Source organism: Osmerus mordax, chromosome 1 (genome assembly GCF_038355195.1).
Source record: "Osmerus mordax isolate fOsmMor3 chromosome 1, fOsmMor3.pri, whole genome shotgun sequence".
NCBI lineage: Eukaryota > Metazoa > Chordata > Actinopteri > Osmeriformes > Osmeridae > Osmerus > Osmerus mordax.
Genome location: NC_090050.1, coordinates 8,867,126 through 8,996,294, shown reverse-complemented (window position 1 = coordinate 8,996,294; position 129,169 = coordinate 8,867,126). Strand labels below are relative to the sequence as shown.

General features: G+C 44.3%; 5 protein-coding genes and 1 non-coding gene across 9 annotated transcripts in view; 1 reads left to right on the top strand and 5 right to left on the bottom strand.

Annotated features, from left to right (window-relative positions):
* LOC136945330 (histone deacetylase 7-like) overlaps positions 1–3,512 on the bottom strand; it is a 40,876-nt gene extending 37,364 nt beyond the window's left edge. Inside the window, 1 exon segment of the mRNA XM_067239097.1 lies at positions 3,361–3,512. Coding sequence (XP_067095198.1) covers positions 3,361–3,379 — 19 coding nt within the window. The 5' untranslated portion in view covers positions 3,380–3,512.
* A 17,911-nt stretch (positions 3,513–21,423) lies between these two features.
* Positions 21,424–47,668, bottom strand: LOC136940916 (vitamin D3 receptor B). Its single transcript, XM_067233261.1, has 10 exons — positions 47,305–47,668; positions 46,989–47,069; positions 31,998–32,145; positions 31,080–31,210; positions 29,290–29,486; positions 27,821–27,920; positions 26,807–26,990; positions 24,725–24,876; positions 22,976–23,092; positions 21,424–21,692 (listed from the first exon to the last, which is right to left on the bottom strand). Exons 3-10 carry the CDS (start codon positions 32,141–32,143, stop codon positions 21,439–21,441), a joined length of 1,281 nt encoding a protein of 426 aa, XP_067089362.1. The 5' UTR covers positions 32,144–32,145; positions 46,989–47,069; positions 47,305–47,668; the 3' UTR covers positions 21,424–21,438.
* Positions 47,669–50,983: 3,315 nt separating this feature from the next.
* Positions 50,984–51,055, top strand: trnaq-uug (transfer RNA glutamine (anticodon UUG)). The gene has a single exon. It is a non-coding gene; the product is annotated as a tRNA-Gln (tRNA).
* A 1,315-nt stretch (positions 51,056–52,370) lies between these two features.
* LOC136936904 (tensin-2-like) lies at positions 52,371–88,370 on the bottom strand. 4 transcript variants are annotated; one of them, XM_067230613.1, is made up of 27 exons: positions 87,846–88,370; positions 81,146–81,251; positions 80,560–80,597; positions 65,239–65,271; positions 64,984–65,033; positions 64,341–64,524; positions 63,648–63,698; positions 63,312–63,434; positions 62,518–62,582; positions 62,172–62,255; positions 61,837–61,949; positions 61,587–61,647; positions 61,264–61,339; positions 60,744–60,873; positions 60,081–60,146; positions 59,677–59,793; positions 57,809–59,233; positions 57,510–57,663; positions 56,249–57,315; positions 55,791–55,922; positions 55,310–55,402; positions 55,001–55,078; positions 54,793–54,870; positions 54,300–54,468; positions 53,875–53,943; positions 53,325–53,354; positions 52,371–53,090 (listed from the first exon to the last, which is right to left on the bottom strand). In XM_067230613.1, exons 1-27 carry the CDS (start codon positions 87,966–87,968, stop codon positions 52,946–52,948), a joined length of 4,860 nt encoding a protein of 1,619 aa, XP_067086714.1. In that variant the 5' UTR covers positions 87,969–88,370; the 3' UTR covers positions 52,371–52,945. The 4 variants fall into 4 exon arrangements, with proteins under 4 accessions (XP_067086714.1, XP_067086877.1, XP_067086799.1 ...); XM_067230776.1 differs by having other exon boundaries at positions 56,249–57,312; XM_067230698.1 differs by having other exon boundaries at positions 64,984–65,030.
* A 6,688-nt stretch (positions 88,371–95,058) lies between these two features.
* Positions 95,059–96,549, bottom strand: LOC136950626 (stonustoxin subunit beta-like). The gene is made up of 3 exons (XM_067245070.1): positions 96,347–96,549; positions 95,651–95,998; positions 95,059–95,442 (listed from the first exon to the last, which is right to left on the bottom strand). The coding sequence occupies exons 1-3, from the start codon at positions 96,547–96,549 to the stop codon at positions 95,226–95,228; spliced, it is 768 nt and encodes a 255-aa protein (XP_067101171.1). The 3' UTR covers positions 95,059–95,225.
* A 4,837-nt stretch (positions 96,550–101,386) lies between these two features.
* On the bottom strand, positions 101,387–106,098 carry irg1l (immunoresponsive gene 1, like). Its single transcript, XM_067244686.1, has 6 exons — positions 105,995–106,098; positions 105,265–105,319; positions 104,646–104,833; positions 104,418–104,510; positions 103,245–103,450; positions 101,387–102,512 (listed from the first exon to the last, which is right to left on the bottom strand). The coding sequence occupies exons 1-6, from the start codon at positions 106,010–106,012 to the stop codon at positions 101,582–101,584; spliced, it is 1,491 nt and encodes a 496-aa protein (XP_067100787.1). The 5' UTR covers positions 106,013–106,098; the 3' UTR covers positions 101,387–101,581.
* Between the last annotated feature and the right edge of the window lie 23,071 nt (positions 106,099–129,169).

The following is a 129,169-nucleotide window of genomic DNA, read 5'->3' as shown; positions in this document are numbered from 1 at the left end:
TCATCAATCAACCCTCCCAAAAAACTTTCTGACATGAGAACAACAAATAATCGCTATGGCAAATGAAATCACATTCATAATGCACAATGTGCAAAATGTTTCTGTCAGAGACCATCCCGTGTGTGATATCTGACAGCCTCAGACTAGTCTATAGCCGCTAGCTAGACGTTGTGGTGTCTTTGAACCTTTTAATACGCTCAGCTGCTAGCGGCACTAGTGACGTCGGGTTGCCTCAACCTTTCCATTCCCGGTAGAGATGCTACATGCTAACCCACAGAGAGGGGAGATAGCGTTACGGTCTTTCGTTTTCACTGGAAATGCATATAGAGATACTGGAAAAAAGCAGCTTTACGACGCCCTCGCACTTGAGGCTTCTCGTTTTATGTTAGCGTGGGGGGGGGGGGGGGGGGGGGGGGGGGGGACGTCACAAGAATGTGTGCCGTTTGGAGCACTTTCTGCAGTCACAAGTGAATCAAAATTGAATGAAGTAGCACTAGGCATAGAAACCAGTAGCCTACATGGAAGACTGGCATTCCAGGAAGTACGACAGCGTGTTGTGGAATAAACTGTTCACTTGAACCGCTGATACTACGTAATAATAATGGCAAACAATAGCAAATGTGATTAATGTGGTTATCTCTTTGTGTGATTGGCCCTGGGCCTTACAACAGATTACCACCAATGGTGATACATGCGGTAGGCCTATGAACTGTAGCCTACTGTTGATAATGCATGCAGCAATTACTGAACACTCTAGAAAACACACCTGCGCTTGAAATATGACAAATTGAGGGAAGTTGACATGGATATACATAGACGGTGAATGCATTTCGATCACTAACAATTTCCACCGAAAGATGTTAGTCACAAAGTGTAGGGTGAGCACTTCTTCCCCCAATCACACGCACATATTTTGGTTATTGATGTATAAGTAAAGCATGTATTAACTTGTCTCTTCCACTAGGGGGTAGTAGCAAATTAACAACAGGAACACCCCAGGGATTTATTATTGAATGGCAGTGAGTCCCAAGAGATCATCCCAAACTTAAACTTAGCACATCCATCAATCATCCATTTCATATCAGCAATGTTTGTACACAACTGTTAGTTGTGCATAATTTTATTTAAGCCTATTTATTTTCTCTGAAATTGGAAATATTGGTGGACTAATTGGAGGCACCAACTACTGAGACAGATACAGTGTAAAAGACAGAGACAGACAAACAGAGAGAATGAGACGAGAGTTAGAGAAAAAAAAGAAAGAAAGAGATAAAAAGAGTGTTGGCCCCATTTCCAGACAACTACAGGTCCTTAACCTTTTGACCTCTTGACCCTCAAAGACAAAACAAACTCCAAGCCTGATGATTCATCATCATGACAGAAACACAGTCTGTCGGCAGATAGGTCTTATGAAGATATTTAAGCAGAGGACAGTTGCCTAATGTCTACCATTTCACAAAGACAGTCGTTTCTCTTCATTTGATTAAATCTGGTCTTAATTCAATTCAATGGGAACAAATGTAATAAACCTGTTCCATTCGTTAACGTCCATAAAACGGAAGACCGGGTGTCATCTGAGTGCGGTCATTGTCCCTTGTTATTTCATGATTGTTTGGCTGTGGTGATACTGCAGTTGAAGAGGGCGCCCTTTGTGTGGTGTGATCACTATTCAGGAGCCGCTTTGGCAGTTAGACTCGTGAGTTACAAATCAAACCACAGCACATACATTTTCAGTCAGAAACGTGAATTAACTTAATCCTGAATGAACAGGAAGGGCATTGTGAACCAAGCATGGACTATTACAATGTAGAAAGCACATTTAAATGAGATGATCTCTTCCCAGTACTCCCTCTGCAAAAATATCTTTCAACTTCCCTTTCTGCCCACACCAAAAATAACTTAGTGAACTGTACTTTGGTTTGTCACCTTTGAGACAGGAGCAAAATAGTCCATGTCAGTGTGAATGTCATCATTATTGTCACAGGGGACATAAAAACAGATTTAAGGCTGTAGAAACCACACAGACAAGCTCTATATATTTGGAACAACCCAAGAGCCCAGAAATAGAAGGGCTGTTTAGTGTTTTGGGGCGAGAAAGCAAGCAGAGACTGAGTCCTCCATTTAATCATGTGTTTTATCACATAAATTCTGATTTATGTATGGCCCTCTCACTGTATTCACAGGGAAGGAAGGGAAGGAACTGAAGATTTAAATCTATTTTAGGTGTCTTGACCACCACACAATTTTAGGAATCTTGCGAAAACCAATTTTATTGATGGTGTATCTTTTGAGTGTGTAGTTGCCTGAGGAAATCACAGACTGGATACACAGTAGCCACTGAACCAAACTGATTAGCGATGCATTTTACAAAGTAGATGTATGGTAGCTCAGCTATTATAGATTTTTTACGTGTGTTTAACGGGAAATGTCAACATGATTGGAAAACAGTTCACGTGAAAAGATGTGAAAGACAGGAATCATGCTACAGATGTCTGTTCAGAGTCAAATTTAAGACTTCCAAACTGACCAACTTTTAATGAGAAGTATAACATCAGTTTTGTTGATATGCTCATTCACTAAAAACACGTAGGTGAGGCGTATGACACATGGAAAGACACATCCCATGTTATGACAGTGGCTCAATTCCCTCTCTTTGCATAAGACTACTCTCTTTCTCCTCTTCATCCTCTTCTCTGAGGAAAACACATTCCGTTAACAAAACAGATTAAGACTATTTAGGGATTCCCTTTTTATTCTTGTATTATCATCACCATCTATTTCTCTCTCTCTCGTCTTTCTTATCTGGGACTGTTGTTTTGCGTTCCCTCCCTCTACGCGGACAGGCTCTTTTCTGGACGGACTAAAAACTCTCTGGGTTGGGTGGGTCTGTTTCCAATTTTCTCCTCTCTTTTCCCCCGTCCCCAGAAACGACACCTCCGGAGCCAACTCGAAAAAAGGGAAAGAATGAGATGGGATAATTATCTTTTTCCACAAAGAACAACCATATATGTTTGGGAGGTATTTGGGCTAACAACACTGCAAGGATGTGCATCTGTAGTAGCACAAACTAAGGGGGGGGGAAAAAGTAAGCTTCCCACAGTTGCTCTCCAAATGCATGCCAACAGCAGATGACCAACAGCCACTAATAGACAACACAAAACAGAAAGCACAAACAAACAAGCACCAACTTAAGCATCAAACGTTTGCAAAAACAAAGCCTACCCTGCCACCTTCAACCAAAGTTAATGAAGAAGTCACAAAAATGAATGGCTGTTGCTTACTACTTGTCCACATGTCAAGTGAAAGACAATTCACATTTGGAGGGGGGGGAGGAATTTAGGAAAAAGTCAAGGTCCTTACCAACATTGAAATTGGACATCCAGTAAATGTCCTCTCTTGTCCCACAGCAAGTAGATTTAATCTCAGAGACGAGGGGGGAAAAATGGGTTGGAAAGAGCCTGAAATCTAGATCCACATTTGACAGGGGAGTGGTGCAGCAAAGAGAGCGAGGGTGTGCGCTGAAGGAGGGAAAGAAAATAACTGCTTGACACAGGCGTCTCACTCGTACTTTTTAGTCTTCCTCTCTCTTCCTTTCTCTCTCTCGCTCTCTCTGAACTGTGACACACTTGCTCTGCCCTATCAGTCCCCCCATAACTTTTGTCGGTGCAGCCCCCTAGCCAGAAGCAATGAGGGGAGGATGAGGGGGGTGAAAAGTGGGTGAGTGTTTATGAGTGTGTGTGTGTGTGGAGAGAGAGAGAGAGGGCGTAAGAGTGAGTGACAGAGACTGTGTGAGAGAGACTGTGTGAGAGAGACTGTGTGAGAGAGACCGTGTAAGAGAAAGAGGCAGACATAGACAATGGCAGGAAATGTTACATCAGGACGCACGGTACCAAAATATAACAAGCACAAAAAAAGTGTTAAAAACACTCCATAAGGAAAACATTGACTCTGCAAGGGCAACTTAATAACATGTAGTCACTGACAATATTTATGCATTAACGTGGTATTCTCACAGTTTTAAATGTCGACTTTGCAAGTGAAAACCGCATGTGAAAAAAGGACACCATCAAACAGCTATCATCTCCTCTCTTCTCAGCCCCTGTATGTAGCGTGTGGGAAATTCCTGCAAACACCAAGAGGGAATGTAACTACATCATTTTCTATTGTAATTACAACAATTACAAATGTCTGAGGTGTACCTGTTTCCACAAACGTTAAATGTTTGCACTGCATTTGACATGCTGGCAGTCAAAGTTTGCCAACTTAGTTATCTTTAGGTTCAAATTGTTCCACTCCATTGTATCTATTGGTGATTGGGATATTTCATGAAAGGAGGAGATGCACTTCCAATACAAGTGCCACTTTATCTTAATGAATGATTATATTAAATGAACTAGTTGCTGTAGACACTTTGAACAGTCTACTGCAAAGGTTTATAGGTATGGCAGTGTCAGACTATTCCCAGGTGTCTACCAAAGTGAAGGAACTACAGCACAGAGCATGCTCTGATCCTGGGGACTGAGCCAACTGTCTGTATAAACACACAAGCAGAGCATTCAGCAGGATTGCTAACACAAGGCGACATATTTCACCAAGATAATTGGATTCCAGCGCAAATGAGATTTAACAAGAGAGAAAATAGCATGGATGTGGGTGATGAGGAGTGCGGAGAGATTTAGAGCTACTACCATTCGGTCAGATGGAGGAACGGAACTAACTTTTACTGATGCCGCTCAGAATCTCAGTTTTATCTGAGGCTAGTACTACATGTCCGATGTTTCAAAGAGTAGGCTATGGAAGTGTTTTTGAAAATAGATCTTTAAAAAGACAGAAAAAAGTCCAAAGAATGTATTGTTTTAAGATAAAAGGAATTACAGTATCCATCAATTCTCTTGGAAAAACCACAAAAAAACCTCATACAGTATAAGGTATGATGACACTTCCTGTACAACATCAAACAGGCTCGTTTTCAAGGCAAACTCTAAGGCCACTTTGATATTTTTGTCACCAGGTAATGGCTTGGCTAATAAATCTCAAGCACATTCCTAATGCTACAATTTGCATTGTCATCTTTAGCCAGCTTGTGTTTGTTGTCATGGGCCATATAACCTGAAACTTCCTTTGTCAGACGGAGGGAGTTGCAGAGGTTCGGTTTTTTTAGATGAGAGGAAAGCGGTAAAGGTCAGCAACCCACTTGACCGTGGTTGCTGTGTGGTCTGGTGGTCTATGCTACAATGCTAGCCACCGTGGATTAGCTAGCCTCGTTCAACTGTAACTCAATCCTTTGGGAAAACACGTCAACCAAAGGCAACCCATGCTTATAGGTTGTGACCGTTAGTCCTCCTCGAGAAAGGGATTTTCGGGTAGGCTTCCTCCGCTCTCAAATTCTCCTCAAACAAACACAAGGCATGAACTGAGGAGCAGAAATTTGGCTGCCAACGTTTACCATTGCTCAGCAAACGCATGTTCAAAAAGCTGTTATACCACCACAGCACCACAATTCACCAAGAAATCAGCCAAATGAAAGGGTTTTGGTGGTTGAAGAGACTGTATGTTTAGTTTGGAGATAAAACTCACTTTAAACATCTGAATTTCCATGAAAATTCCTTACCTAATTTATTTTGAGTTGCTGCAGCTGTCACGTCATGTATGTTCCTTTAGGGTATATTCTTTAGTTGATCAACGGTTTAAACTTTGGTTTAAATGATGGTTCATTGATGCCTAAATAAATAAATTAATAAAAATAAACAAAAAGCAAACCACCAAACACAGCTCAATGTGGAGCATTCGTGGCAATTTGACACTCCGAGGCCTGCAGCTAATTTGTAACAAATGGCTAACCTGTTCCCTTTTTGGAATACAAGGAACAAAATCGGGTGAAAAAGACGTCAGTGCAAATAGGAAGCAGGTTAGGAGTCCTTGAGGAATACAATGGGATCCGCATCATCTGGAAATATGAGGCACGCGTAGGCCGTTTAAAGACCTGTGGGAGGCGGAGGAGGAGAAAGGGTGGATCTCTTTATCTGGCGAATGACTTGATATGGATTCACAGTGGAGGAAAATTCTCAAAATGTAATTTTGCAGAACAAACCAAAATAATTGGCTGTATGCAATATAGCCCAAATCATATCCAGGCGAAGCAAGGAGCAAACCCACTGAACAATAATACCTAGGGAGGACTGTACCTAAAAAATCACAGAATTTCTCGCTAAACCTTTTTGACTTTTAAATGAACAGACAGATCTTCTCTACAGGAAAACGATGAAAAGGGCTTTAAGCTTTAATGGAATAGCTTTGACCTCCCCCCAACTTTTTCAGATGCTTGTTTTTGTACCATTGAGTTCAAAACCACATGCACTTTTACTGCATACTGTACATTACTATCAGTATTCTCTAGGAACAGACACAGACAAGAAGAGTGGATGCTGTTGGCTAAAACAACCTCCCTATGGAGCAAATATTCCTTGCTTCCCAAACAAACACACTTCCAGGAATTTTTTCTGTTGTGTTTTTTTGGCCGTCCATCAGCCGTCCCGACAAGCCGACCTCTCTTGCGACGACGGGACAGGAAGCGGGAGTTTCCTGAAAAGGTCAGGGTTGCGCCAGCCAGACAAAACAGATGCTAATTACGTTATTTGACTGCCTGCCTGCCTTCGATGTGTTTCCTTGTGTTGCACTTTTCCTTTGTTTAGAATTCCTTAGTATATTACCTGAGCCTGTGGCAAAAAAAGAGGGAGGATTGCAGGGTGGGAGGGGAGAGGAAGTGAAAATATTAAGTCAGTGGTTGCAGCGGTTATCAGCGAAAGGCCCTAATGAGGCCCCACACTAGTCTTCCCCTCTCCATCTCTTTTCTCTGCTTTTTCCTTCTCTTTTTTCCCCCTCTCTCACTATCAGTACTTTTTTCACTCATTCCGTCTTGCTCCCTCTCTCTGCCTTACTCCCAATCTGGTTTGGACAGGGCTAAAAATAGATTGAGCAGGAAAGTGCTTATGGGACCTGAGAGAGGGGGTAGGGGTCCAAAGGCACGGAGATCGGTGCAGTAATTTGCCAGAGACAAACAGCTGGGGGAAACACAGTGAGTGTGTTTGTGTTTGTGCTATGTGTGTGTGCTGTGTGTGTGTGTATGTGTGTGTGATGAGGATCAACTTAGTGCAGCTGTGGTCTGTCTTTCAGTGTCTGTATCCCCTTCAAATTGTTACATTGCCCATATCACACGCACACACGCACACACGAGCACACGCACACAGCAGGAAAGAGAGTAATGGGTGCCTGACAACCAGAGCCCTAAAGAATGAAAGAATGTGCAACAAGAAGCAAATGAACAGCTGTATAGAGGGAGGGTGAAGGAGAGGGGGAGAGAGAGAAAGAGAGAGGGGGAGAAATAGGGATGTGGACAGTGTGAGGGAGGTTGGGTTCGAATTTTGACTTTTTCAGTGAGTATGGAGAGATGGTGAGGAAGGCAAAGAAACACAAAGACGGGAAGGCCACTGACTCGGGGTGTAATAAAATAGAAACATGAATGAAAAAGGGAAAGGAGTTCAAATTGATGTGGCAAAGAAAAACAACTGTGAGAGAAAGCAAGTGGGTCGAATTTGGAATCAATTTTTAGAACTTCCTCTGCTGAACGGAGAGCTCAGAGTATGTCGGGGTCGGTTATCGTGGAACTGATGTGCCGTGATTCTCGACATCAAATCAGCGGAAGCCAAAATATCTGGACAATACCTCCAATTAGTGACGCCTTTATGCCAAAACAGCCTGGGTATCTGCGCAAAAAGGCGAAGGCTAGAAAAAAATGATACAATGCTAGAGAATAGAAAACTTCTCTCAAAAGAGCCTGACAGATCCTGAAAAGAATAGAATCCAGTAGAAGAGGAGGGGGACAGACCAGCTCATCATGTTGCTAGACCACAGATCCATGTGTGTAGGTGGGTGGGCTGGAAACACCACAACGTCACCAAGTGGGACACTGGCTGTTTAGAGGCAATGAGTCTTGTGATTGTGTTGTTGCATTAACTGGAAAACCCAGGTACAACTCAGAGCTTACTTTGGCAATGCAGCATGTGTGTGTGTGTGTGCGTGTATGTGTATGCTCCAAACTGCAGATATAGAGGAACATTTATCCCAATAAATGTATACAGTATATACAAATACACAAACCAGAATCATGGTAATCAAGTTAAAGAAATGCAATTAAGGAGCCTGCTTTGGTCTCTGTAATACAAGCTTTATGAGAAAATTGACCCCGATGGCAAGAATCCATGACACAGAAACAATGCATGAGAAATACTGACATATCTTCAAGGTCTTTCACATTGTCTTAACTTTTGGTGTGCGTTTATCTTCATCTCTGACATGGAGTAGAGACGAGAGCACCAGTGAACATCTGTGTGTGGTTTAGTCTCTATCTACACACACACACACACACACACACACCGCCACACAGAAAAAGGTGCAGCATGTTTTGGGGGCTGCACATGTTTGTAGTAACTTGGCACGTGCAGTCTAGTGTCTCCTTCATTATTCAAACGAGGCAGACTGATGTCACCTTGCAGATAGAGCTGCTTGAAAGGCCCTCTTCATGTGAAATCCCCTCTCCTCTCTCTAGAAAAACGGTAGCTGCCTGGAGAGGTAGATAGGGCTTTATCACATCATCACTGTGTGTGTGTGTGTGTGTGTGTGTGTGTGTGTGTGTGTGTGTGTGTGTGTGTGTGAGAGAGAGAGGTGAGAATACCGGCACACCTGCATACTGCCGGAAATGCAGCCCACCACAACATGCGTGCACACGCACACATGCACAATCACCAGCTGTGTTGAGTGGCTCTTGCCATCTCTGGCGGTCTTACATAAATACACTGAAGCACCAGTTCTCACACTTGTCACCACAGGTCTTTCTTTGTGTCTCTATGTGTTGAGCATAAAACAAGGTTTCTCAGTAAGAGCATACATGCACGCACACACACACACACACACACTCACACACAAAGAAGGAAAGCATACAAAGCAATACAAAGTAGGTGCACAGAATTTCCCAGAATTCAATCATCTCATCCTGCACACACTTCCTTCTCCCCTGGCTCATCCTCAGGGATCGAGGTTGGGGAGGGGTAGAGAGTGATATATACAGTACAGGGTCGGGAGGTGGAGAGAAGGGTAGACACAGGGTTGAATAGGTGGGGAGGGTAGAGAGGGACACATACAGGGATGGGTTGGCTGGGAGGGGAACAGAGGGATAAGACAGGGACAAAAGTGGCAGTTGGACCATGGCCTGTCACACTCACACTTGGGTTCATGCCATTACGCTGGCACACAAGGGAAGACGTGCTGAGGTCCCGCTCCGTTTCTAAGGAGTCAGGTGGCTGAGCGGTCAGGTAATCGGGCTAGTAATCTGAAGGTTGCCAGTTCGATTCCCGGCCGTGCCAAATTGACGTTGTGTCCTTGGGCAAGGCACTTCACCCTAATTGCCTCAGGGGGAATGTCCCTGTACTTACTGTAAGTCGCTCTGGATAAGAGCGTCTGCTAAATGACTAAATGTAAATGTTTCTCAAGCTCTCTCTCTATTTTGCTGAATTATATTTCCCATTAAAATACACGGAGAGAGAGAAGAAACAAGCAAAGTTGGTATTTTCTCACACTCTCTCACACTTGTGGTCTGCTAAACCATCTCTGGGACTGGCTGGAACACGATCAACTAAACGAATCCCTGCTCACGTATCTGGAGTTTTGTCAAAGTGTAGAAATTATATAATGAATAATCAGACCTGCTAAAAAAAACATTTTTTGGTCCAATGAGGTTATGTGATGTGTGCAGACGTACCCAATGTTTGGGGATCCTTTTTGGATTACATTTATAAGGTTAGAAGCACAGCAAGCTTTTCAACCATCAACTTGATTGACAAGCATAGACTTGCATAAAAATCTTGTTTGGGTAATTGAAATGATTCACTCATATTCTGCACTCAGGCAGACAATCCTAAAGTGATTTCCCTTTTCAAACTTATCTCTTTCTCCTTATCTCACTTCTCTCTCCATCTCCCTTTTTTTCTATTGTTGCCAGGTCAACAAACTATTTGAATATCTCTCGATATAACTTGAGCAATCTCCATCAGAAGTCAAACAAAAACAAGTAAAAACTCTCAGGTTTGGTGCACCCGTCGTTTGAAATTGAGCTGCCTTGTCTCATCGTTTTTCTTTGAACCTCTCTGTGTGTGTCTGCGATGCATCTAGGGTGGTGTGACCACAGCGGCCGGTAGAGGAGCAAGAACAGGTGTCCCTCCTTTTTCCCCATCTGTGAAAAGAGAAGGGCCCCGCGGTTTTACACAGAAAACACCTCGACGGCTACCAATCCTGTGGCCCCGTCTGCAGCTCAACACGCCCACACCGACACCGACACACACGCACACACACTCCCCAGTCAGACACCCCCCAAGATAAACACACATACTGTATTTGGGACACGCACACAAACTCTCCCTCTACCCTCAGCAAGGTTGACCTGTTTGTGTTTCTCGCTAGTCCACTGCCTGGCGGGAGAAACCCCCTTTTCTCGTAACCATCCGTGGCACACAAACACGCACGCACACGCACGTGAACTATGTTCACTCTGTGTTTTGTCTAGAGTTCAGGAAACCACAGACACACAGCTACAGAATGTGACATTTAAGTGACAATACTGTTCAAAGTAATAACCTAGCAGTATTGGTTCTCATTTCATTCCCCCTCTCACTCCCCCCCGTATCTTGATGGCTTATTCCTACTGTATGAATAATATAATATTATGATGATGATCAAATCTAGTGCATCTTTTTGGTGGTGGTAAAATTATTGACAAGACAGAACCAAATTGAAATCAACGCAGAGTCAAATTAGACTTGTGAACCAGACCTACATGAGACTAGCATCTTTGTGGGCCAGAGAAGAACCAGGTGGACTAAGGACGACATAAATGAGGTGTGAAGTGAGAGATTGTCAGTGCAGTCAATCAGCTGCACCCTCATCCTCTACTGTTAGTCGCCACAAAGTTGTGGACTCTTTACAACTTCCCATGAGCTCAGATGACAACGAAGGGATGTGATATCTTTCCACTTAAGAGAACTAGCCTACACAGTCTCTCCTAACCCTAACCCTTAGAGACTAGCCTACGCAGTCTCTCCTAACCCTAACCCTTAGAGACTAGCCTACAGTCACTCCTAACCCAAACCCCACCAGACAATACTGCGCTAGTCGGTTTCAAAACTTTTTTTTGTCCTCGTGCCGTTTTCCCCCAGGAAAATGGCACGGGGTGTCAGGTGGCTGAGCGGTTAGGGAATCGGACTAGTAATCTGAAAGTTGCCAGTTCGATTCCCAGCCGTGCCAAATGACGTTGTGTCCTTGGGCAAGGCACTTCACCCTACTTGCCTCGGGGGAATGTAATTTAAATGTAAAACCTCATTTTGTTGTTTTGTGTATTCAGACAGTTTATTTGAAAACCCGAGTGCAGGGCCCGGAGTAGGGGTTGATGGGGAAAAGTGCTTTAAGAAACAGACCCTCTGAGGCACCAAGGTCCTAGAAGACCTGAGTCATTTTCTTGTTTCTGTGGTCAAAGCACAAGTACATTTACTAAGCCTCCTTGATGCAAGAAATAATTTTACATGCTATCCAGCAGTAAAAAATAAATAAAAATAAAAGGTCAACTATGAGGATGGTTCAGTTTGATGTGACGTTTCAATTACAGTTTGTATTTGTTTTCAGTCTCTAAAAGCCACTGGGTATAGTTTTAGTTCCAGTACGTATGTTAGTTTGTACACCAATAAGATGGAATGGATGTGAATGTATGTTTAATAGCTGTAGCTGAATCAATAAACAGTGATAGAAATGAAAAGCTAGCTCTACATGGCTAAACAGTGAACTTATTTGGTTTACAGCGTGCACAGTACCATAACAACATTGGACATTAAACAAAGAAAACTGATGAAGCATAGTGTAAAGTATAAGTGTTTTAAGTACAAAATACAAGCATGGAGTTGAAGTTGGAGTTATGAGTTTAGCTGGTGTCTCCATATTTGTCCTGTTTTAGGTATGTTGCTGCTCTGTACTATTGCAGAAAAACCCCAAACTGTCCTACAAACCTGGCAAGCTACCTAGAAAATGAATGGTGCTTCAGATGCGATTAGTGGAGGTGAAAGTTCCACTCCTCCCCACACAAATTTTGGTGGTCAGCTTTTTGCTCAGCCAATTTTCCTAATGCCATATCATCTCCAGTGAAATTTAGGGTCATGTACTTATCACTTAAATACAACTGTTATTACTTTTTCGTGTAGCCCTACATTGGCACCATGCTTTGAGTGGAACTGAAGCAAGAGTGGGGCCCAGCGCTTCTCTGCGACAGCCAGGAGTCCAATGCTGATATCTAGTCTAACTACAACTGCATATTGTTGTCCGTATTCCCTTCTGTCCACAGAGCCCTGCGAACTTTGCTAAAACCACTGCAAAAACAAAACTTTATTGATATTCTGTAAGCGGTTCAATTCTGTCTTGACCTTCAAGACTGAGAGGAGAGAATGTTATTTTGCCCCATAGAGGGGCCAGAGACTAAAGAAACATGCATGGGATCTGTGTGCGTTCCACACATTCTGCCGTCAACCACATGGTGGGCTTAGCCGTAATGATATTTGGATGACTTGCATAAAGGGCATCCAAAATCCAATCTAGATAAGTGGACAGGCGAATCAATATGAAATGAGGGGGAGAAAAAAAGGCCTCTCTCATTCTTGCTCAAAAACACACGTACGCAATACACATGCACACAGGCTGTCATTCAACATGAGATTCACACACAGGTAATTCATAGCATGAGGCCAACATTACATGGCTTCTTTTTTATTTATTTTAATGCATCATCATTTTCACTTTGTTGCCTTACAGTGTGCATGATAAATAGCATCTGCTGCTTGGATTGAAAAAATAAAATAAAATATACACACACACCCTTATTATTACTGGAAAGCCACTACTGTTATACAATCTGGGCTGCACCATGCCAGTTGAGCAGCCATACCCAACACTAAACGGGCCACAAAAATAAAACAGTTCTTGTTATGCCCCGGCCCTTCTCAGTAACATGTACAGTTGCCAATTCCCCACGCACAGGGGCCTCTATCAAGCCAGCCCATAAGCCCTTCAGGGCACCGAACATATCGGACTATCTCTGATACTGAGGCAGCAACACCCCACTGTACAGTATTAATACCCACTAGATGGACAGGAATAAACTCATTTTAACCCAACCACGCCCTCGCTTCTCTACACATCGTCCTCTCCCTTCTTTTCTTTATCTGGGAGCTTTTAGCTGCCGGTGCCTCACCCAAAAAGATCCACAGTGCAAGGGCCTGTGGCGCACTTCCAAGAAACTGTCCTTGTGTGACCCTGAGGATGAGTCCTCAGAGACAGAGGGAAGAGAGCGAGTTCAAGAGATAAAGGGGGCTATAGCGGAGGGAAGGCCAGTGCATGATGGCTGTTTGAGGTTCGCCCCCCGTGTCGGTTAATTACCTGGTCTCATGCATCGACTCACCTAGGCGTACAGACGATTGTAGGTTCATTTGACAATATGTCTATCGAGAGAGAGCAAGTAGGAACCGTTCTTTTTTTAATCAAGTCCAATACTAAAGAGGGCCCTCTTCTACTATCATCATCATTTGAGCGTACGTGATGTATTCTCTATCGAGATAACGGCTTAGACGAGTCTCAATGCAACGTTAGTCGTTTAACGTTACAAAAACGCCACAGGTCTCAAAGAGGCAGGAGCTGGTGTGGAGATAATGCTCATTGCACTCAGAGCCCAGCCAACCGCCTCATCACCTAGATGATGAGCCTCAGCCCCAACTCAACTCCTTCCCCCTTAACCCCTGTGTGAGGTGGCGCAACGGCTCAGCAGACCGCACGGGCACTGTCTTATCAGCGCACAAAACAAGTGCCACCTCTCCGGACCAGCACTGACATTAACTGCCACAGCGATGACTGGATTTCTCTGATAACCATTTATTGTTCCCCCGACACGTCGCATGTTGTACACAATCTCTCTCCCCATTCGGACAGGAGTGGGGGTGGTGGGGGAGTGAGGAGGGCTGGGGTGGGGGAGGTGGAGACGTGACCAGAAATCTCTTCAGTATCTGAGGGCCATATGCTGAAATCACACAGCGCCGTCAGTGGGGGGAGAGGGGGGGGGAACTGAAGGGGGGCTGTGAAGGCCAAAGAGCAGTTAGATGAATTTAAAAAGCTGTTCAAAATGGATGAGGTGCCTTAAATGTGGGGCATGTTGCGGTTTGTCAACAGCGTTACCGCACAGGCCATACAGAAACTGCATTTGTCTTCATAGCTTAGCATCTTGTTCAACAGGGTCAATGAGGTTTTACAGGGGACAAAACACAATAAACACTGCCCTCTACTGGCAAACAGTCCCTTTAAAATGGAGAGGAGTGGATCATCCCTATCCAATACACTGCAAAAATATCAGCTACAACATTCATTTAAAAGCATTTACTCATATCACTCCAGAAGTCCTCAACAGACCTATTAACATTGGCTTATTCAGGCATTAACAAAGATCAAGTCACTCTTTGCCGGCTGTTGTTATTGAACTTCAACAGAAATTTATTAATTCTCAACATTGGAGATGAAATGGAACATGATGAAATTAGATGTTGACATGTCGCAAAATGACTGCCAAGGCCACTGCGCAATATTGACAATTATGTCTTTGACAACTCATGCCTTGTTTGTTAAAGCTGGAGAAGGAAAATAAACCACTAATAACCAACCACTATGTACAGCTGTTTATTATTTGATTTGCAACATCTGACAAAAATAGCATTACATGAACACCAATTTATAATAACTGTAATAGAAAAAAAAAAAAAAACATCTTAAAAGGAGACAAAACATAGGTTAACATTAGAAATTAGATGAATTACTTTAATAATTGTAGCCATATGTTGACTGACAGGTAGTCATGGCAAGCAAATTCATCCAAATGTATGCATGTGTTACAAACAATACTGTAAGTGCTTTTGTTGTTTTCTGGCTTCCCATTGCACATGTTGGATTAAGCAGGTTTAAGAAGTTAGAAAGCTCCTGAAATTTCACTTTTTACTTCATAAAGACAGCTCAAATAGATGCAAGAGTACTGAAGTAATCTTTATAAGTGGCAGTCTTAATGAGAATATTTTCAGAAAAGTGTTGTTTGACATTTACAAGATACCCAACTTTTTAATCCTGCTTTTGTGGAACATCCATCTGCTTGAGGTTCACAGGGGTACTGTGCTCAGACTGTGAGAGGCAACAATGTCAGTATCAAATGCACTCGCCGTCAAAATTGAACTCTCATTTTTGATTCCTAATTCAATTTAAGAAAATACTGTATCTCTTAACAAGGGCGTAGCACACTGTTTTCTCCAACAGACTGGCCAAGTGTTGTGAACCTGCCATGGGTAAGCGTACAGACACAATGCTTGGTGATGCTCTTGAAAGAAGCAGCATTAAATGGTTGAGCTTATCCTCACAGAAGGTCTGTTCCTTCCCAAATAAATCTAAGGATCAACGGGGAATGGTCGGATAAACTGTGGAGAGAAAGAGGGTGAGAGAGGGAGGAAGGAGGAAGAAAAATACACTGGCTGGGGACAGGCAGTGGGTAAACTGGGGGGGACACAGTGAGAGCTATTTGTTGTGAGTAAAGACCATTGCTAACTGTACCAAGGGGAGCACACACGCTGGACTCCCAAACTGCAGCTCAATGATCCGTGTGAGGTCACAGGCTGTATGGTCTCTGGTTGCACTGCATTCTGGGAAGTTCTTTAATACCCTCTTCACTTGGTTCCAAGCTTATACAGAGCTGTTGGAACTGTTTGATGACTGCTATCTATCGGGACCTACAGAGGATAAACCTGCCCCCCCCCACCCCCACCCCCTAAGTCACCCAGAAGCTGTCGATTAACTGGACCAAAAAGAAAAAATAACTTGTAAAATTAAAAACAGCCTCTATATTAACGCAGCCTGAACCTTGCAGGACAAAGTTCAGACATTATTTAAAATGACCCCGTGTTTGTGCGTTAAAAAAGGCAATGTTTATTTGATAAAAGGGGGTTAAAAAAAATAATTAAAAAAAATAAAAGAACACTATAAATGATTTTATTAGCTAGAGTCTCCCAATCTGCATGAGATATCTTTGAGGTAATCGTCAAAAGTATGATTCATTAGACAGCAATAAATATCGACATGAATACAAATATTACAAAAGTAAAAACAGAGGCAACTGCTTTAATGCTAAAGCAAATCTGTAGCTAAAAAGAGGTAGATTATTGTGCACATCCATCGTGGACACTCCTTTTTTATATTTAAAGAGAAAGAACTACATGAATTCATTCCATTACAATCCTCGTCCCTTTCTGTAAATGAATTGAAATGCATTTGATCAAGAAATTGCGTATCGTGAACTGTTTGTCCATCTGTGTTCAATGTCAATTCATTTCATTTAGGCAAGATTTGTAATGGTAGAGCTTTTACAACCTTTATAAAATAACACTTCAAAACTGTCCTAGGAAAAACAAGAGAAACTGTAAAGCTTGCTGGTGATAGATAGTGTACCATGATCTGTATTGTAGGCATTCATTCTGTGTTTGTGTTTCAAATTCAAAACTAAAGACAAATGTCAAACTTCAAATAATTAAAGTCAAAATGATCCACGCTGTATTTGATATACATTGCCTTAAGGTCTTCACTTTCCAGTTTGGTGTTTAACAAAAATAAAAAACGTACAGCTAAGTTTAACTGTACGTTGAGCAGCTACAACTGTGCAAAACCAGAAACGAGAGATTGAGGGGATGCACGATATGTCTGCCATTGCAATGAGCAGAAATCGAATAAAAGATCCACGTTATGACAATTTTCAATTGGTTAAACAAGGGGATTGTTTGAGTGGGAAAATGTCAAAATGTGAAATCTTCAGACTGCAAAAGGTGTTAAAACGTATTATGCATTTTCCATGATGTCTAAAATGACAAATAAGACAATTTTGTTGCTGTCGCATGAAACAAGCATATGCTTTCTGTTGCCGTATTGGTCCAACACAGATACGATACCAGGTATCTCCTAACTGGTACTTTATCAATTGAAGGAACTATGGGACAACCATATTCGTGCATCCCGAGGTGAATACCCTCCTTTACCCTGTACTTCTCCCGGCTGTGGCAGGTGTGTGTGTGTGTGTGTGTGTGTGGAGAGGAGGAGTAAGTCCGTGTGGCACTTGAAACCAAACTTCTCATACTATACAAACCAAAATCAATACTGAATACCTACCTCACACCCTCCCCCCCCCCCCCCCCCACCCCCCATGTACATATTGATGTATGTATTGAAGTACATCAACACCAAGACTTGAATGGAAAAAAAACTAAACATCTTCACCAAAGGGCGACCAAGCCCACTATAAACCTTCCCTCATCAAACTGACAAATACTCGTAAAAAGTGGTACTGAATAAGGAAATAAACTAGCCTATCGTCACATTAGATCACATGAGCTTAAAATGTTATGTACAGGACACAAACAATTATCAATCCCCTTAATGATAGCGGAGTTGTACTAAGATACTTGGTTCATCTGGTGCCTAGGCAGGTAAACTACTCCCACTATAGGTCTAATGTGACATGCTGGGAAATGTTGGCTTAAATCCAGCTTATAAACTTTTCAACTTGCAAAATAAGTTAGACGCATCTAAAATGTTCCATATATCATTATATGCCAGCTGTGTTTGGAATATTGCCATGGTGAGTGACACAATAAGTGCTTCAACTAAGAGGCCTATTCTGTTCTCCCCTCAGGTGGGAGTGAATATGAGTGGGTTGAACAGGTTCTTGCAAGTACTACAGCTCTGCTTAATGCAAATGGCATGACAGTACAAAGCAATTTACCAAGCATTCAGAGAAGGCCATCGGATTTTAGGCCTGCTCAAATGGATGTCTTTCTTTAGCCTCCACAATAAACTTCTCTGTGGCGTGTTGATCGTGTCATAACCAAGGTCCTGGATCCACAACGATTTATTTTTCAAAGATTGACACCCCCCTCTTTTTAGGTGTTCTCAAATAAGCTAAAAAGAGTGCTCTTCCCAGCTCTCGTCTCAAGTGGAGAATAGCTCAACTCCGGAGCAGATTGATGAAGAGGGGAGGACTTAAAAAATGTCCCCAAGCTCATTTTGAAACCTCTTGTGTTTATATATATAAAAAAAACAACAAAAACTAACAGCGATCATTGGGACCATGCAAGCAGCTGCCTTGGCAAACAGCAAGGCCAACTGAAGCAGCATAAGCCTGCTGGCAAACAAGATCAGAGGTCAGGATATACAAGATGCGGACCGCTGCCTGCTCATCTGAGCGATCCGTTTCCTTCTTAAAGGAACGTTTCCAGCTGAAGCAAATGATGTCAAGGCCACAGCAATGTTGCAATGAGTACTATATATATATATTTTTTTTTATGTTGTTATTTTTTAATACAATTTTTTTTTTTTTTTAAGGATTCTCTGTGGAACTGTCTGAATGAGTACAATTAGTGGGCAGGCATATATTATATTATACTTGCTTACTGCTGCCACATTAAAAGTCTTACGGACCTTAAAGCCCTAAGCCATTTCATATTTTAGAGTAACTAAGAGTAAGTTCCATTTTGAGCTCTGCATAACATGATCATATCCATGATGCCCAAGCCTTATATGGCTCAGTAGTAAGATACTATAGGAGTCTTTCCCATTGTATACAAGTAATAATAGTCAGTGTTAGCCATAGATCTACATAGAGTACATTAGCTGTATGTATCTATGACCCTGGAATCATCAGCTTCATACTAAGTCGCCTAGATCTATATGGTGTCTTCTTTTGAACTAATTTGGTAATCTAAATGGCTTACATAAGAGAGCAGCACTGTGTGTCATTCAGCTTTGTAGACTCGAACATCCTCCTCTGAAACCGTTCAGAGAGAATGTCCCAACCGCTTCTACGCCTCTGACTGAATCAATATCACCGCAGACTAGGCCAACGCATGGCAAATTACTCATTCACACCCCAAAACATACACAAATTCAAAAAGAGCATAGTGTCTCAAAGAGAAAGTGAAACGATTTGTGGAAAAAGTTCAATATCATATTTTGCATATATATTTGAGAATCTATCCGCCTTGGTAATATTATGCAGCCCTATGTACAGCTGTGGACAGATTTACCTAGTATTTACACGAGGCAGCCACTAGAGGGCCACTCAGGATACAACATCTAAACAAGAGGGCCTGAAAGGTAGGAGACGCGCCACGCGTCCAGGTCCTGACATTCTATCAAATCCACTTCCAAGTTGGAGAGGGGGGTGATATCTGAGGAGAGTTTTGAAGCAGCATGAAACACTCCGCCCGAAGACTCGCTGTACACTTGAGGAAAGAGGTACAATTCATAGAATTGTGTAAGATGACGCCATGTCTGTAAAAGCATCCGTCGATGCTGAATCCTTATCTACAGTGCCTGTAGAAACTCTAAGACCCCCCCCCCCCCACCACCACCACCACCAGCTATGAAAACATTTTCAGATTATTTCCCAACAGTCCAACCTGAATTAAAAAATGGATTAAAACGAAATCTCACTTGTCAAACACACAATACCCAATTGCAGACCCATTAATGCCTCATTAGGACAATTTGGAAAACTTTGCATTAGTGCCTTTAGCAGCGGTTACAGCGGTTCAAGACTTCTTAGGTATGATGCTACAATCTTTGTACACTTACATTTAAGTGATTGTACACCTAGATTTTACTTTCGAATTTCTCACACTGTGCTTCTGGGAACTTCCAATGCTTCTTTTTTTTTTATATATATACACACACTTGTCAAATACCTACGAGAATAGGACAACAACATCTTACATTTTCAATCATTTTAGTTTTGTTTGAGTATTGTGTGTTGACTGGTGGAAAAACCCTACACCATTAACTCAACAAAAAAAAGAATGAGAGGAAAAGAGTGGAGGGGTCTCAATATTTTCCATAGGCACTGTATATGCCAATTCATTGCATGGTTTGTGACTAACATAGAAATCTAGGCCTATTGACGTTTCAAATTGGCCGTCTTATACTATTCCAGTTAGATTTGGCATTGTAGCCCTTTGAAAACTGTGATGGAACACGAACATATACATATCAATACATAGGCAGCAGTAAATGTAATATAACAGTGCTTGGGATACATACAAGTGTAGCAATTTGTATTTACAGCGATAATTCAGAGGAAAGTTACAAACCAGAACACTGGCTTGGTTTGATTGACAGTTAACATTTAAAGTAGCTAGCACATTTAGTGGCTAATTTTTCACCTCAAAACATCTTACTTCACCCAAAGAATAAAATTGTACGCAGACGACAGACCTCACTGGGTGTGTTACACAAACCCGCATATAGACACTTCCTTCATCGATTCAGAGGGTAGTTAGCTAGCTAGGGCATGACAACTTTGCATAAGAAGCCATTTTGTGGGTACGGTAGATTGGAAGCTTTGAAATAGTAGTTGATGATACCTTTGGCAACAAGGTGAAGGGCATTTGTTTGTAAATGTACTGCCCTTGAGGGAAGCGGTTGAACAGAGAAACCCGAGAAAGTAAAGAATGTGACAGAAAATAATAGATAGGCACGGTTTTTGCACCAATAACATCGGAATAGTGACTGTATGAACCAGGTACCGTATCACAAAGCGTTTGTGAATACAGGAAAACAAACAAAAGTGATCAGAGGTAGGTCCAACTCAATGGCTAACTGTATGAGTGTGAGTGAGTGAGTGAGTGTCCTTGTGCTTTTCCTGTGATTGGTGTTTGCTGCACATACACTGTCATGCAGAAAAGCACACGTACTGTGGTCTGCTGCACATAAGACGCAATACTGGTGGCTTGTCTCTTTAAATACAGACATAAGCGCTATGTCAAATATCTATAGGCTGAAGGTCTATGTATGTATGTATGTATGTATGTATGTATGTATGGATGTATGGATGTATGGATGTATGGATGGTTATAACAGTATGTAGGTTCCCTTGTTTGTGTTTACATCATCCTTATTTCTGCCATTCGTCGGTGACTCTCGATCCAGCCCGGGACCCTCGACTTCAATCCCAAAACATGCACAAACGCACAGACACAAATCTCCGCCTTTCTCCTCTACCCAATTCTTCGTCACCGCTCTCCACATTCCGCCCATCCCGTAACCCCTTCACCTCTTGAACACCGCCCATCCCCCCTTCCTCTACCCCCACCCACACCTCCTCCTCCTCGCCAGGGATTTGGTCACCTTTTTTCCTGTCACGGTTCTCCCATCTCTCCAAAAGGTGACAGGGTGGGGGGGGGCGTGGGGAAGGGGGCGTCGCGTGCGGGGGGGGGAGGGGCTTGGCGTTTAGGACACCTCGCTGCCGAACACCTCCAGGACCAGCGGGGTGAGCTGCATGCTGTGCTCCGGCTGGAAGGACAGCGAGCGGTACTGCTTGGAGTGCTCCTCGTTCAGGCTGCGCAGGTCGGCCAGCTTCTGGATCATCTTGGCGTAGAGGAGCCGCCCGTCGGGGTGGTGCAGCCGGATGTAGGCCTGGAGGGTCTCCGACAGGCGGTCCTGGAGGTTCTCCACGCGGGCGTGGTCCTGGACCCCCGGGCGGTCTGTGGGGAGGGAGAGAGGGTGAGCAGGGAGCATTGCGGTTCACCGTTCAGTGAGTTGGACCACTTTAGATGGCTTTAGTTTTGTGGGTCTCTTGACCCGTGCGAGACAGGCAGTCGATACGGATCACGTGTGCTTGTATTTGCGAAGACTCCTGGAAGTATAGGGTTAATTGGCATTGCAGATGGTCGCTTATTTGTTCAAATCAGCTGATGAATACTGCAGCCAGCCTATCTATATAGATTCAAATCAAATCAAAATGTATTTGTATAGCCCTTTTTACAAGCAATGTCACAGAGGGCTTCACATACGCCCATAGAACTGCCCCTCAAGGATTGCAGTAAACAAAATGATTCATTGGTTTGTTATTGCTCGTTTCAATTGGATTCCATTTCATTTCCACAGCCAATGTTGTACCAAGAAGTGGGTTTTGTACATATGTTAATATATAAACAGGGCCAGACAGAAACGTATTCCACTGGAATTTCTCCATCTTATATCTTATGTAAACGTGCCCATTAGATGGATTCCAGGCTGCGTGTTGGAAGGGGTGAAGCCATCTCTCTTCTCGGCACGCATGTGGACATTTGCATCCGCTTCCACAAGCTTTCACGTTTGCCTGCACATGCCTAAAATGGAACATGCAAGAGGGTATGCATACTGTATAAGCTTTTCGGTCAATGCGAGCTACACAGTTGTAATCTGTACAATAACAAAAAGCTAGCGCGCGCCATTCTAGACCTGCAGCGCCTTCTTAGAGACGGTTTCAAGTACTGACACAAAAAAATGGGAGGTTGGAAGTTTCGAAGAGTAGAAGTCGATCCCTTGGACGACAAGGAGAAGGGCATACCCCCCCCCCCCCCCCCGAAGCTCAAGATGGGCACGTTAACAACAGTATGCAATTAAACAATTCATGAGGTGCGTTTTGGCACGTGAGCGCCACACGAAGGCCTATGCGCTGAGGCAATAAGTGGGTCGTGATTGAGATGGTCACACGTCATGCGGTCACACGGCCGCATGCATGTACTCAGCTTCACAAAGTGGGCCAAAAAATAAAATAAAACTATGTACATGTTCCATCCATGAACAAGCCTTTCCTAAAGGGACTGGGTAAGGTAGCAGGCAAACGCATTCACCTACAACTGCCATTGGAGGGGAAAGGAAATAATGCAGATTCATGCACACGTCCATATGCACAAACCATTTCCTAAGGGACAGTCAGTGGGTGGGTGGCGATGCGTGCACACACACACACACATTTATACACACACGTGGAGGGAGGTACCTGGGGACAGCAGACAGATGGCCATGAGCAGCACGTGTTCCTCCTCGTGAAGGTTGAGGTTCTTCAGGCCCACCTGGAACTTCACCAGTGGCTCCAGCAGCTCCAGCGTGTGGCCGGCTATGGAGGAAACCCCAGGGGACCAGTTAGCTTCCCACTGTTAATCATTCAAAAGCGTTCCTTTTTCTTTTTAAAAAAAGTTAAAACCCTGGGGCTCTAGTTTTTGTTGTTGTTGTGTGGTTTGGATCTTATGAGTCAGGCTACAGTAGGGCTGTCGATATTCAACCATTCTTGGAATAGGTAAGAAAACAAACATTTAATTGCTAAATGAATATGACAATCATAATAACGTAACAATTATTTAAATGTATGACTACAAGCTACGCAGAAGAGGTCGAGAGCCCGGACGACTTGGGACGAGTCGCAGTAGCAGAGACCTCACGAAAAGGCAGGCCTTTCAGGGAGACGTTGATGCTCCGTAGCAAGAGATGATGACTTTCCTCACCTTGCACAGCTAGCACAGAGATCGCTGAGCATTCTCCGCACTTTTTTTCCGAGAAGAACAGGCCTTTTCCTCCGCTGAGAACATTGTGACTTAAAAACACCTTAGCACTCGTTTCTAACCAAGTAGATCGACTTGTGTTTTGAACAATTTTGCTTTGTTTTCTAAGTCAATATACTTCAAAACAAAGGGTTAGCCACCTCAGCAATTGTTTTAATCACTGTCAGTCAAGGAGTTTTGTAAAAAACCTTCAGTTTAATGTTATCATACCCACTTGTGTTACCTTCTTTTGCCATTCTACATGCCTCATTGCTACCCCCTGTGGACGAACCATGTACAACAGACGTTGCCCAAATAATATGTTGGTCGTGCACATTAACTACGCATTTGAAGCCAATATATGAAAAAAATATTTGAACGTCTCATTTTTTGGAATACAATAATTAAATGCGACTTTGTTCGGTCCAGTTGACAACCCCAGAATACAATGTGTTGAGCAGCATCGGTCTGAATGTAGATATCAAATGGATTTACACGTAATTGAGTTGGGACTGGCTGACAGCCAATGATTGTGTAAAGGGAAGGGGGCTACCGGACTACAGAAATCAAAAAGGTATGGAGGGGTCTAGGGCAGTGACCTTTTGTGACAGCCAATTGACACTTATTTACAGAGTGTGGAAGGACACCACTGGAGCTTAATTGGTATCAGCTACCCTCCAGGAGACACCAAATGTCCCAGGCTGTCTCACATGGACATGGTTGCTATGCAGCCTGGGCTCTGTGGAGCAGTTAGAGGGTTGTCTTTAAAAAAAATGTTTTTAAGTGTCTGCGATTACTTCTCAATCAAGAGACGGGCGGGGCTGTTTGGGAGGCGTATGAAAATCTTGCCCTTGGGCTCTGCTGCAGATGTGTCAAACTGGTTTTGCAGCCCGTTTACTGCATTAGCGTACGTGTGGGTGTGTACTCACTGGCATCTTCCTCTAGGGTTGAGTAGTGTGTGTGTGTGTGTGGGTGTGCGTGCGTGCGTACCCAAGCATACATATTAGTATTGATCTATTCTACAGTTGTGGCCCAAAACGTTGGCACCCTTGCACTTGAGCATTGTAAAGAAAATGTCCAGTCAACATTTTGCAGTGGAACCCAAAAGTCATGTCTTGGTGGACAAATGTAAAGCTTTCCAAAATACAGCTGGAATGTCAGTCACTGCAGGGGACACAGCAGACAGCATGTGGGCTACGGCTGCCACCCACCTTTAGTGACGTCGTTGACACAGTACTTGAAGTCAGGGCCTCCACAGCTCCAGGACATGTCCTCCAGGTTGAAGGACTGGTTGGAGCGCAGCATGATCACCTCGATGGCGCTGGACTTGAGGAGGGCGATCTGGTCGTCTGCCGTCAAATCTCTGGTAGGAGAGAAAACAGGAAGTGAGCCTTGGATTTGTTTTGCTGTAATTAATTATGAATACATTTTTTAGACCACTCAAGGTGGTCTAAGAAATTGACCTCAAATGTTATTGCGAATGCCATTTCAAGGCATGTCGTTGGTTGATGGAGCTTTTTTTTCATAATTTGAGGCTTCTAGGTTGACTCTATTCTAAGTAGTGTAGTAGTATTCTGAGAAGTGTCAGACAGCCCCATTTAAATATGCTGTAAAGTGGAATTGAAAATGAAAACACAGAAGAATGTGTTGTTAACTACCCATCCAAATTGAAATGAAATAAAACACAAACAAGTACAAATCAGCAGTCTTCTCTGCTTGAGACTGGGGGAGCTGAAGCTCCGCCCCCTCATATTTATTGAATTTAGCAACAACAGCAACACTAGCTAAATCAATTGCAGATATCAGAACAGACCTATCGGCAGTCTCTGAGTGTTTTATGTGTTAATTACTTTGTCTTTGCATCGTACCAGCTGAGTAACAGAATGCAACCGTCTGTGATCTGACGTAGATAGGTCGCTGTGACGTAGATATAGTTTGGGTTTTTGCCGCCCCTATACAAAACCTGAGCTGAAAACGGGAGAAAAACGGTCTAACTCCACATTTCTGTGCGACAAAGTTTTTGCGCTTTGCTTTCAGGAACTCATTTCACACGTATATAATTTACTGAGAAGCAAATCATGGCATTTGCTTTACAGCATCTTTAAGGGATTCAGAAAACACTACTGGTGTCTGCATGTCTGTGGAATCTTGCGTGTAGTTGTCTGGTTAAACGTGCGTCTCTTACGTTGTGTGTCGGTCGGTTAGTTTTAAAGTGGTTTCAAAGCTTGGAAACCAGATCGTAGGTAAACAAACATTCCAGAGCTAATCCAGAGGGGGCCTCCCGCAACGGGAATGGTAACATTCAGGAGCAACTGGTCTCTGCTCGTTTGGACTTCGAGTGAACTTTCTGACACTGAATGAGTGATCATCCCTGTCAACAAACGATGCAATAAAGGGGGGGGGGGGTACCTTGCAAAACAGAGGCCTTGTTCCGCTCACTTAAACGATAACAATAAACGACAATGACAAGCTGAAGGTTTTGTCCATAATCTCGTTATAAATGTCACGTTTGTCAAGTTTCATGTTTGAATGTGTGTGTGCGCGCACGTGAGTGTTTGTGCCTGTCTAGGTGGAATTCAGAACTGCTTTTAAGAAGTCTAGACTCCAAGACTGACTCAATTAGCACCAAAAGAAAATAATATTACATTATTTTCGCATTCTACCTCGAAGTGGTAGACTGCCAACAGGAAATCATTAGCAAGCTAAAGGACCTTGAGTGATGTACGTCATCGCTCTGACCACCCTCCATCTGAAGAGGGGCAACATGCACAAATATGGGGGAGCTTCCAATGGTTACCATGACGATTGAGAGATAAGTCAACGCCTAGGACGGCTAAAGGTTACAGTACTTATGGTAATATGTAAAATTACACGATCTTTGCATATCCACGTGTGACAATTGAAAGTCTAAAAATACTTTGTGTGAAGGCGTTTGGGGTCTTTATCGTGATTGTTACATGTGACGAGGGGAAGACAGAAGCGGTGATTCTGTCTATGGGTTATGTCTTACTCGCTGCACTACTGGAAGCAACAAAGTCATTTTAAAAAGTCGCTTTGGATAAAAGCATCTGCTAAACAAATGTATTAGCATGATTAATTTTATGATTTTATTATTCATTTGTATTATTTATTGTTATTGTTATTATATACTATTTATATTTGGAATATATATACATATTAGCAATATTAAAACACCCAGGCACATGGGAAATCCAAATACAAAACATAGATTAAAAACACGAACGGACGAAAGGACCAAAGCACACTCGTGCATGTGGCCTCGGATGACATACCTGAAGCCCGGTATCATCTTGGCAAAGCCGATGACCTTCTGGATGCTGTAGCTGACAAGGTCGGCGAGGTGGGGCAGCATGGAGAGGCGCGAGCCTTCCTCGTCGTTGGACTCCGGCCCGCCGCCCTGCTCCTGGTACATCATCAGCAGGTTACTGAAGTTCATCAGCTTGGTGTCCACCGACTCTGTGGAAAGAGCAAGAAGGAGGGGGGGAGTGGGGGGGGGGGGGGGGTTGAAAAACATGTCACACCGAATGAAAACATGCATGGCCTTCTGCTGTTAACTCCACTGACTGGGATGTGGGTGGAGAGAGCGAGAGGGAGGGGAAGACATAAGGAAAAGTAAAAGAGTGAGCGAAAAGGGAAACGCAGAGAAAAGGGAGCGGGACCGAAAAAAGCTAAAATCCGTCCACTTCTAGGAAGTTCGCCCTCCGGCTCTGTAGACGGGCAGTGAAATGAAGGCAAGCATATTGACGGGAGGAGAGATGGAGAGGTTGGGGAGTTGAGAGCTAGTTAAGTAAAAAAATTACAATTAAAAACACACTGCAGGAACATGTACCCGCGCAAACACTTGCTGGCAATTAGTGCCTCCACACAAAGAGCAGCCTGTTCCGGGGCAGAGAAGACACGAGAAGAAAAACAAGTGAGGTGAGGCAAGAGTGACTGCGCAGACCTGCGCTATTCCTCAAACAACATATGAATCATACGCGCTTAACACGGCCACCGTGTGCCGAATGGAAGCACCTGGCTGTGAGGCCTCATCCTTGAGGTGTTTTCGGCCAATTAAAAGCGGATGCATTAACGGTCGAGTGTTTACTACTCTCAGGGGGCTAACTGGGGGAGGTCCACCGAAAGCCCATCGGGATTCTGGGTAAACCAGTGTGGTGGGCTAACGCAATAACACACGCCACACAGGACATCGCAACCACTTCCTCTCTGGTGCTCTCTGCGCCTGTTAACTTTCATTTCCGGACAGTGTGTGTGTGTGTGTGTGTGAGAGAGAGTGTGTGTGTTACCTGGAGAGTGACTGAAAGAGTCAGAGGAGGCGTCGGACAGAGAGTGGAGAGAGGCGGCTCTACTGGCGCTGCGTGTCACTGGACCCTCACGTACCGGAGGCTGTGGGGGAAAAAAACATTCAGTATCTCACGAGAGACACACACACTCTTCACGCAAACCTATTAAAAGTATTTGCTCACAAAATTTGATTTTTTTTAATTGAATATAGATAGGCAGGAGTTCAACGTTTGTAAGTGCATGCCCATGCATTCTGAAAAAAATATGTTGGTGGTTGTGTAACAAGAGACTGTTGACGCCTAAGTGGATGAGTTCAGAATCTAGGAGTTGAGTACAAAACTGGAGGAGACAATGACCATGTAGGTCAGAGGACAGAGGGAGCACCGTGTGTGAAGGTGTGGCAGCCTCCAAGCCTTCGTTTCTGTCCCTCCCTCCCCTCCTTCCCTCCCTCCCTCCCCTCCTTCCCTCCCTCCCTCCCCTCCTTCCCTCCCTCCCTATCTATCTCTCCCACCCCACCCCATCTCTCTCGATCGCTCCCTCGCTCCCTTTATTTCTCTCTCTCCCTCTCCTTCCCTATAGCTGGTTGTGAACGTCATGTGACACCGAGTCAGGAGGTTTTAAAGAAGGCCCAGACCCAAGTCCCACCCTCTCCCTGCTCCCGAGAAACCAGATCTCTTCTGTTTGCTTACACATTTTGTAGCGCTACACATGAACACACGCAGCGGTGCTGGTAGTGGTCCCACACCTTCAAGAACAATGATTCACTACCTTAAATAGACTTCAGGGTAGGGCTGCACGATTATGGCCAAAATGATAATCACGATTATTTTGATCAATATTGAGATCACGATTAATTATCATGATTATTTGTTGATTTTAAACTAAACAAATGTTATTGTCACATGGGCTAATTATAACTGCTTTAACATCCATATTGTGCTACATTCCTGCTTATGTACAAATATGTGCATCAAAATAAAATAGGTCCTCTTTATTCACCAAAATTCAGTGCATCTCCTTAAAGAATAAATACAAATAAAGAAAACAATGAAGGAAATGTAGCAAAACTTCAATAGGGCACTATTTTAAATTTTACATTGTGTAAATATATTTTAGGAAGCAAAAATAAATAAATAAATTTATACGGAGCGTTCCAAGAACTGAATGACGCATTTTAAATATCGCTCGATCACGCAAATTCGATCGTGGGAAGCCAAAATCGTGATCGTGATTAAAATTTGATTAATTGCGCAGCCCTACTTCAGAGTTTTACTGGACATTGCTAGTAACCATGAGGTCTCCCTTACTTGTGTTGATTAGAAAGCTGACCCCCTTAACGTAACGAAATAGGGACAGTGCCTGACAGAGCAAGGGGGGGGAAGAGCACCAGCGTGTGTGTGACGAGAGAGTGACGGGTCTCGGAGCGCCCGGGGGCCGTGTGAGGGGGGGCGCCTCCAGGACGAGGACCCACCCGGAAGCGGTTGAAGTCGGAGTAGGAGTCGTCGTAGGTCTTGTGGTGGGCCTCCACCAGCGAGGCGATGACCTGGCTCTGCTCCTCCGTCAGCCGGGGCTTCTGGGCCTCGCGCTGCGCCTCGCGCTGCGCCTCCTCGTCCTTCCTCCGCTGGATCAGGTCCTTCTTCCTCTGCACCTCCTCGTCCGTCAGGATGACTGGGGGAGGGGGGGGAGTAGGGGGAGGTGAGGTAGAGAGAGGGGGGAGAGAGGAGGGGCAGGAGTTAGAGAGAGGAGGTAAAAAAGAGGAGGGGGGGGAGAGTAATAAGGATGATTAAAGAAGAAGAGGCAAAAAGAGAAAGCTGAGAAAGCAGAAATAAAGATGGTTAAAGGAAGGAAAACCTTGTGGGGCGCCCCGGTGGCTCACCGGCTAAGTACACGTACCACATGGAGGGCCGAGGACTGACTGCAGCGGCCTGGGTTCAAAACCAACCCAGGCAGCATGCCATCCCCACTCTCTCTCTCCCCTGCCTTTACTGTCCTATACAGTCACGATAAAAATATGAAAAGTATATTTAATCTTAAAAAAAAATACCAAAATGTGGGTGAAGGAGAGAGAGACACACACAGATACACACACTGACACCGAAAGAAAAACTGTGGCTGCAAAGCCTGGACAGAGAAGATGGAAGGAGTGGTGTACATCAATGAAAGGTCGACAGGAAAGAGACTAGGAGCAAACTGGTGTAAAGAGAGGGTGAACGACGCCGACTTCACATCGTCCTCTTTCACAGGGAGCCGTCAGGGCTGCCAACATGGGGACGTTAACAGCGAGGGCCACCGTGAATGACTTTGCGTTCATACGTGTGTGTGTGTGTGTGAGAACATCATGTGTATGTAGCCATACTTGCGTGTATCCGTGTGTTCTGTGAAAGGGAGACATCCAGACGTGCACACGGTGCCTGATGTGTGCGCGCATGCCCATGTTGGTGTGCGAGTGATGCCGTCTCTGTGGTCCAACGTGACAGGGCTGCACACATGCAGCGGCTTGTTGTTGCAGGGTGGTGTGTGCGTGCGTGCGTGTGTGGTGGTGGTGGGGGGTAAGTTAAACAGACCCCCGTCGGGCTTACGAACAACACGGCGCATTGTCTAGGCGCTCTCCCCGTTCCCTCCGTTGTTGTTCTAGCGGACTGAATTAGCTCACACGCCTCCCTTCCCCTCGCCCCCCCCCTCCCCCGCCCCCCCATCTCTCTCTCTCTCTCTCTCTCTCTCATGTTGTTGTCCTCATCCACAGCAGCGTTAAGTGCAGTTCCGCCAGTCCGTACGGTCGACGTGGGAGCGAGCCGCGTCATTCTCCAAGAATTAGCAGGGAGGATGGAGGGGGGGCCAAGTGTGTGTGTGGCGACACTATCAGGCATTGTCCTCGACTACAAAACGAGAACGGCAATATATGAATGATGTGTGGGGGTGGGTGGGGGTGTTCATACAAACAGGGTGCTTGCAGAAGCCATGTAGAGAGGGGGGGGGGGGGGGGGACATGCAGACAGAACATAAAAGCCCATGTCTAAAGTTCAGAAGTGGTGCATGTTGTACACACACACACACACACAGATAAAAGACACAGTGTCTGTGGTCGCACAAACCAACATTCTAACCATGCTAACAAAGGGTCAACGGTCGCGCTCCAAACGTTGCATCATGTTTCCGGAAGGAGGGGATGTGTGTGAGTGCTACCCTGACGGTTGGGCGGGGGGGGGGGGGGGGGGGGGGGGGGGGGGGGGGGTTCATCTCAATAACAAACACGGTACTCACACTCCTTCATCATGCCGATGTCCACGCAGCGCTTGAGCCGGCAGGCCTGGCAGTGGCGACGGTTGTCCTTGGTGATGGTGCAGCTGCCATTGAAGGGGCAGGTGAAGCTGGCTTTTCGCTTCATGCTCCGTCTGGGAGGAGGAAGGGGGGGGGGGGGGTCGCGGTTATGTATCGATTGTGTACGTGTACCTGAGAGAACTGTGTGTGTGTGTGTGTGTGTGTGTGAGAAACACACAGCACACACACACACAGCCGTGGGCACACGCATATGCATGCGTGTGCCCACGGCTGTAAGTCTGTTCCAAACCGCTCCGGGCCAGTTGAACAGGTGTAAGGTTCGGTCGCCTCAACAATCGTGGAACGCAAACTTGTAGTGGCGATCTAACGGTATGAACACACCCTTCGACTCTACTCTGATTCACGGTCACACGCACAAACATGGAGACCTGCCAGTACGGGGGTTCAGAGAGGTGCAGAGAAGCCACACGGAGCATCGTAACGGACAAGACACAAAACTCGCTTACGAAAAGAGCTGGCCGAAAACACAAAACACCACAAGCAACCAAAATACGATAACTGCGAGCAAAGTTCACTCGAGGAGCAGCTTTGAGATAAAGGACAAGATGGGTAAACATCCAACTTTTTCTTCTTTTTTTTTAAATCCATGGATCTTTAAAAAGGTCATGGCTCTGCAGTGTAGACGGTTAGGGTACGCGGTTGTCATGTGCAAACGTGGGTGGGCGTGCATCTCGAGGACACAAACGAGCAACAGCGTACGGGGGCTTGTGCGGCCTAGGTAACTTTAGGCGGCTCAAATGACACGCGGGCGCGCGGGTTGGCATTGCAAATGTTACTGGATACATGATATGCATGACGGTGTGTGTGTGTGTGTGCACATGCGTGCGTTTGAAACCACACCTGAAAAAGCCCTTGCAGCCCTCGCAAGTCATGGCGTTGAAGTGGAAGCCGGTGGCCTTGTCCCCACATACCCCACAGATGCGAGGGGCGTTCCTGTCAAACTCATCAGGGGCCAGAGATGAGGTGCTCACAGCCGTAGACTCCATCACTGGAGAGCGGGAAGAAAGAGAGAGTGATAGAGAGAGAAAGGAAAAAGCGAGACGGGGGGGACGAGAGAGAGAAAAAGATCGATTAGTGGCCATTAACCAGCATAGCACACATCCTTGCTCAAAATCTTAAAATCAACACATTAAGCAACTATAGACGGCCTCATCTTTGCATCCTTGTGAGACAATTGATCTGAGCTGGGAAGCCAACTCAGATTTTGCTGCATTCCTCCAGGGGGGGAAATGTCAAAACATCCCACCCAAGGTCAAATGTACTGCTGTATTTGCGTCAGCATTTGCTTGTCAAACTCCTCAACGGCAGTTGGAAATTTCAAGTTCTCCGTCGAGGGGTTGGGTCTTGGAACACTATCCCTAAAAGTAAAATGGAAAAACACTTTCTCCAGCCCAAAATGGTGGGGAACATTTGATTGCACAGTGTGGCGAGTTTCTATTTCACTTAAGAGCTCAATGGGGGAAAAGAAAAGCATGTTGCAAGGGTAGCATCCCTACAAACAAACAATCTCTATCCTCCCTTTCAAAGCCCCCTTCCGGATCTTTTGTCATGAGAGGAGACGGATAGATATTAGGGGGCGCGAAGGAGGTAGGTGACAAGTCCGATATCAGCATGAACAAACTCACAAATCACGAGCGACGGTGTAAAGAGCTGAGCTGAATAATTAAAAACACTTTGACAGACCTATCCATCAACGGCTGCAAAGTAACTGAGCCAGTTCAGCCCGAGGCTTGAAAAACAAAAGTGTTATGTAAATAGTAGAAGATCTAGACTATTCTTTAGTTGTGAGTCTCTTAACAGGTTATTAAAACCAGTAATATAATTAAGAGTGGCTTGCCAACAGTAAATCACCACTCCATTAAGCTGTGAATTGTACTATCAGAAATATTCTAGGTAAACAAGTTCTGGGTAAGACTACAGTGACAATGTAGGGCTAACATTACTCTCAACACAATAGCCTCAAATTAAGGGAGATGGTTAGCAGATGGCCTGTCCTACGCCAACTAGAGAGGCACTAAATATTGACTTGTAAACACTTCACAGACTGTTTTGATACAATGAACAGATGAAATGCGCCACGACAAGTTGCCATGGTGCCGTACCACAGAGTGACAGATCTGTTGGACAACCACACAGCACACCAACACAGTTGGATTCCTACTCATCATTACCGCAACATGACCACGGATCGTTTGAGTCGACACCGTCAAACAAAACTTAAGACAAACACACTCGAGGTACAAGGAACATTTGTAATTGAACAGCACCGGCTACAACATGAATTTGGGAGCATTGGGGCTTACTCGTGTCCAGAGGGTGTTGATGCCTCAGCCCCGCAACACAGTTCACAGTTCTCTTTTACGACGACTGACCAAGTAGTATGCTGTGGTGCACGCACCAAGGGTGTGGCCTTTGTCCCCTTATGTTTTCCTCAAGATCCTTATCGTTCCCGCGCATATCTTGTGACTTTCAACTTTTATTGGCCTCCATAAGGCTAACCTTTCCCCCACAGACTGCATAGACCTCACCTTCCATGCATGCAGAGGTACGCACACATGAAGGGTCAAAGGTCACTGAGAATAACAACACCCTGACTGAGCAACACGGAGGTAATTTGGAAGAGAAGTTAGGCAACTATGGAATGAGCCCATCAATCAGTGTTGAAAAGACATTGGCATAGTGCTGGGTCTAAATAACAACTTTGAGTGCTGATCAGTGACCACATTAAGATAAGGGTCCATATTTACTTTTAAACATGATTGCAATGTTGACTGTGTGTCATACGCACTGACAAAGAGGCTTAGATTACAATCAAGACATACAATCTGTTGATTAGAGTTGCCAAACTATGCATTAATTAGCCTAATTTGAGTGTGGCATTTTGAACTGGAATTCCAATATAATCATATGAATCACCTAGCCTAACATGGCTTGTCACCAAAACAGGACATTCCCAATGCAAACAGGATGAAATGTGAAAATATTATTTTGTATACCAAGCTTCCCGTTTTCCTCCCAAGGTTGCAGGTTCTTCAATAACAACTTTCATGGGAAAAGTGCTTAATTTTGGGACAACAAACACCATGTTCCCTCTTCCTGGTCTGTCTCACGTACAGCGCTGAGGGGAGGTCTTCCGGAGTCTAGCTGAGGTTTTGTATGGTAATGCATTTGAACATTGTTTGGTGCAGCGATAACCCCACAAAATATAGAAATGGACACATTTAGACACTGCAAATTTGGCACATTTTTCACCACAACTCACGGCGCTCACTCATAAACATGAACCCACAGGCACTGACTTGAGCATGGCCACCAAATACTAAAACTCTGGTGTATTAATAATGCATTAGGCTATAAACCTATAGCCTAGCTGCTATTGCCAACCAGGGAAACTTAACGGACAGACCAGGTAGGTTGCTACCTCCTAATTATCTCAGGCAATGCTGGTCAGGATGGGCTTGCATATCAAATTCCCCATAGCCATTTGAATAAAGTTGCATAAAGTTCACAATCGATCTTAGGGAGAACAACTAAAGTGTCATAACATTGTATTCACTTAGCAGAATACTTAATGCAATAATGAGTTTCCTGGTGTTCCCTTCCACATGTGCAACATTGTGATAGAAGTCCATGGGTGTGTTTTCACCTTACTTACACTTTGGAGTCAGTAAACCAAAGTTCACTGGTGACATAATTTTAAGCCTGCTTTTTTCCAAACAGATTCCAAGGACAACTTCCAGATGGATATGTGTAACAAACAGTCTTACTTACACCATACTTATATTATGTTTCTGAAAAAGTACAATTCAATTAGAAAATGAAAAAGGATACAAAACCAAACAAATTCCTTACCATAGAATATATTCTACTATAACAACTGGATTGCTGTTTATCGAACAAATGGCCAGTAAGTGATTTGAAAAACAACCAATTAGCCTACAACAAGACAACAAAAATAACGAATCAAAATAAGTCTTCAAAGGTCAATCTTAAGAGAATTTAGTTATCAATGAATAAAAGAGCTTACTGTTTAGACACAATGATTCTGTTTTCATCAATATACAGTGTATCCGGAAATGATTCGCAGCACTTCATTTTTTACACATTTTGTTATATTACAGCCCTAATCCAAAATGGAATCAATTCATTTGTTTCCTCAATTCTACACACAATACCCCATAATGACAAAGTGGGGAAAAAAAGTTAGTTTCGTTTTTTTGTTTTTGCAAAACTTAAGAATGAAAATATAACATAAGTATTCACAGTATTTGCTCATTACTTTGTTGTAGCACCTTTGGCAGCAATTACAGCTTCAAGTCTTTTTGAGTATGATGATGCTGCAAGCTTGGCACACCTATATTTGGACAGTTTATCCCATGCTTCTTTGCAGGACCTCTCAAGCTCCATCAGGTAGGATGGGGAGCGTCGGTGGACGGCCATTTTCAGATCCCTGCAGAGACGTTCAATCGGGTTCAAGTCTGGGCTCTGGCTGGGACATTCGAGGACATTCACAGAGTTGTCCCGAAGCCACTCCTTTATCATCTTGTGTGCTTGGGGTCATTGTCCTGTTGCAAGATGAACCTTCGCCCCAGTCTGAGGTCCAGAGCACTCCGGAGCAGATTTTCATCAAGGAGGTCTCTGTACATCGTTTCATTCATCTTTTCCTCGATCCTGACTAGTCTCCCAGTTCCTGCCGCTGAAAAACATCCCCACAGCATGATGCTGCCACCACCATGCCTCACTGTAATGATGGTATTGGCCAGGTGATGATGATGCCTGGTTTCCTCCAGACACGAAGCTTGGCATTCAGGCCAAAGAGTTCAATCTTTGTTTCATCAGACCAGATTATTTTGTTTCTCATGGTCTGAGAGTTCTTCTGTCTTCACAGAGCAATGCTGGAGCTCTGTCAGAGTGACCATCGGGTTCTTGGTCACCTCCCTGACTAAGGCCCTTCTCCCCCGATCGCTCAGTTTGGCCAGGAGGCCAACTCTAAGAAGAGTCCTGGTGGTTCCTGGTGGTTCTTCCATTTACAGATGATGGAGGCCACAGTGCTCATTGGGACCTTCAATGCTGCAGACATTTTTCTGTACCCTTCCCCAGATCTGTACCTTAATACAATCTTGTCTCAGAGGTCTACAGACAATTCCTTTGACTTTTTGGCTTGGCTTGTGCTCTGACATGCACGGTCAACTGTGGGACCTTATATGGACAGGTGTGTGCCTTTCCAAATCATGTCCAATCAACTGAATTTACCACATGTTCAGATGGCTGAGCGGTTAGGGAGTCGGACTATTAATCAGAAGGTTGTTGGTTTCGATTCCTGGCCGTGCCAAATGACATTGTGTCCTTGGGCAAGGCACTTCACCCTACTTGCCTCGGGAGAATGTCCCTGTACTTACTGTAAGTCGCTCTGGATAAGAGCTTCTGCTAAATGACTAAATGTAAATGTACATGTTGACTCCAATCAAGTTGTAGAAACATCCCAAGGATGATCAATTGTAACAGGATGCACTTGAGCAAAATTTTGAGCGTCATGGCAATGGCTGTGAATACTTATGTACATGTGATTGTCGTTTATTTAATAGATTTGCTAAATAGATGTGTGTAGAATGTTTAGCTAAAAATGTATTTAATAAATGTTAGAATTTGGCTGTTACATAACATGTCGAAAAAGTGAAGCACTGTGAATACTTTCTGGATGCACTGTAATTATGAAAAAAAATCCACTAGGTAACAAGTTGAATGATTCATAACATGCTTATATTCCCACCCCCATGTTGCACATATGCAATCACAAATTCCACAAACTAATGCAAAGTGACTTGTACTTTGATCCTTAGTTCAGGGATAAGGAGATAAACACACGATGCAGTTTGAAGTCTAAGGAGATAAACATGCCTCCAGTCCATCCAAAGCAAAATAGGTAAACGAGCAACAACATCAATGTGTAAATAAATACAGTATCATAAAGATGTGTGTGGAAAAACAATTTACATTTAGTTCATAATTTTTTGTAATAGGGAGTCAGGTGGCTGAGCGGTTAGGGAGTCGGGCTAGTAATCCGAAGGTTGCCAGTTCGATTCCCGGTCATGCCAACTGACGTTGTGTCCTTGGGCAAGGCACTTCACCTTACTTGCCTCGGGGGAATGTCCCTGTACTTACTGTAAGTCGCTCTGGATAAGAGCGTCTGCTAAATGACTAAATGTAAATGTAATGTAATATGACAGGATCGATTATTCCACATCATGCCATCTGGCCTCTTGAATGTCACTGAAAGGAACGGAAAGTAGCACAAATGGTACTAGACCTGCACCTGAATCTAGGCCAAGAAGCTGCAGTAGGAGGCCCAATATGGAACTTACAATCATATATAAAGTGTGTCAATAATGGCACTGAGAACAGTTTCCATTAAAGTGTCAATATACTGATGGTTGAAACAAATGTAACCGAAAAGTAGGTGACCAGTAAGTACGTGGTCTCAAGAACCCACTGTTATGACCAAATTGTAAAAAAATAAAAATAAATTGCATGTCTAACATACCCCCGCACCATAATTTAATTTCTGTGTTTACCCAGAGATAACTCAAAAACGTTAAAACCATGTTTGAACATCAGCTGTGTTGGTTCTTGGTAAACGAAGGAAAAGTGTATAGAATCAATCTTTTTCATTGCTATGACCAAGGTTTTATGAATATGCCTCGTTTTGCAACCGTGGTGAAAGTGGTAATGCGTACATCTGTTATTTCATAGCCCAGTGGTTTGAGTCACGAGGGGCTTGCTGAAAGTGAAGTTAAAGGCCGTCTCTGGGTAAAACAATGTTGCTAACTGTGGCCACTTCTGGCTTGAGGCGGTATTGCCTTTAGAGGAAGAACTGAAGGCTCTGCAGTTGAGGTGTATGGGCTCCACATTTACCATGGATTAGTCACATTAGATTTTCTGAAGGGCAGGACATTTTAGGATTATTGGTACCTCAGGGCAGAACTTGTATTTGTAAGTGTTGAGCTCTTGAGGAAAACAAAACAAGGAGATTCGGAAGCAAGAACCACCAAGCTCTGAGCCGCCAAAAAAAACCAAAAAAAAAACCAAATCCTTCAGGCTTGTGTTGATGTAAGAGTTGCCTGTGCAATCATCAATACTGACACCTAAACCAACATTTAAAAACACTTGATGGGGCGATAAGATACATGCGCTCAAATGGCATTTGTTTTGCAAAATAGACAGTGTGAAGGACACGTCGTTTTTGTTTTTAGCCCAATTGGATGATGTCACCAACGGCAAGTGGGCAGAAGTGAGGCGGTAGCAACCCAGAATTTGTAAGTTTCTTAGCAACAGTTTACCTCAGTTTAACATTGCAGATGGATACATTACGTAAACATCTTTGCCTACTCTGGTGTGTGGTTTGGCCATGCTTGGAGTACCGGTTCTGCTAGAACAGCATCAAGGACCTCTGCTGCACCACTGTCAGGGAGAACTTCAAATCCATTGAGGAAGGGATCATTGACACTTAAAAGTTGGAATAAGAATACCATCATGGCTACCGCTCAGTATATTTAGAAGGCCATGAAACGGGACCTCATTTACAAACAAGCAGCTTGTTGCGAGTATCACTTTAGTTGAAATAATAGAACAGCAAGATAATTCAGACACTACAAAGCAACAATACACTACTACAAAGCAGCTTAGAGATTTAAGCTACTTCAGCACCAATGCACAGAACTACCTGAAGCTGTTCTCTATTCAGACCAAACGTGGATGTACCAATCACCATTGTCACGGTAGTGTGTGTGTGTGTGTGCGCGCGTGTGTGTGTGTGTGTAAAATAGAAAGGAGTTCTGAGCAGGCCAGGGCTCTAGAGTGCGACCAAAATGTGTACGGGTGCGACTAAATTTTTTCCTAGGTCGCACCGGTGCACCTAACCTCCTCGCATCCTCTGTCTCTCCACAAACGAAGCGTTTGTTATCCTAAAACGGAACTGACACTCATGGTTGGATCATATCGTGGTCTAAACCAATCAGAGACAGAGATGGGGCGGGTCTTTGCCTCTGATTGGCTGTGGTCCAGATATTGCTGTAGCTCCGTGCTGTGTGATTGAAATTACGACCTGAGCACCAGAGTCAGTTTAGCAGACCTGAGCATTGTATGGCCCGCGGGCCATAACCGGCCACAAGATGTCTCAATCCGGCCCGCGTGAGGTAAATCAAAACATTTAAAATAAATAAATGTGTTGAGCGGTAGTAAATATGTAGTCCTGAAAGACTACAGTGATCAGGCGATTTGCATATGTGCGCTTGCGCAACCTCACCGACAGGAGAGTTAGCTGTTGGTTAGCCCTCGAACATTAAAAACTTTGCCACTGATTAACTTTTAACAAGACATGCACTTCTAAGTATCTGTTTACTGAGGTCAAAGTGAAAGCTGTGAAGAAAAAAAACTAACGCGGACATAATAAGAACTTGACTGATTCAGTGGGCGTGCAATTTGGGTGCACCTAAATTTTGTGCTGGTGCACCTAAATAAAAAAGTTAGGCGCACCAGTGCAACCAAGGCAACAAGTTAGTCTGGAGCCCTGGCAGGACTCAGGCCTAATAATTGACTGGAATCTTGTGAACATGTTTTCTACATTCTTCCTTTAATAAAGATTCTAGTGCATTACCAATGCAATGTTTCTCTTAGCTCTCATTGTGTGTGTGACATTATGGGATTTTTGGACCAATTCGAAATCACGGTTTGACACTGGCTTTTGCTAGTTGTAGAGGAAAAAGGCCATTTAGTAGCCAAAACAATACTTCAGTCAATTAGTAGACCACTGTGAGCTTAAGATCATCTCAATTAGCAAATCTCTCACCAACCTACTTAGCTAAAAGCCTGACACCAAAACGTCAATAAAGCGAGACATGCAGTTCTGCACAACATTATGACAGGAATAAATTAAACTGATGTGCAAAAACAACAACACATTCACACCTCCTATGGTTCAATAGCAACATTAAAAAAAGATAATGCGTTGAATGTTTTTCAGGTAACGTCTAGTGTTTCAGGTAACGTCTAGTGTTTCAATTACACTTCACAGCAGACACAGCCGTCCACTGGTGCCCTCTGATTTGTCTCTTGCTGGTAACGCTCTGGGAGAGAAGTACTGACTTCTGGGTACAGTGAGACTGAGGCTTGTGTAGGAAAGAATGAGAAAGCGAGGGAGAAAATGGGAGAAAAAGAACAAAAGGCAACAAATGGAGGCAGAAACAAGTAGCTTAGTGAGAGACAGTGAATTTGAAGACAAAGCAAAAGGTAGAGTCAGAAGAAAATAGAGACGATTATGATACTGGGATGGCAGAAGTGAGGAGGAAGAGATATAAACGGACAGCATGCAGGAGAGCAAGAGGTGGAAAGAGAGGGAGGGGTGACGTTCGGAGCGTCACAAAGCCCCAGTGTGCCTGCTGTGGATATGAGAGCTGGAGAGAGACCAGAGAGAGAGAGACCAGAGAGAGAGAGAGACCAGAGAGAGAGAGGAGAAAAGAGGGAAAGCAAGGGGAAAACGACAGACAGAATGAGGAAAGCAGTATCCCAAAGAGGAGCAGTCAAGACAAACTGTTTTTGTATTTTTCAAACGCCAGCTAAAAATACTCGCTACCGCCGACCAGTTAAAACTACAATTTAAAAATAAACCGACATCTAAACCTGACAACCGTTCCTCGAAAGATCTATCAATGGAAACTCGTCATATATATATTCCGATAATATTTAATATATCTAAATATATTCCTCCATTACAAATACCAACAAGGGGTTTTCAAGGGGCCCTTTTCCTCTGTCATCAGTCGAATCAAGCTGAAGGTGTGTCACATGTTCCTGCAGCAGAGCGCAGCAGTGGTCATGTGTGTCTGCGTGCCTCCGACAGAATGTGTCTGATGTGTGTGATGTTGATGGAGCGTTAAGGAGGCACCCCCCTTTTCTTTCTTTTTTTCACACCCTGGCCAATCCGGTCATTGTGGAGATTGACTGTACAGGAAGCCCGATGTAGGGCAGAGGGGGGCCTGCGAGAGGCAGCGTGGACATGGGGTGAGCGACAGCCCCCCTCCCCCCCACCCAACTATGACTCATCGGGTCAAAAGGTCAGGGCGATGACACAATAGGACTCCAGTACAGGCTTCTGATTGGCTATGGCTGGGGGTAGGGATGTAAAGAACATAATGACCCAAAATTTTCAGGCTTAACATGAAAATTGACAAAAGAACGTTGTCATGTAGCGACCCGGAGTACAGGTCCCCTGACAGCTGTGAGGTCGGGCCAGTTTGCCGTCTTGCCTTTTAATCAGGGACTGAATGATTCTTGAGTGCGTGAAATTCAATCGCTACCCAATCAATGACACTAATGGATTAATGAAGAATCAGAGAGCAGTTGAAAGCCAGCAGAACCGTCATGTCTTCGAGAGCAAGAGTTCTGCCAACAAATAATAAAGGAATTAAAGCTGCAGTTGAGGCAGGGATGAACAAGTTAGGAGGTCTGCAGTAATTACGTGCTATGTCATAAACCGGACTCAGACTTTGCCATTAAATCTACAAAATACCAAATCTCAACTATGTTTAGAAAGAGTCTGATGTCAGCAAACTAGTCGAGGGTATAGAAAAAATGAATAAAATAATAAAAACCTTAGCATGTGACAGTGCATGTGTGACTAATCTATTCCTCTCGTGGTGTATTCCTTTTAAACTATTTAAATAACATGTCTCCTAACCAGGGCAGAGGACTGTGTGTAGCTGGAGGCAGGCTGGGGCGCTACAGACCGGTGCTTCTGGAAAAAAGAGCTCTCTTAATAATCTTGAGAAAAAAAAACTCTAAGTGAACAGAAATAGATACTGGCGAATCCATGCTTGTAAACATACACAACTGAGGCTACGTTAATGTCCCCGAGCTAGAGAGCAGTTGGCACATGCTCATCACGTGAAACACTGCGCGTGTTGTGTTCGTTTGAGGCAAACCTTCAGCCGTCTCTCTGCAAATATTGAAACAAATATTTGTCGAAGTGCTACCAATACTTATGTAGCTTAACTATGATCCTGAATTATTTAGTATTGCTAAATAATTCGGACTAGAATTTGTCCTACATTATTTACCCGCAGGTGAAGCTCCAGCTTTGGACCAAAAGACATGCAGTAATCAACATAGGTCTGCAATGTCCTAACTGTAACAGGCACTCTTTGTGACTGTCACACCCACTTAGGTGGCATGATAGTCATAATACTCTCCTAATCACCAGCAAATCTAAAGTAACAAGTTTTAGGCTGACTGAGTCACTTTATTTGTAACCTAAGACACTTATAAGTAGCCGATATCTTGGAAGAGGAAAATGTACTCTTTATTACAGATAGACTAATAACCTTGTGGAAAAAGGCATGGACATGGGTACGTATATTGCGTTCTAGGTCTAATATTCCATGCTTTATCAGTATGAGAGGTAATGCAAGGTATTCAGTGTTCAAAGCACTGATTAGATTCCATGACATGCTTAGGCGCTAGAATGTCAATGATTCAAAATGTCTGATGAGGTTCGGCATGAAACCAATGTGTCAGTCCCAGGTTGCAGTACATGTTCTGTTCATGGCCACTTTGTTTTTGAACAAGGAGCTACAAGAAATTCAAATAGAACAAAAGTTTTAAGAAGGCAAACAGACTTTAGGATGAGCCTACCTTTATATTCCTCTGATAACCATGTACATAACCCTGATCTGCAAACGATTTGATCGGCCTCGTAAAGGTCAAATCTTAAATTGAGCTTTTTCAAGTTAACAGCCTTTTTACAAAGGAAAAGGTTGGTGCTGTAGTAGAAATATTATTGTTGTTCACTGTGCCTGGTAGCCGAGTTGTGATCACTTTGCACTGTACCTAGTAAATACACATCATCCCTTGACTCTGACAACTGAGATACTGTTAGAACTATTCCCTTCTGATATACTTGATCTTCTGCTGTACTGCACTATTTGTATGTTGCCTTGGATAAAAGCATCTCCTAAATGAATCAAAAGTAGCTTAAATGTAGAATGTAGGTCTGCGCCAATGGTTAAAACTTCCACAAATGTCAAAATAAAGTGAGTCTAAAACGTATCGGGCACTCGGTAAACCTGATGAAGCGCTGATAGCTGGCACATAGGTAAAGAGCGACTGCGGTAAAGGCTGTTAAAGATGGGGGAGGAGAAGCAAGAAAGGATAAAGGCAGGACTTCAAGTATGATCATTTACTTTAACTGCTCGCAGACACGCAGGAAAGGAACACAAAGAGGGGGGGGGGGAGGGGGGGGGACTCCAGCATCACGTCTCAAGAATGCCAGCAATGAGCCTCCAGACCACATCCCAACACACAAGAGTTGGAGCCCGAATCACATCCAGACCTATAACGACTCTGGAAAAAAACAGGAGGACGTCGTCTGAACGCGAGGGATAGGGCCTTCTCGGACAGCCCAATGAGCATCCCCGTCTCACGTCACATGACGCCATCCCTGAAACCGCTCCCCACTGCCAATATTTTCCAGAAAAGGGTTTTGGGGGGGGGGGGGGGGGGAGGAGAGAAAGAAAGAGTGAGGAGGAGGAGAAAACACAAGGCGAGGTGTTTTACTGCATACCTCTGGCTGGGTCACTACGAGTACAGAAGAGACGTAAAACAAATCAGACCTGAAATGACCCGGGTTGTAGCAAGAACTGGGCTCATGGAAATACACTAGGCTGGCAATTCACGAAATCTAACGACAAGGACGCACACAAAGGCTTACAGAGAAACATACGGCGAGAGAAGTAAGGGAAGGAGAGACAAGCAAGTTTACGAGGCAAGGAAAAAGGGGGGGAGGCCAGGCGGGAGAGTTGGCAAGTACAAAAAGGTGAGGTTAGGCCCAAAACGAAGAAAGTACCTACCGAAAAACATTTTTTTATTTATTTTTTTAAGTGACCACCTACGGCTAAAAATGCAAACACGAAATACTAAGAAATACAGTTGAAAAAGACAAAAAGGGTGTGGGGGGGGGGGGGAAACCACTGAACACCAAAGCAGATATGCATACAGCTTACAGGCGATCTGTGCAGGCTAGTCCAATCCTGTCCACTCCTCATCCATCGCGCTCTTTTCTACATTCACACTCAGGGAGCATGCTTGCTCCAGCAGCAGCACATGACGAGGTGACCTATGCCCCACACAGGATGGTCTTAACTGGGGTGTGTGTGTGTGTGTAGATGGGGGGGGGGGGGGGCATGTCCCGTGGCCGAGCCGATGGTCTCTTCGACACTCCCCCTACCCTGTCCAGGCCCCAGCGTCCGCAAGGAGTGCGAGAAAGAGGCAGCGACGGCAGTGCTACCCCCTTACGCTGGGCCCCTCGCTGGACTCCGGAGAGGAGGGAAAGAGAGACGAGGCAGGGAAAGGCCCTGCTAACACACGTACGCACGCTCGCGCGCGCACACACACACACACACACAGGCAGTCCTGTCTCTGCAGACTTCAACGAAGATTGAGTGCATTTGGACACACACACGAACGCGCGCAAACACACCACACAGGCAGACACACGGGCACTCACATGCACACACACACAAACTGAGCAAACCAGCTCCGACTGGACCGGAGAGACAACAGATACGGGGTGTAAAACCCCTCAGCTCATAGTTGCATAATACGTACATCTAGAACTAGCCTATTTTTGTCTGGGTACAACATTCTAAAGTCAACTATGAACCACGTCAATTAAACCTTTAAGACAAATGTAATAATGTACTACATTTTCAGTCATTTGAATACTAAATTACACCTCAATTACTTTTTCCTGTCGCTACCACCATTTTATGAACGCTCCAAAGTGACCAAACCATACCAAGCTGGCTGCTGTCTCCCTGAACTGAGAGGATGATTCTTCCAAGAAGACTTCGTTCTACATGACCACATCTCTTCAAACACACACACACACATTCAACAAACATTACCTGTGACGGGTTCAGTCGGGGCACTATCAACCCACGGGACGTAAAAGTTAAGTCCACTCTGACGAAGCTAACGTTACACTTCATTAGCCTCCACAACAAGTGAACACGTGTGGCGGGCAGTGCACACGTCGCCTCTGCAAACACAGGCAGGAGAGGAGGGGAGCCTGCCTGGTCAGACGCAGTGGTCTCTCTGCCCGATCTACGGCTCGCCCTACATGTGAGGGGAAGCAACCAATTACCAGAGTCACGGGGCTATACTGTTTCGTGACTGGCTATACTGTTCCATGAAAGGAGGCTGAACTATACCGTGAGCTATAGCGAAGGTCTACCTTTATAAACAGCCTGCTATTGTTGGGAGAGCGGCCAGAGAAACGCTGTGTGAATATAAGTGCATCTCTTACTCCTGGAATCCCGTCAAAAGGCTGTCCTACGCTTGGTACGAATGTATAGCTTTAACTGAAAAGGGGTTATGAGGGACTTATCACTTGTTATTGAAATTACTTGGTGACCAGTCTTGGGAGTTGGGAAAGGCCAAATGAAAAGGCACAAATAGTAGCAGGCTTGACAGAAAACCCTTGCCGGTGTCACAGTCTCTTATAATGGCAAAACGAAGGGTCCAAAATCAACATGCTAAGCCACTCTCCCAGCCCCTGGCAGCGTGTGGGTGTTTCCCCATCTGCTGGATTTCTATGGGTTTAGGTGTGTAAGCAATACAGCTAATGTTCCCCTGTGGGCTTTGAAAAACCAAGTAGTCACAAGCATATTGCTTACTTTCTTCCGTTCTGTCCCTTCAGATGTTGGGCTTTTCAAGGAACTGGGGGGGATGGAGGATGTTTTATAACTGGTCCCAGTGAGAGCCAGCCCCCGTTCTACCCATTTTGTATCACCAGACCGGTGAAGAAACCTACATTCGTTCTTCTGACTTCCCTCGTCTCCTGTGCCGCACCATGGCGGGTAAGTTTGTGATTGACCGTGTGTGTGTGTGTGTGTGAGAGAGAGTGTGAGTGAGAGAGAGAGAGAGAGAGAGAGAGAGAGAGAGAGAGAGAGAGAGAGAGAGAGAGAGAGAGAGAGAGAGAGAGAGAGAGAGAGAGAGAGAGGTTGTGTAAATGAACCTATGCATGGTCAGATAATCTTATTACACAGACATATCAGAACTGCACGTTCCACAACAAGAGTGCTTAACTGAACTGTTGCCTTTAAAGTAAATCAGTTGAAAAGGAGGAGCAATATGTTCTTTCTCTACTTCAGTATTTATATTATTATATTTCATCTACTTGTAATGTGTCTGATGATAGCAGACTAATGCATAGATTGTGACATACAGATCCACTCTACAGTATAAAGGGAAGGTGATTCTATACAGGCGCATCAAGTAAATACCAACAATTGCTTACTTTTGAAATGAACTTTCTTGAATTGAACATTGTATTTAGTGTATGTAACATTGCATTAACACAACTATATGAAGTGATACATCAAGAAAATGGGTATAGTCAAATAAACATTGCAAACACTGGTCTTGTATGATGATAATGTTGCAACATTAAGCAGAAACGCAATACATGGATCAATGCATATTGTTTTCACATCATCATTCATTAACCCCCGATTAAGGCATGCTTTTTTTTAACGGGACAGTGTAGGCCAGTTGGCTCATGGATTGGCAATTCTTATGACTGATATATAATCACAATCAACAATTAGAATCCAACCATTTGAATTAATCATTTTGGATATTTGGAAAAAGATATAGGCTAGGCCTACTTTACTTAATGATGGTGTATAAGGACAATCTTTTACAAATATGTTTAATATTAAAATCATTCTAAAAGATAATAAAGTTTCTTATGCGTTGTGAAAGTTTAAGGAACCTTACCTGAGATTTTGGAATACGCTGTAGGTTGGGGGGTAAGACTTTCACACCTTTCTTCTACACCAATTGTACCAATTGTTAATCCTGTAAACAAAAATGTATGCATCATGCACCGAACATTGTTAGTTTTACTGCAACATACAACCGTCACCACCTTAAACCCTCTACTAGGGAGGAAATCTGCTCAATTTTAAACTAAATGCAGGTTGTTCTGACGTTAAACGTAATTTAAGTACACCGTAACATTCGTAACATTGCGTTTGTTTTGAGAGGTAAAGTTTCAGCTTTCGCATTCCTTTTGAGCATGCGACTTTCATACCTGAGTACAACTTTTCCCATGAAGACCAACTTGCTCTAAATCCTTTAATATTCGTCGTCAATATGTTGCAAAGTATTTGCCGTCCATCTTGAGTTGTAAATGTAGCCAAGACCAGGAAAGACTGCGTAGAAGAAAACTCCGCATGGGATGGACTCAACAGAACCGTCAAAAAACGCCCTTTCGAAGGTTCCAAATGTTGGCTGGAGACCTGGTAGCTAGCGTGGCTAGCAGCCTGCTTAACCCTGAATTGTGGTGTCAAGTTAAGGCAACGTATTAACCATTTTCGAACCAAAGGCGACTGAAATCAAACGATCGCGCTTACCGAAAACGAATGCTCCGGAGCTACAACATCACGGCATGCATTCAGGGGCGCAAAACATTAGGATTTACGATTGTCCGACGACAAATATTCCCTGACCAGACCCTAAATAGATGACCATTACTTTTTATGCCCCGCCTCTGGACCTCCAAAGAATGGGAGTATTTCTCCAGCCCCTCCAATAACCAATCACATGTGAAATGGACGTGTTTCCCGTGCTTTGGTTGGTGACATTTCATCCCAGCCTATTTTTGCTTGGTCAAATCCTACGCTCGTAACGTATGTGAAGCGACTTCCCCTCCCCCAAACAGGGGTGTGTCATGACGTCAGAGGTAACGAAGAGGTAAACAACTTTGACCGCGTGAGGTTTAAAGAAACATCGTTTCACGTAGCCTACTGTACGGATTCATTGATATATTATTACGACGTGTTGATAACAATACGACGGTTCAATAAATGCTTTCTATGCTGTAATAATGTGTTTATCCACGATTGTACTCTTCCTTTGTATTGGAATACATGTTTTATCTCACGTTTTTATTAATAGGTTTCGGAAATACAATGTCTAAATTATGACAATTGTTGCCACGCTAACTAAAACATGGGAACCATAGTACGTTATGGTACTAAAGTGATTTATCGTCTTGAAGCTTTAAATTGAATTCAAACTGCGTTTTTTTCACTGTAGCCTATATGCAATAAAGCGTGCATGTGAGAGGGGTGTGTCTACTCTGCAGTAGTATAATGCTGCTGCGGATAGCAATTCGCTGCCTATACAAAAACACACACTTTGATCCACAGGAGCACTAAAACAACATTACATATTTCCTTCTCCCTGAGGCTGTTTTACTAGAAGAGCACGGTCTATAATAGATAGTCTAAATCATATGGAGTTGCATCTTATTGCAGTCCTTGTTGAACCTGTTAATTTTTAAATGAATAACGCTAATTAACATATCTGTTAACACAGGCAGTCTGGTTTCACAAAACGTAGGCATATAGTATTTTTCAGAGCGTGACAGGAAGGCAGAGAGTTAGGCTGTGCGTGTGTGTGTGTGTGTGTGTGTGTGTGTGTGTGTGTGTGTGTGTGTGTGTGTGTGTGTGTGTGTGTGTGCGTGTGCCAGTGTGACTGGACTAGGGGAAGGGGGGTTAGATGAAGGTCAGGGATATGTCTACAGTGATAACACACTAAAGCTACAGAAATGAAGGAAAGGTGGGCAGAGAGGCGTCCTATCCCAGTCCATACATCCTCTTACAATCCAAACTTAACACCCTAAACTCGCACTGGGTAAAATACTAGGCTAGGAAAATAAAACGTGAGATTGAGATGAGTCAAGGCAAGGCGTGTAATTAAGATGAGAAGCAACTGAATTACATGTCGTCTTTAGCCAAATAACATGTATAGCAGATAAATAAGATAAGTAACGAAATACCAAGGAGATAAATGCTACTACTACTATAATATGTGAATATTTTCAGATATTCTTTGATTGACTATTCAAAATGAAAGTTTTTCTTGTTACAAAAATGTATGTATCGTTAAAGCTATAGGCTACTCTAACAAATGCTTTATCTTGAAATGTGTGCTTTTTCCCAGACAGGGAGGCATAACATGTCCTCTCAAAACCGCCATGCAGTGCCATGATGTGTTCATCAAGCCCTCATCAGCTATATTGCAGTCTCATCACATCTCCACTTATCGCTGCATTGATTGTACCTGCAAAATGCAGGGCACTTCCTCCTCCCTGCCGCTGCTTTGATGCCATCGACTGTTTCATGGCTGAGGGATACTTCCTTAAACAATAATAATTACATTCCATTCTACATTGTTTCAATCATGTGTTGGTTAAGAAAAGAAAGTGTTTAATATATCTTAATATCATTATCACAAGCAAACTAGCCAATAGGTTTCTAGAAAACCTGTTCTACATTAGGCTACTGCATATAGGCTATACGTCATAAAACATTAACAGTCTTCAACTATCTGTTGATGCATTGTCATATTTCATATTAAAGTGTGAGGGCATTTTAGTCGCTCTGGCCAGTGCTGAGAGTTGATCCTTGTCCTGTGGCTTGGTCAGTCTCCAACCTGGCACAAGCCCTGGTTCAAGCTGTTCCGTTAATGGGGATTTATTTGCCTCTACCAAAACTTCTGTCAGACATTTATTCGGGAACGGCCATTTTGTGTCCTCTGCTAGGCTACTTCAATCTCCCCTTGCACAGTTCAGGTTGGCTGGACGGGTACCAGGTTGACAGTGGGCGAAACTAGCCCTTGTTCCACAAGAGCAAATGGGATGGGAGGTAAGGACCTAGAAATACGTTTTTTACATAGATTGAAAAACATCTTTAACAAATCACAATCACATAGTACCCTATATTAAGGAACTATGTAATTTTTGTTTTCATTGCCATATCACAGCACACAGTTGCGTAAAAAAGGGGAACACCTGATCTCTGATCTGATCTCCTGCAATATTTGTGCTTTCTACTAGATTGCACGTATTTAAGAGTTCAAACCTGTTTCAAAATATTCCATGGAAAGACTGACCTAGTTCCTCAATGCTAACTGACCTAGTTGGAAACATCAGAGATTTGGGTAGTCCGAGCAGGGTTGGACAGTCAAAATTTGAACATCACTGATTTATGTGTAGAACGTATGGCCTTTGACGCCCTCTGTAGTCCTTGTGACTTGGTGCAACACTTACGTCCTGTTATCTCCAACAACACACGCACAACACGCACTGTGTCGTCTCACTGGCGTTTTGCAAGGACTCATTTTGCTACGCGTCGACTGACTGATTTAGCCACGTTGTAAATATTTAACGAGAACTGTCGGTTAGCATTAGCGTCGTTTTAGTATTTTCAGTTTAACGTGTGTATTTTATATATCTGCATGGCAGGTTAGCGGCGCATACTAGCTCACGTCTTGCTAGCCAGCTAAAGCTAACAGGCTACATCTAGCTAGTTGCATCTTGTGACATCGTATTTCTACAAATAGGCTTTTGCCACATGTAATTTTCAGGACCTAGTTGTTAAATATTTTAATAGAGGAAAGCCAACTAAACGTTTCTGACGGTTTGCTTTAGTTTCAACAAAACGATATTGCTATAGGTAACGTTAGCCTAGCTACCACGAGGATTGCTAGCATAGCAATAGTTGGATAGCGCAGTGCTTGTAGCACATTAGGCTATAGGAAGGGTTGGTCAATAGCTAACCTGATAGCTAGCTACCTTGACCACAGCAAAGTACGCACTCATTAAAACGTGCAAGCTGGTCGTGCATCCCAGATTTTCGTCAAAATGCTTGATTGTGTCACGTCAACGTTCAAATGCATTGATTTCTGAGTTTTCAACTGAGAGTGGTCCCATGGTGTAATGGTTAGCACTCTGGACTTTGAATCCAGCGATCCGAGTTCAAATCTCGGTGGGACCTCTTCCTTTTAAGATGCCAATTGTATCGTGATTATATAACGTTACTGACAGGTGAAGGCGTATACGGAAATAGTTATATATATAGCATCGTTGTAATGTTATACTCAAGAAGAATGTCAATTGTTCAGACGATGCAGAAAGAGTTCTCAATTCTTTTGAAATGACTATCATGGGGTGACTTTTTGGGGTGATGTTTGGATGTAGATCCATAAATAATTGTTACTTTTATTTTAGTGCATGTTTGAGATTTCTATTATGGTGTAAAATAGGCAATATGTTTGCATACAATGCAGAGGTGGGCTAAGTGGAGAGAAAATGCATGTATGTATGTAAGTGCATCAGTGAACATGTGACACAATTGGTTTGACATTTTATTTGCTTCATTTTCAGTCAAATTACTTACTCTACTCTTCTGCACTATACACTTTAACATAGGATGAAAATATATTAGATATTTTTGTCATATAAAGGTCCATATAAAAATACAAACAAACACAGTTGCTGCCTAAATCTTGCAAAGATTTTGTCTTGAAAAACACTTTATGGCAACAAGCAGCAGGCCTTTGAAAACTTGAGTGCTTTTTATAAATGACTTTGGCTTGATTTGTGGCAGCGTTAAACACGCTTGAATATAAAGCATTCTTTCTCAGTTGATTCACTATTTCGACAGTGATCTGACGAATAGCAGACTATGAAAAAGTTGATCTATATCCAAAAACAAAAATGTAATACAAACCTATGATAAAGAACTCAAACTTTGGCATAATGTAACTGCATGATGTGTAGATCTAAATGAATAATACAGTGCAGTTAAAGTACTGTAACACTCGCCAACACTGACGTCATGTGTAGTTGTGCTTGAAATACCAAAAGCATTTTTCTGCTTAATAAAAAAAAGGCTAATAACACAGTTTTGTATTTTGTGTTTTAGAATCTTTTGCACTACAATGTAGCCTTCACTGTCGCAATATTTGTCTGCTAAGGCCATGGCCACATAAATGCCGATTGATTCCATCTGCATTATCTTTTAAGTTTTGCTTTTTCAGAATCACCATGGTCCAAGTTTATTCTGTTTAATCATAAGGAATAACAGGGCGCAAAGAAAGGCGCTTTTGGACATAATGCTATGTGGTATGCAAGGTGTTGAAATGTTGTATTATTTACTGGAGGATTTAATCAAATATCGACGCTATCACATTTTTCAATAAATTGACTTTCCTCTGTGTCTAAATACCACAAAAAATCTTTGGTTGATTGATAAAAAACTGACCACAGTCCAACATTCAGAATACAAATGAATACATACATACCCCCCCCCCCCCCATACCTTTCAACCAACACACATGTCCCTGCCATGGGGGAGGCTTACTTTAGACCAACTAAATACTGAAAGGAAAAATTTATATAATCTGCTTATGTGCAAATGGATTGTCAGTCACTAATAAGCTTGATTAGGCTTGCCCATGTCAGACCACATTCTTTCTAACATGACAAAGTCTTGCACTTCATATAAAAATGGCAGTGTAAAAAAACAAACAACTAAACTAGACATTCTTTTTCAAAACTCGCTTAGATAAAAAATACATTTGAATATTGAATTAGGATGAGTATAATTCTCTACCACCGTCTCCGTGTTGGCAAATGAAAGACCATAAAGTCAGTCTTTGCCCATCTGCATGAAACAGCTTTCTCATGCCCACCCGCACAAGGGCCGACTGATTTCACATCCATAAACACGCACACACACACGATTCACCTCCACTCTCTTCTTCACAAACCTCCCCCATCCTCATCCTCTCACGCAAACATATCCCACCACACGCACACAAACAAAACTACAACCTGTTTCCCAAGAACCGTGGATAACCGTCCCGGTCTCCCCCTCCCCTCCTCAGCGTCTCTGCTGAGGCCCCAGCATGACCTTGTTGATAAAGTTGACTATGGCCACGGCAGGCTGATCGGGATCCATCTCCGCAAACAGGTGACACACGTTCTCCGACGCGCTGCCTGTCCGCCTTGCCACGAAGCCGAACACCCTGCGTTCGAGGAACACAGGAAGTGGGACGAGTGAAGGGAAAGTTCAATACAACACGATGAGAAATGCTTTGCAATTCGAAGGGGACCGTTCAAGGGAGAGTCGGACAGTACAACAGCATGTGGGGGGTTTCTGATCGAAGATGACAAAGAGAGTTTGCACAGAACGCCATGGGACTTTTGAAAGGACATACACACACACACACACATACACATACAAGAAGACAAGCACTTACTTGCTAGACGTGCTATCAGACTTAGTCCACCTGAAGCACAGATATATAGACAAGAGGCACAAGGCTTAGAATTACACAGACACAAATAGCACATACAAAGAGTCACACATAGCAGGGACGTGCACAGGGTTATTCAACTTACAAGAGGAAGAGAGGCACACTAAGAGAGTCTCAAACTATGGAACAAGATACATCAACAGAAGACTCAGTTGTTAGTATTGCAGTATTCAGCCATTCTAAACTTTTTAACTGAGACAATCAGCCGTGTCAAGGTTGGGATCAATACCATTTACATTTTAGTCATTTAGCAGACGCTCTTATCCAGAGCGAATCCAGAAAACCACTTCCACTGGGACAACTGCTGAAATGGGATCTAGTCCCCCAATCACAATACAACACAGATTCTAAAGCAATTAACAATGGAAATGAATTTTCTCATAAGTGCCTATTTAAGTCAGGATACTGTATATACACTCACGGCTACACTACGGGATGCGTAGTGTATGTGTGTGTGTGGGCTGGCACAGATTTCCCAGCTCATCCCGCTCACCTCCGATCCTGAGGATCCACACTGCTGAATGTTACACTGTTGATGGGGTAGTGTCTCCTAAAAAACAATCTACAAGGACAGGAAGAGAAAGGGGGAGGGAGAATGAGGAAGGGGTGGACAGGAGAACAGAGAAAGTTATAACAGAGTCTGGTGTAGACACAGAGAGTTTGAAAAATGTGGGCATTACCACTTGCGGAAAGTTATAAATAAGCTTCTGTTGTTGCCTGCATTAAAACCATATAAAATGAGGACACCTATGTTTAATAACAGCATATTTGCTATAGTCATTACAGCCATCAAACGCATCACACACGGCCAATTCGAAAAGCAGCGCAAATCTCTACAAATGGATATGTCGGTGAGCGCTGGGTCTCAAAAACAGGTTAGGGCCAGTTTCCTGAGGGCAGAGCCCAGACCAGGTGTACCTTCTCTGGCTGTCCGTCAGCGTGATGCCCTGCGTGGAAACCTTGAAGTGGACCACTGTGGGGGTCGGACGAGGACTCTGGGTCAAAGTGCAACTGGTCGCCTTGGAGATGGCCTGAGGGCCCGTCAATGACTCGGTCTCCACGGAGTTCAGGTACAGCACGTTACAGGCTGAGGAAGGAAACTATGGTTTAACCTGGATAGGTCGCAAAGAGTTATTACAAATATATAACCGGGTCACGTGCTATACGTTATTATAACCACCGGGTATTAAGGTCGTGGGAGCAGCCTGCTGGTCGAAGCGAGCATCGCATCTGTATTTCGAGTGACCATATTCAAATCAGAAGTCAGATTTATAGAGAGGCAATTCAGGTCAATCTCAGCATGACACAGTTTGGGAGACTGACTGGTTTGACAGGGGCTTTTGGAGCTACCTTTCCCAGCGAGCACTAATACGCATTATATTCAGGGCTGGAAGGCAATGTGGGGACTGACCTGCTCCCTGCTTGAGAAGGTCTGCGGCGGTGCTGGTGTTGGTGCCACTCTGCATCAGCTGCAGCTCACCCACAAAATCTGAAAGCCCAGAGCAAGGACACACCCAGGACGCCTAGTTACCACACAACCTTAGAACATGTGTGCCGTCCCCAAATTGGAATTGAAACGGGCAAGACTAGATAAAAACGTCTTTTTTGTGTCTGTTTACCTTTCTCTGGGATGCGCAGTGCACAGGGTAAGGAGATCGGAGTGATGGAGTGCTGGTAAACGAGCGCTGACAAACTTCCTGAAATGTGAAGAGAGAGAGAGGGGTAGACAATAAACGAATGCAGAAGACGAGTGGAAAAAAATAGTAGAACAGCAAGGGAAAGAGCCGATGGGAGAAAATGTAATTGTGGGGAGATCCGAAAGCGCTCCTGAAAGTCAGGAACATGTGGAGCGCTTGAATGTTGGAGAATCGTGACCTCTAGTGGAAGAATGATGTTATTACAACACTGTCTGCTATCTATCAGCTCACCGAAGCAGGACTCATTCTGACAGCCCTTAATCTTCACGCCACGAGAGCCAGTCTCAATGAGGAAGTGTCTGACCAGCTGCTCCTGAGGATCTCCTGAGAGAGAGAGGGAGACAGAGAGAGAGGGAGGGAGGAAACAGAGAGAGGGGTGAGAGAGAGAAACAAAGACAGAGAGGAGGGAGGGAGGGAGGGAGGGAGGGAGGGAGGGAGGGAGGGAGGGAGGGAGGGAGGGAGGGAGGGAGGGAGGGAGGGAGGGCATCAACTACACAAACAGGTTTATCTCAAAGCTTTCCTACAATTATTGAAATCACAAACCTTTTTACTTTCCTCAAGAAACCTGCAAATCAAAGCTACGACATGTTGGCAAGCTGACTAACCAAACATTGTGAGAGTCAGCATGCGTAGGATTTTACTCAAGTGGAAGAACTCACAGACCCATTGAAACCCAGACCCCGTAACATGGAGTTGCTTTCTCCATCCTTACCTTTACCGCAGGTGCTGTTGGTGTTAGGGGGAGGAGTGGCCACCTTGAGGGCCAGGCCGTACGCTCCCTGGAAGGAGTTGCTATCTCGGATGAGGAAGGAGCCAGGCGGTTTGTCCTTCAACACGGCTATCGCTATGGAGAGACAAGAATGTGAGGACAGGTTACGATAGATGGTCACCACAGGTGCTTCTATAAAGTTGAAAGTTGTGACCCCCCCCCCACACACACACACACTTATCTATTGTCCCTTCTCAAATGAGGTGATATTACCTTGCATGCATAAGCATGGTCTTAAAAAGTTGTATTCAATAGATGTATATAACACTGTATATTAACACACAAATAATAATAGCTATATTAACTGAATGCTATTAAATGTTCTACAATTTATATTCCCACGTCACTATGAACCTCAACTACAACTTCAACCCCACTCCCTTCTGTATAGTTCCACTAACCTTGGTCTCTGGAGATGCCAGGCTTGTACCAGTACTTGGAGCTGTCCTGGACAAATTTGGCGTTGACCTTGCTACCCATCTGCTCCTCCCTGCCACCCGGGGGCGCCATTCCCCACTTCCCAGCTGGGGGTTGCTCTACTCCAGCGGGGGTCGAGAAAGTCACGTGGAGGGGGCTAGCGTAGGAAGACTGCCCCGCACCCAAATGACCCATGGAAGCTCTCAAGAGGGAGTTTTGGGGGCCGTTCGGGGACCCCGGCAAGGAGGAGAGGCGTCGCTTTTCGGGGAGAGGGGGCTGGGCGGGGGGGATGGTGACGGCGGTGTAGCCTGTGTATGGCACGTGGGGGACGTTCAGCAGGGGGTAGTAGTAGGACGCCAGGGGGAAGGTAGGTGTGTTGTGCCCGTCTTGCACTGGCGAGGGCGGTTTTAGTTCCGATGTGCTGTCTCGTTCTGGGGTCAGTCTCTGCCCGGACTGGTCGGTGTCCAATGAGGGAGGCTGGGGGGCGGGACGTCTCTCCAGCTTGCCAACGGGAGGCAGGGGGGTAGAAGGGGTGGAGCTACTGGAAGAGGAGGGGCTAAGGGATGCCACACTGCTTGCCCGGGGCGGCATGGGGCTGCTGGAGGGGAGGGTAGAGCCGTTGAGCTGCACTTGGACAGAGCTGATTGGCTGGACGGCGACAACAACGGTCTGGGTTGCCGTCTCTAATTGGGCAGACAACTCTGTACTTCCTGTTAGCTTGGCCTCTCCTTCTTTCACTGTAGGTGGAGGTGAATTTACACTATGAAGCTGAGAGTCACTTTGGCTTATATCTGGATCTAGGGCAGACTCTTTGGTGGTGTTCCTTTGGTTTTGTACTGCTGACATTGTTAGGCTGTTTCCTGGTTGGGCAGGAGTCTTGTCTGTGCTGTTGCTGCTAGCGTTAGCCTCTACAACAACAGAGGGAGAGGTTTCTTGGACCTCCTGGTGGCTTTGGCCTGGTTCTTGCTGTGGAAGAACTACTACAGATGTGGGGATGATTTCAACCTGCTTCTCCTCCTCCAACACACTCCTGCCTGACTTATTTTGACTGCTGAAAGAGAGAAAATAAAGTGAAAATGTCATTTTTATAAATATTCAAGCAAAACAATTAGCTTTAGTGTTAAAACGTTGTCTTGCTGTTATACCTGTGCAACAAAACAACTATTCCCAGACAAAAATCCATCTGTTAAATTATTGACGTGCATTATTGACGTTCTGTTTGGACAAACCGAATGGAATACCAACCTGCCATGAGTCTTTGGGGGACTACTGCTGATGGAAGTGTAATCTGAGTCAGTGTCCGCTACAGGTGTGGGACAGGCAGCCTGTCCATCAACCTTCCCCTCGGAAGCCTGGGAAATGGAGTCCACGGCACTTGTTTCATTTATCAAGGCACTGCCTACAGCCAAGAGAAACCGAGAGAGGATGAAAACCAGATCCTTGGCACCAGCACAACTTCTGAACTAGGTACCATAACAACGTTCAACCCAGAATAACCCCAAAGTCGGACCAAGGGCACGAGGGGACTCGGTAGTAATATTTACCCGTGTCTTTGAGCTCCTGCTGGGGCTCGTAGTGTGTTCCACAGGAGGTCTCTGCCAGCTTCGCTCTCCCAGGAGAGGCTCCTGGGTTGGGGGGGCCGCCAGGTGGCAGGGGCGAGGCCGACCCAGACTGGTACCCCGAGCCGTAGCCCCTGCTCTCGTGGCTCTCGGCCGGGGAAGCTTGGAGAGGGGAGCAGGGGCAGGAGTGGCGGGGGTGCGGGGGCGTGTGGTACCCGCTGCTGCCCCTGTCCCGCACGTCGACCAGGGAGTGGGGGACAGAGGGGTACCCCATGTGAGGGTCCATGACGAAAGGCGATTGCTCCAGCTGGGTTTGACCCTGCCCTGGGGAGTGGCACACGTGATAGGGTGGCATGGCCTGACGACGGTACCAGGCCTCGGCGTCTCTATCCATCTCCCAGGGGGTTTCCGTCTCCCACAGCGTTAGCCCCTCCCTCCCTTGCCTCAGTCCCGCCTCCCGAGCCCAGTGCAGGCTTTCGGATTGGTCCGGGCGCAAGGGGTGGAAGTGCCTGGTTGAAGCTGACTGGTGCTCTCTCCTGTTGGTGCACTCCCTGCACGGACAGCTAGTGGGAGCTGGAGGGCCGAAAAACATTTCCCGATACGGACTTGAGGGCAGGGATTGGTGGGAGTGGCGAGGAGTTGGGACGTGGGCGGAGTAATGAAAGAGAGGACACTCCTCCCCTCCGCAGAACAGCCTATTGGATGCTGGGAGGGACAGGGAGTGAGGATGGGCGTGTTCTGGGGCGGGGTACGGGTAGCACGGCCTATGAAGACAAGGGAGAGGAGGAGGCGGGCGCTCCCATGGCAACTCCGGTAATGGGTGGGCGCTGTGGCGATGGCATGACTGAGGAGTGTGAGGGGGCGGGGACATCGATTTGGACGGTAAGGCGGGGAGCGTTCGACTTTTGGGGTTGATCTTGGTGCTGTTGCAGCGGTCCAGACAGTGACCGTTGGCCAGGCACGTTTCTCTCTCCCAGCCTGCCTCTCCGCATCTCTGACACCAGTGGCCGCGCTCCGTCCGACCGCAACACGACCGCTCGCGCCTCGACGCCGCCTCGGGCGTCTGCGGTTCGCCGTCATCCAAAATGGCCGTCTCCCTGTCCCTCTCTTTCCGGCTCGCCCTCAGCCTGTCCCTCGCTCCGTCCTCCCCCTCCCCTCTCCTCAGCACGCAGCCCACCGCCTCCTCTCGCCCGGGGTCGGGTGGGGAGCGACGGGGGTCTTCCAGGTGGTCGGAGGGAGCCGAGGAGTGACCCGAGTCGGAGCTCAGGGCCGAGGGCTGGGCTGGAGGCTTCACCGTGGGGCTGCCTGAAGGACCTCGGGGGGCCCCCGGGGCCGTGGAGTCTGGGCCTCTGCGCTTCTTCACCTGGGCGTACAGGCTGCCGTCCAGGGGACCCCGCGTGTGGGCGATGTCTGGGCCGCAGAGGGAGAGGTTTGTGGACGTGTGCCTGTAGGTTAGTGTGTGCGTGCCACTTGCTCTAAAACGGTCTAATGTAGCCAAGTATTATGCATCTTCTGTGAGTATGTGTGAGTGTTAGGCATCCCCCCCAATATATATTATTCCAATCTGGTCAAAATGTCCCCCGCAATATACTGATATAAAAACATAAATACAAATATAAATGTGCTACGCTATGACAGGCAAATTATCATAACAAATTGAATTCCTCCCCCCCAATGTTGACTCCATGGCTACGGCCTTGGTGCTAGGACAGCATGAGAGAGACACAGAGGGGAAACAGATAGGGAGAAACCGACATGGGAGAGAAACAGAGAGAGAGAAGGATGGAATGGTGGAAGAATGGAGGGAGAGAGAGAGAGAGAGAGAGAGAGAGAGAGAGGTGCGTGTGTCTCACCTTCCATGCTGTCCTGGTGGCGTAGGTTGAAGTTTTCGTAAGAGTCCCAGCGCACGACGGGGTCGGCGGTGTTGTAGTCCACAGTGACGGAGGGGTCGTTCTTGTGGTGCTCTTTACCTGACGGAAAGGGGGGGGGGGGGGGGGGGGGGAACAACAGCCATGTTGATTTCCAACTGCAGAAAATAATAATAGTGGGGTAGTAATCGTAATGAACCAATATGCATATGCACACATACATGCTCGCTCCGTTTATACCTGTACAAAGACTCACACATGCGTTCGTGCGTAACCATGGCATAACCAGAGCACGCCCACGCAAACGGAAATCTCCAAACACACACACACACAGATACACAGGTAACCGTTCGCACACATACGCAAACGCACACCCTTCCGAGCGTCACCTTTCGTTGGCTCCGGGCCGCAGGAGAAGACAAACTCCACGGTGGCATCGGGAGGGAAGCGATCGTCTGCAGGGGCCGAACGACAACGGCAGAATCAGACGGCAGAATGAGACGGCACACACAGAGACAAGCACAAGACCTCCTCTGCTGTGCTCTCCCGTGAACTACGTGTGGAAACAGCCAGAGTGTCTCATGTATATTTCAGGCCATTTGACATGGCATGAGGGCTTTTGGGTTCTTTTCAACCGACTTTGTCCTTTTTTTTTTTTACCTGCTTTGCAGTTTTACTAAAATCACAGTGTGTGTGAAATGAGGCTTTGAATAATTTATGGCTCTTTTTATTAGAGGAAAAGTGATTTGACAGTGGATTTGAGGTCATCCCCGTCTTGCACAGAGTCATTTGTGTTATCGACGTCAGGGAAGATTACGTTTCACCCTTTTCTTTTCTGCTCTAGCTACAGTCCAGAAGAATATTGTGATTTTTATCTCAAATAACTCATCTAGATGATGAAGATATATTCTCGAGGTCCCCAATAATGTGCACACAGAAGGCCAATCGTGTCTTTTACATACAAAACATGTTCATACGCTCTGCCTGAACCCAACTCAAATCCACATCCCCCCCACCCTTACCCTCCCATCATCCCATCTCCTGGTAGCTACCTGTACAGGCCATGTCCAGCTCTCCCTTCCCAAACCACAGCTGGGCTCCGTGGACCGTGCACGTGTGGAACTGAAGCCTGAACACCACCTCTCTCTCTGGGCCTCGCGACCGTCTGTGGTAGCATTTCACCTGGAGGGACGGTGGAGGAGGAGAAGGTGGTGGTCAGATGGAAGGAGGAAAGAGGAAGGACCGAGAGGGGAGGGAATGAGGGGAGAAAAAGAAACAAAAGAAGAGATAGAGAAAGGAAAAAAGGGGATTGGTGAGGAGAGAGTAGGGAAGAGAACGTAGTGGAGATACGAGAGTGGGGAATTTCTCCTTTTTCAAAACTTTTTCAAAAATCCTTTCCTTACGACATCCTTTCGCACATACATTTCTGGTATGTTTCAGATGGGTCGGGTGGTATGGTGCCAGAACAGGTGGGTGGACACATTGTCTGTAGACTGTGTCAAGAGTGTGTATGAGGGGGCGTAGTTGAAAACACGGTGGCCATTTTGGGTGCGACCACGTTGGTTCCCTCACCATGATGTCTCCTTTCAGCAGGAGGGCAGGCTCTATGGTCACACACAGCTTCCTCGCCCTAGAGCTCTGCGGATCACTACGCCACACACACACACACCAAAACACATGTACACTCCATCAAAACGCACATAAAGCCAGTCAAAACATGTCTCAACATAGTACAAAGGACGTAAACACAATTCGGCTTCAAGTAAACCCAGGCTCGCCACATACCTATACACAAACAGTCACACATATAAACAAAGTCTGGGAGGGTGTGTGTTGTTTGTGCAGAAACACACTACTGTAGCGTTAAGAACAGGAGCTATTAATGACATACTTACTAGATGCCAGAAGTATAAACGAGCTGTAGAGACTGGTAAATCTTCAGGAAAGGATAGTAGCCTGCAGGGAGAGAGAGAGAGAGATAGAGAGAGAGCGAGTGTGTGTGTGTATGTGTGCATGAGGGAAGGAGGGAGAGTTTGTTGATTATCCCTCCACTGTATGGCACTGAATGGAAACAGACACGCCGTCGGTCATGTATACAGTACAGTAACATGCAGTGATATACGGTGTGTTTGAGTCCGAACCGACCTCCGCCAGACTGGAAGTTGGGCAGGCTGGGGATGAGCACCTGGTGGAGGAAGAGGGGACTGCTGTTCATCTTGATGGCCCCCGAAAGCAGGCCGCCAAAGTAGTAGATGTACCTGGGTGTTGGGGAGGGGGGATGTGTTTGTGAGAGAAAGCCTTAACAAAAATGACCAGACTTGCTACAGAATGTGGAAGAGCGAGAGGGAAAGAGGCAGACGCAGAAAGGAAGAGAGATCGGGGGGGTGGGGGTGGGAGAAAGAAAGAAAGAGCGAAGGAGAGATTGCAAGAAAGAGATGGCAAGTGACAGATAGAGGGAGAGAGAAAGAGAGAGTTCCTACCGGTTTTGAGAGGGCTGTAGAGAAGAGGACACTTTGTCTTCACAGAACTTTCTCATGGCTAGGGTGGTGAGAGCCTGATCCGCCCTGCACACACACACACACACACACAAACACACACACAAACCCAGGTAACGCGACTTGGAGCATGTAGCGTGGAAACACACACAAACATTCATGTGAATACAAACACACTCGCACACCACATCTGCCAGTACTCTTCCCCACATGCAAAACACATGTTACACCTTTCAGACGCGCACACGCGCTGCATATCTCCCAATGAAACGCGCACAAATAAACGCACAAGCACACACACACGCAACCAAACAAACAAACAGGTTTTTACCCTGCAGAGATCTTGCTGTAGTGTGTGTAGGCCGCCACAATCACCCCCGTTTTCCCTTTGTTTCCCTTTGACGAAAGAAGAAGAGAGAAGGAGTGAAGGAGAGATAAAAGACAACCCAGAGTTGTGTGAGTGCAAAACAAGCGAATGACATTGAGTGTTGTTGCGTGGCACGTGCGGGAAAACTGCAAGACCCCTTTGAACACAACACGAGGCGGAACAACGACGAACGTAACAGTCGTCTCTTAATCGATGGAGACTCTGGGCTGTCTTCTGTCGGTAAACCATCCTGACCACTGAGCTCACGTTTCATGGGACGAAGCCAGTTCAACCCTGGGCGATTGGAAAATTCCGTCCCACGCGAATGGATCGACATCCAATCAGTCTAATGTGACTACCCAATCCTGTCACATGAACGCCGACCTCGTGCCAAATTAGAGAGTTTTGATTGGCCGGTCCCTAGACCTGGGGCTACTTACTGGGAACTGGGATCCATAGAGTGAAACAGACCCAAACCTACGGGGAACAGAGAACAGAGAACCCCACGGGGCTCTAACTGGAACCTTTTTTAAAAGATGCTAGCTTCTGCTAGCATTACAAACGGTTCTGTGTACTGCAGCGCATTTTCCAGCCTGGGTTAGTCCCCCCCCCCCACTTCCCGACCCCACCACCCCCACCCACCCCCAGTCCTGCCAGGATGGAGGAGGGGGGGACGGGTCAGGGTCGAGGACCAAACCGAGCCAACGGCACCGGCAGCTAAAGTGTTCAAAGCTGCGAGGCTTATTCCAGGTCCTGACCTTGCAGTGGAGGACCACCACGTTGCAGGGGTCGGAGGTCAGCCAGGTCTCCATGGCCTTGCACATGGAGCAGATCTTGTCCAGGGGAGGGGCGTGGAGGTCGGGCCACCCGTAGTCGTGCACCTGGAGACGGGCATTAAGAGGGACGATCAACGCCCTGGCGGTTTTCTTTGAAATGATTCTTATTGGATGTTGTCTAGGTGCTCAACAAACACACAGGTAACAGTACGTAGTGTACTGACGTAGTTTAGCTTGACACGCAACTTTGTGTGTCACTTAATGGTTGCGGTTGATAAGTTAGCCAAATTTGGTTCCTTCCTACACAGCTGTCCATACCTTGTGGTTGAGTCGTGCAATGTCATGACGCTTCTCAGACAAGTTTAAGAGCTGGGAGACAAAAAGGCAATTATTAAAGGTTGAATATACTTTTAGACAACATCGAAGAGCCAATAAACCATGTGTTCGGGGACATATCAAGCAAATCGAATTGTGAGTCTCAAATTTATACTGTATGCATTTACACAAATAAAAATACAAATATGTTTAAAAGAAAACTGGAATGTTGAGTCGTTCATTAGGTAATCTCACAGACTACACAAATCTTCGTCAGAAACACAAATTGTTATTCCAATACACAAACACATTTTATTAGATAAAATGATTAAATAAAAAGCGCCGAATGTTGAATAGTTACGAATCCTTAACAATGCCTAGTAAGATCATCACATTTTAAGATGATCTCATCTGACTTTACATATTGTACAATGTAATAGATTTGCATAACTCAGATTCATGGAGCACTAACCATTCTGGGTAAATACATACAGAAAAAAAGCCTAATAATAAAAGAAACAAGCTAGTGTCTAAGTCATATTTACAAAATTCAAATTAACAGATATATATGCGTTATATATATTTATCGAGTTCTCATTCGAAGACGTTAGCAGTTGCTACACAGACACAGTTTGTCACGTAATCGCGCCAACTGCAGATTCTTAAATTCCTTAAATTCCTTATTTAATGACTGACCAGGAACTTGTCTTGGTGTTTTGACTTGAGCATGGAGAACACTTCCTGCAGGTTGCCCCGGTAACGCTGGTTGTCCAGGTCGGGAAGGAAGAAGACGGAGATGATCCTCTCGGTGATGTAGGTCAGGTCGAAGTCATAGTGTCTCTCCATCACTCTCTCCATAACCCTCTCCACACTCTTGGTCCTGCAGAGGAAGACAGAGAAAGAGGGAACTCTTGTAGCAATGCGTTCACTTTTGTCAAGAATATTCCACCCCCCCCCCCCCCCCACACACACACACCCTATCACTTCTCTCCACTTCTGATGGTGTAGAAAGAAGCAGAAAGAAGCAGGGGGGTCTTTTCCCTTTCATGTTTATGCTTTTGTCCTTCCCACTGAATTTCCCTCCTCAGCGCCATATCTGCTCTAAAGCCCTTGTCAACAATGCTATGCACCCACTGTTCCTTTTTTCCACTCATCTACTTTTTAAGCACTGAGAGTTTTGTACAAAGGATTCGTATGTCTTGCTCCTAAGTTTACTTGGGAATCATACTCAGTCCTTCTTTATGGACGCCCTAAAACCCATCCCAATGATCAGCTGATGATCAGCTGAGTTCTGGGCTTGTTCTCGCAGTTGAAGAAGAGCTTGAAGACATTTTCGTACCTGGATAGAGAGCCCCTCTTTTTGTGTGACTGAGACTTGGTGGAGCCCTGCTGAGAAAGAAAGAAAGAAAGAGGAGAGAGAGAGAGAGAGAGAGAGAGAGAGAGAGAGAGAGAGAGAGAGAGAGAGAGAGAGAGAATGACACGGAGAGACAGGAAGAGAGAGAAACAATGAACTCCTTGTATTAAAAGATGGACAGCAGATTTTTTTAAATAGAAGTATTCCATGCAGTACAGTGGGAGTTCCATGTAAACATACCAGGTCTGGGGCAGAAATACAGGGGGACGTCGCCTGAATGAGAGGACAACAGATTGTTTAGAAAAGCCTCACACACACACACACACACATAGGCTGCTCTTGAGTACACACACAGATGGGTTCACACACACCATATCTTACGCACACCCATAATCAAAGCTAAACAAAGAAAAAACAGTCAAAGTTACAATTATTACATACAGGTATACATCAGCACAGAGGCACTCACGCAAGCACCCATTCATAGAGGCACGCAAGCACACACACACACTCAACATAGCTGCACACACACACTGATACAGTGATGTGGGGGAGTAATAAACTGTCCACAGTAGATCATGTTTAAGTACAGCTCCAAGTTTTATGTGCTTATGGGCTACTTTGGCTGAGAAACGGCACTTAATATAATGATTTATTGGCAATGACTGGTAGTGAGTATGATGGAGAAAGATAGCGAGAGAATTATGAGGAGGGCTTCACATGTGGTGTGCAGTCTTCTGACAGCCTTGTTCAGAGTTACTGAGCCAGAACTCACAAGTGTGCCAAACCACCCACACACCCACACACACGCAGACACACACACACACACAAAGAGTCGTAAAATATGCTCCGTTGAGGTCATTTGTGCAGCCCTGGCTCCAGTCACTGCATATTTAAAGGCAAGAGGACAACAGAAGGACAACAGATACAGTATTGGGACGCCAGCTTTTCCTAGAACGTGTATTCTGGGTGCTGACAGACAAGGGTCAAAGTCGGTCACCTTTGACCTTTGAACTATGCACAGAGAGAGAGAGTGGCACAATCTGATCTGACCCCTCTGACCCTGATCTTATTGAGCGGGGGAATGCTAACAGGTGCATAACCCATAATAAGGTGGGTATTTATTAGCAGGGCGTGTTGAAAACGCCACTGTCACTTCAGCATTAAGCTCACTAAGAAGCTGAAAAGACTTTCGAGCACTTTTCTATCATGGCAAACTGGATTCATTTTTCCAATGGAATCTTATCTTCGTTTCACTTTCTGGGAGTGAAACGGAAACCTTCATGTTTCCTGATTCGGCCTTTGTGATGAATGAGATTGAACATATCTGATGTAAAGTGGGAATTGTTGTTGAAATTGTAATAACTTGCATGTGTGATAGGATATCCTTGACTGAAAATACCTAATGGGACTGTCCCATCCACTCTTGTTGACGCGTTCGAGTACAACAAGCTATTCATAAGGGATTCCATTTTGACATCATTTAAAATGGCATCCATTGAATGCAGTTCATTCTTTTAGGGCATGCAAGATGGTAAAAATGGCACTGCTGTGCCATCCCTCCCTCCCTCCCACTCTCCCTCCCTGCTCTCATCTGATGAAAATAGTGGATGAGTGTATGGGGGAAGGATGGGGAGAGAGAAGAGCCAATATAAACACCAACAAGATTACATCTTCCTGGCTGGCAATTAGACAGCCGTTTCCTGAAGGCACAGAAACCTCCCTCTTCATTGCTCTCCCTCGTTCGCTTGCTCTCCCTCACCCACACCCACCCCCACACACAAACATGAAACAGACAACAAAGAACACGCAAAGATGCAAAGAGATACACGTGAATCCGAGAATCTGCGAGTGCTGTAGATGTTTCTGTACACCGACACACTGACAGTGACGCGCTGGTAGGTCGAGACACACACGCACACATGCGTGCACACACACATACATTCAAATACATTCTCAAATGCACCAATAAAACAGACCAGATGTACAACAGTTCACCAAACTCTCAAATCAATACCACATGGTTAAGTCCTGTTATTGTTCAGGAGGTTGGACAAACGTCAATGTACAGGGACCGCACCGACGCTGAAAAGTCACAACATGCCGACATTGACGGCCACAAACGCCGTCTTCCTCCTCTCTTCAAACATGGAACTATCAAGTTTAATTTGACTAGGCCTCCTACAGTTTGAGAACAAAACCAAAATAGGTCTGATTCTACCAATTCTTCCTGTAAATGACAGGACAGGTCAGGAAATGTGTCAAAAAGTTTCTAAACTCCCAGAAGTGACACCAAGACTGCAATAACTGTAAAAGAGGGGGAAAAGAGAGATGGTATGAGTTGAGGAAGAGGAGGACAGAGAAAAGACATGTGGCAGCGACCGGTGGGAAGAGTGAAACAGATGAGGAAAGGAGGGGAGGCAAGCTCCTGATTGCTAACCGCTGAGCAGAGCAGAGAGAGACGGAGAGATAAAGAGCAAGATAAAGAGATGGAGAGGGAAACAGAGAGAGACAAAAAAAAGAGGCAGAGAGAAAAGGGGGAGTCCGAAAAGATGGGGAAGGGAGACAGAGAAAGAAAGAAAGAAAGAAAGAGAGACTTGGAGCCATGGGGAGAAAGAGAGCGAGAAAGAGAGAGGGATGTCGCTATTGTAGTAAACATTGTTATTAGCCAGTTTAACACAAAACAGCAGCAGATCCCTGCTTAGAGACTTGAAATCACTCTGGCTCTAAATGACGAAAAAACAGATTAACACGCTATTGCAGGGAGAGAGGAGGAGAGAGAGAAAGGGGTAAGAGGAGGAGAGAGAGAGAGCGAGAGGAGAGAGAGAGAGAGAGAGAGAGAGAGAGAGAGAGAGAGCGACAGAGGGCGAAAGATATGGTCGGTGGGAAGGAGAGAAAAAGAGCTGTAAAGAGAGGAATGGGACAAAGGTGGGTAGGGACACTAAGAGGAGAGAGAGAGAGGGAGAAAGAGAGAAAATATAAGACAAGGAGGAAGGGAGGAAGGGAGGAAGGGAGGGGTAGCGAGAAAGGACATGAGGGTCATTGCAGTGAATCAAATCTAATCTTGGACTCTGTTACGATGTAGGGGGTGGTCTGGGGCGGTGCATCTGTGTAAGCATTACTGTCAGTTCCGGCAACTATTACATAATAAAATAGACACGCGGTCAGCATCAACATGACTGCATCTCATGCTAGCCAAGCATTCTGGCAGAATGGTGGCACTATGACTCTCTATGACATAGTGGACCAGCAATGTCTCACACTATATTTAGAGAGGCAGAAAGAGAGGGAGAGAACGACAGATTGTAAAGAGCAATATACAGTATTTGATGTCTACACATAAGTACTGTATGTATACAAATGTATACAGTATACTGTTATACAGTATCATGTTATATCTCCATGCCATGTATAAACATCTAAATAAATAGATGTGTTGTATTTAACAAATATAGATCCATGATATTTCACTTGAACATGATTAAGATTCCATAACAACAACAACAACAACACAATTGTTCCCACAATTGAGAACATCATTGGTTTTATCACATGAATGTGTCTTACATCCCCAAACTCACCCCCCAAAGAAATCCAAAGGCATATAATGATGGCGCAGCCCATGTAGAGAGCATTTATTACACACAGGAAATCGAGTCAAGAGAGAGTTTTGAGGCCCATCCACAGAGGAAGGAGGCTTCTGTTAATGGATGTAATCACGGTGGTTAAGGATGCAAGGTAGGTGACTAAGCTTCAGGAAGGAAGGTTAGCAGACAGACATGATAGCATCCCCCCGGAGTGGGGCTGTGGAGCAAACTGGAGCTGGATGGGATGGTGTCTCCTGCATGGGCAACACAAGAGTCAACAGGAAGCAATTTGCAACAGGACACCACGGGAAGTCGACCTTCCTCACGGGGCACGTGTGTACGTGCGCTTTGCGCTCAAGGTGTGCACGTGCGTGTTCTGCCTACTGGAGAGAACACAGGCGAGCAAGCTTCTCTCTCTCTCTCTCTCTCTCTCTCTCTCTCTCTCTCTCTCTCTCTCTCTCTCTCTCTCTCTCTCTCTCAACAAGAGGTACAGTGTCACCGGCTAACACACACACACACTCGCACACACGCTTACAGCAGACACAAACGTCCACCCACACACATGCTCTTCACTGTCTTTCTTTGAACTCCTTACATGAAGAGGTTAAAACTATGACATGAAGTCTATTGCATATATGTTACCATTACATGAAGCAGAGAATTGCTCACAGACACACACAGACACATGTTACATACAGACACACGCATACGGTGTACACACACACACTTAACTTAAACACAAACACACAGTATTGGCCTGGGGGTGGCCATTAGTTCATGGAGTCAGTCAGTCAGGAACATGGCATGGGGCCATCTGGTTCAGTTTGCCTTGTTTGTCAGCTACTACTTACAGAGGTGCTAGCCTTCCAACCCCAAGGGACTGACTGGTTCACTGCACTGGCTGTCTGGCTGACTGACCGATTAACTGACTAGTTTGCTACATGTGGCTGTTCCTAAAACATGGGCTGTGTGCAGACCAACTACGAATACCGTTTTGGAATAAGAGCATTGGATGTTCAGGCAAACAGGACAACAATCCATGTTTTTCTCAGTTGTCAAGAATGTCAAGTATCATGACATGAAACTATGAGACTCAGTCTTTGTATTTGTCAGGATTTGTCATTAATGAGCCTTCAGAATAAAAGCGTCTCATGCTGAAACATTGAGACTAATCTAGAAAGCAAGTGGGATGTATAAATAAGAGTGCTGGGACTAGGGACTGCATGTAGACTATCGGAGTTTCACCTAAAAGTTCAGTCCATGTAGTTTCACTCTGACACGGCAGAGAGCGATCATAAAGCTAAAAAAAGAGATAAACAGAGAAGGAGAGAGCGAGAGCGAGAGAGAGCGAAGAGTAGGAAGAAGTGAGCAACTTCTTTCCTTTCCTTAACAGGAAAGGTCAATAACCATGTCCTTATTTTAGAGAGTATTCCAGAAGTTTCCGTGACACCCCTGGTTTAGAAGGCTCATAAACTTGCCTCCTGGAAGCTGAATCCTAACGTTCTCTGACGGTCTACCTCCTCCTCCCCTCTTGCTATCTAATTGAATCAAAGACGCTGTGTTTCCAGAGAAAACAACAGACATGTCACAGTGCTTCATATAGTACACTGAGATGCCTAGGTTTAGCAGTTTGAGACAGGCTTGCCAGGGAATGCCTCCTATCTTTAGGTCTCTACCTCCCTTTGTCGCTCTCTCTCTCTCTTCTATCTTTCTCACCTTTCTATGCCCCCTCGTCTCTCCCTGGTTCTCTTCCTTGCTCCATGTCTGTCTGTGGACTGAACATCACCCTCTCCCCATTTCTCCCATCCCCCTCGCCCTCTTCTCTTGTCCCTTTCCTCTTTCCCCTCTCTCTCTATTCCTTCCCACTCCTATTCCCGTCTCCCCCATTTGTTTCCATCACATATTATTCACACATCACATATTATATTTCTCTCATACTCTGTCCCTCGTTTTTAATTACATCCCTGTCCCTCCCCCTCTCTTCCACTCCCTCCCTCCCTCCCTCCTCCTCCGCCTCCCTCTCTATCTCCCTCCACCCCTCTCGCCCCTTCTCTCTCGTCCTCTTTCACCCTCTCCTTCCTCCCTCTCTCTCTCTCTCCCTCTCCCTCTCATAGGACCTTATGTACCGGGCCTCTGAGTAAACAGACTGACCACAAACATGCTCTGCATGGGAAACAGGCGTGTTACTCCCCGTGAGTCAACATGACCATAACGAGATGACAACGGTCGCCCTGATTAAGATAACACAGGGGACGGGACGGGAGTCGGAGGGGTTAAGGCGGGGGTGGGGGTGGGGTGGTAGGGATATGATGAGAGATAATCAAGAGTGCAGTGGAGGAGGGGTATAGGGGGGTCAAAGCGATGAGGGCTGATAGCAAGTGAAGAGAGAGAGAGAGAGAGAGAGGGAGAGAGAGAGAGAGGGGTGGACAAAATAGAGAGAACAGAGCGTGTTCTTGGGGAGGGGGGGGCGCCAAAAAAATAACAACAGCTGAAAATGCCCTGCGCCCACAGACACTTCTGAGAGATTTCCAGCAAGCTATTTTTGATAGACCACCCTATTTTAGATTGCACGCTACTCCCGGACCCTCATCAGCTTATTGGCTCATTTGTACGCCGTTCGACATGGCATCTGTGCTTGCTGCCCTCGTCCCTGGGACCCCACACGGCTACACCAGGACAGCACTGTCACTCCAAGTTTCAAACCGCACCACTGCAAACAGCATCAATTAACTATGTCTACAAGACAAATGCACTCCCAAGTCATGCACTTTTTATCTGACACACTGACTGACCCACACACACACACAACCTATTTTGCTTATACATATCAAATCTGACCCTTAGATGCTCCTTGTTCCTTTCACAGAATCGGATGAAGCCTCATTTGTAGACGTCAAGCCCAGTAATATGGGTCTGCCCCTGCCCCCTGCTCTTGCCCCTCAAAAAAGCATCTGAACTGTCACACACACAAAGCCACATGTCAAATTCCTAAATCCTTTAAGCCTAAATGGCAGCGAAGGTATTGTCATGGCCTGGAATGGAGAAAATATCATCAGCAAGCCGTAATCCCTCTAACATGAGAGGGGAGAGCCTATTGTGGTCTGGATCTCTGAGCTTTGACACAGGAAATGAAAGGGAAAAAAACCTGCCTGAGTAAATATAAACACGCGCGCGTGTGTGTCCTTCATATGTATGAGTGTGTGTATCTGTTTGCACAAGGGTGTGTGTGTGTGTGTGTGTGTGTGTGTGTGTATGCTCCGTTTATTATTTCCCCCCCACATGGGGACTGAGGGGTGCTTTAGCAAATCATGCATTGTGACAGTTCATGCATAAAACACACCAGCTTATTGTCGTATATCATACAGTACCATAATATAAGTTCACATTGGGACAGAGACTAAGACTTAAACACTGACAAACACTTAACGCTGTCTTCCTGTAGGAAATGACCGACGACACTGCTCAGCGTCAACTGCCTGTTTGTCGCTTGTCCCCCACTGTCACCGGATCAATCCACTTAGCGAGAACAATCGGTATTGACACATTCGACTATTTCGGCCGCCCAATTGATCTTTTTTTGTACACAGTGAGCTTTAGGGTCTGGGGTGTCTATGCAAGGTGCTAGTGACTTGTTATAGTGTCACACACCTCACCGTGCACCTCACAGTGTATACTAGATCACTTGTTCACAGTTCAAAGGCAACACTTCAGACCTTTAGTGAATTCTGTTGGCTTGACAGAAACCAGGGTCTTTTTCTAATGTTCACAAACATTAACAAAGGACCTTCTTGCACGCTTATGAAACATTTTGCATCATCGGTTGGGCTATATGCCTAAAACCTATAACAGGGAAGGCTATATGTAATTGTTGCATAATGCTCAGACATACAGACTGTATCACTTTAATCTGGAACTCAACAGACATTGCAGTAATTGTGCCGATGGTGCACTGTTGCCATTGTGGTCATCTGTGATTCCCTGTGTAACATGAGTGGTTGTCACTGACACACACACACACACACACAAATGCAGACACACATGGACACACACAAATGATGTTAGGACAGCTGACCAGTTTCCTGACTCCGCTGTGGTCTGCATGGAGACCGCCCTGCTATCAAACACAACCGTCTAGACATGTACACACACACACACATGTGCACTAATACACATACCAACAAATACACACGCGCTCTAACATACACTCTATCTTTCTCAATTTCTCTTTCTCTCACACACACACATACACACACTCCCTCTCGTTTATTGTCTCTTACACACCATCAGTGATACTAGCATTAATTTTCTATCTTTGACAATTACACAGTCCTTCCAAGAAGTGTTTGAACACACTGTCTATTCAACAACCTTAGCACTAACTTAAATAACAGTTCTGTAGGAATCTTCTGGCTAGTTACAGTAGCTAAGACTAGAAATAGATTATTACATTTCCCACTGAAGTCGATGACTCGACTTAAAGATTCTAAAGCTGTCAGATTGGGGCTAATTCCTACTTTATAGATCAAACCATGAGTGAAGTGCACAAGAGGTCTCGAATGAAAAGGAATCTTTTTGATTTAGAAACACCAACACACACATGTACACACGCACACACACACACAGACGTACACACACACACATATATATATCCTGTTTTACCTTTCAACACGAAGCTTCCGTTCCCTCTCTCTCTCTTCCCTCTCTTCGCTACTGAGGAGTTGCGCGTGTGGGAGTCTGGGATACAGTGGCTCCCTGCCTCTCCCTGCCTCTCCCTCGCTCTCCCTCGCTCACACCCTCTTTCCCCCTCCCTCGCTCGTTTGCTCTCTCCCTCACATTCTCTTTCTCTCTCTCTCTCTCTCTCTCTCTCTCTCTCTCTCTCTCTCTCTCTCTCTCTCTCTCTCTCTCTCTCGCTCTCTCTATTAAACTGACACACACTCTCCCTGTACCGGCATACACCATGGTGTACCTCATTCTCAACACCATTTCCTCTCTCTCTCTCTCTCTCTCTCTCTCTCTCTCTCTCTCTCTCTCTCTCTCTCTCTCTCTCTCTCTCTCTCTCTCTCTCTCTCTCTCTCTCTCTCTCTCTCTCTCTCTCTCTCTCTCTCTCTCTCTCTCTCTCTCTCTCTCTCTCTCTCTCTCTCTCTCTCTCTCTCTCTCTCTCTCTCTCTCTCTTCGTCACACACACATGCACACACACGCTTCTTGGGCAGCACTTAAAAGTCAGAGGGCTTTGGTTTCTGACACCCTCTTCCTTGTCCTGGGGAAAAACACTGATAGAGGGAGGGAGAGGACGAGAAAGCGAGAGATGAAACGAGGCCGAGTGGATAAGAGGGAGACAGGGAGATTAGGTTCTGTAGAAAAGAAAGGACAAGTGGATAGACAGAAGGAGACATTCGTTCATACAAGGCAAAAGAGGGAAAGGAGATGTGTTGCAATATATTGTAAGGACAAGAAGGAGTGCGAGAAAGAGAAACAACGAGAGAGAGAGAGTCACACACACAGACCCACACTTCCCAGATACACACACACACAAACACTTCCCTTCCACACACACTCTCTCTTAATAGACATACACACACACACACACCCCTACCACACAGACACACTCTCTCTTACCAGATGACCAACTCTTATTTGATACTCCCGCCAATCAGTCGGCACAGTGGCTTCCCAAGTGCTCTCGTTATTTCTATATTTACCCGCTTGGAGTCTTCCCTGACTGAACGTTACACGGCGGTGCCCGATTTATGCGCTCTGACCTCTACCTCACCCTCCTCACCCTCTTTCTCCATACCTCTGCGGTTGTTTTGGTCGTCCGATATGCGCGACAGGATACACCAGAAATTGTAATCCTCTTTTTTTAAACGCAGTGACACAGCAGCTGGTGCATCGTCACATACTATAATGGCTGTGTGTGTGTGTGTGGGTGTGGGTGTGAGTGTGCATGGGTGGGTGTGTGTGTGTGTGTGTTGGCATAAGATATGCTTTCACCCTCAAAAATCCTAAAGGATTTGTGCTGAATTAAAGTGCTAAGTGATGGAGGGTGTGTGTGTGTGTGTGTGCATACATGCAGGGTCAAGGTGCTTGTGTACCTCTATCATGTGTGTATAATGGTTAAGCACCATATCTTCACACAGTGTGTGTGAGTGTGCGAGAGTAGGTTGAATGATCTACCTTTTAGGTTGCAAATGAGCTTTGAAATGTACACACCTACATCTGGACCATGGTACCAGGACACAGAGAACAACTGCAGCCTGGCATAAGTCAGGCAACCGGGGGGGAGGGAGAAGACAACAGGGGGCAACCCATCTGCTCACGCTGAAGGAATCCTCTACTTAACAAAATTCCCCCAAAATTGAATATTAAAAAAGAAATAAAAGGCCAAATAATCCACATGAATACATCCACTTGGCATCAAGGCCCGTCTGAACAAAAAGCGCCACGAAGTGAGTCGAGAAACTATGCATGCGTTTGAAATGAGCTTCAAACAAGCTCTACTTAGAGGCAGACTAGCTCATTAGTGCTAAAGTTGGCTAACGAGCTACTGTGCCAAAGGAGCTTGACTGGAAGTTGAGTCATCGTGGCCATGTTGATGCTACTTCCTGTGTTTTCTCGACCTCTGACCCCTGACTACGGCTCGTGAACATCGACCCTCGACACTCAACACTGTGGCTGGCTGACAGCTCGGGTCATGGAGTTGAAACACCCCAAATCGGATGTGTCACGGCCCCACCCCCCTGAGCTTGTTTCCATTACACACCTGCTCCTGATCCGGCCAGACAATGGACCCAGCAGCCCTGGACGCTGTGCGCCATGCCGTCTCCCAACAAGGCAATCTGTTGGGCCAACACAGCACGGCTTTGCAGGAGATAATGGCATTAGTACAAAACCTCTCTACCAGCGTGTCCAGTATCCGGGACCAGCTTAGTGCTCCAGCGGACCCGCAACCACCTGCACCTTCCCCCGCACCTGCCGAAGCAGGACCTGCTTCCATGTCTGTTCTGGAGCCCAAGGTTCCTACACCTGAGAGGTATGAGGGGGATTTGGGAAAGTGTCGCTCGTTTCTCATGCAGTGTGGATTGGTGTTTGACCTCCAGCCCCATACCTACGTCTCGGACAAGGCCAAGATAGCCTGTCTAATTGGGCTGCTCCGGGGAAAGGCCCTGGAGTGGGCGTCAGCTGTTTGGGAGCGACAGGACCCCTGCATTGCCTCATACCAGGAGTTCACGGCTGAGATGAGGAAACTATTCGACCACCCCGTACGAGGAAGGACGCTGCTAAGCGTTTGTTTGCTGTTCGTCAGGGAACCCGCAGCGTCGCAGAATACGTGATCGAATTCAGAACACTGTCTGTGGAGAGTGGATGGAACGAGGAGTCCCTACAGGCAGTATTCTACCAGGGGTCTACCCTGAACCCATGCAGGTGGGAAGACATGGGTTATCCACTGAGGAGCGCCAGCGTAGACGGGAGACCAACAGCTGCCTCTACTGCGGACGCACGGGCCATTACATCTCCTCCTGTCCTCAGCGCCCGGAAAACTACCAGGCTCGCTAGGTATGGGGGGTCTTCTAGCGAGCCACCTTCCTCAGTCTCCCTCACCCCGAGCCAGAACCCTTTTTCCTGCCACCCTCATCAGGGAGGACCAGTCAGTAGAGGTTAATGCCATCGTTGACTCTGGAGCGGATGACAGCTTTATGGATGCTGACCTGGTGGAACAGCTGGGGCTCTCCAAGGAGCAACTCCCGGAGGCCATAGAAACAACTACCCTATATGGCAGACCGCTGGCACGTTTGACCATGAGAACGGAACCAGTTACAATGCTGTTATCAGGCAACCACTCTGAAGTCATCTCCTTCTACATCCTGTCCTCACCACGCGTTCCCCTGGTTCTTGGTTACCCCTGGCTGAGGAAACACAACCCCACCTTCGATTGGGTGACAGGCAAGGTAACCAGTTGGAGTGTTGAATGTCATGCTAACTGCCTCAAATCTGCCTGTTCCCTGTATGTTCCCAGCCAGAGTAAGCCCTCTGCCCCCCCGGATTCGTCCCTGGTGCCGGAGGTCTATCACAGCTTGGGTGAGGTGTTCAGTAAACAACAGGCACTGTCACTTCCCCCTCACCGACCTTACGACTGTGCGATCAACCTGATTCCTGGGGCCGCCTTTCCCAAGGGACGCCTTTATAGCATCTCTCAACCGGAACGTGAGGCCTCATTCGTCCCTCGTCATCCCCCCTGGGTGCAGGATTCTTTTTTGTTGGTAAAAAGGATGGGTCCTTGCGGCCTTGTATCGATTACCGGGGGCTAAACGACATAACCATCAAGAACAAATACCCTCTGCCGTTGATGAATTCTGCCTTTGACTCCCTGCAGGGTGCCACTGTGTTCACCAAGCTCGATCTACGCAATGCCTACCATCTCGTCCGTATAAGAGAGGGGGACGAATGGCTAACCGGATTCAACACACCCATGGGCCACTTCGAGTACCTGGTCATGCCGTTTGGCCTCACCAACGCCCCTGCAGTATTCCAGAGTATGGTAAACGATGTTCTTGGAGACATGATTGGTCGCTTTGTGTTTGTCTACCTGGATGATATTCTCCTGTTCTCTGAGAACATTCTTGTCCACACCCAGCATGTCCGGCAGGTCCTCCAGCGTTTGCTGGAGAACCGCCTTTTTGTGAAAGCAGAGAAGTGTGACTTCCACGCACACACCACCTCTTTTCTCAGATACTTTATTACGAGGGGACAGGTGAAGATGGATCCGGAGAAGGTGAGGGCGGTTCTGGACTGGCCTCAGCCTGGTACTAGACTGCAGCTCCAGAGGTTCCTGGGGTTCGCAAATTTCTATCAACGGTTTATCCGAGACTACAGCCGGGTGGCCTCCCCTTTGACAGCCCTGACGTCTAGTGTCAGGCCCTTCTGCTGGAATTCCGAGGCAAACAGAGCATTCCTGGATTTGAAGAACCGGTTCACCGATGCACCCATCCTCACCCAGCCGGACCCCTCGCTACAGTTTGTGGTGGAGGTGGATGCCTCGGATGTGGGAGTTGGCGCCGTCCTGTCCCAGCGAAGCCCCGCTGATGGTAAGCTCCACCCGTGTGCTTTTTTTTCACGTCGTCTTTCCCCAGCCGAAAGGAACTATGACGTAGGGAACCGGGAACTACTCGCCATGAAGCTCGCCATGGAGGAGTGGCGCCACTGGCTGGAGGGAGCGGAGCAACCGTTTATCGTATGGACCGACCACAAGAACCTTGCATACGTGCAGTCGGCCAGGCGACTCAACTCCCGTCAGGCCAAGTGGTCTTTGTTTTTTGGGCGCTTTAACTTTACCCTCACCTATCGACCAGGCTCTCGGAATGGCAAGGCAGATGCCCTATCCCGTGTGTTCTCTAGGACAGAGGAGACAGGAGCCAAACCCGAGGCCATCCTGCCCCAGGACATCGTAGTGGGGGCAGTTGTCTGGAAGATCGAGGAAGAGGTTAAAACGGCCCTTCTAGATCAGCCTGGTCCAGGTAACGGCCCACCGGGCCGCTTGTATGTGCCCAACTCTGTCCGTTCTGCTGTGCTCCAGTGGGCACACACTGCTAAGATTGCTTGTCACCCGGGCGTTGCCCGTACCATGGCTCTATTGCGCAGACGCTTCTGGTGGCCTGGCATGGGAAGAGATACCTGGGTTTTTGTTTCTGCCTGTACTGTCTGTGCTCAGAACAAGGGAACCAACCGACCCAGTGCAGGACTTTTACACCCTCTACCGATTCCCCGGCGGCCCTGGTCTCACCTGGCTCTGGACTTTGTAACCGGTCTGCCCCCGTCCGAAGGTAACACTGTTGTTCTAACCGTGGTTGATAGATTCAGCAAGTTTGCACACTTTCTGCCCCTCCCGAAACTTCCTTCGGCTACGGAGACTGCTGCGATCCTTGTCAAGGAGGTTTTTCGGATCCACGGTCTTCCTGGAGACATCGTATCAGACCGAGGTCCCCAGTTCACATCGGCGGTATGGAAGGCCTTCTGTACAGCCATTGGAGCTACTGTCAGCCTCTCGTCTGGATTCCACCCCCAGTCTAATGGCCAAGCTGAAAGGGCCAACCAGAAGATGGAGACGACGCTTCGCTGCCTTGTCTCCTCAAACCCCACCTCCTGGACCTCCCATTTGCCTTGGGTGAAATACACCCACAATACGCTTCCTACCTCCGCCACCGGTATGTCCCCTTTCCAATGCCTTTACGGTTATCAACCCCCCTTGTTCCCCTCACAGGAGAAGGATCTCGCTGTTCCCTCTGTCCAAGCCCACGTCCGCCCAGGGAAGCCCTGGCACACTGCCAGGTCAGGTGGCAGCGTGCCAGGGCTTCCCTGTTGAAAGCCTCCGGTCGATATCAAGTCCAGGCCAACCGTCGCCGTACTCCTGCACCCTCCTATGCTGTGGGGGACAAGGTCTGGCTGGCTACCTGGGACCTTCCACTGCGAACGGAGTCTAGGAAGCTGAATCCCAGATACATCGGCCCGTTCGTGGTGGAGAGGATCATCAATCCCGCAGTCGTCCGGCTAAAGTTGCCCAAGGCCCTCAAGGTACATCCTGCCTTTCATGTTTCCTGCCTCAAGCCTGTCCTCCTCAGTCCCCTGCTTCCTCCTCCCCCTCGGCCTCCCCCTCCTCGGATGATCGGCGGTGGTCCTGTTTACACGGTGCGCCGCATCATGGACTCCCATCGGCGGGGCCGGGGATTCCAGTTCCTCGTGGACTGGGAGGGCTATGGGCCGGAGGAGAGGTGCTGGATCCCTCGGCGTCAGGTCCTGGACGCTGGCCTGCTGCGGGACTTCTACCGTCTCCATCCGGGTGCGCCGGGTGGTCCGCCCAGAGGCGTCCGTCGGAGGGGGGGCTACTGTCACGGCCCCACCCCCCTGAGCTTGTTTCCATTACACACCTACTCCTGATCATGGTTACCACTACTTAACCTGTGGCCTGACATCCAGTCCCTGCCGGATCGTTAGACGTACCAGTATGTTGCGCTTTAGTGCCTGTATTTAAAGTATACCACTAGTCATCCTGTTCGCTTTGCAAACTTTTCCTTATTTTTCTGACCGGACTCCTGCTCCTCTGTTTCAGCCTCTGCACCCTGGAGACCCATTCACTCCCGCCTAGCCACCCTCACCACCGACCTGCACGTTTGTTACCACCATCACCTGTACCCACCTGTCCCCAATAAATACCTTTTTTTTTCACCACTTACCAGTCCCGGTCTGCATTTGGGTCCCATCACTAGGATTTGTGACAGGATGCCCTCTTTCACCAGTATCCTTTTCTTCTTTTTAGGTTCATTTGTGTGATGTTTTTACTTTAATGACTGAATTGATGTGTGGATGAATGGATGGTTGGATGAAAGTTAATGTGAAGAAATTAAGTATTCATGGGTGCTAAACTAAATAGCCTCAACACACAAGCCTGCATGCACGCATGCACACAAACACACGCTCTCTCTTTTTTCTTTCCAAACTAGAGAACCTCAGACACAATCTGACAGGTGCCGGAGATGATGCAATCACAAAAAGTCATTTTGCTTCACTTGACTTCACCAATCGTTGCACTGAACCCTTAGCTATTGAAGAAAGAACAAAAGTCAAGCCCTGGCATGAGGACTTTTTGATGACCCCCACAAAAACAGGGCTGGTTGTCAACAAGAGGACGCCCTCTCTTGAACACATATCTAGGCCACTGCACAGATTTGGCTGGCTAACGTTTTCAGAGCGAAGAAACATTTTACGATAAATAATTAAGGTTCACTACACTGAGCATTACATCAACAGCACTTCAAAAGGCTTCGTAGTTGACTGTTCATTTTTACTAAAGCATGCAGCATATTGTAATCCTAAACATCAAATCAATTTGGATGAATCATTTCCGTGTACAGTGACTTTTATAGACCACAACAGAGCAGTGACAGGACAAGACAGTACACTGATTAAATTTGAAAAGACTTACCTTAGCTTCACATTTCTTATGGACAGTTGCCTTGCACTCTACAACACGGGGGGGGCGGGGGGGGGAGACCAGAAGATTCAGTTAAATGTTGTTGTTTTCTTTGTCTGACTCTTCAGTCACTTTGTGAAATCACATGATCAGATATCGGCGTGCCGAGGGAAGACAGCCTGGAAGGAAAACCAGCTCTGCCGTCTGTGTTTGGGGCACTGAGAGGTTGTGTGCATGTGTCTATGTCATCCAACTCATCCTTGCAGAAGGAAACAGGGCTCTGTGTGTGTGCGTCTGTGAGTGTGTGTAAAGTGCAGGCCCCTCTTACTGTGTGCGTGTGTCTGTACATGGCTGTGTATTTTACTGTGTGTGTGTGCTTCTGTACATGGCTGTGTTTGACTGTGTGTGTGTGTCTGTACATGGCTGTGTTTGACTGTGTGTGTGTGTCTGTACATGGCTGTGTGTTTGACTGTGTGTGTGTCTGTACATGGCTGTGTGTTTGACTGTGTGTGTGTCTGTACATGGCTGTGTGTTTGACTGTGTGTGTGTCTGTACATGGCTGTGTTTTTGACTGTGTGTATTCCTCCGTTGGACTCACCCTTGCAGAAAGCCCCTGGGTTGTCGATGTTCTGGCCACAAACCCCGCACACTCGCTTTCTTCTGAAGCTCTTTTCTGTGAAAGCGTGGCTCCCTCCTTTAGCAAGCTGGCAGAGACCAAGGAAGACAACATATTAGTTCTACAGTAGACAGATACAGACAGACAGATAGACAGACAGATGAACAGACAGATGGACAGGTAGATCAGTGTGATAGCGCCCGATCACAAAATAAGTAATTTAAGGTTACCTTTCCTATAAAACAGGTCTATAGCTTGCTCTTTTATTAAACAAACTAAATGGCCTTATGTTATTTATCTTATTTACACGACGGCATGCCCCCCCCCCCCCCCCAGGCTGTAAACCTAGGGGAAACACTGTAGATAGATAGACAGATAGACAGATAGATAGAACGGATACCATAGATCAGTAAATAATTATGATGCAATAGTAAATTATGTACTAATTTAGCAGATGCTTTTCCCCAAAGTGACATACAGTAGACCTCTTGATCGGCACTCTCTAACGCAGAGCCTCCCTACTGTGTGTACATCTGTGTGTGCGTCGGTACAACGCCTATGTATGCCCCATGACAAGATGAACTTCAGTAGTCTATCCTTGTGGGTTTTAATCCTATCAAATCTGCACAAAGGGCCATGTGTCCCAGTGTCCTACCCTTCGGTACACAGTAAGCTGGTCTCAGTCTCTCCATTCCTCACGCTTTCACCCTGGTCTTCGTTTCAATATTTAGAGCGGTGTCTATAGCAACTTTATCCCAAACCAAACCATATTTTTGTTTGTTGAGTAACCCATTTTATCTGTCCAATCGCATCCCTTGTTGGAAGCGGTGCTCTACGGGTGGAGAGGGCATCTTGGATCTGCTCTAGCTGTGCTGCTTAAAAATGTATTTGTTGCAAGTCTAGTTGAAGTCCCTTGGTAAGTGTAGATGAGTTTGCCCAGTTGCCCCTCTGTGCCTTCCTGCCATAGGTTTCTACTGAATGTTGACGGGTGGCAGGGATATTATGGTGTGCCCAAGGAAGGCCAGCTGTGTCAACATCCCCCTCTTCCTGCTCTGGGCGAAGGAAAATGGAGAAGTGGCCAACTCTCTTGTTCATTTTCTCCCTGTTGTACGACTCTCTCCATCCCCTCAATCTGTGATGTGCAGAGTGGAGGGTAGGTGCCGTAGGACAAAGGATGGACTAAGTGACACACACGCGTGCATGGATACGTACACACACAAGCACACACGGACACCGGCGCATATGCGCTCACACACAGAAGCACACACACAGGACCCTGTAACATAATGGGCATATTGAAAGAGGGACACCCCTTCACAGCGCAGTCACACACACCCTCCCACACAGGTAAACATGCGACACATTGACTGTCTACATTCAGTTCATAATCACTTCCCCCTCACAAGTGACCCATTCACAGAACAAAATGCCAAGGAAACGTAAACACACAACCAGACACTCACCTAGAGTCCATACGAGGACATCATTCCGGTCAAATCATAGGCATTATCCGCCTAATAAACCATGGTCATGCTTTTCACACACAAAAAGGAATGTACGCCAAACGTTAAGAGAGCTTTATGACATTGCTTCTCTAAAGCAGCGTCTGACAGCATGTGAACTATATTAAACCATTAATTCATCCCAGAGCAGGGAGGAGACTGGGTAAGGCGAGCTGTTTGGTCACACCAACTGCAGCCTACAAAACACAGGCGTTTCTCTTCTTGCTAAATGGCTTGATGCATTTCTCTGGCCTGAAAAGAACATTTCTGAACTCGCTTTTTTTCTTTTTTTCTTCATCGAGGGCGAGAAACAGTAGAGTTATTGAGTTGAACTGCAAAATCGAAAGCACCTCGTCATACAAGCCGTACACAAACTCTCTTGTCGGGACACACCCTCGCAAACACCTTTATTTATTCACTCCATCACATGGCATGGTCACACTTTCCCCCCTTCATCCTTTCATCCCAACTTTCCAAGCCCTACTGGAGACATTTATAGTTTCACGGTGTAGCTAAGCCATGACGCTGTAAGAAGAGAGCAATCTTAGAACAGGGGGCCTCAATTGGAGCATAAAGAGTCTGTAAATATTTGATGGGCTTTACATTTACATAATCGTGTCACGTATGTGCCTTCTATGTTCTTAGTGGTAAGCTTGAGCTCTGCATATTGGTAGGCTATGTCACGCATATCATCTATGTAGGATACGATATAGGACTACATAGGCTATTGTTATGGAGAAACCTAAAGGCAAGCCCCACTTATTAAACGTTACTGTATTGTGCATATAGGTTCAGTGCACAGTGAAATATCAGAACGGCTGATGCAGTCTGAAACTTCCTACAATGTCTTTCGAAACAAATGCATAAACTCATGACTTTTCCGTGAGTTTTTAAATCAACTTTTTTTTGCACTGTTGTTTCTTTAAGGGCTATGTCTGAATACAGAATAATTGTATAGTGCTGAATAGAAATTGGTATGCTTTGTCGTAAAATACATTTAACTTTGTTTTCTCTTAGTTAGACTAATAGCATTTTATCACAAAGTCCCCTTGGCTATAGCTTTAAATAGGCATGGCACACGTTTTTTCAACTTTGCTGGTCATTATTGACCTCCAGTTTGACAAAGTAGAGTGACTATTATTGATCCACTTATTGATGTTGCTATACAGTTTCGTCAAATTTTGTGTTAGTTAGATGCTAAAAACAAAATACTGTTTATTTGTACAATTAAATTGTAGGTTACATGAAATGTCCACTCAATGATAATCCAAACAAGGATTTGTGACATTAGTGATTTATCACCACCTGCGTGAACACGTTGTATGCGCTGTGTCTTCAAACGCGCTTATTTTCATTCTGCTTAGGAGAAAGAGAGACGCAGTTTGGCTCCGAGCTCTCTGTCTATTCTCTCCTGTCTGTTCTACAGATAACTCAGGGACTGGTTACACAACTCGTAGTTAGTGATATCTATAGGATCAATGTGAGTTATGTAATGAATGAGACAGTGTTATTGTCCTGGAGGGCTACGTTCCTGGGAGCATACATCAATCAAATAAAAAAGACTGTTTAACAAAGCAATGGAATCGTATTAATTTGCCACATAGGCCTATATGAAAAGTAGCCTACACAACGAGTAATTTGCTAAAGAATACAGCGTGCTATCAGCGAGCAAATATTAAAGCAATACTTTACATACGTATACCTACGTAGCCTATAGAATATAAAGAAAACGATGTCCAAAAACAAAGAAAAAACTGCAACACTGAATTAATTTCAAACACTGAATTGCATAGGAACAGTCAGGCTTTTAAAGAAAAACGGGCTTGTGGTGAGACGTGAACGAATAAGAACTTATTCTAAAAATCCATGCGCGTTACTCCGACTATTATCCTAAAGTGCGCACAACTCCGATGTGCTGGAAGATGATTGAAACTTAAACAGACGTTAAGAAACTGAAATCAAATCTAAAGAAACCGCTAAACATGTACCAACAAGCTTGTTATTTGCTTCTGGTTGAGATCAGGGACAGCCTAAACAAATCGTATAAATATGTTTTACGGTTAAACTGTTGAGTGTAGCCTAGCCTACGTGGTATGTCCACTCAATGATATCAATGCGGAATCCAAATAACGTAATTACATTAGTGTAATGCTAAACAACCCTTCCTACCTTACTCATCTTCTCACGTTGGTGTTTTTTTCCCCCCAGTAATGTTGTGCGTTGGTGTCCAAAACAGTTTATTATCATACGGCATCAATTATCTCAAAATGAACTACTTGTGTGCGCCTCAACATCTTTAACCAATGTAGGAGGGGTCAAGGCCAAAGCAATTTCTGATAGCATATTTGCCAAAAGCGGTATTAATAATGTATTCAAATCTCGTAATGTATTAACTAAATTAAGTAAATAATGGAAGCCGAACATACTGCTGCTTGTTGCCCAATTGTGCCTGTATTGTGTAAACAACAACAAAATAGGAAATGTTGTCACAGCAACTTTCAACTTTCCTGAAAATATGTTGTATACAATAGTGACATCTACTGGTAAAAAGTTAAAATGACGGATACATTCTAAAATGTCAACAGGAGAGGAGACTTCTGTAATAGAGACTAGAGTATACCATCCAAACTGGCACACATTTCCCGTCATTTCTACACGTAAAAGAAACTACATTGTCGAAACAGTCAAATCTGATCAAACTTAAGTATAAGGGAGTATGAGTGTGTGTGTGTCTGTGTGAGAGAGAGAGACTGAAAGAGAAAGAAAGAAAGGCAAATAAAAAGAAAGAGATAGACACAGAGACATTAAAAACTGTGTTCTGCCGGAGAGGCCCCAAGTTGTTCAGAAAGCCTTGCATAGATGTTTGTAAAATGGCCAATTTGTGCACCCCACCCCAGTTCTAATGCTCTGGCCAACGTCTTGCTCATTCCCCAGGCATCTTGGACAGCTCAAGCTCCAGAGCAGATCGGCTCTAATATGGGGATGGGAAAAGATTGGGCTATGAGTCATGTTAAATGGATGTCTTTATGACTTTCTGGTTGCGTCAACACTCAGAAGTGCTTGCCTATGTCTTTAGGTTCCCTTACTGCTTGGGCTACATTTTGGAAATTCCAAGGAAATGGGGTATTGTCTATATGCTCACATGACAATTTGTACTGGTAAACTGGACAGAATTGTACTATTATAACTGCTGTTGCAGTTTACCAGGAAGTTGGTGAGTCTTGTGTTTGTTCTGTGCATCATTCCCTTTCACAATCACAATTTTTAGGTAAAGGAACATTCTAGACCGTCTGAATGTTTGTCCATAACTTGCACATAATCCATGCACCAGATGAAAAGGAAATGTCGATACTGCTTGACATTATTACATTCACTCAAGACAACTCTTGGTAGCTGTCAAAAAAATTGAACATCTATGTTGTAAAATGTCTATGCTATTACTTACCATAGGTATTTTAAAACACCACTGCGCCTATAAAACTCCTAATAACACACCATATTTTTTATTGTAATATACAGTCACACATCCACAAACGTTGGAATAAACCCTCACATATCCACATAACAAGCATATGAACGTAAAACCACATCCACAGGCGCACAGGTACCCCATGCCTAAAGCTGGAAACGGACACACCCCTTCGTCGACAAAGATGGTGTGTGTGTTTCCCTCAGTGAGAAGGTACTGACGATGACATCCTGCCGTGGTACACACAAGCCTTGGCTTCGGGTGTCACACACAACCACACACAAACACACACAAAAACACACACACATTCCACTCAGCAAGGGACGGGAGCAGGTGTGGGGCCTGAGGTATGCTTCTACGATGACAGAGTATTTATATCCTTGCTTTCCCAGAGTAAGGGCTGTCACCTTTAAACTGCCATGAAACTCTCAATATAAGTTTGGGAAAAGTGTTCGTGTGTGGATGTGTGTTTATGTTTGTTGGAGTGTGTAACCACCTCTAGAGGCAAATAAAAACCCAGAACTGGTAAGGTGTGTGAGTACACAACATAGTTCCTCTTTTCAAAGTAAAGTTGAACCATTAATTCAGGAACCTTTACATCACCCTACAAACTAAACTTGGTTAGTATACATCTTGCCCTACTGTGTAACACAGTTTAACTTCAAGAAATACCACTTCATATGTTTTTGCACACCTGCATAGCTGTTACCGGATCTTTGCTCTATTGGGAAGCTATATGTCCCAGTTTAGTAGTCTACACATGAACTGCGCCCAATAGAAAGTTGTATGATACAAAGGCAGCGCCATGGTAACTATGTTTATATAAGCGAATAAACTCAAACTTCCATCAGAACATTACAATCCCTGCAGTAGGCGAAAGCACATGTAAACCTGCCTTGGTGTTAAACCACCGATCGTGTGGGTCATGCGGGTTCTGAGACCGTAGTAAACAGCCAACCGGCGCCATTCATGAAGCAATGTAGCAAATGGAGCTAAATCCAGCTAGCAGACACTCAGACGACAGGACTCAACAGGACAGTAACATACACCACTTCCTCCTCAACTTTGACCCCCCCGAGAGACAGGATTCACACCCTTACAGTTCAATCTCCCTCACCCTCTTCTCACCTCCTCCTCCCTATCTTTATTAAGGGCTTGGGATCCCAAGATTGTTTTGCCTCACACCATCTCCGTTGTTGTTCCGTTGCTGGCAGCACTTTAATTCAATTCAATTTGTCTTTTTTGTGTGTATGTTTAGTTTACGTAGTGGTAAATCGAAATAGGGAGAGAGTGCACGCATGAGAAAGGTAGAAGAAATGGTAGAAGCCCAACCCCAGACATACAGTACCTTACCGATTCTTAACATCGACCAACTGTCAAAGACATCACCTTCCGATGCCAAGTCTGTTTATGTAGACTGAACACTAGACAATGTACATGTCCATGTACACACACTGTATGTTGCGATACCATGATAAAACAGATGATAGCTCTCACACACACACACACACAAACAGGAAATTACCAGGCAAAATCTGGGTTGGCGCATGGTCACCTTGAACAAACACTTGTAAGATGCCGAGCAACTTAATGGCAGAGTTCTAGGGTCAGTGCTGCTATTTTTCATACCCTTGATAAATGTGCATTAATCAACAGGCAAAGTAAGCTGCGTAAAGGGAGTCTATGTTTTACCAGCTGTCTCCTGTCTCACCTCAGCCAGCAGCAGGATCTCTGGTGGGACATCGTGGACCTCCACGTCTGGGATTCCCTCAGGTTCAGTTTTGGGCTCCAGCTTCTTAGCCCCGCGGACCCGGGAACTGTGAATGCACCCCATGAATCCAATCAACGGCTCTCTCTCGTTGAAAAAGAATCTGCACGTGATCCCCGGAATCTGGTGAGTTTCCCTTTCTTGTCAGGTACCCTCTTTTCTTCAATACAGGGGGTGGTGGTGGTGGTGGGGGGGTCCTCTTTTCCTTTCCTTCTCCTCTTTTCTCTTCTGACCCTTCAGTTGTTCATTGCGAGGCGGGCTTTAGACGTCTTAGACTTGTCTCCTCCGTGGTCCCTCCAAACCTATTCCCTCTCCCCCCAGTGAGTCCTCTCACACACCCCTCTGCCCTCAGTCTGCAGGCAGGGCTCTCACACCCTCTCCTCTCCTCTTACACACTCTCTCTCTCCCCCATGCCTGGAGTCACCACTCTTTCTCTCTTGTTCCCTCACCCCACCGACTCCCTTCTCTCACTCGGGAAGTCCTCTCTCTCTCTCTCTCTCTCTCTCTCTCTCTCTCTCTCTCTCTCTCTCTCTCTCTCTCTCTCTCTCTCTCTCTCTCTCTCTCTCTCTCTCTCTCTCTCTCTCTCTCTCTCTCTCTCTCTCTCTCTGCGTGCATAAACGAGCCACCTCAATCCTTGCCCTTCATTAGCACTCTTGCTAATCCCGGGATCTCTCTTCCTCTCTCTCTCTCCCACGTCTCAAATGCCCTCTCTTTTCTACCTTCACAGACCTTCAACGCACTCTCTCTTCCACCCTTCTCTCCCCTCTCAGCCTGCGGGCGCACACAGACTCTCCACTCTTTCTCTCCCTGTTTTCCCCCTCTCCCTCTCTCCACATGGGAGAAGGGGGCAGCTGTTTTGACCCGCTGACGTCAGGCCCTCCCCCCCCCGTATTCGTTGGCCCGAGCTCGGACTCTCTTCTCCTCCCTCTCTCTCATGGGGGAGCGATTAGATTGCGCCTCTCTCCAACACCATGTCCTCCCAGTCCCCGTGACTTCTGCATGCAACGGGTGAACACACACGAGAGAGAGAGAGATGCAATAATCAGTTTTCCCCGCCCACCCCTTACTCTCTCTCTGGGGGGGGGGGCATAATAGAAAACACAAGACACTCCTGAACCTTGCGGACATGGACTCCACAGCTCAACTCAGGGAGAGAACTTCCACTGAACACTACTCTTTCCTTAGGATTTCCTTCTTTCCCTCTTTAAATGCGTCTCTTTGTCTTGAGAGAGAGACGTGAAAGCCCCTAACATCCGTATTTCCTCTGTGCACCCAGGGAAGGAACATGGATGGGACCGCAACGTTGATGTCATCTTTTTCTCCACTCCCTCTTTCTTTCTTTCTTTCTTTCCTTCATTCGTTCTTTCGAGTGAACTCCTTCCGTTCATTCAAAATTGACAACAACGTTAGACTCTGTTGAGATCTTTGATTTAAGTTGCCTGACATGCCCCACCCACCCACGAACACTCAACTTCAGCATACACACAAGCACGTTTGCACACGCACACATGCACACACAACCCCTCGTGCTTGCCCTCAAACTCTCTTTCCTAGACAAAATATGCATTTAAGGGGAATGCTTGAAGGAAGGAATGAGGAAAACTCTGGAACAATAAGGTCTTTGTAAACCATGTTCTTATCCCTAATCCGAGGGGCAGACGTTAGTGTTTGAATTGGTTTATTTATAGGATATGACATGGGGCTAATTCAGGCTCTTTTTTTCTTCTAAACATCATGTAAATTGCTTTCCTGAAGTTGAAGCCTAAAGACAAGATAAAAGTTGTCATAAATTATGACAAATGAAAAAGAAAAACATTTAAGTGCAAGAATAAAAAGTTGAAATTTAGACATTCCCACTGGAACATGACACGAGACATCAATAATGAAACATGCCAAAGAAAACATTTGGTCATGAATCCAACTATAATTCAAGACAAAAATAATAACTGGTGGCGTGTCTGGCGGATAGTGTAGCTAGCCTGGGGAGAGGGCCCCCCCCCTGGGTGGGTGGGTCACATGGAGATCAGAGACCTCCAGGGAGGCAAAGACGGGGCCAGCTGCTAGTCAAGAGCCCCAGGATGGGGGGTGGGGACTGGGAGAGCGAATACTCAACCTCCCCTTCCAAAGCATCTCCACCTCCACTGGTAACATCACACAGCTCTCACTGTTCGGATGAACCCACAAATACACAAACACGTGCGAAGCTACTACCGCTCTCACTCATTCGTTCACAAAGTAGAGATTACCTGGTGCACTAGAGCCGGCGGTGACACTTACTGCCAGATTAAAAGCACACTGACAAGCTCAAACACAAAAGCAGTCACCTGATAGCTCTATTATCACAGAGGAGAGAAGCAGCTACTCAAGCTGACACTCGATGTGAACACCTAAGGAAGCTGGCAAGATGCACACACAAACAGACATTTGTGAACACAGGCAGATCCGTTACATCCACTGGTGCGCTCTATGTGCCTCGTGCAAGGGAGAGGTCAGCCTGATAAATCTACATGTTAACACTTACCCCCACCCCTCTTGCTCTCTGTCTCTCTCTCTCACACACACACAAACACACACACAAACACACACACACACAGTACAGTTTATATCTCAATCCAGACACTGCCAGCTGTGTATTTTTAAAAGTTTGGCCTGCTGGCCAGATTACTACTGGGTTCAAAACATGTATTATTAATGGTTTATTTGAAGATGTTAATTTCCACCAAACCAGACTTACCCCGACACACACGCAGTGTACTTCCCTTTGTTATAGAAGTGATAATGATTCTGATAATAATGACACATTAACACTCACTCACTGTAGGCTATACTACGGGACAGCTCCATTAAATGAGCTCAGTCGATGGAGGAATGCCCCTCAAACACTCTTCACCAACAAACAACCTGTCCAGTCAGCATTCCAGGGTTCAAACACAAACATGCCGATGACGGTTTTGGGCAGGAGAATTCCTGGTCAGACAGGGGAGGGGGGGTGGGGGGGTTAGTAGGTGGGAGGTACACCAGTAACTTACACACCTGCTGGAGGGGAGGGGGGTGGGGGTTAAGGTCCTGAACACTGCAGGGGGTATTTTCAGAGACGATGGTCATGTCGGTGGACCACACAGGTGGCCGCTGTCCTTAGCTGGTAATCCTACTTGACCAAGGTCTTGTACCCTTTAAAATCAGAACATTAAAAGAAATTGGGCACCACTTTCCATTAATGTTAACTACCATGTTATTGCCTCGTACCCACATTTATAGTTACATAGGAACTGGGGGTCAGATGGCTGAGCGGTTACAGAGTCGGGCTATTAATCAGAAGGTTGTTGGTTAGATTCCCGGCTGTGCCAAATGACGTGTCCTTGGGCAAGGCACTTCACCCTACTTGCCTCGGGGAGAATGTCCCTGTACTTACTGTAAGTCGCTCTGGATAAGAGCGTCTGCTAAATGATTAAAATGTAAAATAACTGCTATGTGTAGTTAGTTACACTTCATTACGGTTTAGCGGCAGGCCTCAAGAAGGGAAACTTGGTATTAAGAAGGTTAGCCTTTCCTTGCGTGTGTGAATGCAAATGATCTCATTTTGGTAAAAACAACTATCTTCTGCCTCTTCACAACATCCTCCTGAAACCTTCCCTATACCGTGCTTCCTTACACTTTTGCAATAACCAATCCTGCTAACACTTCATGCATTTAATGATTCTTAATGAACCATTCTTATGTACCTTCAAAGTTTTTACTGTATTGTAGGTAGGCTTTTGCTATTTAACATGCAAGTTTAAGAATCCTTGCAAGTTTTTCCTAAATGTAGGCCTACATTGACAAAATGATTGACAGCCTTTAGCCAAAACTAACTGCAACCAAGAACTTCCTGTATCCAGGGATGGGTGAGATTCATGCACCTTTCTACTGGCATTTTGATCCCCAGAGCAAAGTGCTCCCGTTCTTCCAGATTTGAAGAGTGCTTTCTCACAAGACGTCTCCACAAGTTTTCAATATATCTGAACTGATTGCTTGACCCTTCAGAACAGACTTGCTAATCAGTTTTTGTTTAAACCTTTCCAGGGTTCCTTAAACTGGAACATGATACATGGCTACAGTGTCTGACCTCAGACGATTTTCTTTATTTTTAACATGCTTGGTACGCACACAGTGACACAAAACAGAACAGTAAGTCTTCTCTACTAAAACGAGCAATGAAAACAAATTGTGTGATATCTAAATTGCAGACAGTGAGTTCAGATCAAAAGTAGGCTACATGAGAATGCTCTGATGGAGATGTAATTAAAAAAATTGTTTTTGAATATGCAAATACTTAAAATTTACATTTTAATTTACTGGAAGAAAAAAAGTCCAAGCTCCGACTTTTGCGGTACATTGGCTAGGCCTGCATTTCTAAATAATGGCCATTTGTGCTGAATTGTGCACATTAATGAGGTGGATCAAAAACTTTGATGATGCAAACAATATTATTTGTTGAAAAATAATTGACGCCATGTTTATAAATCACAACTTACCTTTTACGCCATCAAGGCTAAACTGTTCCGTCCAGCCTAAAATGGAGCATGAGGTTTTTAAGGCTGTTCTGAAAGATGTGATGGTGTAATGGTGAAAACATTTTTTATTTTTAAGACTAACTGTTACCTAACTTTCCATGCTTGAACATCTTTGATACACTGTTGAAGTTTAGATGTGTTCAAAATGAACATATTGTGTTCTTACAATGGATTATAAGTGTGCGTTTATTTCAACCCCTTTCTCAATGATAAGCATCCAATTATTCTCCTTTACACAATGACCACATATCTGTGGAAAACATGACAGCAATTTATTATAAATTAGAGGACATGTTACAAGTCTCTTAGTAAACCTTGCAGCCTGCCATGTGGTGCTTCTCACAAATGTTTGAATCATTTCCTTGAGGAAGAGTAAATCACTGCAACAGCTGTGCATTTCTTTTTTTAAGACTATGGGAAATTAATGACTTGTGGTCATCATTTTGGTGGTGAGAAAATATTGAAACATCTGTGGTGTAATTGAAGATAATCAGGAATGATGTTGGATGAGGTGTTTTGATGGTCATTTTCAAGAACTTGGCCTCACAGTCCCACCAAGGTCTAAAGAAGTGTATAGCCGTTGTGAAATGCAAGTGGAAATGGGAGAACCAGTGAAAAATGGAAATCTGAACATCTAGGATTAGCATTTTCTTATGACAGTTTTGCCTACATTTACATTGCAGCAATTAGTTCATGTGAAACTAAATACAAGCACTATCAGTGTTAACATCTGGCCACTTGTACACCATTACCTCATGCTATATCATAACCCGAATAAAGTAATCTGACTATTTGCAGGAGCAGCTGGGATTTCATTTTCAATTGCTTACAAAAACTGTTCTTCACGCTCCCACATGCAAATGACTCCCAAACTTTCATGCTCCTCTAAGCATCAAGGGCAAAAACACAAATTATTTATTTTGTAGTTAACCCCCAGGGACAGCTATTCAACCCAAGGTTAACTGTTCTTCAACCAACAAACATCCTCATCACCTCAAACGCAGTAGATGAAGACTTAACCCGACGCTGAGTCACAAATATCCTACCAAAAAATAATCCCCCTACCCACTTTTTTATTGATTTAAAAAAAATATATATATTTTTTTTTCATTTAAAATAAGTCCAGTATGTAAAAAATCGTTGCGACACGGTGGTGGGTCACAACAACCCCAGGACAGCGCGAGGGTGGCGGTGTCGTAATAGACAACGCAGACACTGCTGAGGGTCACATCGACCCGAGGACAGCGCGAGGAATAAAAGAAAATGTTTCACTTTATTTTTGTATTATGAAAAGTTGTCACAACACGACGATGGGTCACAATGACCCGAAGGCAGCACAAGGGTTAATAAGTACACCTCACCTTATTAGATTTGTCTCATGTCACCTTATTAATCTGATGGCCCACATTCCTCTTCACTTTTGGGACGGAAGGGCGGGCGGGTGGCGGGTTCAGACATAAGACAAATCTTTTTCTATGGCTCTGAGGTAATCGAGCGTGGGTTTGTGACGTAAGTGACGTTATTTACTGTGGCCAGCTAATTAACCACCATTAGCTTCACTGTATTCTTTCTGAAGTCCACAACCATCTCCACTGTCTTAAGAGCATTGAGCTCTAAGTTGTTCTAGCTACACCAGGTCACCAGGTTGTCAACTTCCCACCTGTAGTCAGACTCATCTTCACCAGAGATGAGCCCAATGAGGGTGGTGTACGTGGATGACTGGAGGTGCAGCTGTTGGTGTACAGGGAGAAGAGCAGAGTGGAAAGGACGCAGCCCTGAGGAGATCCGGTGCTGATGGACCGGGAGTCAGAGACTTATGTTTCCAGCTTAACGCACTGCTTCCTGTCAGACAGGAAGTCTGTGGTCCACCTGCAAGTGGAGTCGGGCACGTTCAGCTGGGAGAGCTTGTCCTGAAGCAGGGAGGGGATGATGGTGTTGAAGGCAGAGCTGAAGTCCACAAACAGGGTCCTGGCGTAGGATGCTGGGGAGTCCAGGTGCTGTAGCGTGAATTGGAGGGCCAGGTTGACTGCGTCGTCCAGACCTGTTGGTAAATAAAGCAAACTTGACCAAACAAAGACCAAAAACATAGATGCAGAGCACTGCAAAAGCTCTACTAATTCAGTACTCTGAATATCTGTGTTTCCCCATCCAATCAAAGCAGTGTTTACTTTTGTCTCCATTCTTACTACGTAATTGTGTTCAGTAATCTGTGGTCTGCACCTTGCAAGACCAACAGATGAAGTGAGGGCAAGAAGTCAAGAGGGAGGAGAGGGATGAAGGTAAGGAGTGAGAGGGATGAGGGCTGGGAGGGTCCAGATATTGTGTTTCCAGAGTGAAATCAATCCAAATGACCTGTGTTATTGCGCTGCCCTCTGGTGGTGAATGTGCAACATTGCATTGAGAGAGAAAGAAGGAGTGATGAAGAGGAATAAAAAAAGAGTGAGAAAAGGAGAACAGGAGAGAAAGGGAGGGATGGAGACAGGGAGCGAGGCTGTAGATGAATAGGAGTCAGAAACACAAATCCTTCTTCAACAGTCTAAATAATGAGAGATGGTCTTTCAGCTTCACACGTCTTTATTCAGCTGTTCAGGTCCACCAAGTAGCAAAGAGACAACTATGAACTGATCACATAAACAGCAGTCACATACAATCACAATATAATAATTTACAGCTGTAATTATAGAACAAAATAACAATGAGTATAAACCAACTAAACCAGAAACAGGGTTCTGTATGATGGTATGAAGGTATCACTCCTCTACAAGACCCTCTACCACAGCTTCATAATCTCTGCACGGTTATCATAGTAAAGCCAAATCCCAGGGTAGAGTGTCTGTGTGAAGGTGGTCTGGACTCTGTGGAGGAGGGTCACTGTGTCAGAGACAACACCGTAGAAGGATAGAGTACCTGCCTTGTGATCCAGGTACACTCCTACTCTGGAGGACTGAGGGCCTGATACTGCAGTTTTAACTCTGTTATGTATGAACCTGTTACATTTACATTTACATTTAGTCATTTAGCAGACGCTCTTATCCAGAGCGACTTACAGTAAGTACAGGGACATTCCCCCGAGGCAAGTAGGGTGAAGTGCCTTGCCCAAGGACACAACGTCAGTTGGCATGACCGGGAATCGAACTGGCAACCTTCGGATTACTAGCCTGACTCCCTCACCGCTCAGCCACCTGACTCCTCTGCTCCCTGTTACCACCACTACAGCAGTGTAACATCCAGGACTTGTCATTGAAACCAAAGTAAGAGTTCTCGTCTGTTCTGCTTATGCATTTATATAAGACTGCTATGTAAACATAGTCACCTCTCCACTCCACCTCCCAGTAATAGCATCCAGACAGAGCCTCTCTACATAGCACCTGACTGAACACGGTGAACCTCTCTGGATGGTCAGGATATGGCTGCTGCTGGTACTGCTCTGTCACCTTCCTGTTCTCCTCAGACAGAGAGAGGTGTGCATGTGCTGTGTTTGGGTCCAGAGTGAGCTGACAGGAATCTGGGAGCAGAGAAGAGACCAGATCAGAGATAATAACACGTCCATTCATGTGTCCCCATGTTAAAGCTGCTGTTGTTCTGGATCTAGACACACACACACACACAGACACAAACACACACACATATTTATATATATACATACACGCATGCACAAACACTTCATCCCCCCCACAGACACAGAGACACACGACAAGCACAGACACACATAGTCTTTATTATCAGAGTCAAGTTAGTACAAACATGTGCTCATGTTATAGGTCTCTATTCTTAGTGTTGAGTCTTAGTGTGTTATAACTGTGTCATATTTATTAAGCCAGACATGATATCTGGGTCCATGATGCTTAATGTGCTGTTCCTCCAGACCTGCTGTGTTTAACCAGCTCACCTGTGGTGGAGATGTTGGACCACTCTCTCTGGATCAGCTCCTCTAGTTTCTCTCTCAGCTCAGAGACCACCTCAGTCACATGTTTGAAGTACTGAAGAAGAGGAACAGAGATGCTGGGGACATGTGGAGATACATTGGTACTGGAGAGAGACTGGTAGTTCTGGAAAGAGAGAGTGGGGGAGGAGTCACTGCCTACCTGACTCATTTAATTTTGTCTGATTAATGTTTATCCCAGAGGGTCTGATTTTACACTCTCTCAGAAGATAAATATTTGATTGATTAAATAAATAAAAAATGTCAGCATTGAGTTTCATGTTATGTTTTAACCTGTGATGATCTCATGCATTTTTTATAAAGCGGTCCTTTATAATAAAAAAAAAAGAAAAAAGAGAAACTTTTCTTTTTTCCAAAGTTACCTTAAAACGAATTGTTGACATTGTGTGACATTGACAATAAATAAAATGTCAACAAAAAAAACATTTTACCATTTGCAATTCGGTAAGGTGGGTAATATACTACATCTCCCTCACTTCCACAAATCTAAAGAATAGTAAAAACAACCTATAATGTCCACAAGATGGCAATATAAGATTGGTATTTGTTAGAGAACAGCCTCAGTGAGCCTTTGAATTATTGGCAATCTGCCTTTATTTCTCACAGTCTAGGTGGTAGGATTCGATTAATATTTGTAGAATAGCCACCTTGAGCCTTTTAAATGATTGACATTCTGACTTTCTCACACTTACTAGATGGCAATATTTGTGTACTTCTTCCAGGGTAATCGTAAGGCTTTAGGTTTTGGGCAGCAGAAGTTCAACCTACATGAGGTGGGCAAGGAGTTTGAACCCAAGGCCAAGTGTCCCACTTCTGGGTCAGCTGACCTGTGTCTCATCACCAAAACACCCCTGACCATTGTGGCTAAACACCTTCAGGTTGCTGATTTGTGACTATAACATCATGTATACCTACATTGTGTGTAAAGGTTGTTCACCCAGGAGGCCTGTGACCTGTGGTGTGTCAGTAGAGTAGGGACCGGTGGAGAGGAGTGGGGCAGTAGGGGCCATTACCTCCCTTTATTTCCGAGACCCACATCACAACCTCATTGAGGTCTCCAACTATGTACAAGTTCCAAAGGAACCGGTGTACTAGACTGTCACTGATGTAGTTTTCTGACAGTAAATGGTTTCGTTGTTTCCAGTTTTTGTCGTTTCCAGTATCCTCAGTTCAGCATTGTGAAGGTGCCTCTCAGACTGTATAGTGTGTAGCTATATATTTTCTTTCTTTCTTAAATTATTTGCAACAACTGCAAAACATAAAATGTTTGCAGTCTTCACTCAATCATTGTTTTTCAGCTTTTTTGCCCTACTTTAAACACTATTAAGTGTCATCACTATGTCCCAAAAGCATTTTTGGAATATAACATGACACTTCAGTTTCTGCCAACGTTGTTACTCAAAGAACAGTACAGCTTAAATGTGTTAGTTGTGTCTAATATATGATGATCAACTGACATACACTTGTATTAAAGATAAATGTTCCACATTCCTTGTCAGCCTTAAAAAAATGTTGTCGTGTGTTTACCTTTTCAATGACAGTTTGTGTTGAACCTATTGTGACAAATGATCTTAAAATGTGTGTTCTCTCTTGTGCCAATGAAAATGTAGCATACAAATATTATATGTACTTGAACACTTGAAGAGCTTGGTGAAAAGAGATAGAAGCCAATAGAAGCCTTCTAGGTTATGAAAAGACACATGGAATGCAACGTGTGTGTGTAACATTGGAATGTGAGCTTCCAGGCTGAACAAACACAAAGTGTTTGTATATCATTCATTGCTCCTTGTCTGTAAACGTGTTCTGTGTTGCCACTGTTTCAAGATTCAGCGTTCACAGAACCATGAATATAGCCTTGAAGCCATTAATAAATTATTGGTAGGTTAATAATAACTACAGCAACTGGTCAAACATTGTGATGAGACAACAGTTACAGTGAAACAGTCATCCAGCTAGGCAGTGTTCCTTGTTCCTTGTTCCCCACAATTAGCCACACTTTCATTAATGTTTTGTTGTGCAGTGGGAAGGAAGATGTTCCATGAACAATATGAACTTTATTCCTAATGCCAATGATGTCAGAGAAGATCATAAGTAATGACTGATGGTTGATGATGGTTGACCCAGAAAATAAAACGTCATAGGTTCAGCTTCAAATGCAGAAAGACAAAGCACATGCACACAATCCAAAGCTTTGTTTTGTGCTTTGTCATTGTATACTGTAAAATACTTGAGTTTAAACTACCAGGAAACTCCCACACTATTAAAACGAAGATCTGGATGCAGCAGTGTTATTGTGAAAAAACAAGATGAGGGAGGGGCTCAGCACAACAGCCTTCAGATTGTGTTGCTACCTACCACTGAAGGAATTGTGATTATCAGTATTGTTTTACAATTAAAATATTCAGGGAATTGATGGAAATCAGGAAATTAGACTAACAGGCCAGGCCATCCAAGCCTAGTCATGAAGAGATGGATGGATGGAGGTGAAGGCTGGGTATAAAGAGATTTAAGGAGGTATGAGGATCTTCCAACATTGCCTGTACCCCAGCAAAGCACTGTTTGTTCTCCCAACATTCATAAAAGGCTCTTTAACTGCTTTATTAATATGAGCTTAAAGCTGCACAGGGCACCTCTTTGTTGATACAACTGTTCCAACATGGTGTGGTATAGTAGTGCTGGCCTGTTACAGTGTTAGTTTTTCCCCAACAAGGGGTAGGGCTGACACACTAGCTTGTGACCAAACTCATTCTGTTCGGAAAGTGCCCCCATTTCCTCCTGTCTAGATTTATAGTCACACATTGACTTTAAAAATATTTCCACTCGGACAGAAGGGACAGCAAGGAAGAAGGAAATGTTTCACCATCTCTTCCCATCACCCCACCCCCTCCCACAACAGTTTAATATTGTACTCTTTACAACATTGACCCTGATCCCTCCCCTTTTTATGTCTCTGGACATTTTCCTCTGAACTTGGCAACAAGTCCATCGAAGGTTAAAGACAAGTCTGCCGTAGCAAGTTCATATTTAATCTTGTTTTAGTTTTTATAGCAGTAGTCCTCTGGGTTACCTATTAGATTGGCTGTACACGTTGTGTTGTCTTCAATCATCCAACCCACCAGCTCCCCTTTGACACTTGTTGAGTGCAAAATGGGGGAGAGACGTTGATACATCCACAGTGTGTATTTTGGATTACTGTTAGAGTTTTTTTCACAGTCTTAATAAACCAGTTATGTTGTGTGTTACCCTGTGATGTTGATTGATTAAGAAAAACACACAGACAGTATGCGGTTCACCAGCTAACTGTAATAATAATATTTCTCAACATTCACAATAATTCACAACAGATTGTGTTACCCTGCACATTAAGTAGATTGTTAGACAACACATGATGTGTTAATTAGTCAGGGTAATGAAATGTTTGCTTACTGTAGAATTATTTGGATTTATAGTAAGAAAAATCAATTCCATCCGTCTCCAGGAAATTATCAATGTTTGTTACAATTGTGTAAAATAAAAAAGAAGGCTAATAATAACATTCAGAAACTTTGAACTAAGTGATGCACTGATATTACATACAGTTAATCTATTGGATGTTATAGCAATGAAAGTTACATACTGTAGAGTGCAAAAACAAGTGGTAAAATACAGCTGCAAGCATCAATGAAGGGGGCAAGCAGTTCAGCAGAGCAGATTCGCCATGGCAACTTGATCTGATCATGTCAAAAGCATGGCCATAAGCACTGATAGGAAGTTTTGTCTTTTGACCAAAGACCAAAGAACAGACATGAGCTCACATCCTGTTTGGGGTAGTTTGCCTTTGATTTGGTTGTAATGGATGAATGTTAATGAAAAGCAAAAATGCATCCGAGAACTTTTGTGATGGCTTATTCTGAAGATGATCTGTGCTGGGTTTGGTGAAGGTTGGATAAAATATGTTGGTATTTTAATTTATTTTGATTAAGGCAAATATGGTAGACATCTCAATGAAGTCTGTCTCAGCTTTGATATTTACCAAGGTATTCGCATGCTAAAGAATATATATTTGTATGCAAAATACTTGAACAGTTATTAACCAAATGACATTTTTGCTTGTTGCAGCACCCCCCAGGGGATGTTTCTTAAAACCCAACATGGCGGACCAATCCAATAAAGTGGAAATTGAGGTAATGACTCAAAAGCGTTGAAATTGGTTTGATTCAAGGAATCCGATTGTACCTAATAAAAAAAAATCAAGTACACGGTTGCATAAGTAAGTTAAACAATCAAGCCATGGACCTCGGGAGAAATAAATGTGCACGCGTTTGTAGACGGGCACTGCTTAGTAATAAAAAAAGTCAGAAACTCAATGGCTTTGCTGGCTGGCCCCCAATGAAGTATTTTACTGTTGTGTAACTTAACTTCCTGATAGATATAGGTATGTAATATTTTGTCTTTGGTGAGGTATTTACAATGTGGTTAGCAGCCTAATGTGCCAAAATATTGTGTGCTTTTTAAAAGGCAAAAATATAATGACTGGGTTTGTGCTGTCTAAACCTCAGTCATAGAAAGTCATAAAATTATAATGTAGCCTCCATGGAAAGACTTTATTTATATTATCTACAAACTATCGTTTTTGTAGTTTTGGTGGTTAACCTGTGAATGAACATACAAATAGGAAGGTGTTCGGCCCACAATTCTAAAAGAAAATCAAACAAAATATTTAAAACAATTTCAAATATTTATTAGAACTTATACAAAACACAAGACCAAACATAGATATCAAAGTCATATTAATGTTACAGATTTCCCACCACTCACATATGGAGTATGCCTGCAGTCATAAAAAACAAAAATTTACATTTAGTCATTTAGCAGACGCTCTTATCCAGAGCAAGAATATTGTGATATATAGTATATATACAGTATAATGCTACAGTTTATTGTACATGAAATCTGACGTTTAATATGCGATAAGGAAAGTTCCCCTAGTAAGCTTAAAAAGAGGTGGACGGCTACATATGCTGTACCACAACCATCACCAAGCTCTGTTGCACTCTTTAATGTAATTTAAGTATTCATGTAGCAGATGCTCCTCCAACCTCCAACCTTTTGATATGCCAGTCAATTGCTCTACCACTGTAGCTGTGTCTATCCCCTATAACCCTGGCACTGGCATTTGCCCTAACTCTAGTCCTAGGCCAGTCTTACAGCATATGACAGAGTAGAGGAGTGCAGTCCCCCAGCCTCTCCAGATCATCCACTGTTTCAATGAGATGCTCCACCTCCTCTTCAGAAAGCACCGCCCCTGCGTTGTTCCGGAACTTTCTTTTAAGGCTCTCATTCGTCAGTGGATTGCGCCAGTGACCATAAAAGGTGTCACACCGCCCCTTCAGCACATCCCCTCCCACTAGGGTTACCTGGACCTCAGCATACATAAGATCAAAGTTGGCAGGGTTATCGTGGGGATGCTCTACGCGGACTCTGCCTAGAAGGTCGCTCAGTTCCGGGCGGTGGAGAGCAGAAGGTGAGAAGGATTGTACAGTCACCTCCCCATCTAGCAGGGCGCTACAGGCATTAAACTGGAAGGAGTGACGTGCCTGGTGCTCAGAGTCTGGGAAGGGCCTGTTTATGTATTTGGAGCGGGGGACCTTGAGTAAGATGTCTTGAACCATGCCAGGGGCCATAGGGCCTGATCCCACGCCCATGAGCATTTTGTGGACCGAGGCCGCAGCATCGGCAACCCAGTGCATCCCAAGGTGGGCAGGGAAACGTTTGAACGCTATATCCTGTTCCTCCAGCAAGAAGGTGTGATATTTTTCCTCCTCTGGGGAGATTAAAGGTTGGGGGACATAGTCTTCATAGAAGGCGCTAAAGCCAGCAACTCCAGGGATGGCATCTAGGACTTGCGGACTGGCCTCAAGGCCCCTGGAGGCCAAGAGGGCAGCCTCCAGGCCCAGCCGTGCAGCGTTGCCAATGTGGAATGGTTTGGACTGGGTGGCAGCATTAGCCATTGGAGCGCCTGACAGAGATGCGGCAATGGCAAGAGCGTGGCTACACTGTGTGCGCTCCAGAGCCAGAAGGCGGGCACAGGCAGCAGCACTGCCCATGGTGCCCACCACACTGGGGGGATGAAACCTGGATGTGGTGGCGAGATGGTGAAAGAGGAGCAGAAAGAGAGAGATAGAAGTTAGGTCATATTATGGAGCTACCAATTCTAAAACTAAGACTATTTTGCAGGTTTGGAAAGGTTTTTCCTTGGTGTGTCAGCATGTCAGTCATTCATCTTTGTGAATACAGGTGCCCACTGTACAAAATTAACATCTTGCTCTGCTATAAAGGCACTGTGCATAAATGCACAAGGAAGATTATTTTAGGGGCATGGAAAGGAAATAACAGATTTTCACTGTGGTTTATTTTCATAAACCAAATAAATGGAGAGAGGGTTATGATGGTCAATTGACTGTGTGTAAACACAGTGACATTTCTGGAGGCAAATCTGATGGGGTGATGCATACAGCCTCTCCCAGTGCATGCAAATACGTTTAGTTAAGTGTCATATATAGTTTGTTTGTGGGCGTAGGGATATCACACAAACACATATAGTCTTTACCCCATATTAACGCTAGTTAAAGACTCCACGCAAGACCAACAGGGACACTACACAAACCTTCCTGTCTAGACTCCAATGCACTGCTCAGCACAGGCAAATATATGTTGTCTTGGCTGGACACTCAGTACTTGTTAGGTTTCTCAGAACATTTATGACACTTGACTGACTTCCATAATGCAGATTAAACTGAGTCTTATAGGTCCTTGGGTGAAAGAATATTTTTGCAATAAGGGTTTTGGATGAAGACACTCACTCACCTCTTAGGGATGTTATGTGCCTCGCGGGAGAACCTCATCAAGCGTCCCTGAATCTCAATCCCTATGTTAAAGGCCACCAGGAAATCCAGTCCACTAGGCTTGCTGCCTTTGGGGAGCATGTCGCTGATTGCCATCAGAGCAGGAAGTACAGCACCTGAGGGGTGGGTGGCAGGATGCCAGGTGTCGTCAAAGTCCATAGAGTGAGCCTTGAGACAGACAGGAGGAAACATTGTGTTTGCGGTTATAAACGGTGGGTATCGATTTGGCGTCATAATTGTAAACATCATGGGGAACGCTTTCGTTTGAAAGCTTCAAAGTATGAAGACTGGAACGAAGTGTCACAGGAGTCATCACATAGCTCATCATTAACGCTTCTACCCACTCCAGTAATTGATCTTGAATCTTCTAACCATGCACACAATTAATCACCTGTCATTAACACCACCTTAGCCAGGTATGCCACAAAAACAGAACAATTTGACAGTGCAATTAATCACCCTATTGATGTTGCTTAAGCCAGCAATACCAGAGAAAAATGTGCAGGGACTGGTGTTGGTGAGGGAAGTTTCCTAATCTGTCATCACCAACCAGCAGATGGTATGCTCTTACTGTGATGTTTCTGGAGAATTATACTTTTTTTTGCCTGGGTGTGTATGCTGGTGGAGGATTTGATGAACAATGTCTGCCTCTAGCATAACAGGCTAGACTGACAGAGTTTGAATGAAACTGGGTTTAAAAAGTGATAATATGACTTACCTTTTTTAAGGGGATGCACATGTACAGACAGACAAAGAAGACATTCCCGTATGATGTGGAGTCATGTTTGTTCTAAATATATAGGCACTTTGACTGTGTAGACATATTGGAATATGAGGTATACCTCCTGAAGTTGCTGTATGTTATACTTAAAGATTATGAAATGTATTTGGGGCATCAATCTTGTATCAATTTATGTTTGTGACATTTTCGGACATGGTGGTGGTTTGGTCGGCACTCAAACCATTTAAAATGTGTACAAAAAGATTTACTGTCACATCTGCCGTATGGTTGCAGTGATCATTGGAATTGTTTAATCTTTTAAGGCTTTTTCCATAAACCCTAATTTACCACAACAAAAAAACTAACATGTTTTTGTTGTTTTAAAAAACGTAGTTATTTTTTGTTTCTACTCACTGCCACTCCATTGACAAAAGCTGCTAATGTGGGTGAAAGTCTGGTGCCTCTGCGTCCGTACACAGAGCTGACATTATCAGGGGCGTACATGTGCTGAGGGAAGAGAGGGAAGACAGAAGATCAAAAATGTGCAGTACCAATTAAATGAAGTCTTTGGTTCCAGCTCAAACCATTCTGTCACCGATCAACCACGGATTGATAGATTGATCTGTCTGTCTGTCACCTCACCTGGCAGTGTTTAAGGGCCAACTGGAACACGTCAGTTGTGCTTCCCAGGATTCCCACTCCGATACTGTCCAGCACCATCCTTTTACTGCGATGGAGGAGGGTGGAGGAAAGTTGATGGTTCTGCACTCCCTGGATGAATCTCCCAAAGCTGGCTGTCACTGTTTCCTCTGGGGCTGAGTGCTCCATCACTGAAGAGGAAAGGGAAAAAGGGGAAGGGAGTGTAAACATAAGAATAACTAGTGAATTAGAATTGATGCTGTTAGTTTTAAGATAGTCTCACTATTGCTTTTTTTGTATGCATTTCTGGACAATGCGACACACGCAAAGCATAGGTTATATCAAATGCCTGGAGCACTCATTTGACAGCTGTTTAACATAGGAGAGTGAGCATAGTCGCGAGGAATGTTTAAAACATACTCAGCACATTTACTTGTCTCAAGTCAAAGTTGAGGTGCAGAACCAACATTGATGTATGTAAAGATTAGACTAATATTGACTGTCAAAGCACAGCTTCCTTACAGCTGAGTCTAGAAGAAAGACTTAAATTCATTTGAAGCAAACAGTGACAGTCACTCATTCTATCACACTGGGGAAAAGCAGGGGAGAGAATACAGTTTACCGTCCAGGGCTGACTTGTGGAGTCCTCTCATAGAGTACACTGGCCTGACGGTTCTCTGAAAAAGAGAGAACAAGTGACAAAGAGCCGAGAGAGAAAGTGTGAGAGAGAAAGTGTGAGAGAGACGGATAGAAAGACAGAATGAGAGAGTAAGCTGATAAAGAACATCACAATACTGATTGAACATAGTTTTTAATATTTTTCACATGTCTCTTTGTGCTTAGAGTAAGAGATTAATCAAAACAGGGAAGATGAGAAAAGTGACCTTCTGCCCCCTTCAAAAATGCTGACATGATGCTTTTTTGGGGGGGGGTTCTTGTAAGATTAGGCCCAATAATACTCAAGAGTTGTTTATTAATAATAATAAATAACACCTGTTTTTTACCTGTTTATTTGTTTCATTTGACATAATTGTGACTAAGCATTTACTGCTGTTGACACAACTCAACAATGTGTTTCAGCAGAGCAAACAGATGTCAGAAATAGAGACAGAGGATAAGACTGTAGTCATACCAGGTGTACGAGAAAAACTCCTCAAATCAACACCCGGCTTATAAACACAATTACTACAACTACTTATCCATCATTAAGAAACTGAAACCTAGACTGAAGTTCACAGGCAATACAATAGAAACCCTTGTTGTACATTAACTCTGTTTTTGTAAGGACTTGATATAAATATAAATAAAACACATTATGCAATCAACAATGGATTTGAACAATAGATGCTTACCTTTACTTTAGAGAGCATGTTGATCTGCAGTATCTATTGTTGATGTTTTAAGTGTGATAATTTTTTTCTGTCTGTTTTGGCTTCAGTCAGTTTCTCCTCCCTTTTCACTTTGTCCTCCGTGTTCTCAAGTAAGACTTATTGCGATGCCGAAGTCTGGAGTCTTGAAATTGGTTGGATGCTTAAGGTGATGTTGTGTCTCCCAGGTGAGATCCTGCCTTTTATACTCTGTACAGACAAAGGCCATAGATACACACCCTCCCAAAAAAAAAAGAAATCTAAAGGATTTCTCAGAATCATTTCTCAGAACCTTCATCAACCTCATTGTCACCATCACCCTCACAGGAGGAAGTTGATTGCCTGAGGTGTGAATATCTCATGACTCTGAGAAGGGGTGGGGCTGGTGCTAAGGGGGTGGTCTAGATCATTGGGGATTTCTGTAACTCCTCCCTCCTCTCCCTACTCAGAGATCAGCATATTTATCATAAACTTTCCTTTTGATTCCAAACTTCAGCTCAAAGAGCATCCTCACCAGGTAAGTCCCTACTCTGTTATTTAACAAGCTCTTCATGTTTTTTTCTATGTCTCCCAGTGAGTACATCATATTCTCTTTGTCTGTGACATGTCATTCAGTGCAGTTTAGATAACCCCTCTCTACTCTCTCTCTTCTGTTTCTGTCCTGTCCTTAGTCCTGTACTCCAGTTTTATTTTAACGTTTAATAAGAGCAACACAAACAGTACCTGTCTGTAGAGAAGCTTGTCCCACACTTGGACTGTGGCAACTCAGATGTCCAGGGTATCAAACTGTATTGTCTGACACAGCAGAAGCAAAAACTAAACTACACCTATTGGAATTGATGGAAAAGAGGCATCTCCCTCCCTTCCATAAAGGGTGTGAAACCCGACAGTACACCTATGACTTAGCACTGCAAGGAATTTAACTGGGACTTACTGTTCATTGTGAGGGAGAAAGGGAAAGAGGAAAGTGTGTACAAAAAGTGAGATTTTGTGTAAGAGGGTATTTTTCATAATTCACCCTCTTTAATTGTAATTCAGATTTAGCAAATGTTTGTGTTTTCATTATTTTCACATAGAGATGTAGAGGGCGCTATCATCTTTGTTTTAGTGGATCAACTATGATATAAGTGGCATTATGTTGTCTATCTGTTTGTATGGTCTGGGTATAACCTTTAACAGTAGTCATCAGAAACCTATTTTAAGTCCAACTCGATTTTAACTCCATATTGTAGATGCACACATCTAGAATATACTAATTTCAATGTTATACTGAAAAGGACAGGAATTCTGGGCAATGACTAGGATCTTAGGTAAGGTAATGACATTTAAGTCTCGTCTTAAAATATTTTTTTATTATTTGGCTTTCGAGTCAGTTTAGGGTCACTCGTGCTTATTGTAATTGTGGTGTCTGTTGTTCCAAATTATTGTTGTTTTGCCTTATTTTATGAATTTGTACAGCACTTTGGTCGGCATTGGCTGTTTTTAAATGTGCTCTATAAATAAACTGACTTGACTTCCTGTGGCCTTATATTTTGTCTTTTTCAGTTAAACAAGATCAGAAGCTTGACAACCAATTCATCATGTCATCGTCAGAATTTCCAGCCAGTTTCTATGGCGAGCCGGGAGTTCTGGGCATGTTGGCCAATGGGATCAGTGCATTCCTTGTCCTTCTCCAGAACTTTCACACGGCATATACTGGCATCCACCCTAAGGGGGTGGAGAACATTTTAGCAGGTAGTTCTTCCCCCCAAAAAAATTCTTCATCAAAGTTAATTATCACATTCAGAAGCATTTCTCGGCCCGTGTCAAATCAATATGCAGCCTCTTTACAGTTATTTTAAAGACTTAAGTCATCCCTTCACTTCTCTATATGAAAGAAACATTTAAAGTCCCTGTAAAGTGTTTATTTTTGTAGTCTAAGCACATTAAACATGTTAGAAATGTATTGCTTCAACACATTACAAAGTCTGTGAACTATGTAGTCAGGGCAGGACTTAGGGTGGTGGGGGCCCCTGGGCTTGAGTCATTTTCGGGCCCTACCTTCTATACATGACTTAAATAGAACGAAATGATACATACACAAGCTATGTATTACAGCTACACGATTCTGGATAAAATAGAGATCACGATTCTGAACAAACAACTTAACAAAATAACATAATTTATGTTAATTGCTTAAGTATATTTAAAATGTTTAATTAACTGAATTATTTAAAAAAAAACTCCCGCTAGGGGCATCCATCTTTGTTGTAGAGTTTTTGTTGTAGTCTAACCCTTTTGTTATAGCGATATTTGACAGTTGAACACCTTCCGCGAGGGCAGGGTTTCAACGACCTCAACGGACATGCCCCCAGCGTTTGGGATCTGAGAAAACGGCTACATTTTCAAGATTTTGATAACTTATTTGAGATACTTGAAGATTTTTTTTATCATTCAAACTTGGCTGGGTGGTTAGGAACAACATTTTTTGTAGTGTGACAAACTCAACACATATTTTATTGTCACTTTACAGGGACTTTAATAGAACACAATACAACATTAATCCTACTCACCACATAAACATCCTGCTCTTATTCTACTTCTAGTGTATTGTGAATACAGGAATGCCATATTGTTATACATTTGGCTGTATTTAAGAGGACTAACCTGGTGTTTGTATTGCAGGTGTGCACCTAATCCTGATTGGTGGCATATGCCAGTTGGTGGCTGGTTTTCTCTCTTTCCGCAAGTATGATCACCTGAGTGGGACAGCCTTCATTGGCTACGCCAGCCTGTGGGGCAGTTACGGTGCCACACGCATATTCCTTGGAGCCAAGGACCAACTAAGCAACACAACCCTGTTACCTGTCAACATCACTCTCAATGTGTCCACAGACACTGGCCTGATGAACAATATGCCTATGTTCCCTAACATAACCACCAATGTGTCCATGACCACTGCCCTTCTGAACTCCACCTTAGCTACTCCAGTCTGGCTGTCCAATCTGCCAATCAAAGAGACTGCTATATCAGGCCTGGTCCCTTACATCCTCCTCTCCTTCCTCCTCGCCTTCTGTTCTGCTACCGTCAACTACATCATGCCCTTTATATTTGGGGCCATCACAGCTACTTTACTCTTTGAAGCGGTCGGGTTTGTAGCCGGCTGGGCCCTTGTGGTCTCTGGTTTCCTTGAGCTTCTGATCCTCCTTTTTGCCATGTATGGCTCTGCAGCGCTGCTTGTCAAAGGCCTGGGCCAACGTTTGATCCTTAAGGGCTTTGGCACACCTCTCTTCAATGTGCTCCTCCTAGGAACATCCAATGTTGGCAGCGTCCAAAGTTTGGGACAGGAAAAAAAGAAGAATACAAAGTATGCCGAGCCAATGGCACTAGGGTTCTTCTGTGATACTGTATCATCCTTCATTCTGGCCTTCTATAGCTTTGGGTATGTGTCATCCTTTGCTCTCGGTGCCGTCTGGATCTCCATTGTCTCCACTGCCCAGCTTTTCTCTTCCTACTATGCTCACCTGCGCCTCGACGGGTATCACACCACCAAATTTGGCCTCCATGCCTCGTACTGGCTGATCAAGTCGTGGGAAGAGTTTGTGGCATCAACTCTGATAGTGCATGACGTCGCAAAAGAGGCTGGCCGGTCACCGATGGTGGGCGACTGGTTCTTTGTAGCATCAGCCCTGGTTTTGATCCTGGTGAGCCTGAACACAGACACCTTGGAGTTGATCCACAATCTTCTATTCCTCCTTCTCTCTATCTCCTCCATCCCCCAGATACCCCTTCAGGGGTACTACATCTTCTTCGGGGTTGCCTGCTCTCTCTTTACCGCAGCCTCTCTCTATGGAACCTTCTCTCGTCTCATCAACACTATTGCAGAGAAGACCCTGATTCCTGTTGGGCCACAGCCTGTGTCCAGTGAGCGACTGAGGGCAGCTCTGGCTGGAAGACAGGGTGAAACCCAGCCCCACTCCATCCCTAACCAAATCCCAGATGCTCTATTTTACCTAACCAATGGGGTGGCAGCACTGTCAGCCCTCCACACCAGCTTCTCTAATCAGAACAACTTCTTCCTCCATCTGACCATCCCCTGGGTGTTGATCTCAGGAGCCATCATCCAGCTCTACATTAGCAGGCTTCAGGTCAGGGGTGGCCTGAGATTTGGGTCAGTCATTCCATCCTTTTATGTAGCTGTATGGGCCACCTGGACATGGTTCAGGTTTGCAGGTATGATCTTACATAATTACATAATAAAAGTGTCATTGATAATGATATTGTTCTTGTAGGGAAAGTTTTGTAATAGCCTTAAATCTCCTAAATCCACATATTAAAATATACAGTGATGAATTCTTCTAGTAAGATCCTATGCAACAAGACTTTTCTACCTGTCTACAACCTCTTTCAGGCCACCTGCTCAGGCTCTCTGATGTGGCAGTACATGGCTTTACAGTTGGAGCCATTGCTTTCCTGATAGTCAATGCTTTCCTCATGCTGATTGGTGAGTGTAATTTTGGATTTATTGGATTTAAGACATACAGGACATGCACATGAACAGACAGTTGGACAGAACAGTAGACAAACAGAACAACAATCTACTCTACTAACCAGTAAACCAAACAGACAGAACAACAGACCAAGATTATTTAGAAGTTTAGTACTATTTACTATTTCATACTCCCTCCATGTCTTCCTCTATCAGCTGCTTACAGGAATGTAGTATTGCTGCTCCTGACCACCATTATGGAAGTGATCCTGGTCTGCTTCCTTCTCTCCACCCTCAAAAATCTGCCTTACCAACTGGAGAGTATGGAACACTTCTAATCTATCTCACACCACATAACACATTGGTTTGACAGTTATACATAATGAATGTGCAGCTGCCACTCTCTGGAAACAAATTGTTGTAATTCTTGCAGTTGCTATGCTGGCAGTGTTCTCAGTTATATGTCTGTATGGAGGGCTGGCATGCCTGGTTAACAACATATTTGCCCAGAGACTGCTCCCTATGGGCCCTCCACTTCTCAAGGTGAGGCACTAGTCAGAAGACCAGCAAGCCGTTTATCGGATGATAAAAGATCCTCTAGTGTTTATTAAACCGTGACTTTCTTATCTTATGATATTTCTTCTTCTATCAGTATGAAAAGAAGGAGAATGCTCCAGTGCTGCCATGTGAGGTGGCTGACTCTCGTCTGACTAGCAGTCTCCTAAAGATTGCCAAGGTATTGGATGAGGGTGGAGTTTGTGGCATCCCCACTGATACTGTCTATGCTCTGGCTGTATCCTGTAAAAACCCACAGGCCATCGAGAAAATCTACTCCATTAAGGTAAGATTTGCAGGGATGACATAGAAGCATCATGACATTGGTGCAAACTGGTGGATAAAGTCATTACATACTGTTTATGAGGAGTAGAGACAATTACATATTGTGTAAGATGTGTAAAACATTCTGTACCATAATAATATCAATACAATCCTCTCATTACACAACTGACATTTAGTGATAAGCCAGATGATCCTCGTGTCTTTGAAACATTTTAACAAATTAAAGTGTCTATGTGACCTATTTTAGGAACGTCCAGCAGAGAAGCCTATCTGTATTTGCATCTCCAGTATAGAGCAGCTGATGGCTACTAAGCCCCCCTTCAGCCCTCTGCTCTGGGAGTTCATGAGAAATGTCTACCCCGGGGGAATAAGCTGTATAGTGAGCAAGGGAGACTGGCTCTCAAAACTGGGTATGGAGGATATTAAATTCCATAATATTTTATGTATATGGGCATTCGGAGGAAGAGTGTGTCTCAGACAAGTTCGAACAAGTACTAATCTAAAGTGGTGTACAGTTCACTGAATATCCATGAATGATATTTGGTTTCTTAAAAAATTCTATACTGAGAATTTTCGAATTCACTGATGCTTGCATGTGTATGTGTAGGTGTGGGCGCAGCCTACGATCGTGTGGGTACCAGGGACAGCATCATGATTAGAGTCCCAGACCATACCGTGAACCGACATCTATGTGACATCACCGGTCCTCTTGCTATAACCTCAGCCAATCCTAGTGGAGAAGTGGACAGTACACATCATGATATGGTCATTAGGTGAGTTTATACTGTTCATGCAAAACAAACAAAACAAAAAATCTGTTCAATCCAGTCCTGGAAACATTATCTGTGTAAAAAAAAATGTGTTGGTGAATGACAAAAACTCTTAAGACAATACCCACCAGAAGGTTCTCAGTTTGAAGATCCAGTCCCTCTAGTAAAACAAGCTGCTGTGCAGTGCCTTATTTTAACCTCTCAGAGCAATAGTGGCACACCATTGCATTAAATCGGCTAGCTAGGTCATGATTTGATCCATGACTAAATGTGGTTCTGTCTGTGTTTGCTGTAGCCGACTAGGACATAAGATCCAGGGTGTTCTGTGTGATGGGGAGTCCAATGAGGTGGTAGCCTCCACTGTAGTCAACTGCTTGAAGATTGATGAAGGTATGTTAACTATTCAAGTTAGTTCTTCCTTACATCACAAACATGATAGGTACTCACACAACTTTAAGGCAATGCTTTGTTTAAGTCCTTTTTTCCACCTCAGGTATTATCACCATCCTGAGAGAAGGTTGTGTTCCTGCTGCCAAGGTTCACCAGATCTTTGAAAGGGTAAAGAGCAGGATGCTGTGATAATCTGATTCATCCCTTCATTCTCTCTATCATCTATTCCTCCAGCACCTGTCTTTGCCAGTTTCTTATCATGGTCACCAGGAGTCAGAGGCTCCAAACCACTCCTCTATAAATACAAAATTAAGTATTTATTGTGTGTTTGGTTGAACATTTTTTTTCTCTTGCTTTTCTCAGTTTTTAGTTAGTCAAAGGTGTTGTTATTTATTTAGTAACATTTATTGGATTTTATTGTTTACTATGTGGAATATGACCAAACAGTCTGTTTGTGTTGTGGTTTCGGTGTGGATGGTGATGTTTGTATATTTTTTTGTACTGCACGTCAACATGAGCGCTTTCACATTGTCAATTTGTGAGAAAAAGAATGATGATCAATAAACAAAAGTTAATTAAAAAAAAAAGGCTGTGACCCAGTAACTTTTATGCATATACATTTGAATCCGCTAAAGGAACATGTTCATATGTACTATAATTTTTAATGGTGTCTATTCTTTGTCTGACAACATAGTCTCCATAGCGTTTTGCATAGCATCCTCTGCACTTTTGTGATCACATTTAAAGCTGACACAGTATGGGGGGGGTGACAAGTGCCCTTGCACGGCCTAAAAGCATATAATGTGACAAGCTTTGCCCACAATGTCCGTGTTGTCTCTGACTTTTTATCATTGGTCCCCAATGGGAGTGATGGCGGCGACATAGCAACGTAGTAAGCCTACGTGTGGGGACTATGATAGCGGCGACGTAGCAGGGACGTTTTTTTTTAATTAAGATTATGTGTAACGGGTGTGAATCCATGAAACCCACTCCTCAAGTATATAACAGGCCACCCGTGTCGACGAAGAGCTAGCTTTACGTTGGCGTAGCTAGTAGTGGTCGCGCATGGCAAGTCAGAGGTGGCGTGTTCGAGCCCAGCGAGTGGCGAACATCGGTCCATAGACCTTGGTGACGGAGCGTGGCCACGTCTGTTACATACCTGTCACATATGCAAGAAAACATACAACAAAGAAATAGTCACTTACATAATAAAGGAGATACAAAGAAAGAAAAAAGCCAGATAATACATATTTACATAATATTTCTTTAGGATAGCACGTTTTGCCTGCTTTTTTATTTAAAGTGTTACATAAAGTGATAGTATAGATGTTAAAGTCATTAATAAATATTGTGAAATTTGGCTTAGACAATGACCATTTACATTTATGAAATGTATACATCAGAATAAGTAGTTGGATAAAGTAAATACAATCTGCATCAATATCTGGATTGCTAAAATAAAAAAATTCTATTAAAGCTTTTAATTGTTATAACATGACCTGTTATGTTTTGAATATGATGAACTAAAGCAGACCAAAAGGATTTAGTATACATACAATTGCAAAACAAATGAATAATTGTTTCATTGTCAGTATCACAATACACACATTTAGGATCAATATTATATTTAAATCTATTTAAAAGGTGTTTCAGTGAACATATCCTTTGTACAATTTTATAGGACACTTCTTTAACAAATTCAGAAGCTCAATAGAATCTTGAATTCGGGACGTAGCGGCGACGTTACCTTTGTAAGCATTGCATTAGCTTGTGTGATATGGGGGGTGATTAGTGCCAGGTAATTTTAACAAAGCTTTCAACCATCGCTACGCCAAACAAAGCAGACAATCACTGCCACCGCTACGTCTGCAAAGCAGACAATCACTGCCACCGCTACGTCGCTACGTCTGCCATTATGTGGATAGCTAGGTTGATAAGAAGCTAGCTATAAGTATTTTATTGTGAAACCACTCAGTTGACAGAAGTTATAGTATAGCTACAGAGCTTTTATTGTGCCAAGGTTTTTTTTATTCGGACGGTCTCTCTCTGTGGAGGTCGAATGCTAGCCTGGTCCTAACCAGACTCTCGTACATTTCATTCGTACAGACAGTCTGGCCTCGCTCCATTGACAAGCGTTGACTTCCTTGTAGGCGGGTACTCTGTTGAAGTTTAAAACTATTGGATCTGCCCAGAGCCACTCTGATCTGCCATAACCAGGGAGGGAGTCAGGTGGCTGAGTGGTGAGAGAATCGGGCTAGTAATCCGAAGGTTGCCAGTTCGATTCCCGGTCATGCCAACTGACGCTGTGTCCTTGGGCAAGACACTTCACCCTACTTGCCTCGGGGGAATGTCCCTGTACTTACTGTAAGTCGCTCTGGATAAGAGCGTCTGCTAAATGACTAAATGTAAATGTAATAACCAATCGCTAGCGTTCGCCTTAGCCAATTCCTTCACCACTACTGTAACAGAGCTAGCTGCCGAAGCTGGAAAATCTAACTGTTCCCGAACCCCGTGGGGAGGAGGGCCACAACATCATGGCCACCAACAAAACTCAGCAAAACTTGTTCTTGCTCTGGCTTTAGATTATGGATATTTGGCAGCGTTGCCACAACGGACCGAATGGCTTCGCTCGCATCTTTCTCCGCCGCCATTACGGAACTATAACACAAACTAGCGCATGACAGCCACTCCCTCTGTTCGCTGATTGGCCGGTAGAAAATTAACTTGCCGTGGGCGTGGTGCTGGGGTAAGCGTCGGTAGAAGAAAGTGAATTGAGTTGGAATGCTATGTCAAGAAGAGAAGCAGTAAAATACAAGTTGTGCTTGAAGACCGTGTCTGTATATAGTTATTTACACAACATAAAGTGATCTAAAACAAACCCATAAACAGACAGCTACACTAGCATAGCTATCTAACCTCACCATTATACCCTGCCAGTATTATAATCTAGCGAGAAAAAAGGCGGGGCTTCCAAACCCTTCGCAGCTAATCGCGGCCAGAGCCATATAAAAAGAGAGTTACGACACTCTTTGATCTCGACGACACGTGATCACGTGGTTCAAGTTGCTCGCTGTAGTTCCAAAAACCCACTGCTGTCAACCTGTTTGAATGGTTTTCGACGGGACAGACAGCAGCACCATCTCGATTTACTGACATTTTCGGTAACACATAATATCAATTGGTTATTGGTGTGTTGTATTATATATATGTCTGATACTTTATTAACATGAATGTATTACATTAAAGATCCTGTAAAGTAAATTCCATGTTTTGCTTCTAAGTACATTATATACGTGTGAAATGAGTTCCTGAAAGCATGTGCAAAGCGCTAAAACTTTGTCACACTGAAATGTGGAGTTAAACCGAAGAACAGTTTCTCTTCCGTTTTCAGATCAGGTTTTAATGGGCGGAGCCAAAAAATGCCCTATCTACGTCATTTCGCCCTATCTACGTCAGATCACTGAATGGCTCCTTCTGCTGTACTGTAGCCTACATCAGCTAGCTAGCTAGCTTCAGGATGTCTCCCACCACCCGCAACTGCATCTTCCCTGGATGCAAGAACTCCAGCTGCGCTGCAACGCCATTTAAAAAGGAAAATAGGTGGATAGATTTTGTGAAGAGCCACGCTCATGGAAAGCTTCGGATTAACTCCAACAGCCGCCTCTGCACTGACCATTTCACGGCGGACAGTTTTAACATGGACCAGAGACATACGGGGTTCACCAACACACGGCTTCTCTTGCAGCGCGGAGCCGTACCGAGCATCGCCCCTCCGGCCGTTCATCCTCCGGTCGCACCTGGACCATCCACCGTCGCCGGCAGTTCATCACTCAGTTCTGTGTGCTTGTTATAATTATACTAGATAACTTTTCCAGAGGTATCTCTGCTATGAGTTAGTGCAAACCGCTAAATTGATATTAGGCTACTCGGTGTAGAATGATGGTATTTTGGTGAAATGGTAGCTAATGTCTTAGAAGTAGCCTAGTTGGAGAGCTCACTGTCTGCTGTCTCTGGTGTCCATTATTACTGTTACAGCTCAGGGGAACATTTCATTTATATGCATCTGTATGTTTCACTCATTGAACAAATAAATTCAAATTTTATACGGTTTTGTTCGGCTTGACATAGCGTCCATTATCTGGGTCGGAGGTAGGCACTAGGCAGCGAGGGGCGGAGCTTCAGCTCCTTCAGGTGACACGCCCCCCCAGTCTCAAGCAGAGAATACTGCTGATTTTTTCACGATTTCAAAGCCTAATTTAACATACTTGTCGGTGTTATTTTTTCATTCGAATTTGGATGGGTAGTTAATAACACATTATTCTGTGGTGTGGCGAACTTAAAACTCGTTTCCATGTCCACTTTACAGGATCTTTAATTTATAACACTAGGCAGCAATATTGTGAAGCAGAGATAGAAATGGCTATGCTAGCTACCATACTGTAGCCTAATGAGGACTATTGTTCTACTGAACATTTAACTTTCGACTGTTGAAGTAAATGGGACTTGTTAAACACGTTTTTTATTCATCAGCCCACTTACAATTTACCATGTTAAAGGGGTCATTGATTACAAAACCGATTTTACCTTGTCATAGTTGAATAACGCAAGGGCGTACGTTTGGTCTCAGCTTTGGTAGGGACACTTTTTTTATTCAACATCACATAATTCACAATCAAAAAGTGCTGTCATAGGTCAGATTCCCCCGACGTCCCGCAATGAGTAAGACCTCACCTGAAGCCCTGATGGTCCAGCTGCTGCTTCCTCAGCCTGCACTATATCTGCACTGGATTTCTGAGTTTCCTTAATGCATTTTAAAATAATGCCTTAATTAACAAAATGACCTAATGAGAAGTACATGCAATGCATTTGTTTGTTCAGGAATAAAAAAATATATATGTAGGTAATTGGTTCCGGTTTTATGGAGCTGTACTAGGCCTACATCATCTGTACTGGACTTCTGAGCAATGAAATAATGTATTAATGAATTATATGCATACATTTGGGCATCCCAATTTATAGCACCTTTTTACTACCTACAAGTGTGAATGATAACATTCATGGGTAACATTGTCTAAACATCCCTTAAAAAACAGCAATTTAATGCAATCTTTACCAAAACGGACAATTCAACTTCTCACCTGAACCCCTGATGCTGATTCATCACCAACCTGCTCTAACGTTACATCTGTACTACAGACTGTAGCTTCAGGGTGCTGTTTTTCCTGCACAGTAATTCATCAATTTAACACAGACACGAACCATGCTTAGTTGACTGCTGACATTGGTCGAGATTACAGGGATAGCCATATTACTAATCCAAGGGATCATATAGGCCTACTTATTACCAGTTAATATCACTTTTGAGTTGCTAGCCTGCTGGTACTAGGCTAAACTAGCACCCATTATGTGGGTAGGTTAGCTTTATTCTTCTGGCTTCAACAAGACCAGCTGCTGCTAACACACTGGTCGAAAGATTGCATACGCTAGGGATAGATTTAATACAAGCAAAAGTTACATGCTCTACTACACTAACAACTTTCAAAACATGTTTCCATTGTAGAATGGGTGGCGATGTAAGGCTAGCAGGTTTGCACTGTGGGTAGTTTTCCTACTAGCGTTAGCTAGCTAACTAACTAACAACGACCTTCTTGATAGCTAACTTACTTACTCTATGGGTGGTGAAAAAACGTCTGATATATCTCTTCTTTTTGGGTGACATTTTCCTATTTACAAACCACAAAAGGTTCAAAAATATCAATGCTGAGACCAAACGAAATACTAATATGGCGTATTTAGTATCTTACCGTGTCAGACTACTGCCAGCTCTTTCTGCAAATCACGACTCACGAAGAATTTCTGACTGCCACTTCAGCCAATTAAATGACATCATCTTGTCTCGCAGGCTCGAGGACGTATTGGTAAACTTAACATTTATTTGTCACTTTTCTGGGCTACGAACATAGTATAGATAATAATACGAATGAATTTTGCAAATATATTATGCAAAATATTGTTTTCGAAAATTAACACAATATTGGTGGGGACAATTGTGTCTTTCCCAAACTTTGTCGTGACTAGTCCCTATGGACCCTATGCAAACCTAAGCCCTTGGAATAACGACAGTTCGGTGGGTAAAATGGACATATAGTGAAGCTCAAAGTCCATTGACACCTCTTTCCTATCTAAATCTCACGACTTGAAACTGCAGCTGTAAAACGATCGGTTTTGAAAAAGCTGAATTTGTGATGTCACAAATGTAACATCACCATGTCACAAATGTAACATCACCACGCCCCAACATTTACATACAGACCAGCCCTCTGGTGTTCTGGCCCAGGATCTCTGACACTGGTTTAGCTGCATGCTGCTCTGTGTACTTCCATGGGAATTAAAAAGGAGAAAGCTTGGATTTTTTTAAAGGATATTGAAAATGAACCATCGTAAATGCAGTGTTCCAGGCTGTACAGGGAATGCTGACACTTTTCAGAGTCTTCCTAACACTGCTTTAAAGCAGTTTTCAAGACATTTTCAATATCTTGAAAACTTATTAACTTTCTTATTTGTAATTCTTGTGGAAGTACAGAGCAGCGCGCAGCTAGCTAAAAAAGTGTCGGAGATCTACGCGACCTCCGTTTATGTTCCTGGACCAGAAAACCAGAGGGCGGGTAAATGTAAATTTTGGGGCGTGACGAAGTTGATGCTACAACTTGTGACGTCACAAGTTGCACTGTTTCAAAAGCTAGCGTTTGCAAGTTGCAGTTTAAAAATAGTAGTGAGAAGTGACATTTTGATAGGAAAGAGGTTTCAATGGACTTTGAGGTTCACTGTATGTCTATTTTACACACCAAACTGTAATTTTTCAACTATGACAAGGTAAAATCGGTTTTGCAATCAATCGCCCCAATTCCCAGAAAGTCACATTTTCACTATGTGAAGGGTTTCCGCAGGCCGCCACACATGTCATGCTGTGCCAGGTTGTCTTGCATTGTCTTCAGATCAGGAATCTGAACTGAATTTCAGTGCCCAGTCTGACCCTGTGTTGTTCTGTGCATCTGACAATAAAAGACTTGAACTTGAACACCATTGATGTCTCATTCTAGATCATTGATACCAGTTGATGTTACCAGTTTCGCTTCACTGAGTAAAGAAAAAAAACAATGGTGTGTTGCACTCATTGTTTGATTGCATCCTTTATTATCAATAAACTTCAAAGAATTTGGTCTGGCATTTAACCTTCTGATAATCTCCACCTAGATTATCAACACTTGACAGTAAACGAAACCAATAACCTAACCTCACGGGAAAACACCTATATGATTGACAGTGAATGTGAATTATATAGACCCAGAGTTTATTTTTAACAATGCTGGTAATGAAAACTGAAAATAGTTTACGGGAACAAGTGACAATAGGTTACACAAAAATGGGGTGGGGTCCTTTGACGGGAATAATTAACTCTTAACATGGATTGAAAGCACATGCAGTCATACAGTCGAATGTTGGAAATTTGCTAGATACAAAGACACTAACAGACAATAATATCCTACTGTCAACCATCTAACTGATGCAATTTCTTCTGAATCTACTTACACTCTAACTAGATATTATTCTATACCCATCCTTTTCTATTAAACAGATATTAATAGCAATGTGTCTTTTTCTATATATCTCCATCCTATACTGCAACAGCAATCCATGCCATCTGCTTTAAAGAAGATTTACATACTTATCCATTTGTTTGTTTTAAATTCCACAGCAGATGCCATTTATTCTTATAGCCTACTTCATAGCTGCTATAGCGTCTAATATATTTGTTTTTTAATCGTATTTTATAATTATGCACATGTTTTTTCCTGAGTGCAATAAAAAAATATCTCCTGACCAGTCAATTAAATATGGAAATGCAGAAATACATAGCCTATTAGCTTTCTATTAAGTAAAGCCGGTTTCATGAGCTGAGCGGACTAGAGATATCAGAGTTGGCTAACGTTGAAAAACGTTAGATTTCTGTTTAACACTTATTATTGGTGTTTTTTGGGTAATCAATACAATTATACAATTTACACATCACTAATGGTTATACCCCTACCCACAATAAGACCCACCCACCCCCAGCCAGCCTACCCCATGCAGCAGAAGTAAATACAGTAAGAGAGAATATAGATATTAAATAGTATTACAATACAATTACATACAACAATGCTGCAAAAAAAAAATCTTGCCATCTAATCTTTCTCTTGTAGTGGGCTTTGTATGCTCTCATAGTATGACAAAAAAGGCGTCCAGGTTCTCTCAAAGCTCTGTATGGAACCTTTCAGAGTATATCTGATTTTCTCCAGTTTCAATAAAGACATAGTGTCTCAAATCCATCTACTGAATGTGGGTGGTGTTCGTTCCTTCCATAAGAGCAGTATCAAACGTCTGGCAAGCAGAGAGGTGAAAGCTATGACAACATGGGCCCTGCCCTCGACATAGCTTAAGTTGGATTAATCAGAATCATAATTCGGTTTATTCGCCATGTATGTTATACAAACACAGAATTTACTGTGGCAGGGAGGTGCAAAACACTAAACATATACAGATCTTAAATTAAGTAAAAGTACAAAAGTTTAACTATTTCTAAGAACTAAACAATCTAAGAATACAACAATTTAAATATAAAATAAAATATATATAAAAATAAGAATAATGAGCAGCGTGAATGGTCAACATAGTGCAATCGGATACTGAGATAAAGTGGCTTATGCATACTGGAATTGCCATTAGATGGACTTATAATAGTTAAATAAGTGAATGAATGTCAATGGGAGTCCTTGGCCTTGTTGAAGAGGCCAGTAGCAGATGGAAAGAAACTGTTCTTATGGCGTGAGGTTTTGGTCCTGATGGACCGCAGCATTCTGCCAGAGGGGAGTAGCTGGAACAGGGAGTGACCAGGGTGGGAGGGGTCGGCCACAATCTTCCTCGCACGCCTCAGGGTCCTCGAGGTGTGCAGGTCCTCGAGGGTAGGCAGATTGCAGCCGATCACCTCTCAGCAGTGCGGATGATACGCTGCAGTCTGCTCTTGTCCTTGGCAGTGGCAGCAGCGTACCAGACGGTGATGGAAGAGGTGAGGATGGACTCAATGATGGCTGTGTAGAAGTGCACCATCATTGTCTTTGGCAAGTTGAATTTCTTCAGCTGCCTTAAGCTATGTTTAGCGCATGGGGACGATTTGTGTACTAAGTTTAGCGCAGCCTCCCACTGATCCTCTCTCATTACTTCCCCCAGGTCTTCTTCCCAAAGTGTTCTAGTGTCTTGCAGTGACTGGGGGGAGATGTTGCCGATTTGAGTGTAGAGGACTGAGATTAAGCCTTTACGGTGTGGAGACAAAGAGAGAACATTGTCAGTAGCGTTATCTGATGGTAGATTTGGAAACGATGCAATGTTTTTTCTGCACAAAATGTCTTGCCTGGAGATATTTAAAAAGTGTGATTTTGGCAGGTCAAACTTCTCAGAGTTGTGCAAATTATCCAAATTTGCCCTGATGAAACAGGCCAAGTGTGGAAGTAAAGCCTTTTGTCATCCAGATTTTAAAGCTGAGTCCAAGGCAGAGGGTGGGAAGTTGTGATTATTGACAAGTGGGGAGTGAATTGACATTGTAGATTGGTTGAAATGTCTTTTAAACTAAACGTTAGATTTCTATTGCAAAACTCATGAAAACATAAATTCATGTTTAAAAAAAAAAATTGTTGGCAAGTGACCATGGAATGAGTGGGATAATGCCCTTCGAGGTGTCCAATATCATCCAATAATGCCACTCCGCGGAAGCAACCACGCCTAACGTTGAGTGAAGTATTTTAGTGAGTAATTGAATCATTCATTCAAACCAAGTTATTTTAATTATTCCGATTAATTAAACATTTAAAATAGACTTCAGCAATTAGATCTACCTGTTAAAATGTTCTCCACCCCCTTAGGCTGGATGCCAGTGTATGCTGTGTGAAAGTTCTGGAGAAGAACAAGGAATGCACTGATCCCATTGGCCAACATGCCCAGAACTCCCGGCTCGCCATAGAAACTGGCTGGAAATTCCCACCACCCTAAGTCCCGCCCTGACTACATAGTTCACAGACTTTGTAATGTGTTGAAGCAATACATTTCTAACATGTTTAATGTGTTTAGACAAAAAAAAAACTTTACAGGGACTTTAAATGTTTCCTTTACATAGCGAAGTGAAGGGACGACTTAAGTATTTAAAATAACTGTAAAAGGGGCTGCATATTGATTTGACAGGGGCCGAGAAATGGTTCTGAATCTGAATTTGATAATTAACTTTGATGAAGAAAATTCTTTTTTGGAAGAACTACCTGTTAAAATGAAATGATTGCAACACATCTTAAATTAGCTCGACTTTTAGCCTGACACGGAACAAGCTAGTTCAGAGGTATAAGTTACCTTGGTTACTTAGAATAAGTCACCTTAATGGAACGTAACTCTCGCTGAAGTAAGCGAGACTTGTCTAAATAAGTCTGGCTTTTCCTTAATCTACATTGATGGAACACCCCCCAGGCTAGTTTTGAAGAATAAGTTGCCATAATAACTGAGTTCGAACTACGTTGAGCTGGCTTTATGGAAACTAATGAACTAGAAATGAGTCTGACTAACTGACATAAGCATGGTGGTTAAACTCGCTTTATGGAACAGGCCTCTGGAGTTTTGGGTTAGACTCTTTTATGTTCTCTTCAAGAATGACAAAGCTGCAGTCACAGTGATTGTCATTCTGATAGCAGTCACAGTGCTGTAACTAGTTCAAAATGATGTTCTTATTCCTCGTTATTTAATATCCCTTTCACCCACACCAATCATGTGACTTGTTCATTCTATGACACTAAGGGCCTCATTTACTAACATTGCGACCGCAGCTTAATCTGCGCCTTTGCCCAACCGCAAATAGCGCACGGTGTATTTCCGCATTTTGCGTGGTATTTATCAAACCAGATCCTCGTCGGGCAATCAGCGCCTTACTCCGCCTTTTAGTGTTAATTAGCGCGCCGTAAAAAGACGGGAGAAATCGCCTGCATGTTACAGCCACCATGGGTGATTCGAGGAAAAGAAAAAGAAGGTTCAGCGAACAGGAGATAGAAATAATGGTTCACGAAGTTACAGCTAACATAAACATGTTACAAGGAAGAAATACACCTCTCCTCCCATCTCTTTGCGGCACACGCCCACTTTAGTTTATACCCTACCAGCAGCGGTAATCTGCGTTTTTACTCAATTGCGCTGCTTTGTAAATAGTTTTATGTCTGTACCCGCTATTGTACGCCTGAAATGGGCGCAATCATGTTAGTAAATGAGGCCCTAAATGTTTTTTACTTTGCATTCTCTTTATCAGCAAGGTGTGTCAGCATTGGAGTGGAAAATATTTTACTTCCTTAAAGTAAATGGTATGATGATGTATAGTCCCATGATGTAGGCCACTGTTTATATAGTTGTGTAATGTGGAGTAATGAAATATATACTGAAAATCTATGCTGCTATTTTGTATGTTCTATGTGTCTGTTTAATAAAGAACAATCAATAAATGTGTAATGACAATGCTGAACATATATTCCAAATGTAATCAATGCTTCAATTAGAACAGATAATGATGAACTTATGCACCAGGATGTTTCTAAGTCTGTGAAAGGTGTACCATATACTGGGGAATGTACCTTTTGGTGTGAGGAGAAATGCAATAGATCAGCATGCTGTCAGGGGAGGCGAAATGGTAACACTATGGGACTGGAGCGGGCACAATGGGCCTCACAACTCTTGAGAGTAAAAGTGTCATCATTACGAGATAAGAACTATGCAGGAGGATGTAACCCTTTGCTCTTGGACGTCATCAGACCTTGGGATGGTCTGTCCCTCCACTGGATATTATGTCCTCCCATTCGATATTCTGCCCACCCTTGGATGCCCTTCCCCCTTACATTTAGTCATTTAGCAGACGCTCTTATCCAGAGCGACTTACAGTAAGAACAGGGACATTCTCCCCGAGGCAAGTAGGGTGAAGTGCCTTGCCCAAGGCACTTCACTACATAGTTCACAGACTTTGTAATGTGTTGAAGCAATACATTTCTAACATGTTCAATGTGTTTAGACAAAAAAATAAACACTTTACAGGGTCTTTAAATGTTTCCTTTATATAGGGGAAGTGAAGGGACGACTTAAGGCTTTAAAATCAGGAGGGAGTCAGGTGGCTGAGCGGTTAGGGAATCGTGCTAGTAATCTGAAGGTTGTCAGTTCGATTCCCGGCCATGCAAAAATGACGTTGTGTCCTGGGCAAGGCACTTCACCCTACTTGCTTCAGGGGGAATGTCCCTGTACTTACTGTAAGTCACTCTGGATAAGAGCGTCTACTAAATGTAAAGTAACTGTAAAGGGGCTTCAAATTCATTTGACAGGGGCCGAGAAATGGTTCCGAATGTGATAATTACGTTGGATGATTTTTTTTTTTTTAAGAACTAGCTGCTAAAATGTTCTCCACCCCCTTAGGCTGAATGCCAGTGTATGCCGTGTGAAAGTTCTGGAGAACGACAAGGAATGCACTGATCCCATTGGCCAACATGCCCAGAACTCCCGGCTCGCCATAGAAACTGGCTGGAAATTCTGACGATGAAACATTTTAAATAGACTTTTTCATAATTAACATAAATTATGTTATTTTGTTTAGTTGTTTGTTCAGAATCGTGATCTCTATTTTATTCTAAATTTATCCAGAACCGTGTATCTCTAATACATAGCTTGTATATGTATAATTTTGTTCTATTTAAAGTCATGTATAGGAGGTAGGGCCTGAAAATTACTCAAGCGCAGGGGCCCCCACCGCCCTAAGTCCTGCCCTGGTGACACCACACCAATCATGTTTTGTGATTTCAGTCACATAACATCCACGCTAAACCTAGAGTCAAAGTTCTGTGGACTAGATATGGTCATACCAGGGAAGAAAACGCTCTGGAGTTTAGGTGTCCCACATTACCCAATGTTCCAGATCCCGAATTCACCCTAATTGACAAAACTTGTCAAGACGCACTGCTTAGTTTAGGCCTTATTTTATGTCAATTAACCAATGGCTTTTGAAAACAGTGAAAGTTACATTATTCGTATATATTTTGTGGGTTGTTTTATTCCAGACTGCACTTGTAATTGTGCAGGATTAATTGTGCCGCATCCGGGGTCTATGGAGAATGGCTTCATACATGCAACAAATTAATTTCTATGGCAGCATAGACAACGGTAGCAGCCTCTTTTCGATGATGTTCCACTGTTACTCGACAATACGCACGGGGCCTATGAAGCACGTTCTCTCCCCTGCTCTTCGCGGGACGTGATAAAATTAGCTCTTCACGAGAAGAACCTCCACGATAATCTGAGTTATTCACTGATACCCAAAGTCATCCGTGTCACCAACCCAATATAAACTGCAAATGTTTACTCCTCGACAGGTCTGCAAACGCCTTTGTAAACCGAGATTCGTTAAAACGTTTGTTAACCGAGACCGTAGGTCGAGGAGTAAACATTTGGTTTCTTATATACTACAACAATACGTGGGAAGATCCCAAATCAAACACGTCGAATCTGGAGCAGACGCCATGTTGTCAGAGCAATCAGCTGCACGTGCACTGGTGACGTCACTACATCTCCAAGGCAACATATCAACAACATCAATTCGTCTTCTGTCTGCTTCAGATACTTTTTTATAACGGGAAGCGATTGCGGTGCGTTTGCGGACCTGTGCAAAAACATATTTGGTTGTTTTAGGGTTTTTTAGGCAATTTAGGCTACTTTGTTGCCGAGCACATGCCACGTTGTTAAGGTCAATGGCTACATCTCCAAGGCAACCGCTTGTTGCTAGGTCCGTAAAAACGTTTATTTACCTCTGCGAACTTTCAGGAGGTATATAAACGGATTTATTAACTTTTGAGAACGTCTTCTGGACCAATAGGAACAGCGTATTGGTCCAATTATTACACAAGTATATAAGAAACAGCTTTATATGTTATTACAAATGTAAATTTCCTATTATTTTGTAGTCTTATAAACTTTTATTATAATATTTTAACCCTGCATAAACACTACCTTGCTTGCAGTGCACCTTGTTTTAACGGCATCTAACCTCTTGCGGCGCTCCCGGGCCGAACGGTAACTAGCCTGTCTTTAAAGGGCCAGCGTGACATGGGATCGCTATCATTTCAACCTTTGATAGGCGGTCTAACTATTTAAATCTTGCTCCACTTTCCACCTGGCTACACTCTCCCCTGCTAATAGTCAACGTCCTCGGTGACTACAAACACTGATCATCTAGCTCCCCTTGAAGTTTAAAGGACCAAAGTGTAAAGGGCCATACCAACTAACATCTGGGAATGCACATCAGAACTAAAGGACACTTAACTGCAAGCCGACCTAGGCAATCTTTTGGGGTTACTATGCACTCCTGCAGTTGACCGCTGAGAGGTACGTGGTACAGGACAAGGCATGTCAGACGTAGCACCGCCCTCATTCCTCCTAGGAGTAGGAATAGGCCTCCCCACCCGACTTTCAGTAGGTGCGTGGACACTTTCTGTTTCTAGCTCGACTATCAGAGCATCACCAAGCACCCTCTGACTTGATGGCCTGGAAAAAACTCTCTTCCCTTCCACTTCCCCCTTCCTGATGAGTGGAACAATCTCGAACTTCAGGCACTAGCTGTCCTGGCACCTCAGGGGCAGAGGTCACCGTCTGTCCCTTCCTGGAACATTGGACCTCCTCCACTAGAACACATTCCGCCTCCAGAGAGGGCACTGACATAGAGACTGAAACAGGTACCTCTGTCATATGGGGGGGTTTTACTCCTTTGCATGGGTACTGGAACTGAATTTTGGCAGGGTCTGAGGTTAGATCTGTGTACCCTTTTTATTGGGCCTCCTTCAACAGGCTCTACCCCATATTTGGACCCCTGAACCTCCACTACTTTGTAAACTACTGGTGACCAAGCATCCTCAATCTTGTTTCTACCCAGTGGCCGATGTCGCAGGTACACATGCTGTCCCATCTCTACAGCTGGGCAATAAACTCTCTGTTCCTGCTGCTGTACTCCGCAGCCTTTCTTTCAGCATATTCCTTGGCTCGGACGTGGACATCTTTGAGACGTTCCTTATGCACTTGTAGTCTAATTGGTCGTCTGCAGCCTCTTCTTGGCCCAACAGAGCATCAATAGGCAGATACGGTTGGGATCCAAACAACAAATAGTATGGTGAGTATCCGGTGGATGAGTGTGGGGTCACATTGTATGCATACACAAGCTCAGGTAGGTATTACGGCCATCTGCGCTTCTTCTCAGGTGGCAGGGACTTTAAGAAGTCATGAAGAGTTCTGTTGAATCTCTCACATTGCAGATTCCCCTGAGGGTGGTGTGGTGTTGTGCGAGTTTTCTTAACTCCATACAATTTGCAGAGTTCAGAGATGACCACACTCTAAAAATTTCGGCCCTGATCCAAGTGCAAGCGTTGTGGCACCCCATATTTCAAGAACCATTCTCTCAGGAGGACCTTGGCTGTGATCTCGGACTTCTGGTTACGGGTGGGAAACGCATCAGTCACTACTAGTACATTTTCACGCCCATCCATGGATGGCTCCAGTGTAGTGAAATCTACTGCCACAACTTCTAGTGGTCGGGAAGCTAAGAATGACGTCCAGGGTGCTCTAATCTTGGGTTGAGGCAGCTTTGCTAGCACACACCGGTCACATCTTTTCACCCACTCTTCCGCATCCTTGTACATGCCTCCCCAAAAACACCTCTGTTTCAACAGGCCTAGGGTTCTCTCTACACCTTGATGCCCCATTTCATCATGAACCTTCTTCAGGAGGTGAAGTGCTGATTCCCATCCCAGCCGCATCGCATTCGTCCTTCTGGATCATAAAGGGAATAAATAATTATTTGTTTGATATTACTGTCTCCTGACCAGTCAAGAAAATATGGAAACTAGTTTTTCATTAGAATTTCAGTAATATAGTAAATGTGAAGTCCTTTTCTCATAACCTCTATACAAGGAAGTAGATTCTCATAAATTAAGAAATAAAACCAAAGGTCACTAATTCTCACATGTTCATATCCAGCCTGATGGTTCATGATGTACACAACAGTATTGTGGTGTTGTGTAGGGATGTGTGTGTGTATACCGAATCAATAACTCTGAATTTCCCCATTCATTCAACATGAACAGTACTTTTGAGTTAATAATTACTAGGTAAAGGACACTGGGTGATGGGAAACGTGGGCATTTCGAGATTATCAGGGTGAATAGTTAACTTTAAGAAGACAACCTTTCTAAGACTTGAAAAAAAAAGAAAGAAGAAAAAGCACTTCTCATCCACTTCACACAATATAGTGGCACAGACACATCCACACACAGTGTACAGGATGCTGCTGGTGTCCTGGAGGCATGACGAGACATCAGCACACAGTCTGAGAATGTGAGAATGTAGGGGCTGGTGGGTCTCAGTTTGACAGTGAACTAACTACACACATGAGACTATTTGCACACACATACATACACACGCACACACACACAATATTATTTCAGAAAAGAACAGAATATTATACCGTTAGCTAAAATGTCAGTACTCTAAAGTAATTACTGAAAAATTTACGTTTGAATGAATTTATGGAAGTTAGCTCGAGAATGCATT

What these genes read in the sequence shown, in the direction of transcription:
- LOC136940916 (XM_067233261.1), bottom strand. Translation starts at nt 32,143, where the DNA reads ATGGAGTCTACGGCTGTGAGCACCTCATCTCTGGCCCCTGATGAGTTT. An exon ending in CCGACTTCAACCGCTTCCGG is followed by an intron (nt 27,921 to 29,289) that starts GTGGGTCCTCGT and finishes TTTCCCCCACAG; the next exon opens with CCTCCGGTACGTGAGGGTCC. An exon ending in CATCTGTCTGCTGTCCCCAG is followed by an intron (nt 21,693 to 22,975) that starts GTACCTCCCTCC and finishes CCCTCCCCACAG; the next exon opens with ACCGCCCGGGGGTCCAGGAC.
- LOC136936904 (XM_067230613.1), bottom strand. Translation starts at nt 87,968, where the DNA reads ATGGGGTGCATTCACAGTTCCCGGGTCCGCGGGGCTAAGAAGCTGGAG. An exon ending in CTACAGCCCTCTCAAAACCG is followed by an intron (nt 61,950 to 62,171) that starts GTAGGAACTCTC and finishes CCCAACACCCAG; the next exon opens with GTACATCTACTACTTTGGCG. An exon ending in CCACCAGGACAGCATGGAAG is followed by an intron (nt 59,234 to 59,676) that starts GTGAGACACACG and finishes TCTGCGGCCCAG; the next exon opens with ACATCGCCCACACGCGGGGT.
- LOC136950626 (XM_067245070.1), bottom strand. Translation starts at nt 96,549, where the DNA reads ATGAGTCAGGTAGGCAGTGACTCCTCCCCCACTCTCTCTTTCCAGAAC. An exon ending in TGGTCCAACATCTCCACCAC is followed by an intron (nt 95,999 to 96,346) that starts AGGTGAGCTGGT and finishes CATGAATGGACG; the next exon opens with TGTTATTATCTCTGATCTGG. An exon ending in TGTAGTGGTGGTAACAGGGA is followed by an intron (nt 95,443 to 95,650) that starts GCAGAGGAGTCA and finishes TAAATGTAACAG; the next exon opens with GTTCATACATAACAGAGTTA.
- irg1l (XM_067244686.1), bottom strand. An exon ending in CTTTTGTCAATGGAGTGGCA is followed by an intron (nt 103,451 to 104,417) that starts GTGAGTAGAAAC and finishes GTCTGTCTCAAG; the next exon opens with GCTCACTCTATGGACTTTGA. An exon ending in GCACATAACATCCCTAAGAG is followed by an intron (nt 102,513 to 103,244) that starts GTGAGTGAGTGT and finishes CACCACATCCAG; the next exon opens with GTTTCATCCCCCCAGTGTGG.